This window comes from Vulpes vulpes, chromosome 8 (assembly GCF_048418805.1).
Source record: "Vulpes vulpes isolate BD-2025 chromosome 8, VulVul3, whole genome shotgun sequence".
NCBI lineage: Eukaryota > Metazoa > Chordata > Mammalia > Carnivora > Canidae > Vulpes > Vulpes vulpes.
Window position 1 is genome coordinate 4,807,416 of NC_132787.1, and position 133,641 is coordinate 4,941,056.

The window sequence follows — 133,641 nt, forward strand, 5'->3', positions numbered from 1 at the left end:
AATGTTCCATAATAAAAAATGAAGAGAAAAAACCCAAATGATATAATTTTGTCTTTATTTTATTTTATTTAAAATTTTGTCTTTATAAGTTATCACTCCTCTCTGGGCTTCACGTCCCCAGCCCTGCAGCCAGGGAGCTGGACTGTTTGTAACACCGACTGTCTGCCTTGTGCCAGGTACAGGGCTGGCTCCTTGATTTGTTCTCAGCCACTGAATCTCTGAACCACATAAGGGCAGGGAACCCGCATTGTGCCCATTTTAAAGGTAAGGACGCTAAGGTCTAAAAAGACTAGTTAACTCGTTCAGGTCACACGCAGCGAGTAGAGAATCTGAGATCTGAGCTCGGGCATTCCAACTGCAGAGCCCTGGTGCTTACGTCCTACCGGATGCCTCAACATGCAGTCCTAATCATCGGCCCTCTGAGCCCCTCTGGGGTCTTTTTCGTATTCCCAGGCGCCCCCCAGCCCTCTGGTTTCCCCACCTTGCCTGCTGCCAGGCAGAAAGGGGTGAGCACTGTGGGAACCTGCCCGTGGCACCCCACCTGGAGAGTGGAGGTGTGCGAGAACGCTCCTGAGAGTCTCTGACCCATGACTTGGGCAAGGGTGGAGTCCTGGCTTGAAGTGGGGGCAGAGCTCTGCCGGGCAGGAGTAGCTGAGCCTTTCTTCCTTTCCCAGGCTGCCAGCAGCCTTTCCCTTCCTGGCTTGAGTGCAGGGAGGCCCGATGATGCCCAACCCAGGGGTGTGTGCACCTGTGGGGAGGACCAGGCCGGAGCCAGCTGACTGACTGCAGGAATGGGAAGAAGCTTCCCCTCTGAGCAGGGAAGGAGGCAGGAGGCTGGATAGGATGACACCCTCTCCCCATCCTCTCCCTCCCCTCATTCATTAATTCAGTGCGTGCTTTCAAGCGCTTCCTCTATGGCAGGCACTGTGCCTCGCGCTGAGGATATAAAAGTGAATAAAACCAGGTTTTATAGACCTCAGGAGTCTCACAGTCTGCTAGGGAAGCAGACACAGGAACAGAGAAATATGAGGGTGACAGACAAGATACCTGCTCCCCCCTCCCTTCTCCCCAGGAACCACTTGCAGCCTGGTCTGGGTGGGTCACAGGCCCTCCGCGAGGCTCCCATCCGCAGCTGTAGGCTTTCCCTTACGAGAGTGGGCAGGATACAATGGATCAGTCTAGATCAGTGTAGTTCAACAGAGAGAAATCTGTGAGACACAAGTGCGAGTCACATGTGTAATTTAAATTGTTTTCATACCCACATGAAGATAAGCAAAAAAACAAGTAGAATTAATTTTATTTCTTTTAAAGATTTTATTTATTTATTTGACAGAGAGAGAACACAAGCTCGGGGAGTGGCAGGCCGAGGGAGTGGGAGAAGCAGACTCCTCGTTGAGCAAGGGGCTGATGTGGGGCTCGATCCCAGGAGCCCGGGATCATGACCTGAGCTGAAGGCAGGTGCTTAACCAACTGAGCCACCCAGGTGCCCAGAATTAATTTTTATTTATTTATTTATTCATGAGAGACACAGAGAGAGAGAGAGAGAGAGAGAGAGAGAGGCAGAGACACACACAGGCAGAGGGAGAAGCAGGCACCATGCAGGGAGCCTGACGTGGAACTCAATCCCAGGACTCCAGGATCATGCCCTGGGCTGAAAGCAGTGCTAAACCTCTGAGCCAACCAGGCTGCCCCAGAATTAATTTTAATAATGTATTTTATTTAATCCAATATACCCAAAATATTATCACTTCAACATGTAGTCAATAGAAAACAATTATGAATAAGATAGTTTTCATTAGGTTTTCCTATTATCTTGGGAAATCCAGTGTGTATTTTACACTTACAGTACCTCTGTTTGGCCTATTCACATATTAAGCGCTCAGCAGCCCATGTGGCTACCTAGTGGCTGTGATATTGGACAGCGTGGATCTAGATGATCAATCTTGGGATTTGGGCTGCCTGACTTAATTTTGGAGCTGGAAACTCAACTCCATTACTCAAGAAACAGGCTCTGTCTGCTGTGCCGGGAAGAAGGGCAGCTGCAGCCTCACATTCCTCCCCAGAGCAAGGCCCCCGGGGTACCAGGCAGGAAAATGGGCTGAGGTTGGGCCAAGGGTGTGGTCCATTAACCAATCAGAGAGCTGAGAGGCTGGGGGCCAAGGGAGTTCGGGTCCAGCCTGTGGGCTCTGACAACCCCAGTGTGGGCACATAAAGAGCTCAGAGGCACCACACCTTCAGTCTGTGGTCTCCTTCGTGCCTTTCTACTCCTTCCTCCAACTGCGTCTGCCAAAATGCTACCTTCGAAATGCTGAAGCTACAAAATCAAGTGAAAAAAGAAAGCAGCATAACATGGATAAAAGACCAGAAGAAAGCACACCTACATATTTTTGAAGATTTTATTTATTTATTTGAGAGAGAGAGAGAGTATGAGCAGGGGGAGGGAAAGAGGGAGAGGGAGAGGGACAAGCAGACTCCCTGCTGAGCACGGAGCCCAGGGAATCCAGGCCCCTGGGATCATGACCTGAGCTGAAGGCAGATGCTTAACTAACCGAAGCACCCAGGCTCCCCAGCACACTTCTATTTTAGCCATGACTTTCTCTGGGTTATGGAGCTAAGCATTTTTTTTCAAACTTTTCTACATTTTCTTAAAATTTTAAAAATTTATGAACAGATTTCAATTGCTTATATAACTGGAAAAAGATCTGTATTAATATATAGATTTTGAAAATCCTGTCTGGTCTTCAAAGACCAGATAAAACCCCAACTCGCTTGAAAGCCTCCTGGGCCTCCCTCTGCATCACTTCCCTCTGTTATGGTTCTTACTACAGCGTGTCCGGTCCTGGGTTTAACCAGGGGCCCGTCTTCTCTCCTCTCCAGCCTCTGGAGGGTGGGGTCTGCATCTTGGCGTCACCATAGGACCTGCCTCAGTGTCTGCCACCCAGCAGGGGCTCACTACATGTTGTGGAATGATGATTGATGCAAGCTAGAGCCTGAAAGGCTCCAACTGAACTGGATACTTTAGGGCTCTACAGAGTCCCCCTGTTCTTTCTTCGTGGGGACCCAGGCCAACTACTTTGCCCCCTGACTTCCATTACCACATAAAACCATTACCATATAAAACCACAAAGTCCACAGGTGCCGGGGACATAACTTGAGAGTTCACATTGTCCCTAGTGTCATACTCCCCCCTTCCTCTCCTCCTACTGTTCCTGGTTATGTGCTTTATCCACTTGGGTCCAGCGTGGGGAAGTTGTGAGCATGTCAGAATTGAAAGTCCCCCAATGCCAAAAATGCTGGATAACCTAGAAGAAATGCATGAATTCCTAGAAACGTACAACCTTCCAAGACTGAATCATGAATAAATAGAAAATCTCAACAGACTAGAACTCACAAGAAGATTGAATCAGTAATCAAAAACCTCCCAACAGGGACGCCTGGGTGGCTCAGTCAGTTAAGTGTCTGACTCTTGATTGAGGCTCAAGGGTCATGAGATCCAGCCCTGCGTTGGGCTCTGTGCTGGACACGGAGCCTTCTTAAGATTCTCTCTCTCCCTCTGCCCCTGCCCTGCTCTATTCTTTCTCTAAAAACAACAACAAAAATCCCTCCTGGCAAAGAAAAGCCCAGGACTATATGGCTTCACTAGAGAATTCTATCAACCTCTTTTTAAAGAATTAACTCTAATCCTTGTCAAACTCTTCCTAAAAAGTGAAGAGAAAGGAACACTTCCAAATTCATTTCATCATGCCAGCATTACTCTGATACCAAAGCCAGACAAAGGTATCATGAGAAAAGAAAACCACAGGCCAATATCCCTGATGAATATGGATGCTAAAGTCCCTAACAAAATACTAGCAAACCTAATTCAACACATTAAAAGTGGGATTCATCCTAGTGATGCAAAGATGGTTCAACATACCAAAATCAATTAATGTGATACACCACATTAACAGAATGCAAGGTTTTTTTTTTTTAAAGAACCACATGATCATTCCAAAATGCGTTTGACAAAATTCGGTATCTTTTCATCATAAAAACTCTCAACAAACTAGGAATAGAAGGAAATTATCCCAATATAAAAAAAGGCAAGATATGAAAATCTCATCACTCATATCATACTCAATGAAACACTGAAAGCTTTTCCTCTAAGATTAGGGACAAGGCAAGGATGTCCACTCTCACCACTTCTATTCACCATGGTACTGGAAGTCTTAGCCAGAACAATTAACAAGAAAAAAGAATAAAATGCATCTAAACTGAGAGAAGTAAAATTATCAGCTTGCAGAGGATATGCTGTCATATGCAGAAAACCCCAAAGACCAGAAACCCCCATCAATCAGAACTAATAAACCAATTTAGAAAGTTATGGGATATATGGCTCACCAGGGTGGCTCAGGTCATGATCTCAGGGTCCTGGGATTGAGTCCCGTGTTGGGCTCACTGCTAGGGGGGAGCCTGCTTCTCCCTCTCCTACCTGCTCATGCTCTATGTTGCTATTTCTCTCTCTCTCTCAAATAAATAACTTTTTTTAAAGATTTATTTATTTACGATAGACATAGAGAGAGAGAGAAAGAGAGGCAGAGACACAGGAGGAGGGAGAAGCAGGCTCCATGCAAGGGAGCCCGACGTGGGACTTGATCCCAGGACTCCAGGATGGCGCCTTGGGCCAAAGGCAGGCGCTAAACTGCTAAGCCACCCAGGGATCCCCTAAATAAATTAAAAAAAAAAGAAAGTTATGGGATACAAACTCAACATACAAACTATTGCTTTTCTATATGCTAACAACAAAGTATCCAGAAAGGAAATCAAGAAGACAATCTCAGGACCCCTGGGTGGCTCAGCGGTTTAGCACCTGCCTTCTGCCGGGGGTGTCGTCCCAGAGTCCTCGGATCGAGTCCCGCATCAGGCTCCCTGCATGGAGGCTGCTTCTCCCTCTGCCTGCGTCTCTGCCTCTCTCTCTGTGTCTCTCATGCATAAATAAATAAAATCTTAAAAAAAAAAAGAGACAATCACACTTAAAATAACATCAAATGAAATAAAATGTCTTGGAATAAAGTTAATTAAGGAAGCAAAAGGGCCTCAGAGAGATATTTAGACTATCGTGTCCACTGCAGGATTGTTCACAACAGCCGAGACGTGGAGACGACTCGATGTCCACAGACGGAGGGATGGATAAAGGTGTGGCCTACACACCGTGGAATAGTCCTCAGCCTTCAAAAGGGAGGAAATCCTGCCATTTGTGGCAACATGGATGACACTTGAGGACCTTATGTCAATGCAATAAGCCAGCCACAAAAGGAGAAATGCTGCATGATTCAGGTTTTATGACGTATCTAAAGTGGTCAAACTCATAGAAGCAGAGGGTCAAAGGGTGGTTGCCAGGGGCTGGGGTGGGAGGGGGAGGAGGAAATGGAGATTTGCTATGTAATGAGTATAAAGTTTCAGCTGAGCAAGATAAATCAGTTCTAGATGTTTGCTGTACAGCATCATGCCTATGGGTAACAATACTGTATTGTGCACTTAAAAATGGAAGTGGGTACATCTCATGTTAAATGTTCTTATCACAATAAAACATTTATTTAAAAAAAAAAAAAAACAGAATTCAAAGGCACTGACCCAGGTCAACTTGCCCTCAATTCTAGCTTCGGCCCCTGGTGCAGGGGCACAGCCTGTTTCTCTTATTTTCTTTCCTGGGCTCCCTACAGTCCTTCTGGGACCCTCAATGTGACTGAACCCTTGCCTGGCACAGTTTATGGGCTGGGGTATAGTTGGGGGGGCACAAAGGAGTGGGGTGCGGTGGGTGCAGAGGAGCCCATGCATGGGTGTTGGGCCTTGGTCATGGCCCCTTTGGTAACATGAACCCTCTGCTGGTTCACCTTCTGGCCTCATTCCAGAAAAAGTCTGCAGCTCTGTCTCATGCCAGTGACTGTCAACTGTTGCGGGGAAAGGTTTTTTTTTTGGAACCTGAGGCTGACACTCGTAACAGGCCTGAGACATGCACCAGCCCTCGCTGTCACCAGTGCCACAGAGCCCGGGCTTCACAGCCTCAGCCACACACCCACCACTGAAATATTTACAAGGCTCCTGGCTCGTGAAATGGAGCTTTCCGCTTAGGAGCAAGGGAAGGGACACCGTCCGTGTGAAGTATCTACAACATGTCACGCCACTCAGAGGGGGTTCACGTTCATCCCTGGGGCCCCAAGGCTCCATGAAGCAGCTGCCACTAACCCCATTTATGTGGCTGGGAGACTGGGCCAGGAGAGCCTGCGTGGGGTTGACCGCCGGGCTTCAGGGTCTGGCTGCTGACCCGCAGCTGTGGGAGACCCTGGGCAGGTCACTACTGTCCTAAGTCTCAGTTTCCTCATCTGTAAGAAGGAGACACGAAGGGGACTCTCCTCTGCTTCCCAGAAACTGTGCAAGTGGCACACTTAGCTCAGCGTCTCGCGGACGAGTGCACCCCACTGCTCCCAGGCCTCTCTTCCCCACTTCTCCCTCCTGGGCCTGCGACCACCCTCCTATGTTATTCTTCTGGGGATGGTTTGCTTCTGTCAGGGACCTCTGGGAAGCCAATGCTTGCTCAAGGAAATGCATTTCTATGGAATCCTGAGCCTGGTGTAGGCTTGGCCAAGGTATAGGGCTAGGAAGGGGGTCCTCAAACCCTATCTCCTGGACGGTTGTCCCCTGTGCTTGTGAATACCGCTGCTTTGCCTGGATCAACCACCATCCTCATCCTGGGCTGGCCACCTCGGGATTAAACACAAATTTAGTGCCTCTTGTTTTCCTTCCCCCAAGCCTTGGTTTGTGTGCCATTCTTGTCCCCTGAAGGGCTTCCCTTTCCGTCTCTGCCACCGCTGTCTCTTTCTGTGGAATCCTATGCTTTGCTTCCAAATGTAGTTCAAAAAGCCACCTTCCCCAAATCCTTTCTGATCCCCCAACCAAATATAACCACTCCTTTTTCTGAACCTTCCCAAAGCACATCAGTCATGTACGACTTAGTCTGCAGGGTACCGGGGAATAAACACTCTTCTGTGCTGCACCCGACATTCTAGAATTTTATGATTCTTTGTAGCAGGCAATACATGCTGGTGCTTGTAATAAGCTTCCGAACAATGATGAGGGTAGTGCCCATTCAACATACATTACGGGCATTAGACTGTGAGCTCCTTGAGGATGTGGATGGCTGTTCCACATCTTTGTCTCCCTGGCACCCAGCACAGAGCTGGCACCCAGAAGGTTCTCGATCAGAGGCTCCGAATGGATCTTTACAACAACAGCTCTCATCTGCCAGGCCTGCCAAGCCAGGCACTGCACTAAGTTTGTTCCTAAGTGAGCTCATCGAGCCATCCCAATCACCCTTTGAGACGGGTGCTAACATCCCCCACTAAAAAGCAAGCCCCACAGGACAGGGATTTGTGTCTTTTGTGTTAGTTGCTGTATATACACGATCGCTTGAGATGTAACAGGGCCTCGATGAATATTGGCTGAACGAGCGAATCAGCTCATGAGTAATCCACTTTATAGATGAGGAAACTAAGCTTGGAGAGGTTTACTGACTTGCCTAAGTGGTAAGGTCAAAATTTGCACCCAGATAGATCTAGTTCCAAAACCTGTGTTATCACTGAGCTCCACCAGGTGGAAGAGGAATGGGGGCTGGAAGGATGGAGATACACAGTCCACCTTTAAGGAGCTCTCCTGGTGGAGAAGCAGAAACGCACATATGGAAATCACATGGCACAACACGTGATCATAACAGAACCCGTGACCATCCCAGGAATCAGCAAAAGCCCAGGAGTTGGGAGGTGGGGAGGAATGTGGTTTCACACCTGTAAGCAATCCCTGCAGCCGGGAAGAAGGGTGATTCAGGGTGTTGATGCTTGCCAAAGGTTTCATGTCCCTGTGCTTTGGAAACCGTATCTGGGGAGGCAATGTGGGGGGGGGGGACGGAACCCCAGCACAGAGGAGTTGTACAACCAGGCTACAGCTGGCCAGTGCAGGAGGTCGGGTTCTTTGCTGCAGGGCCGCCGGAGGGGGAGGTAGGAAAGGCCTCTCCGGATAGCAGTGAGGGGAGCAGGGGGCCAGGGACTTGCAGGGCAGCGACAGGCTTTGAAATTTGTCAAGGCTGGGGGTGGGCAGCCAGGGCTGAGGCTCGGGTGAAGCCGGAGGGTGCACTGGCATGCCTGGGCTCCCCTGGACTTCCAGCTCTTGCAGCCCACCCTGCCCACCCTGAGAAACCTGCCTGCTGTGAGCCACCTGGGCTCTGGCGCCTGCCTCTGCCCTTCCCCCTCACGGGCCTCAAATACCAGCCAGGTCCTCTCTTCATCCCTGGGGGGGCAGGGGCCACTGTGGTTATGGGTGAGGATCTGGGGAGAGGTGCCTGGAGAGCTCTGCTTTCACCCACCTAGGGAGACTGAGAACCCTCTGTGCCCCCCAAATCCCCAAATAAGTGTTGTCTCTGAGACCCTCTTGGCCTGATGGCCCCAGAGCTGGGGTCACGTGCACTCCTCTCATCTTGGCTTGGCCCCCCGCACGTCATGTAGCTTTGGGTTAGTCACACGCCCTCTTTGGCCTTTGCTGCTATGGCTGTAAAAAGAGAAGCCTCGCCTCTGTCCACACCTTCACCCCCTCCCGGCACTTGCCGCAAACAGAGCCGGTGAACAGAGCAGAGCCAGGGTGGGGACGGGCAGCCTTGCTCCCATTGGCCTGACAGGGGGAGGAAATGCAGGGGCCCACATCTGCCCTCCCCCAAGAGGCAGCCCTGACACCGACTGGTGGTCTTGGGGTCTCTCCCGTCCCCCACGGCCTGGTCATTGGAGCCGGTGAGGGGGTCTCGGAGAGAGGGAAGACTTTCCTTCTGACTCTGCCTCCCCCCCACCCCGGGACCCCTGCCCCACCCACTGCGCCTGCTCTCCCCCTCTTCTCTCCCTGGCCTCACTTTGCAGGATGTTGTCACACACACCGTGATTCAGCCACTGTCCACCTGCTAATGACTAAGGAGCCCCACACCTCCAAATCCAGCCCGGCCCCAGCTGCTCCACTTGAGGAGGCTCCAGAGTTGGGCTCCGGGGTGCGAAGGACGTGGCATTCCCCTAGAATACAATGCAAGGTGCCCCCTGAGCGACGCAAGACCCGGCCGGGACGTCTCTTCTGGGCACCTGGAGCCTCTAGCTTACTGCCTCCGGGCCATCTCTACCTACATGTCCCATGGGCACCACAAACTCAGGTGCCCCCCAGACACATCAGCTCCTCCCTCCCCTTTACTAAAGGCATCATTCTCCCAGGGACTCAGCCTCCCAGCCCCCACTCTTCTGACTCCCCTTCTCCCTTCGTCCCACACCCAGCCTCTTCCTTCAGTCTTGCCCCAAGCTGTCCGCCTTTCTCCATCTTTTCTGTCCCTGGATCACTTGTCTGATTTTTAAATGATCAAACCTGCATGGAGCACCTGTTAAGTGCGTGGCTCTGCTGCAGGTGCCTTACTGATACTAAGGCACAGGCTTCATTCGACAGATGAGGAGACGAAGGCCCGGCAATGCGTCTTGCCCAGGCTGGGATCTGAGCTTGGGCAGCCGGCTCTGAAACCTGGGCTCTGCCTGCCATAGAGCTCACAGAGTTTGCAGGCTCCGTGCTCTACCTCATTCTTGCCCTCCTTCAGGCCCTCTCCATGTTGCTCCCAGACGAATCCTTCTTCCCCTCCTGTTGAAGAAAACGCAGTTTTTTTTTTTTGTTGTTTTTTTTTTAAGATTTGTATTTGTTCGTGAGAGACACACACACAGAGGCAGAGACATAGGCAGAGGGAGAAGCAGGGAGCCCAATGCAGGACTCGATCCCAGGACCCCAAGATCATGCCCTGAGCCAAAGGCAGACCTTCAACCAACTGAGCCACCCAGGTGACTCAACATTTGTGGAACTCCCTTTTTTTTTTTCATTTGTGGAACCCTAAAGGCTCATACTAGCAGCTGACGCTGAGAGCTTATTATGTGCTGGGTATGGTGTGAAGTGCTCTCTATATATCATGACTTAATCCCCTCTATAGTCTTAGGAAGTCAGTATTATCACTATCTTCCATTTTAAATGAGAAAACTGAGGCTCTGAGAGAGGGACTGACTTGTCCAAAGTCATACAGCTTTCAAGTAGAGAGGCTGGGGTAGGAACCCAGGCTGTTACCTGACTCTGGAGTCCCTGATCTTGACCCCACATCTGACTGCCTCCAGAGGCCAGAGGAGTATGATACGAACATCCTAAACTCCAGGTAATGGCCAAAGACCATGATATGGGGACATACAGATGATGTCAAGATAATAGAGTCCAGCATCTGAGAAACATCCCAGCACTGACAATGTCAAATGTTTGAGGAATATAAAGATTGTATATTGTTGTACTTTGCTCATCCAAACATTTGTAGACCCCTAGTACCCACACCAAGTAGTATTGTAACCCATGGGCGTAGACCCATCAAAGTGCCTCCTTTCATATAACTGCCATTCTAGTAGGAAAGAGAGACCAAAAATCTAAACAAAAGGTCTATGTCAGAGGTGACAATTGCCAAGGAAGGAAAAATAAAGCTGGGTTAGGGAAGAGACTGTCCAACGAGCTGGGTGGGGATATGTTGGTGGCATTGTGACTCATATAGGATCAAGAAGACCTCCCCGAGAAGGTAATGTCTGAGCAGAGCTGTGAAGTAAGTGAAGGAGTGAGCCATACAGCAGTCTGTAGATATTCCAGGCAGAGAACATAGCAAGTGCAAAGGCCCTGAGCTAACAGCATGAGGAGCCGGTTAAGGAACAGCCAAGAGGCCTGTGTGGCAGGAATGGAGTAAATGGGGAGAGAAGGAGCAAGTGAGATTCACAAATAAACTCAGGCCTACATGAATTCAGGCTCTGGGTAACACCATATGTCTGGGTAATCCGTCATAGCTAGGACTCACTGAGTGCATTCCGCATGCCTGGCACAGTACTCAGTCCTGCGGACGTAAAAACTGCTAGACAGGATCTCTTAGAATCTACCATGGAGACAGACAAAGAAACTCCACGGTGCCACGTGGCAGGTGCTATGAACCTACGGAAGCAAATATTCAACCGGGACTACGGGCCAAGGAGGCTTCCTGGAGGAAGTGGCTCTCGAGTTGTCAAATAGGAGAAAAAAACTACTCCAGAACACAGATTCCGAGAGGGGAAGGGGCAGGCCAGGCTGACTTTGGGCAGCAGTGCGGTAGGGGTGGGGGTGTGGACCCATGACAACAGATTGTAGGAGGAAGGGGTGGGGAGAAGGGCTGGGGAAGACAGTGAGGGGGCAGGGAGGAGGATGGGGAGGGCCTCGGCTTTGCAAGGGCCAAGAGAGCCTCTAGACAGGGGGGCCTTGGCTTGGGTAAGCATGTGGGCAGTTGGTAGCTACAGGGTAGGGCACAGAGGGTGAAGAGAGCTGGAATCAAGACTCAGTAATTTACCTGCCCACCAGGGCTCTGCTTTCTTAGTGTCATGAGGTGGGTCTGGCTGGGAGGTGACAGGGAAGCAGAAGGTAAGGGACTACACCCCCCCACCGCCCCCTCGCATCAGCCTTGGTTTCCCATCCCATCCTAGGAGGTTCAGATCCCTTAAGGCAGATTATCCTCACCCTGGGGCAGCCCAAGACACTCGGGGAGGAGATTCCTCAGGTAATAATAACTGGCACGCTGGCACCACTTTGTGGTCTGCAGCTGGCTTCCACCGCCAGAGCCTGTGTGTCCCGCAGTCAGTCTGGGATGGACAGAGCTCCTCCTTGCCGGAGGAGATGCTGCAGCTCCGGGAGATTTAGGCCTTGCCAAAGTCACAAGGCCAGTGGGTGATTAAATTGGGAATCCAGCCCAGCTCTTGAGATTGCAAACTCCACAGTGCCACTGCGGCAGCTTTGGAAAACAGGGCCTGGGGATGGCCGATTCCCAAGGACAAGCCTGGGAAAGGGGATGCGCCCCGGCCTCCCGAATGGGGGGCTGGGGAGGGGGAGGAGACAGAGGCAGGGGTGATGGAGGCTGAGCGTGGAGGCAGAAAGGGAGCAGTTGGAGGATGAGGGGATGGAGGTTGGAGAGATTCTGAGACAGAACTAGAGGTCTTTCCGGAAAGGCCGGGTCAAAGGGTCCAGCAGAGTTGAAGAACACAGCAGCTGAATCCTCCCACAGCAGGCCTCTGTGACCAGGAAGGGGGCCCCGTTGCTCCCATTTCACAGGCGGGCAAACGGAGGCAAGAGAGGTGCTCACTGGCTTGCCCAAGGACCCACGGGAACCTGGGGCCCGGGGGGCCCTGTTGGGACCGTGGGAGACTGTCCCCATCTGCGGTGGATGATGAACAGGAGGGGAGGGCAGTGGAGACAGAAATCAGGGGGGGCGCGGGGGAGACGAGGCCGGACAGAGCCTGGTGCTGGGCTGAGGCCTGACACCGGCTCGGGTTCCAGCCGCGGCATCGGCTGCTCGGGTGTCACCGTCCCCGCCCCCCCCCCCCGCCCCGCGGACCCATCCACTCGCCCCGCAGCGCGCGCTCCCGGCCGGGATGGGGGCCCGGGGGGGGGGGGGGGCGGGGGTGCTGGGGGCGCTGCGCCGCCTCCTCCCGCCGGGAATCCGCAGCGGCCTCCGCAGCAGCCTCCCGCCGCCGGCCCCCTCCTCCTCCCGCGCCGGAATGGTACATTCCGGTCCGCCTGGCCCGGCTGCAGTGGATGTTGCTAGAACCCACGCGGAGGAAGGAAGAGACGCAGGCAGGCTGCGGTGACCCAAGCGGCCGCCCCTGCCTCAGGGACCCCTTCCCGGAGACACGGCACCATGACCCAAGGAAAGGTACCGGCATCTCCCCCCACCTGCACCGCCCTCCACCCGTGGGCTCCCAGCTCCCTGGCATCCCAGGCAAACTCTCTGGACCACTCTGAGCATCCTCCCCGGGCGCTGGGGCCACGGTCCTCTGTGGTCCCTGCCGAAGTCCGAGGACCAAAGCCCCCTTTCAAGGAATGGGTTGGGGCCTCTTCCTGCCCAGCAGACCCACCTCTCCTGCCTCACCTCCCCCCTCCCCCGGGGGGGCTTTGGCATCTTAGGACCCTTCAGGTTCCCTTGAGGAATCAGCCTGGGTGTCCAGGGTGTGGTTGGGGGGACCGGTGGAGGGCACGTGAGTGAGCCCCGAGGGGCCATGCCCATCCTGCGCCCTCCTCTGCTCCAATCTCAATCCCAGCCACATTATGCTCATCTTTCGCCTCTCCACAGTGACACCCCCCACCCCAGTCTCTGTAGTTATTCCACACCTGGACACATCCCTTGTGGTTGCGGTGGGGAGGCATTTACTATGGCAACCCTGCATCAAGATGCTCTAATTTTTGTTTTTGTTTCGGCTGGGCATGGGCCTAGATGGGACCAGATAAAACGTCTTCTCTTTTTTCCCCAGTTCTAGGCCTAAAATGGAGGGGAGGGGCTGGGGCAGAGACTTGGCTGGCCTAGTGTGGTTACATAACATCAACAGCCTGTGGAATTATACAACAAGCAGGGCCTGGGGCAAGGGGGGAGGGTCCTCTGGCCCTCTGTTTTGGGGGCGCTAAGGATTGGGCAGAGAAAACAGAAAAGGAACCTCCCCTGCACTCCCCCTTCTTTTCTCTAAGATGAGCCTCAGAGCCAATGGCATCTTTCCTTGGGCTCTCAGATCCTCCTCTCCCTGTTTTTAAGCTCATGAGACCTCAAAATGATGTCATTGGGTGATACCACCTCCTGCCACTGGGCAGACCTCACTTGGGAATGCCGGATGTGTGTGTGTGTGTGTGTGTGTGTGTGTGTGTGTGTGTGTGTGGTCTGTGTAGGGGAGGCAGGGCCCTGGAGGCCCTGGAGCTGATCAGCAGGGTGGGGGCTGGGGAGGAGGACCTGTTCTGGACAGGGCTGAAGTCAGAGGTGCCAATCCATTTCCTGGGGCTGGGCTCAAAGGACCTTGATTCTGTTGGGCTGAACTGGATTTTCCTGGATGTGACCCTTCTGGTCTGGGTGATGAAGGGGGTCAGGAGAGTGGGAGGGCATCAGGTGTGGGGTGGGGGGCATTCCCAGAGGCCTAGGCTCTACAAGGCTCTCTTCCCTAAGGATGTGCATTGGGGTGAAAATGAAGAGCTTCCACCCCCACTCCCCCACCGCCCTGCTGATTCCACCAGGAGTCACTTTGCTGACACTGCTTCCTGTCCTGGGGTGAAGGCCCTGCATTGCCCCTGCCTCCTCTGCCTCTCCCCTCCAGCTTGCTCACAGGCTTTCTGGCTATGGAAAAGAACCCCCATTTCAGTGGTCCTTAGGCCTCCATGGAGGCAAGAGATCTTCCGGTGCTCGCTCACGTCTGGGCCGCCTCAGCCAGAAGCACCCTGAGAAGAAGGAACTCTGCGGCCCTTGCTCTACTGCCCTTTGGGTTTAATGCGTTTTCTGAAGCCCAACCTCATTCCCATTCATTTTCTGAGGTTCAGTCCTCCTACCACCTCCTCCCCCACTCTCTACCCTCTCTGGGTGGCATTCGGACCCTCCTGGCTCACATCCTGTCACCAAGGCTTAAGCGGACAGTCTAAGGGCAGCGAGTGTAGCAGAGTGTAAAATATAGACTTGAGTGTTTAACCTGCCACAGTACATTTCCCTCTGGGCCTCAGTTTCCTCTTCTGTAAAATGAAAGAAAGGGCTGAACTAGATGCCTGCTTCCAGCGTGACAGGGTGCGGTTCTGTTCTGGTTTAGGAGAGAGGCTGGGGTTCCAACGGCATGAGGCCAAAACAGGACCCTTTCCCTTTTACCTGGCACTTCTTGCCCTTCCTGCAGTCCCCATCCTTCCTCGGGGCTCGCCAGCCTCACCTTCTCGGTGTCATCTCCAGCCCAACACCTGTCCCAGTGGCACCTGGTCTCTGCAGCCCAATGGGCTGTGCATGTGTGGCTTCATGACCTTGGACACTTCATTCTTCTCTTCTGAGCCTTAGTTCCCTTGCTTTATTTATTTATTTATTTATTTATTTATTTATTTATTTATTCATTCATTCATTCATTCATTCATTCATGAGAGACACAGAGAGTGAGGCAGAGACACAGGCCGAGGGAGAAGCAGGCTCCCTAGGGGAGCCTGATGTGTGACTCGATCCCAGGGTCCCAGGATCACGCCCCGAACCAAAGGCAGATGCTCAACCACTGAGCCACCCAGGTGCCCTCCTTCGTTAGTTTTTTTTTTTTAAGATTTTATTTATTTATTTATTCATGATAGACAGAGGGAGAGGCAGAGACACAGGCAGAGGGAGAAGTAGGCTCCACGCCAGGAGCCTGACACGGGGCTCAATCCCGGGACTCCAGGATCAGGCCCTGGGCCAAAGGCAGGCATTAAGCCACTGAACCGCCCAGGGATCCCCTCCTTCGTTTTTATATCAGCTTCAGTGTGTTCCCCAGGGCCAGCCCCGACCCTCCTGGAGCTCAGTTCTCCCATCTATGAAAAAAAGGTAGAGTCTTTCCCTGCCACCCCCCAGCTTTATTGGGGTATAATTGACAAATAGAAATTATATATATATATATAATTTATTTATATATTTATACATATATATTTAAGGTATACAGCTTGATGTTTAGATATATGTATATATGGTGAAAGGACCACAGTCGAGCCAGTGCACAGAGCTATCACTTCACAGTTACCTTTATGTGTGTGTGATGAGAACGCTTAAGATCCACCCTCTCAGCAAATTTCAAGTGTACAATACGGTATTGTTAACTGTAATCACCATGCTGTACATTAGATCTCCAGAACTTATTCATCTTGCACAATGGAAACTTTGTGCCCTTTGACCACCATCTTCCCATTCCCCCCACCCCCCACCCCTGGCAACCACCATTCTGCTCTGTTCTATGAGTTTGGCTACTTTCCTTCCCCAATATAACTGATCTCATGCAGTTTTTACCTTTCTGTGTCTCGCTCATTTCACTTAGCATAACATCCTCCAGGTTCACCTATGTTGTTGCAAATGGGAGGATTTCCTTCTTTCTTAAGGCTGAATAATATTGCATACCCTGCACAAAACAGGGAGACTCTTGTCTGTACCCCCACCCTTCCAGGTGAGAAAGTACCCAGGGAAGTCCCAGAAATTAGGAGCCGGTGAGAATACCCATGAAAGTTCCAGAAAGCAGAAGCTGGTGAGGAGGATTTGGAAGGCGCCCTTTCCCTGGTGACTGTCTCTGTCTGCCTCTACTCCACAGATCTCCGTGGCTAATAAGGCCCCCGGGACGGAGGGGCAGCAGCAGGCCAATGCTGAGAAGAAGGAGACTCCAGCAGTGCCCTCGGCCCCGCCCTCCTACGAGGAGGCCACCTCTGGGGAGGGGCTGAAGGCAGGGCCCTTCCCCCCAGCCCCTTCCGCTGTGCCTCTCCACCCCAGCTGGGCCTACGTGGACCCTAGTAAGTCTCTCAGCTCCTGAAGGCAGGAGCATTAGGGGGAGCAGTGGGCCCAGAAGAAAAACCTGGGTAGAAGGAAGTTGCCCATAAATAGATGCATTGTGTGGTTATATGAGGCCCTGTTGTCAAAGGCTTGGGCTTTGGTGGGCTCTTCCAAGGGTAGGTCAAGGAGGACTGTGAAAAGGGAGAGACATCGTGTCTGCAGTCACAGTACTCCTGGATGGGGAAGAGCGGATTTTTTTCAAGTCACCAAGCTAGGGCAAATAGAAGGGACAGATGGGGAGAAAAAACCAGGGACTATTCTAGAAAGGCTCTTCTCAAAGAAAGGGGTGCATAAGAAGGATGGGGAGAGTGGACACAGGAAGGGGCAGGGTATTAAGTTGTGAGTGGGGATGCAGTGTGTTTCCCTGTGGGCTGATCTGAAACCAGAGTGGGGAGATGTCCCCATGAAGGCCCCAGGGCTGGTGGGGCCAGGGGTCTGAGGATCACTTCACCCTCACTTTCCCTGTCTCTCTTCCCTTCTCCAAGCCTTTGTTGGGGACAGGAGGATATGAGGTGGGGAAGGTGTGTGGGTGCCAGCCTTCGTGCCCCTCGTGGCGGGCGTAATTCATAGGCAGACTCACCCAGGCGAACTCCAGCTCCTTGCAGACCAAGACTCACAGCCAGTGGGATCCCCTGTTGGGTTGAACAGCTTGCGAGAGCTTTGCCTCAGGGCTGGGAACATGCAGCTCCGCACAAGCTGTAAGGAAGGGCCCCCTCTCAAATCTACCTCGGCCCCTGCGGCCTCCCTCAGCAGCCCCTTCCGACCCACCCACCCACCCAGTCCCATCATATCAACTCCCACCCTCCCCAGCAGAATTCTAGAAGGCATGTCAAGAACAATGCCTCCGACAGAGCCTCTGCTCACCAGGAGCGGCCACCATGGTCCGCACCCCTTACCACAAACCCCCTCAGTCCAGAGCCAGGCAAACCTACCCCACTGTGACCTACTGGAGGGCCAATGAAGGTCTGGCGTTTGTGGGAGCCCTTCTCACTGCCCCGGATACACACGGGAAGGCTTTCTCTCTCCTCTTCTCTGTGGCCTGGCCATTCTGGCCTGGGCGGGGGGTGTAGACAGAACATGAAAGAGAAGTGAAGGATTAAAGGGAGGGCCTCCAGGCCCCAGGTGTGCAGCGAGCTTCCCCTCGCCCCCTTCCTCCGTTTCCATTTCCAAGTTGCCCAGACTAGCTGCCTTAAGAAAGGGTTTCCGGGGAACCGTCGGGGCAGGAAGGAAGCTCCTTTCAGTCAACATATGACAAACATTTCTAAGGGCGTGCCACGCGCTGTGTCCAGCACTCAGCTAAATTCCTAGGGACATGCTGATTTGCAAGACTTGCCCTCCCAGACCTGACTGTAGAGACAGGAGGCAGACGAGTACCACACAGTGGAGATGCGGTGACAGAGGCCTAGGCAGCTTGCCGAACCCACCTGGCAGTCAGGGAAGACTGCCTGGACAAAGGGGTGGCCACGCTGAGTCCTAAAGGACGACGAGAGTCAGCCTGGTGAAGAGGCAGCGAAATGAGTGTTCGGGTTGAAAGAATATGACATGTGGAGGCCCAGAGGCAAGAAAAAAAAATAGAGCCAGGCTGGAGAAAAGTAGGAGAGAGGAATGTGCACCGGGGCTGAGCGCTCAGGGGAGGCTGTGGTGGCTTTGGTAAGGGACCTGAACGTGAGCAAAAGGCAGTGGGGAGCCATCAGAGAGCTTGACGCAGGGTCAGCTTTGAAAGACCAACACTGACGCTTTTGCCGTGGGGGGTAAGACCCTGGACGAATGGCAGGAAGGGCCCCTGGAATCGAAATGACAGTGGAGGAGAACAGAGCAGAGGCCTCAGGAATGGCCCAGCTGACGGGTGCAGAGGAGAGGGCAGCATGGTCCCCACCAGGCCCAGGGCCATAGGCTTTCACTTCCATCTAGTTTTGTCCTCGTGTGTCAACTGGTGTCAACCAGAGTGTCCACTGACCCATATCATAGAAGAGACCCAGAGATGCTGGTGACTGGCTCAAGGTCACACCGCTGGTCAGTCTGAGAGGAAAAAGACTGTTTGGCTGTGGATCCCATGCTCTTCCAAAGGCCTGACATCTGGGTTCTGAGTTCTGAGAGCTGACCCCCAAACTTCATCCCCTCCTTGCCCTGTCTTGGCTTTACTCCCCTCTCCAGGCTTCCCCCTACCTTGATTCCCAGCTGGAGTGCCAGCAGGTGCTTCCTTCCCACCTGGTCCCCAGGTCTCACCCCAAGGGTCTCAGAGCAAGTGGGGGTAGGACCTCCAACCCTGGATGTGCAGGGTGGCCCTGGGAGAGTTGCTGTCCCTCTCTGGTTCTTAGCCACAAGGGAGCCAGCATGTCCAGGGAGGAGTGGGGAACGCTAGAGGAGAGGGTCGCTCATAGGCAGGCCGTGGCCCCCCGGGGAGCCCCAACCAGTGTGCAGGAGGGGGAGGGGAGGTGACAGTTTATTCTCGGGACTCAGGCAGGAGAAGCAGGTGGGGAGAGATCTGGGGATGGGATGGGGTGCGGTGGGAGGTTTGGAACGGGGCTAGAGAGACAGGCTCGCCGGGTCCAGAGAGCCACTTTGACCAAAGTCAGCTTCGAGCAGGTGGCCGTTGGGGGCAGCGTATATATGTGTGGGAGCCCTCATGGCCCTCCCCATGTCCATCCAGACAGTTACGAGAATGGCTTCCCCACCGGAGACCATGAGCTCTTCACCACCTTCAGTTGGGACGATCAGAAAGTTCGCCGAGTCTTCATCAGAAAGGTAACCGCCTCCCCCCAACTCTCCAGGACTGGTGGGTTAGGTTGGGGGAGTCCCTTGAGGAGACCCTGGCCCATCCCTCAGTCTGCAGGGGTCTGCAGAGGCCAACTGGCAGACAGCACCTGCTGGGAGGTGCCTCCTTGGGCTTCACCCCGCGGCCCCCTGCTACACCGAAACTGTGTCTCATCCTCTCTGTAGATGCGTGGGGCCCCGTGTCCTGTGGGGGTGGGCTCTGGAGCATCTTTGCCCTTCTTCACCTTGTCCTGGGTCCGTTCCAGTGACCCCTGAGAGGGAGAGTGGAGGGCACGGGATGCAGATTCTGGAGAGGACATGGGTCGCTGGGAAGCTGAGCCTCACTGGGGGCCCAAGTCTCCCCGGCCTCAAGGGGGGCTCCCCAAGCTGAAAAGAACTCCCTCCCACCCCTAGGTCTATACAATCCTGCTGATCCAGCTGCTGGTGACCTTGGGTGTCGTGGCTCTCTTTACCTTCTGGTGAGTTGGCAGTGTGGCCCGGCACCTTCCGGGGGCGGCCGTGGCGAGGCCCGACTCTCCGGGAATGTTGGGGCAACGGATGCCCTTGTGCTGGGGAAGAACTTCAGATAGTGCCCACGGAGGAGTCCTCCGTCCCCCGGGGGAGGAGCTAGTGCCTTCCGGGGCGACAGGTGCCTGGGAAGCAGTCATTCCTCTCAGATCTTCCAGCCCCACAGCCAGGCACCTCCACATCCCAGCCTCGGCCTAGCCCGGGACTGGGGCTGGGGCTCCCTCTGCCACTGGGGGTGCCTCCCCGCTTTCTTCTCGTGGGGGCAGGCGCAGATGTGGAAATGGAGACAGGGTAAATTCTGATTCTCTCGCCCTCCTTTCTCTGCAGTGACCCCGTTAAGGACTACGTGCAGGCTAACCCAGGATGGTACTGGGCGTCCTAGTGAGTATACCCCAGGCCTCCCTTGCCAGAGAACCCTCAGTGGCACGAGGTGGGACGTCTCTGCTGACAGATTCCAAGCCCATGGCTCTTCTCCCCTCTAAAGGAAGACTGTCCTCACAAGAGCATGGCCGGGGGGGCCCTTGTGGTGTTTAGATCCGAGGGGGAGGGACGACAGGCATAGGTTCTGGTGCTCGCACAACGAGGAGAGGGTGGGGCTGGGGCCCTGGCTAGAGAGACCCAGACCTTGGCCCTGAGGGGAAGGGGAGCTGGAACACCTTGACCCACACTAATGATGATGTTGCTACTCTTATTAGCATTGTTATTAATGCTTATGGATTATTAATCATAATAGCTACCACTTACAGGGTGCCTAATGAGGGCTGGGCCTTGTTCTGTGTGCTGGATGCACAGTATTGCATTCGATCCTCAAGTCAGCTGGGTATGATTACCTCAGAAAACTAAGGTTCAGAGAGGTTGAGTCATTTGCCCAAGGTCACACAGCTAGTCCGTGGCAGAGCTGGGATTCAAACCCAGGATGCAGGTTGAGGCTTGTGGTCTTAATCACTCTGCTTGGCAGATTCCCTTCTTCTCAAGCCGCTTGGCTCACCTGCTTGTCCTATACTCTGTAAGGAACATTGGCAGGGGACTTAAGGGGAGAAGTTTGACGGTGTAGGTGATTCTTGACCCTCTTATCCGGGCAATTAAGGGTCAACCTGATAATTCTACGGTAGAACTATCCTGGGCTCGGGGCGGATTCACTCGCACCTAAGTCCTCTTCAGCACCCACGGTGAGCTCGGCCCTGTACTGGGTACTGGGGTTGCTGGGTCAAACGCCTCTGTAGGGGAAGGTAGTGAGCGGCACCAGGCTGCATGGGCTCGAGCAGCACTCAGAGGAGAGGAGGCAGGAGGGTGTGAGGCCGAGACACCCAAGCCCTCAGTCTGCTTTGGAGGGAGCGCCTCAGCGGAGACCGGAGTGGCTCAAGCAAAAGCACAGGAGGGGTCTGCACATGGCATATTCGGTACATAAGGGACGAGACTGGCAGGGGACTAGAAGCCTCCATGTAGGGGAATCTAAGACATCTCAGAGAGCAGTGGAGGCTTATGGGGTGGAAGCTCTGAATGGCTGGCAAGGAGCTTGCACACTACAGCTGTCCTACGCCTGCTCCTGGGTGGGGATCCGGTGGAGATGTTGGCTCAGCCCAAAGCCTTCTGGGCCGCCCCAGCCCAGAACAGTTCTAAAGCTGGCCTTGATTAACACCAGCCAACCAGAAGCAGATGGGAAGGAGGCTCATCCTGGCCTCTGTGGCTCCTGAGCAGAGGAACGGACGGGTGGCTCAGTCAGGTTGGGAGTCCCAGGGGAGGAGACCTTCTCACCCAGAGCCTTGCTTAGGGCATAGGACAGAGGGCCTGTCTGCAGCCCAGACAGGGAGGCGTACAACTGGGGGAACTGGGAGGCTCTGTGTATAAAGCTAATGAGGCCCCAGGGACTGCCACCCAGGCCAGCCCACATGGCAGGTTGGCATGGCTCCCAGCACGTCAGCACCTCCTGGCACACCCGGGTGCCCTGAGGACTCGGGAATGGAGTCCCCAGGCCCTTCACCAGGCCTTCTGTGGGAGGGTCCGCAGGACTGCACGTCCTGAGCAGACGGTGGCAGGGACGCAGCCGGGAATGAGCAGGCTAGGAAGTGCGGACAGAGTCCACCCTGCTGAGGGTGGGCATGAGAATCTGGCCTGGGAAGGAAGAGATTTAGCGGCCCTCTAGAAAAAAAGCAGAGATGCTCTCCCCGGCTCAGGGGTGGGTGGGGATGGGGGTGGAGAGAAGTTGGGAGTGGGCATGGACCGTCTGCTTTGGATGGGGTGTCTCAAAGCCTTGGAGGTACTTGGGAACTCCACCACCGAGATGCTAGGCTTTTCTCCAGAAAGCCAGCCGGTGGCTCTGCCCTGCCCTCTCCCTCTTCCCACCCCTCAACTCTATCCACTTTGCACCTTGAATCTGCTTCTGGGTCTGAGGCCTAGTGGGTCTCACCTCCTACAACATACCAAGCCCTTAAGAGCAGTAAGAGTAAAACCGCTCTTTCTGTATGTGTGAGGCCCTGTGCTAAGTGCTTCATAGGAATTTGTCATTTGATCCTCGTAACAACCCTAGAAGGCGGATGCTGTGGTTATCCCCATTCTACTGATGAGGGAGTGAGGCTCAGCGGGAAGTCATTGCTTCCTAAGCAGCTTTGTAGGGCTCTTCCTAAGAGCACTTCCCCTGAGTGCTCGGCTGCCTCCCTGCTGGCCCGGGATTGGGGACAGCGGGACACTTGAGCAGGGACGTTGGGTTTGGTCGCAGGCCCCCACCTGCGCCTCACTCCCCTGTTCTGACACTCTGTAAACAGACCATGGCTCCAGCCCAGGCCCTGGGACCCGGCTCCGACATGCAAGTTAGTCTTTCTTTCCCTTCTGTGACTCATTCTCTGGCCCCTGGGGTGGCGGCCTTCCAGCACCCCGCTCCGCTCACCGCCTTCGCAGGGCCCCAGCCATCTCCCTTAGTGGGCTCTTGCCGTATTGTCTGATTGCTCCCTCTGAGTCCTGGCAATGGCAATTGCTCCCCCGGGCAGAGGAGGAGACTGGGAGACCAGAGATGGGAGAGGTGGAGCAGAGCCTCTCCAGGAGGCGGGTTTCTAATTGTAACGACTCCCGTTCCCGGGTCCTCACCCTGTGCGGGGCCCTGTGCTCACTGCTGAGCGCATGCTCTCAGCCAGTCCTGCTATAGCCTCTTGAATTGGTACCAGGATTCCTGTTTTACAAAGGAGGCAACAACAAGGCTCTGCAATTAAGTAACTTGCTCAAGGTCACACAATAGTGGCAGAGCTGCGCTAAGAATACCAGTGGCAGGTTCCAAAGCTACATCGTAACCCCAGGTGATGCCCCTCTGCCCTCCCTCCGACCCCCCTCAACCCACGAGGAGCTCTGGGCCAGAGAGGAAAGGAGACCCGGCCCTTCTGCTTTGGCAGCTCCCAGTCCGGCAGGGAGATGGGATTCACACCCAGGACGCACATAGACAAGGGTATTATTATTATCAATATTGCCGCAGTGACTGACCAGTGACTCAAGTGAGACCAGAAGAGAGGGGATCCTGGACTGTTTCTCATCTGGGGCAGAACGATTCTCCTGTCCCTCGCTGGTCCCTGGCACTAAGAACCCCTCAATCACCACGACAATTGTTCCACATCACTTGAGAGCCACTGATACTTATAGGAGAAGGTGAAGACGGAGAAGTCCTATTTGCCAAATCCAGTAGGCTTTTCTCCACCCCTAAATCCCCTCTGCTTTTGCATTTCATCCAGAAGTATTTTTTTTTTAGATTTCTTTATTTATTTGTTTATGAGAGACACACAGAGAGAGGCAGAGACATAGGCAGAGGGAGAAGCAGGCTCCCTGTAGGGAGCCTGATGCGGGACTCGATCCCAGAACCCTGGGATCATGACCTGAGCCAAAGGCAGACTCTCAACCACTGAGCCAACCAGGTATTCCTCATCCAGAAGTATTTAAAGGTCACCTGACCATTGCCAGGCCCTGGGCAAATGGTAGGAATGTAAAATGACTAGGTCACTCCTGATACTACATCTAGGTGGGGGTTCAGATGATCAAGCCCGTCGGGTGTGTGGGTGCTGGCCTCAGTTGAAGAATGTCCATGGTGCACGAGGGAGCCCCTCTAATCCCGGCCTTGGGCATCCCTGCCAGTTGGTCCTTTCCAGCAGGAGCAGAGTGCGGCAGGCATGTTATAAGGGCGCAGAGGGGAGGGGGAGGTACGTAGGGCAGATCTAGCAGGGCCTCACCCAGGTCTTTGGGAATTTTAAACAAGGGAGTCCCATGGTCGGATCTGTCACTCGGAGGGTGGGAGGTAGGGCTGGAGGCAGCAGGACCAGATAGAGAGAGAGGTGGCCCCACCTAAAAGGGTGGTATTGGGCATGGAGACAAGGTGACAGATCCGAGAGCTGCCTGGGTAGGAGGATCGGCAGGCCCAGGTGATTAATCGGGTGAGGCCGGTGAGAGTCGAGGATGCTGAGCTCTCTGGTTGGGCGACTTGGATGCGCATGACGTCCTCGCAGTAGGAGACGCAGGAGCAGGGGCAGGGAGGAGGGTGAGTTCGCTCCTGACCTGTTGGGTTTGGCACGTTTCTGAATGGCCATCTCTGCCGAGTTGGCAGTTGCCTATTCAGGTCTCAGGCCGAGAGGAAACATCTAGATCAGAATCAAGGGTGTGGGAGCCATGAGCATCTGCCTGGTAGAGGGAGTCCCGTGGAGGAGCAAGCCAGTCGGATGGGACCCGATATCAAAGGAACAGGGCATATTTAGATGCTCGGCAAGGAGACTGGGAAGGAGTGGCCAGGGAGGTAGGAGGGGACCCACAAGTGTGTCATTGTGGAACGAGGGGAACAATGGGAGTGAGCAGATGTTGAAAAGTCAGGTAAGACAGGGACTGACTAGTGTCACTTGGGCTCATCAAGGTCACAGGGATGTGGCAAAGCCAGCTCTCATTACGTGGGGCTGGGTTGGGATTTGTGGGGTTGAGGAGTAATGCGGAGATGGAGAAGAAGACAGTGAGGGGAGATAAATTTTTCTTTTTCTTAAAGATTTTATTTATTCATGAGAGACACAGAGAGAGGCAGAGACATAGGCAGAGGGAGAGGCGGGCTCCCATGGGGACCCCGATGCAGAATTTGAACCCAGGACCCAGGGATCACGACCTGAGCCAAAGGCAGTTGCTCAACCACTGAGCCCCTCCGGCGATCCAGGGAGATAACTTTTTCAAGAAGCTTGTCTGCGAGGGTGGATAAAGGGGTGTAGCTGGAACCAGGGAGGACATTGGCTGAAGATGGAACACAGCTGAGGAGGGTTGTATGGGAGGAGAGGCGCCAGCAGAAGGGGTGAGCTGTTGGAGCTAGAGAGGGCGAGGCAGTTGAGTGTGTGGGCCCGCAGCCCAGGCTGGGGAGACGGGCCCGGGATGGAAGACAGGAGGAGGGCCACGTAGATGCATGATACGAGACTTGCAGGTGGCAGGCGGGGAGCCGAGGGAGCCCCGCATCATCTCAGATCTTTCTGGGATGCATCAGGCCAGACCATGCAGGAATGAGGCAGCCGAGAAGGATGGTTGGAATTGCTGCTGTGGGGGACAGGTGACGAACCGAGGGGCAAGGATGGCCGGCGCCGTGCTGAGGGCCCACTGGCGGCTGGAGACCAGGCATTGGTGGTGGCACCAATCTCATTGGGCACCTAAGAGCAGGTCCCTTGGGTCCTCAGCCCCTCGTCTTCCACCTCCTGGACTGGCCTTCACCTCCACTACTGTCTAGACAACCCTCGATCCTCTGCCCCTGTTGCTGAGGGCACCTGAGCTCCTTCCCCCCTGTCCCCTGGACATGGCCGTGATCCAGAAATCCGCACCACAGGTACTTTCTGCTCGTGCCAGGGGCTGGCGGGGCAGATGAGGACCTTCCCCTGACTTGCTGGCAGGCCGGTAGGGTAGACCAAGAGCGAGTGGCAGGGGCATTACAGGTAGTGAGAAGGGTGGGAGGGGCTGCGGGGCGGCGTGGGCCGGTGGTCAGAAGCTGGCTCTCTGGAGAAGAAGGTGCGAGGAGCCCATCAATGCTTATTCATAAAGCACTTGGCGCTCTGCTTGGCACACAGAAGACAGCGTGGGCAAAGTTCCTGTGCGAAGTATCGGGAGTGTCGGGGAGGCCACCTTGGGTCGGGCAGCCAGCTGTCCCGTGGCATCCAGGACTCGGTACCTCCAGAAGCAGGCTCGTCCGAGTCCCGTTCCTGTCTTGGAATCAGACCAGCGGCCTGCCCATTGCGGGCTTCTAGGATGACTGTCGTCCTAAACACCCCCCTCCCACCCCGACCCATCGTACTGCCCGGCACCTGTGGGCGGGGGTGGCAGAGAGCAGAATGAGCGGGACCGAGGGGCTCGGGGGCACAGCTGACCTGCCCGTCGTCTGTCTCCTTGTATAGCGCTGTATTCTTTGCGACCTATCTGACCCTGGCCTGCTGCTCTGGACCTAGGTACGTGCTGGCTTGAGGAGCAACTTGTGGGAACGTGAGCAGGATCTTGAAGGATCGGGCCCCAGGCTGCCTGCCGCGGCGCGCCGTGCACCTGAGAGGGCTCTATCCCCTGGGCTCCATCCAGCCTGCCGTCCTGCCCCTTCCTTGCTGCCTCTAAGGCAGCAGCAGGGTGGCGTGGATCTACTGATGGGGATATACGGGGATGTGGCTGAGGGAGGGGCTCCGAGGAGTGGGGATGGGGAGACCCCCGCCCCGCTGCAGTGACCCAGCCTGTGGCTGTCGGCACCCCCCTTCTCCTCTGAACTCAGTGGCTTGCCTTACAGGAGGCATTTCCCCTGGAACCTGATTCTCCTGACCATTTTCGTAAGTGATCTAGGGGTGCCTGGGGACAGATGCTGCGTGGGGACGGTGGGAGGCGGAAGGAGGGTGGGCTTCGAGGGCCAAGAAGCCTGGGCTGGGCATGTGCAATGTGAGCTCACTGGTGGAGGCAGGAGTATTTTCATCCCACTTCTGCTGCAAAGATGTCCTACCTTCCCTTTGCAAATGGGCTTAGTTTCCCCTTCCCCCGGCTCCATCCACTGTCTCTTTCCTTGGTGATGTTGTTTTGAAGAGGTTCAAATGAGGCATCCTAGAGCCATGGCTAATGAAGAGTAGAGTAGAAAGCAAAGAGAGAGCAGGGCTGCAAAAGAAAGGAGGAGACAGCTAGCGCCGGCCCGTCGGGGACGCTCCTCACCAGGCCTGAGTTGTGGAAGTGAATGTGTGTGGGGGTGAGGCACATGCAGAGTTAAGGGGTGTGCAGGGGTGGAGGCCCAGGCCGGGCCTTGAAGGTGCCTGGGCCCCCAAAGGCCGAGTTCTGGAGCATTCCCTCATCCTGCTTCTCCTTCCAGACCCTGTCCATGGCCTACCTCACTGGGATGTTGTCCAGGTAAAGGGGACAGACAGGTGGAGGGGGACGGGCCACACCCTGAGGGGAGCTGCCCCTGAACAGTGTCCCTTCAGAGAGCGTTCAGATGCGGAGGGGGTTCAGGCAGGCAGGAACGTTGGCCCAGATCCCTTGTCTTGCACACTCAGCAGTGACAGCAGGACGTGGCCAGCTCAGCAGGGTGGAGGTGGGGAATGAGGGGACCAAGGTGACCTCTCTCAAGCTGTAGCTTGAAAGACCTCGGACCGGGTCAGACCCCATTTCCTGTAAGCCACCTCCGGGCAGCAGCACAAAGCCCTCCCCACCCTCCACTCCCACCTCCTCAGGATCCTTCCAACAGGAGTTTGAGTCGAAGCATGCTGGGGAGGGCAGGACCCAGGGAAGAGGTTGGGAAAGCAGAGAGAGGGGGTAGGACCCTGGGAAGGGAGAGCGTGGGGACCAGAGATCAGGGCCTGGCAGAGGAGGGTGGGCCTGGGAGGAGGGCCTGGGAGACCAGAAGCCCGGCCTGAAGCCGAGCCCCTGGCCCTGCGTCCTGCAGCTACTACAACACCACGTCTGTGCTGCTGTGCCTGGGCATCACGGCTCTCGTCTGCCTCTCGGTCACCGTCTTTAGCTTCCAGACCAAGGTCAGCTCTGGGGCTTGTGGGCAGGTCCATGGGATGGTTGGGGGCGGGGGGGCTCCAATCTTGGGTCCCTGGCTACGGAGAGGTAAAGAGGGTGAGAAGGGTCTGGGGAGGCCACCTGGAGGAGGACTGCTGGCTTCTGGGGGGGGCATGAGACGCGGCCTGCTGCATAGGCCCCAGCCTTCTTGCCAGCACGCTGCCCGGTTGGGGCCCCGGGAATGGCGGGCCGTTCCGTGCGGGCCCAACAGCTGACGCCTATGCCTTCCCTGCAGTTTGACTTCACGTCCTGCCAGGGTGTGATCTTCGTGCTGCTCATGACTCTTTTCTTCAGCGGACTCATCCTGGCCATCCTCCTGCCCTTCCAATATGTGAGTCCCAGGTCTCCCGGTGGGACCCCGGGGAGGGAGGGAGAGCCCGCCTTGCCCAAGGGTGCCCTTTCCTCCCACACCCTCCAGGGAAGGCCCAGAGCCAAAGGCCTACAGCCTGCCATCCTGTCCAACCCTCCTGGCACCTGCCCTGGGCTTGTTGGCAGTATAAGCAAACAAACAGGGAGGCTTTTCTTGGCAGGCCTGGGCACCTGCTTGCACCATGAGCCACATCCGGCTTCACCTTTCTCATCCTCCCCTTGAGGGGGGGAGGTGAGCCTGAGGGGGAGAGCACAGCACATTTAAACCCTGGGCAGGGGAGGGAGCACAGGAGCTCCATAGGGCCACCGAGCCCGGTCCCCTGGAGCTCTTGAGGGATCAGCTAAGGCCAGAGACAGAATCCGGCTGGCCAGGCTGGCAGGTGGGGCAGTGGGGCTCTGAGCCTACCCCCACCCCGTTAGAGTGTCAGTGGGGCCAGCCACATCTCAGCTGTCCGGTTGGACCTGGGAAATCCAACTAGGACTGCACAGGGCTCACTGGTGACCAAGGCAGGCAGGCTGCTGCAGATGGAGAAGGGGCGGCTTGAGGGCATCCCTGGAAACCCAAGGGATGAAGCTATTAGACCCCTGCGAAGGGCTCAGTCATTATACCGCCCCAGGCCCCACCCAAGGCTCCTCTTAGCCACCTTTGGTGCATGATCTCCCCACTGCCCCTTTCTGCCAGCCTAGGAGCAGCATTCCTCTCCCCCCCTTCCCCTTCCCCATCCTGCCTGGCCAGGCCCCCAGGGTATTGGCTGCAAGTCCAGGACATCAGGATTGGTTCTAGCATTTCCTTGGCACTTCCCAGGATCCTGTTGACGAAGGGAGGGGCCGGAGCTGGTCTGGGGGCCCTCTGTGTATCTAGGATGGGGGCGCGGTTACAGGAAGGGGCCTCAGAGCTTCAAAGAACCCTTTATTGACTCAGGTTGGGCTAATAGGGTGCTTGTGTTTCCAAGAATCTTCTGGGGGTAGGCCGTGTGGAGGGTGCATGACTGAAACTTGAAGGGTTTCCACACCCACCTGGGTGCCCCGAGACCTGGGGGAGCCAGGGTTGGGCAGGGCGCCGTGCCAGTCTCTGCGAGCAATCCCCTCCTGCCGGCAGGGACTCCAGAGGACCACCTCCCCCCACACACCTCTGAGCCCCCTGCTGCTTCAGGCAAAGCTGGGCAGTCCCCCCACAGAGGAACACACAGACCCCACACAGGACAGGGATGGGTTCGCACGGCGGGGAGGTAGCAGCCCGAAGCCAGGCTCAGGCCGAGGGTGATGGGGTCCAACTGGATGAGTCTCCCTCATCCAGCCTGAGCCTGGGATGGTGCATGCAGGGCACAAGTACGAATGGACTGGGAACTCCCCTGCCAGTCCCTCCACGATCACTGTCATCCTGGGGCTCCCCAGACCCCCCCTGAGCACATGGAGAATCAAGGACCCCTCTCTGACCTGGGGCTTCTTAGGGACTGCGGGGGAGGCATGGGGGTGCTGTGAGAGACGGAATCCACTAGGGAGGTCTTGCTGTATCCTCTGGCCTCTGGACAAAGCAGGACCTCCTGCCCCTTCACCCCGCCACCCTGACTCCTTTCCTGCCTGCCCCACAGGTGCCCTGGCTCCATGCAGTGTATGCCGTGCTGGGAGCAGGCGTGTTTACGTTGGTGAGTGTGGCTCCCTGGAGATTCCCCCCCTTTCCCCCCCCTGCGCCTTCTCAGCCTCTGATCACCTCCCCAGGTCCCTCCACTGTCCCTGTCTTCCTCATAGTCCTCCTCCCTGACACCCCAGGAAGCTCCCGTGGGCGGGTCAGGGCTCAGTGCTGCATTCAGGGCTTCTCTGGGCAGGGGAGGAGGAAGGTTGTAACAACGGGATGAGGCCTTTAGACAGAGCTGAGGAGAGGCGGCCCTAGCTGGTGGGGAGGGCCCGTGCTGCTTGTGAGGGTGGGAGAATGAGGGTGCCCTGGCCGTGGGGACTAAGTTAGTCATTGCTCTCCTAGGGGTAATCTGGGAAGGCTTCTTGGAGTCAGGGAGATTCCAAGTGTGAGAGATGCATTTAGCTCAAGCTTGTTCTTGGTTGTTCTCACCGAACTGAGAGCGTTGACCACGGTGGGGATAACAGTAATAGCTAATATTTACTGAGCACTCCCCTTCCCCGCACCCCCCTACCCCGTCCCCAGCAAGCTCTCCATGTGCATTTAATCCTCACCGTAACTCTATAAAATAGGTTCTATAGTTGTCAGATTCAGATGAGGAACCTGAAGCTCAGAGACTAAATGACTTGCCCAAGTTCACGCTGCATCCTAGGAAGTGGAGGGCCAGACCGGGAACCCGGATGGCCTGGCTCCAGAGCCCTGCTCTGGGTATGAGGCCACATGGGGAGTGGCAAAGGGTGGCTGGAAGTAGGTGCCCGGGAGACAGGAAGAAGCCAGGGGCAGACGTCTGCCCGGAGCAGCCCACCGCAGGCCTTTTGCTCAGATGGGCTCCAAGCGCCTGAATGTGATGGTGCCCCAGGCCCCACGCAGGTGGGCAAGCTCATCTTGGTGGCATCTTCTCAGGGAGCCCACAAGGTGAACATCCACCGCCAGCAGGAGCAGTGACCTGACCCTCCTGTCCCTCACTGGAATGTTCGGCTCAACTCAGTCTGGCCCGAGTTCTAGGCTTATTCACAGGTTCCACCGGCTTGTGGGTGACAGCCTGGGGAAGACATGGAGGACCAGAACTATGAGCAGATGTTTTGGGGGGTGCGGATTAGGAATGGGGGGTGGTGGTAGATGCATCATTCATTTCCACAGGTCTTTGTTGAGCACCTACTATGTGTGAGGTGCTAGGCTCTGTGTCCAGGGTGCCACGGTCAACAGGAGGAGCACAGTGCATGGCACATCATGGCATTCAGTAAAATATTTGCAGAATGAGTAAAGATGACCTTCAGGCTTGGAACTTGAGTCTGGAAGGGACTGAAAAGGGATCTAGTGAAACTCCAAGCCCTTCTTCCTCCTAGAGATGAGAAAGCTGGACCAGAAAAAAGTTAGATGACTTGTCTCATTTCCTGCCAAGATAAGGGCATATCAACTAAGCGTGGCTGTGGTCAAGACTAGGTTGACCAGTCTCTCCCTGTTCACCCAGAACTTTCCCCATTTGAGCACTGAAAGTCCCACTTCTTGAGGGAAGCCCTAAATCCTGGGCAAAGCGGGAAGGTCAGTCACCATATAGCACTAACTTCTCTTGGCTCCTCCTGCACCAACGCTCTTTCCCTCAGGCAGGAGCTACTTAAAGTGAATTGCCGTGAAGGGGACGGGGTAGGGACTAGGGCCAGGAGGGAAGAAGCAGGGTCACGCTGGGAGGCCTCAGAGGGCAGCATTTGCCAGGGACAAACGGAAGAAGAGGAGTCCATATGCAGGGCAGAGTGGGAGGTGGGTGAGCATCAGTGGAGGGTTGGGAAGTTTACTTGGCATCGTGTGGATCAGGTCGCGACTAGTATGTCAGCTAAGCGGGAAGGCCGTACCTACAAGTAGGGCTGGATGAACAGTAATCCCTTAAATTTGTTTAATAATCCTTTGTGTTATTAGAATAATAAAAATAATCCCAACCGTCTGTTCCACCCTTTACATTTTACAAAACACTTTCACACCTATGATCTCGTTGGATCTCCACCACAACCCAGGGAGGGAGGCAGTGCTGATGTTACAGGACCTGCTTTCCACATCTGGAGCCCTGGCGTGTTGAGGGCTGGCACAGAGTCCCACTGCCAGTAAGGGGCAGATTTAGGACAGGACCCCGGTGTCCTGTGCCCAGGCTGGTATCATTTCCAGCATCCCTGGGGTCCCCCTCAAAGAAGACAACTCCAGGCTTGGAGTTGGGAAGAAGCTGGAAAGTTCTCCCCAGGAATCCCTCTGCTCCCACCCCCACCAGCTCTGCCCTCTGGATTACTCCTACCAGCATGGAAACAGGCTATAATTTCTCCCATCTGGAAACACACACACACACACACACACACACACACACACACACACACACCAGCCTTGACCCACATCTCCTTCTAGCACCCCCAGTTAGAGCAAAAAGCTCTAATAAGGGAATCTATACTGACTACAGGCTTCCCCTGAAAGTAGACCGTTCCTATAAACCTTTCATAAGCTGGAAATGGCTTAAAGTGAAGCAGCAATTACCATTAATTTATGTGGAAGAGATTTTGAGGGTCCCAGACCCCAAAAATAACCTCTCTTAGGTTTTTCTGCTACGTTAGGACATGTTTTGCTGACCTTATGCACAAAATAAATAGAGACAAAACACAGGGGCTCGCAGACACAGCTCAAAGCTGTGGCCGAGATGCTGGATATTGTTCCCAGGCAAGGAGCTTGGGGGGCCACTCGTTGCTTGGGGGTGCACGGTGCCTTGGTAACAGCTCACTGCAAAGCAAATGCTGAATGCTACGTTGTTGTTTTTATAAAAGTGAAAATCCGCATTGGATTTCTTCAGGTTAGGGAAAGCAGGTACTACTGCAGGTCTTTCGTAAAAATGAAATGGTATAGCTTGAATTTTTGAAAAGCGGGGGCACGTATATTTCCGTTTCATCTCCTCCCAATCCTTCTCCAATTCTCTAAACTCTCTTAATGCTCTCACCAGAGTCAGCGACAGGCTCCAGGTTACTAAACCCAGAGGTCATCTCCCAGCCCTCCCCTTGCCAGCCTCAGCCTCTTTGATACACTTGCTCATTCCTCCATCCAGAAGCATCTTCTTCGGGGCATGTTGGCCACCAGCCGGCCTGTATTCCTCTCGCCCCCCTGCTCACACCGAATGCCGTAGGGCCATCGGCTCCTCTCTCCGCTCACTCCCTAAGGGATCTCAGACTGTCTCAAGGCTTCAGATACCATCTTTAATCCTGATGGCCCTAAAACTGACTTCCAGCCCAGAATTCCAGACTAGAATTTCCAGTTGCCAACTCAACACCCCCCATTTGGAAACCTGTGAGGTGCCCCCAAACCGATTATATACAAAACTGAGCAGCTGCTCTCTCCCTGAACCCCTGCCTCTCCCATAGCTCCCCCTTCTCTGTAAATGGCAACTCCATCCTTCCAGCTGCTCAGGCCAAACGCCCTGCTGACAGCCTCCACTCCTCCGCTCTCCTCACACCCACGTCTGGCCCCGCAGCAAGTTCTGTTGGCTCCACCTTCCAGCCAGAATCTGACCACTTGTCTCCACCTGCATGGCTACTCCCCGGCCCGTGTCCCGAATTGCTGTTGCAGCCTCCCCCAGGTGCGGCCCCACAGCCAGCGCTCAGTGCAGCAGCTGGGGTGACTCTGTTAAGTGTGAGTGGGGTCAGATCATGTCCCTGCTTGGCCTCCAGGGCACCACCCAGTCCTGCAGGCCCCCCACTGACCTCATCTCCTCCCACGCCCGCCCCGCCTCCCCCCGTGCCTGCAACCCTGCCCCAGCCATGTAGGTGGGCCTCCTTGCTGCCCGTGACCACCGGGCTCACTCCAGCCCAGCACGTCTGCAGCTGCAGCTGAGCCACCTGTCCCCTCGGACCCACTCACAGCCCTCTGTGTGTCCCCGCCTTCGAGTGTTCACTTCACTTACAATCCTATGTGACTGAGCATGCACACACGCCCACACGTGCACGCACTCACACGCTCCCTACTCCTCTTCCCTGCTTTGTTCCTCGCCATGGCACTTCTCGTCCTCTGACATACTATTATATTTTTGTGATTTGTTGATTGTCCCCCTGCAGCAGGATGTAAGTTCCTTGATTGGCAGGGATTTGGGATCTGGCTCCCTCTTCGCTGCAGCCCCAGGATCTGACACAGTCCCCGGCACCCAGTAGGCACCCCCTTGATGTTTATGGGATGGAGGGATGCCTGAGAGGCATGGCCAAGGGGCCAGGGCGGGCTGAGGTGCTGGTCAGAGCAGCGCAAAGACAGCCTCAGTTGCACAGTGAGTCACAGGGGAGGAGGAACCACAGCGCCTCATTACCAGTTAATGTCTCATTAGGAGAGGACACACTGACAGGCCCTGGCTCCTCCTGCAGATTATGTAAACAATGGTCAGGAGCACGGTATGAACCCCCCAGCTCCATCCCCTGCCCTTGTTCACCGGGGTCACCAGGAGGGAAGACATGCCACAGGTCCCCTGGGCCCCCTGGGGACAGAAAGAGCTGGGCAGGGGGCTGGATGCATTCTCCTCCTACCTCTGAGTTTCAGGGGGACAGAGACCATCAGAGGCCCAGCCCTGAAAGAGCTATCTCTGGGCCTTTCCATTAACCCCAACTCTGAACGTCCTTGGCCTCGGTTTGACCCTGTTTCCTGGGTCAGTTCTGTCCTATGGGAGCTGGGGTCCCCTAGCCTCTTCATCTGCACCCCACCCCCCCCAGGCCTCTCCCACCCCAGCCTGCGGAGAAGTCTCTGCACCATGACAGGCCCTCCCAGCATTGCAGCTAGAGTGACAAGACAGCGCCCAGAGCATCCCTGCCCAGCTGCAGCCAGGAGGATGTGTGAAACAGGGGAGAAGCATCAGAGGAGGTCCCAGACCCCCAGTGAGGAGCCCCTCCCCCACCCAGTCCTCCCAACCTGGGCCTTGGAAGGGCTGTTAGAATCAAATGGTTTCCTCTCCTAGAGACCCTAGCCCCTCCCTGACAGTCTCTGTCATCTGTGAGGGCGGAGCCTCCAGCTGGGCAAGGCTAAGCTGGGGTGGGGGGAGCCCAGGCTTCTTAGGGCTGAGGTCCAGCCTCGAGGAACTGGCCCCTCCTAGGCCTCACCTGTCTAGCTTTGGCGCATTCTCAGGAGGCTTTGGATTTTCTGCCTCACCCCTATCTCATACCCCCCGCTGCGCACTGGACCCAAATGTCAGTAGAAGCGGGTGAGTCAGCCCACAGGGACCTCACGGTGGCCTCAGCCTCCTCACCCCTCTCGTGCCCTCTCCTTGGGTGCTTTCCTGTAGAAGCTCATGGAAGGTCAGGCCGGGGAGCATGAAGACTTGGCTGAATGGAATGATGGGGCAACATGCAGGGACTGGGATAGAGCAGGACGGTCGAGGCAGGGGAGACGGAGAGAGCAGGTCGGGCTAAGGGCTTGGCCAGCAGATTCCCCACCGTGGCTGAGCCTCTGTGCTTATGTGGCTCTACCTCAGAGCCCATCTTTCTTTGGGACTCTAAGGTCTCCCAGCCACCTAAATCGGGACGCCAAGCCAGGAGACTTAGAGAAGAAAGTAGGACTTTAGAAATCAGGTGACAAGCCCAATAGGAACAGAGCTTTCCCCTGTCCAGCCTGGCCAGTTTGGGGACCTCAGAAAACATCACAGTCCCTGTGTTTTAAGGAAGGTTACCAAGAAGCTGTGTGGCTAGGCCAGAGCAGAGAGACCAGTTAGGAGGCCGCTGCAGAGTCCTAGAGTCCGGGACAGGGCGGCAGGACCAAGGCGTGCGGGTCAGTACGGGATGCTTCAGGCCTGATGGTGTTTGAATGGTTGAAGCTTAGGTAGGAAGATGCTTTGTTTGGAGAAGTGCTGGGCCTGCAACCCCGGGTGTTGCCCCCGACCTTGGGGGAGACGCACGAGCCCTCGGTCCCGAGCCCCTGGCTGAGACTTTGGGTCCTCGGAGCTGGCGTGGACCTACTTGTGCCGAGGCCTCGGGAGAGCATCCGCCCGCCCGCATATACCCCCACATAACCACCCCCCAGACACCCCGCACACCGTGCACGTGTACGCACACACGCAGGCACACGGGGTTAGCTGCCAAAGCTGGACGGAGGCCCCATTCCGTAGCTCTCAGCCCAGCATTCTTTCAGTTTGACCTCCCTGTCCATTTGACGGGGAAAATAGAGGCCAGAGGGGTCCCCAGATGGACTCTGTCCACAGCGGGACCCAGAGAGCTCTCCCGCAGAGCAGGCCTCTCGCGGTTACTTCCATCCAGCCCCACGGACAGTCCGTTCCCTGTGTCCCCATGACTGGCCTAGGCCAGCCCCGTGGTGCCCGGAGGACTCTGGAAGGAGACCCCTGTTTGTCCCCCCGCCACCCCCTTGCTTTTCTAGTCAGGGCCCAGGCTTCCTCCTGAGTAGACGCTTTGAAAAGCAGACGCGGCTACACAAACCCGAGGCGGGGCGTGATTTTACTGTAGACTTAGTGCATTTCGTTCAGGAGCTCAAGGCTCTTGCCTCGGTTTTTGACACGAGCCTGAAAGAGCCTCTCTGTTCGGCCTCCCTCCCAGCCTCCCAGCCTCCCAGCCTCCGGCTACCAAGCCAGCCCCAACGCCCCGCCCGAGCCTCCTCTGAGCCCCCCAGAAGTGGAGTGCAGCTGGGGGTGCGGGGTGCCAGGCGACTGCTCCCTCAGGGGGAAAGCACACTAGAGGGCCCCCTCCCGGGACTCTCCCCAGTTTCACTTCCTCAGGCGCTAATCCTCCGCAACCAACGCCCTGCTCACAGCAGGCCCTTCACCCAGAACACCTGGACCCGGGGAAGGTGAGAGAAGCCCCATCCCAGCCCCGCAGGGAGCAGGGCAGAGGCGCAGCTCCCTCCCAGGCCAGGGAAGGGAGGAGTCCCCGCCCTCGCCCCCAGAGCACAGCCAGGAGGTGCTGTCCCAAGGCCCCCCTCCTGCTGTCACCCCAGCAGGGAGCTCTCCGGTGGCCACATGGGCTCTACCCAAACAATTTTCAAGAGCTAGCTCATCCTCCCACCCCTGTGACCTCGGCAAGTTACTTCTCTGTGCCTCGGTTGCTTCATCTTTCAAATGGGCTGATGTGGACCTTTCCGCAAAGCTGCGGTAAGAATGAGATACGGTACGAAAGGACAACCGAGAACAGCCTGGCACCAGGAACTCGGTCCTTTCTCGACTACCAAGGTAGCTTTCGCCCTTATCGTAAATGCCAACCTTGTAACGCAGAGCACCAAAGTTTGGAGCAGAGTACTGGGTTCACATCCATTCTCTGCCACGTTCCAGCTGCGTGGACTGATAAAATCATGTAACCTCTCGGTGCTTCCGTCTCCTTATCTCTAACATGCAGATACTAATAGCACCCACCTTGTTAGATCGTTGTGACTTGCAAGTGAATTAATATATGCAAAGCACTTAGAAAGTGCCTGGCACATCATTAATCAATAAGATCACCTGTTAGCAGTAGTCGGTTGTAAGATTTGAACCCAGGTCTGCAGGACTTCCCAGCCCGAGTGTTCTTTTTTTTTTTTTTTTGAAGATTTTATTTTATTTATTTATTCATGAGAGACACAGAGAGAGGCAGGCAGAGACATAGGCGGAGGGAGAAGCAGGCTCCATGCAGGGAGCGTGATGTGGGACTCGATCCCGGGACCCTGGGGTCACACCCTGAGCCGAAGGCAGATGCTCAACCACTGAGCCACCCAGTCCGAGTGTCCTTAAGCACTGTATTACGCCCGTGCCCGTCCTCAGGGGACCACACGTGGGCTCTTTCACACACTTTCATACGTGGCTCCCCTTCCTCCTGGGGCAGGCTTTCTGGCTCACGGGCCACCCAGACCCTGCTCCTCCAGGGGCCGCCTGGAGGTGCTCCCCAGAACTCAGGGCTGCTGTGCCATTGAAACTTGGGACAAAAAAAAAAAAAAAAGAAACTTGGGACATTCAGGCCAGTGAAGGCGACTGTCTTCGATTGGCACCAGGCAACAGTGGACCCCAGGTCTCCACTCGTCGCCTCTCGTCCGCATCCCTACTTCCTCACCTGTCCTGCATCTTAAGGCTGGCAGCCTCTTCCTATAGAGTCCCCCAAGCCCAGGCTCACGCTCTAGGCCCGAAAGCGGTGCTTGAGATCCCCCCACCCCACCCCCAGGAAGCCTGCAGGGCTCTTGGCCTTGAGCTCAGTTTGGGCCTCTCTTCCCATCTCTTCCAGCCTTCTACACACACACACACACACACACACACACACACACACACACACACATGCTCACACACACGCCCCAAAGCAGTGTCATGTGGTGGAAGGAGAATGAGATTTGAGGTCTGTCCTCTTGGCTGGGTGAAGTGGGCACGCACACTCTGTGTGCCCCAAACTCCTCAGCTTCACGATGCACGTGACAATGGAACACGTGTCCTAGAGGCTTCTGTGAGGATTCAATGAAAAGATTCACCAACTCTTTTTGTGTGAGTTATTTTAATCCTTCCTTTAAAGTTTTCTAATTAAATAATATATGAATACATTGATTCATATATTTCAGTTTTTTAAATCTTACATAATACAGATAAAGCAAATGTCATTTGCATGTCCTTCGCACCTCCCTCCGTAGTGAGTGCTGTAGTCAATTGTCTCTCCTTCCAGACCTTTCTATATGCATTTTATAGATATTTGCTATATAGGCTTTTGTGACATAGGTTCGTGTGCGTTTTTTTTTTTTGTCGTTGCTATAGAAAGGGGATTTTATGATGTAGATTTTTCTGCGGCTTGTTCTTTTTCTCATAATAGTGTGTTTCAGCGATGTTTCTGCCTCAGTACTGCTGCCCACAGGTTATTTAAGCATCCCCTCATTGAGCGTTTGGGGTTTTCAGGACTTCATTGTTAGAACCCGCACTGCTGTGAGTGGCCTTGGGTATGCTGCTCTGCGCACTCACGCTGGCATTTCTGTAGGATTGACACGGTCCATGTGTTTTTGTTGTTGTTTTTTTGTGGTTTTTTTGGTGCTGATTCAACACATTGTAACCCCAGCTTTTTGTATTCAGTGCCTATTTATTGATGGCTCTGAGCTGGCCTCTCCCTGCATGGCTCCCCCAGTGCCTCTCAGCCTCACCTCTGGGAGGACAACAGACATTAGCCTGGGTCCTGGACATGGCAGGGTCAGGCCAACCATGTGGCCGGGGGCCCTTAACCAGGCTCAGCCTGGCCAACAGAGTGGACAAGGAAAGTTTAGCTTTGGTGCCTCCGCCCTACGTGCACGCCTCCTGCCCCTGCAAGCCCACTCTACCTACTTCTCGATCAAAATAGGAGACAGATGATCTGTCTGGTTCCAGAGAAATGACCATCAGCAAGCCACTCGCTTGCTCAGAGACTCCTTTCCTCGTACGTGAAATAGTGATAATGATACCCACCCCCTATGAGGTGAGATGAGATGAAGGATTACTGTGTGCAAGGGCCACTCAGATGTGAGTTGGTAGCCTCCTAATCCCCCTCTGCTTCTCGCCCCGTCCCGTGCCCTCCTCCTGCAGGTCTCCTCCTGCAGGTCTCTTGTTCAGCTGGCTACCAACCCCACTACCTGTGTCCTTTCAGGTGTGAGCCGTTAACCCAGCCATTAGCCTTCAACTAAGATCTTTGCTGCCCAGATGTCAACTATGACCAAGACAGCTGCTCTCAACCAAGACGTTAGTTAACAATGCTCCCCATAACCCGAGATTATCGGGTTACTTTCTAATGCCGTGAGTGCGTGCTCATAATGTAGTCTCTGATAACTTGCTTTCGTTAGACCGCCAACTGTTTGAAGGCAAGCTCCCCGGAACATAGTAGGTGCTCAAGAAATACCGCTGGGACTAAATGAATGAAAAGCCTTCGGCTGACTCGCAGGCGTGGGGCTGCGGTGATGGGTGGTACCAGGCAGTGGAATTGAAATCCGGGGCAGGCTATCGCAGGCCGCACCACGTCGATAAGCATCCGTGGCCACAGGCCAAGGGCAGGGGCAGAAATCATCTCATTCCTCTTTTCTGCAAGAGCAAAGCCTGCTGGCTGCTCTAGGAGGCCTCCTGGCTGGGTGCTCCTTGGAGGAGCCACCCCTAGGCCTGGTCAGGTCCAAGCCTTCTAGGTCGAGAGATTCAATTTCATTAGCTCAGCCAGGGGTGACCGGGCTCTGAGAAATCAACGAAGCAAGCCACTGATTGATAAGCCAGATCAGCAATTTATTAACTTCTGCTGGCAGCATGACCGCTAAGCAGCCTGCAGCTCTCAGGTCGCTGCCCCTCCTTGCTCCTTCTCTCCGGAGAGGGAGACCTTAGTGGGAATCCAAACCGAAATCAGCAGGAACAGAGCGGCAAGAAGCGACACCACACTGCAGGTGATGGTGGGTGACGCTGCACGCACTGTCACGTGTTTGCCCTCAAAACCGCAGCACCGCGTGGTCGTTAGGACTGTCCCATTTTATAGATGAGCACACTGAGGACAGCCGGGTGAGGACTCCCGAGATACGAACCAGCACGCAGTGCCGTGCTCTCAGGAACCCTTCCCGTCACGCTGCCGAGCTCAGGGAGCCTGACACGCTCTGCACAGGGCCCCTCAGCCCCGGCTGGGACCCTCCTTTCCTTCTGTTGAGGCCACATAACGTCCCCTAGAAACATATCCGCCTCCTCGACGGGCCGCCAGGGACACCTGGGTCTCGGCAGCAGCATATGACACGTTCTCGAGGGGGTTCCTCTCCTCCTGCAGAAAATAACTGTAAACCCGCATCAGCGGCCAGTGGTCATTCGGTTCTTACCACGTGTCGGGCACCAGGCCAGGCACTCGGCGCGCGTCCTCATTCTTGCAACGTCAGGAGGCAAGCACAGCCATCTCCCTCTTACGGATGGGGACTCAGGCTCAGGGAGACTGCCTTAGCCGGGGTCCCGGAGCTAGCGAGGGGCAGACTTGAGGCTGCAGTTCACGTCGGGCTGACTTTCAAGCCGGGGTTCATAAATACCCCCACCTCCCCACCTTCCAGGGTGTCATGCCCCTGGGCTCCGGTCCCTTCCTCTCCAACCCCTTGCCCCACTGTGGCGGCCACACTGAATTTTTCACTCTTCACACCGTGGCCTGCACCGCCCTGGGCCTTTCCAGTCTAGCAAACTCTTACTCATCCTTCAGGCCCCAGCTAAAATGTCACCCCTCCTGGGCTACCTTCCTCCTGCTTAGCCAGCCCTAATCATGGCATTTACTAAGTTTTAATGTCATCATCGGTAAGTGTTCCCCCACGAGGCGGTGAGCCCCGGAAGGCAGGCGTGGCCCGGTGTTGTCTCTGCCAGCAGGTCACCGGCACCAGCTCGTGCCCCATACATATTTATTGCATAACGAATGTTCCAGGGGACCCTTCCACACACAAGGGACGGAGGAGCTGGGCACAGCCCAGTTAACAAGAATGTGAGTGGATTTAAAGAATTCCAATCCACGGGGGCCCAGTGGCTCATAACCTTTGACACTGGTGGAACCTTTGGCCTTCTCCCGGAAAACTACACCATGCCCGTGAAGTGTCAGATGCTGCTGCTAGGGGGTTCTGCTTCCTCTGCTTGGACCCCAGAGAATAAGTGGGAGCAGGAGTCAGTGTAGACAGAAGGAAGGCCTGGTCGGTAGGGGGCAGCGGGTGGCAGAGAGGAGCCACCTCTAAGCGGATACCTGTTCATAGTCCATTAGGCCAAGAAGGTGCCCTGGGAAGAAAGTATTTCTGGCAGGAGGCACACTAACCCTGTGCTGCTCAGAAACCGCAGAGCAGAAGGGCTAAGCGTGGCGCCTGTGGAGCCAGCCTGCTCAGGTTCAAATCCCAGCTTTGCCACTTCCCAGCTCTGTAACCCTGGGCAGGAACTTAGCATCTCTGGGCCTCGGTTTCCTCCAGGAATCATCCCTACTCAAGGGCTGGTAATAGGACGAGGTGGGCTGATGTCTGAAAAACACAGGATCAGTGCCTATTCTCTGCTCACCGTTACGTGAAGCATCTGTTCGTCTTCTAAGAGCAGCGCCCTGAGGCGATGTTGAGAAGACTAGGCCTCGGCTCAAAGGTCCCCTCCTCCAGGAAGCCTTCCTTAGCTTCCACACTCACATAGGTCAAGTTCCTCATTATCAGCCACCTTGCTGGGACACTCCGCATTTCTCTTTGGTTTAATTCCTATTAAGCATTACTTCCACTCTAGACTCTAAGGCCCTAAGGCCGGGATCTTATCTGTCTTGTTCTTTACTATTTCCCTGTGCTCGGCACCTAGTAGGTGCTTGGGGAGATTGGTATTCATTAGGGAGGGAACGTGTTGGGGATGTTCCAGATTCCGGGCTGTTCCAGGAGGGTCACTGGGCAGCCACGCAGCAGATGATGGGAGCGAAATCGGAGGGGGGAGCTTGGGAGGGCCCCCTGGAACCCCTTGGTCAGTGTCACAGTGACCGGACCTTCTAACTTCTCTCTTTTCCCTCTTCCCTCAGTTCCTGGCATTTGACACCCAGTTGCTGATGGGTAACCGACGCCACTCACTGAGCCCTGAGGAGTATATTTTTGGAGCCCTCAACATTTACCTGGACATCATCTACATCTTCACCTTCTTCCTGCAGCTTTTTGGCACCAACCGGGATTGAAGAGCCTTCCTTCCTTCTTTCCTGCTTTCCAAGAATGTCCCCTTGCTGGTCCTCTGACCCTCCCTGTACTCCTGCAAGTCCAGATATAAAACTAGCTGCCAGCCTGTCCTTTGGCCTCCCCTCAGCCCCATGCTCATCCTCGCCCTCTGCAGCTTGTACCCCACCATTAGGGGCCCCGCGGACCCGAGGTGACACGCCCCCTGTGCAGCCCCTTCCCCCTACTTCCACTCCCAAAGTGGACAGTCAAGGCTGGAGGCTCCCCTGGGTTTGAGGACCCAAGGGACAAGTGGGAAGAGCCCGGCAGGATTCCAGATGTGGGAAAGAGACCCCAGAATGCCTAGCTGAGGGCCACGCCACCAAGGTTCCTCCTAAGGCTGCCATAGCTGTGTGACCTTGGGGCACACTGTCCTATGTCAAATCCACCCTTCCGTTCTTCCAGATCAGGCACTGACGCTATAGAGGAGGTGGGAGGAAGCTGGGGCGGGGAGGCGGGAGGCTGCTCTGCAGGTGGGAGAATGTGGGTGGACAGAATGGCCGTCCCAGCTGCTCGTCCTCTCAGCTTTGAGACTAGCAGCTTGTTCTAGGCGCTTGAGCCCTGGGGCCAAGGGCAATGGGAGAGGCACAGGAAGCCGGCGCCATCTGCACTTGCCTTGGTTTACCCTCCTGGGTCATGACAGAGCACTGTTAGAGCAGGAGGTTGGGGACAAGGGGTGCTGCTCCTAAGTGGGGACCCCCCCGGGCTGTAAGGAGGTGGGAGGTGGGAACAGGAGCCCCCTGGGAGGCGTGGGCTCTGTAGTAGCACCGATTCACCCAGACTTGCATCTCCCTGGGGAGTGTTTAATGTTGGCAGGACTGAGCTCTCACCCTCTTCTCTGGCCCCCCCAGGTGGTCCCCTACCGTAGGTCTGGGGCTGAGTGGAGCGCTGAGGGGAGGGTTATACCAGCTGCTGAACCAGCCCCCTGGGAGAGACTCCTGCCCTGCCCTGAGGCCTCTCTGCACTTCTTATTTCCTAATTGCCCCCCCATCTGCCGCTGCCATGTGTGGGCTTATCCCCAAGCCAGGCCTCCCGAGGCCTCAGTTGGCAGCGCCCATATCCCCCACCCACCCCCACCCGGGCTCCTCTAGCCACTCACCCCAGAGTCCTAAGCCCCCTCCATTCCTTATCTCCTTATCTCTCCAATTTGGAAGCTGTTCAGCTGATGCTAACAGCCAGAGCCGGTCCCTCCGGCTGGTCCCATGTGATGAGGTCGGGTCTCCTTATCAGCCTCCAGGCAGCCTGAGAGCTGAGATCTCGGGCAGGGTGTGCGTCAGCCACCCAGCCCCCTGCAGGCCCTGCTGGGGAGGGGACCAGGGGGCCACACCTGGGGGAAGTGTGTAGCTGGCACCTCGAGGCCAACTCTGGGCCAGTGGAAAGTTACTGGGTGGAGTCAGGGAGGTTCAGATACCTGGACCTTCCCTTGGCCTCTCCGTCGGGGCTTACCTCACTCCCTGTGCTGGGGGCTCTGTCTGCTCTTGGAGAGAGTGACTAGGTACGTCATCAAACTGTTTCGACTCTTCCTTCTCCACCCTCCCTGTTTTCAGCTTTCAAGAAATATTACAGAAGCATTTGAAATTTTGTTCCACCTTGGGTCTTTGAGGAAAGAGGGAGCCAAGAACCGATGGTGGTGCTTGTGGATGAGACAAAGGCAACCGGGAGCATGGCCGGATGCCTATTGTGTGCTGGTCTACATGAATCCATGAAAGCAGCCCTGGGGAAAGCTGAGGTGGTTGAGAGGATCGGGAACAAAACCAAGGTTATAGAGCTGACCTACTAGGTTGGGGCTAGAATGAAACTGAGTGGTCAGGCCAGACAGCTTCCGATGTCCCTGGAGATCCATTGTCCCTGGTGTCACCCCTGGCCTCCTGCCCTGCCCGCCCCACCAGCTACCACCACCAAATTTTATACTCTGTCATTTCCACCTTCTAGACCCAAGTTGGGAAGCAGGATTCTGGTGTCTGATTCCCAGCCTCACTGCGGATGGGCTCGTGGTATTAAGTTGGGGTTAGTTTCCTATCAGCAAGATGGAAGGCCACAGCCTGGGCAGTGCGGGGAGAGGCACCAGAACATTGATTTCCACTGACTTCATTACCCAGTTTGCCACCTTCCCTCCAACGTCCCTTCACTTCCTCTTCTAACCTCTGGTCCCAGTTCCAAAAGGGGTCACTCCCTTACTCCTTACCCTGCTGTTCTCAGCCTGGGCCTTGGTCATGCTTCCCAGAATCCTCTTGTCTAAGTCTTCCTCTTCCTAGGATAGTTTATGCAGAAATAGGATTGAGAAGCTTATCCAAGGTGGAGCTCCAAAAGCTTGGGGGAGGAGGTAAGCCCTCAGCAACAAACAACAGGACCAGGCAACTTGGCATTCTCAGGGCAGAGTGCGTACCCTGCTCTGGGTCCTGTGAGCCAGCAGCAGAGCCAGGGCTCAGGGCCCTCTCAGGGCCCTCTGTTCCACCCACATTGAGGCCAGAAGGAGCCCCAGGAACACCTGGCTGGGCCTTCGAAGGAGGAAGGGTGGAGGAGCAGGAATGCAGGATTAGGAGAAACCGAGAAATCGAAGCTGAGCAGGTGCCGCAATCTGCAGAGGAGGAGAGCCTGTTGGCCCCTCACATTTTTGGCAGGGGTGGGGCTGGGCCCAGGAAGGGGTAGGTTGGATTTTATAGAGCTTGAGGCAGCCGGGAATCTGACCATCTGTGATGTGAGGTCAGAGGTTTCCTGCCAAGAGGAAGACAGATCAAGAGATCCTCTCCTGGGATTGCAGCTGGGGTCCCGGGAGGCACGTGGAATTCCCCAGACTCCTGCCCCAATTCCCAGGCGCGTGACTCTGGTGTTGCCTGAGGAAGCCCCAGGAACTGTGATTCTTCCTCCCAGGGGAGTCAGGATCCAACAGATACCCTTATTTCAAAAGGTTCCGCCTCTGCCTCTCCCTCCTTGGCCCTCCCGGGGCAGGTCCAGGACCGTCAGGTGTCCCCGTGGGCTGGCTTCACACAAGCACTTTGCCTCCCCTCCGTGGCCGCCTGAGGAAAGGCAGGGCCTGGTTCTGCAGGCAGGAAGCAGAAGGGCTTATGGCCTGAAGTTTCAGGCAGGATTCCGCTTTCATTCTGGACTCTTCCCAGATCTCCCCAGACCTCCCTCCTCATCAGCCTCCGATGGTTCCCTTTAGTTCATCCATTGCCACAGCTCGGGAAAACACTGTTCACCTGTCTGCTGGAAACCACCTGCCCTGCCCAGCCCCAGAGCTTTCCCCCAAGTGACAGGGCAGAGACAGACCTACCGCCAGACACAGCCTCTGGCCTCAGCTCCTCCGAGTCGCCCAGGGTCCGTGCCTGTTCCCTTTCCTGGCCTCACCTTCCCGGCCCGTGACTGACAGGAGATAATAAAATTATGACACCTGCACCGTTTCTGCCTTTTGTGTGTTGCCTCAGATGGCCGGGGTAGTGTGTGTGTAAGGTCTAACTCTGATTCCGTGTGAAAGGTTCGCACCAGAGCTGTTTCTCCCAGCATGGCTAAGTGTGAATTAAATCTCCACACTTATCTTGATGTGGAAAAAGAAACACCGGTCCTCCTGTCGATATATGCCCTTTGCAGAGGCTCTTTGGATGCTTGCGCCTGTCACAGCCCTGCTGGAGGTGCCTCCCGATAGGGGGCCTTCCAGGGAAGCCTTTGTGTGTCATTCTGTTAGAGAGTCGACCTTAGGGGCACCTGGGTGGCTCAGTCCATCGGGCGTCTGCCTTCGGCTCAGGTCATGATCTCAGGGTCCTGGGATCCAGGCCCGCATCGGGCTCCCTGCTCAGTGGGGAGTCTGCTTCTCCCTCTGCCTCTGCTCCTCCCACCACTCATGCACTTGCTCTCTCTCTCTCTCTCTCTCTGTCTCCTCTCACTCTCAAATAAATGAAAAGAAAGAAGGAAAGAAGTTTTCCTTATTTTGACCCAAAATCTGTATCCCTAGAAGGAAAGCCTATGTTGTAGCTGGAGGGATCCCCAAGACCAGCAGCTTTGAGGGTCACCTCTCCCATGAAGCCTTTCTCAATCCTTCCCCCCATGTGCCCTGGTCACCCCCTCCTCAGAGCCCCCCACCTGGTACCACCCTCGCTGCATTTTAACCTCTCCTCCTGTCTCCTACGACACTTGAGCTCCTTGAAGGCATGGACTGTGTGTCTTGTTCACCCTTGAATTCACAGGACTTATGGCAAATAGTCTCAGCAAGTGGTTTTGGGATACATGGAGGAATGAATGCACCTGCTCTAATCTTTCTGTTTTCCTTAAGAGGAAACCCAGGGGCAGAGATGCAGTGACCTGGCCGAGTTTATATACAAGTTAGTAACGAGAGCGGGATTAGAAGACACATGGGGGTGATGATTACATGGCCAAGTTCTTCAGGGAACTTGGGGCCGAGGGTGCCGTGTGGGAGGGGGACCGCCTCCCTGATGCAGTGGGAGACATTATCCTCGCCTGTGACAAGGTTTTGATATAAATTCAGCTGCAGCAGGGGAAGGAGCAGGGTAATATTTAGGGGACTCTGGAGAGTGAATAAATAACATTTATTAAGCACCCACTGTGTACAAAGCACTGCCATAAACAACAAAGATGGGAGAGGGAGAAGACAGCAGTGTCGCAGGAGAGAAAACATACAGGACAGCTCCGGACCACTTAGCTGACAGTCCCAAGTAAATGCTCTTTAAAGCATCCCTGGCAGGGAAGCAAGAGCTGAGGAGATGCGGAGTGGTGGGGTTGGGAGGGGTGGGGGGTGGGGGGAATGGATGTGGTGCAGGGTCCTTCTGAGTCAGGGTCAAAAGTGAAAGGCTGGGGGCACCTGGGTGGCTCAGTGATTGAGCACCTGCCTTTGGCTCAGGTTGCAATCCCGGGGTCCTGGGATCGAGTCGTGCATCGGGCTCCCCATAGGGAACCTGCTTCTCCCTCTGCCTGTGTCTCTGCCTCTCTCTCCGTGTCTCTCATGAACAAATAAATAAAATCTTAAAAAAAAAAAGTGGAAAACGGCACCAGCGCTGGTGGAAGGGGAGGGAAGGCGTCTATGCAGGAGGTAGGAGTGGGGTTGGCAACACTGGGCTGCCTCACCTCCTCCCACTCCCAGCCAGCCCTTCAGCAGCACTGGATCTGCCTTCGGCCGGGTCATTCTTCGTTGGTTTCCTAGGGGTGCGGTAACGAATTACCACCAACTGGTAGCTTAAAACACCAAAAATCAGTTCTTCTCACGCAGTTGTGGAGGCTAGAAGCCTGAAATCAAGGGATCAGGAAGGTTGGCTCCTTCTGGAGGTCCTCAGGGAGAATCCATTCGATGCCTCTCTTCTAGCTTCTGGAGACTGTTGGCAATCCTCACTGTTCCTTGGCTCGTGGCTGCCCTCCAATCTCTGCCTCTGTCTTCATATGGCCTTCTCCCTCCGTGTCTCTATGTCTTGAATCTCCCTCTCCTTTCTTTCATAAGGCTACCTGTCAAGGATTTAGGGCCCTCCTAAATCCAGGATGATCTCTTCTCAAGGTCTTTTTTTTTTTTTAAGATTGTATTTATTTATTCATGAGAGACACAGAGAGAGGCAGAGACACAGGCAGAGGGAGAAGCAGGCTCCCTGTGGGGAGCTCAATGCAGGACTCTATCCCAGGACCCCGGGATTGCGGCCTGAGCCAAAAGCAGATGCTGAACCACTGAGCCACCCAGGCACCCCAAGGTCTTTAATTATACCTACAAAGACCCTATTTCTGCAAAAGATCACATTCACTGGTACTGGGGTGTTAGGACTTGTACATGTCTTTTTGGATATCACTATACAACCCACCATACCGTCCATTCCCTTCTGGTAGCTACTCTCCTAAGTGGAGGCCTCCAAAGCACATCCCCCTACCCCTACCCCTACCCCTGGATGCTCCTCACTCAAGCCTCTTCATTCACATTCCCAGGCCATGTGCTCAAGTCAGGTTGGAGGAATTACAGAGCAGAGCTGACCTAATTCAGCTCATCATATATGTCATCTGCTTTCACTCAAGTCTGGCTACTCCCAGCAGACTTGTGTTTGTCCTCTTGCTGGACACAAACACACACATACACACACATACACAGAGAGAGACCCAAGATCCTTTCTTCCCAGCCTACTATCCCTAAACCCTCTGCAAAATCTCTTTCGTTTCTGGGAAAACCTTGCCAAAAGAAATGAGCCTCATCCTGTCCCTCAATACCTCTATGCCCCCTTGTTAGCTCCTTTTTCTCCATGCTAAGGCGGCCATGTGCTCTAGCCGAGAGACCCAGCTGAGTCCAGTCTTCCAGCCATGCCCATCAAGAGGCAACCATGTTAGGGAAGAAACCATTTTGGAAGTAAATTCTCTAACGTTAGCTATTCCAGCCCCCAGCCATGTGAGCTTTCCCAGTTGAGGCCCAAGACATCATGGAACATAGACAAACCCTCTTTTTCCACATTCCTAATCCATGTAACCCATCAGTATAATAAAATAGTTGTTCTTTTATGCTTAAGTTTGAAGTAGTTTGCTTTGCAGCAGCAGACAACGGAAACAAAATTTGGTACCCAGAAGTGAGACGCTGCTATGACAAAACTTCAAACACATGGCATTACTTTGGCAAGTGATAGGAGACGCCTGACAGGCCTCAGTGAGTCTGCTAGGGAAGGCTGGAAGGGCTTTAAGGAGACTGCAAGTAAAAGTCCAAAGGAAAGTGGAGGAAACTGTACTTGGAATCTGTAGGGACAAAGACCCTAGTAGTGTCATGGTAGAAAGTTTAGCAAAACTTGTCTCTGCACTAATATAAACAATAGGAAAAGTACCCAGTGAACTGATAGATCTGGCTAAGAAGCTCTCCAGGCAGACTGTTGCACATGTCAATTGGCTTCTCTTGGCTTTGTCTCATAAGACGCAGATAGTGAGAGGAAAAGCTAAAGAAGGAATTATTCTGTTTTTAAGAAGAATTTGGAGGAGATATAAAAAGCCCATGACAGTCTTTCAAGTCAGCAAATAATTCTCAAAGCAATAAAGGGCCCCATGGTACAAATCAAATCCAGGACACTGTCAGGAAAACACGGTCTGCTGGTAAACATGAGGCCAAAAGGGTGATTATAAAGCCCTTTGTTAAGACCTCAGAAAGCTCTAAGGTGGTGCCTCATAGAATCTTTCAAACAGACAGAAGTATGCCTAAGAGTCTTAAAGGTGTTTATTGCACAGCCACTCTGCTAAACAACAGGGCTTCTCAAGATCTTAAAGATACTATCCCTCAGCAGCCTCACTGGGGCACAAGAGAGAGGAGGCCTTGTCTTAGGTTGATGAGTGCGACTTGTCTAATGAAGTGACCCCCAGTAAGATTCATAGAAAAACCAAAGAGTTTTTAAGACCCATACTGGGTGGGCATGGGGGGTGCCTGGGTGGCTCTTGGTTTTGGCTCAGGCCATGATCTCAGGGTCAGGAGATGGAACCTTGAGACTGGCTGTGTGCTCAGCACAGAGTCTGCTTAAGATTCTCTTCTCCCTCTGCTCCTCTCCCACCCTTTTTTTTTTTTCCTCTCTCTCTCAAATAAACAAATAAATCTTTAAAAAAAGAAAAAAAAGACTTGTATTCATTGAAGCACCACTAGCTCAATGTGAAAGGGAAATATATAATATAAAATGAAAAGAGGCCTTTAGACTCTCGAACCTCTTTTTTTTTTTTTAAGATTTATTTACTTATTTGAGAGAGAGAGAGCACATGCACAAGTGGAGGAAGGGCCAGAGGGAGAGAGGGAGAGAGACAATCCCAAGCAGACTCTGTGCTGAGCACAGAGACCAACAAGGGGCTCCATCTTATGACCATAAGATCATGACCTGAGCCAAAACAAGCGTCAGACGCTTAACTGATGGGGCCACCCAGGCACCTCTGGACTCCTGAACTTCTAAAGAAGGGCAGGAAGCAGGCTGAGAAAATCACTCAGCTTCAATATAGGCTATTTCCTATGGAAAAGGTGACTCCAAAGGCAAAACCAGGAGGCCAGAGGATAGAGTTAAGAGCCACAGCCAATCATTGCCAGGGTTCAATACTGGGCCTTAGTCAAAGAACTGGGGACATACACCCAGCTAGAGTTCAGAATTGCCATAATCAGTGTTTGGTGTGGACCTCTGGCTTCCTCCTGTTTGAACCAGAGGATCTATTGTAGTTGTCCTATGCCTGTCCTGCTATTGTATGTCGTGTGTGTGTGTGTGTGTGTGTGTGTGTGTGTGTACGTGCATGTAGGTGGGTGCGTGTAAACAGCTTGTCTTTAGTTCAGATTGAGAACAGCCCTACCTAAGGAACCAATCCTGAGGAGCCTCACATGTATATAGTCTTGATTTAGACGTGATTCTGGACCCCAAGCCTAAGCCCAATGTTGTAGTGGGATAAAATTTGGGGGGATCTTGGGAGGGGCACGAGGCCAGAGGGTAGAATGGAGCTGTTTAAACAATGACCACAGTTCTTTGACTAATGGAATGTGACGGAAGTGCTATTGTGTGAGTTCCAGGAGAGCTCTGGCCCAGAATTCTGGCAGAAGTCCTGGTTGACCCTGATGGGACCTCCTTGATTCAGAAGCTAGCTCTTCACTGGATCGATCCCCATGGCACTGGGGTGGAATGCACTGAGTGACTGGATCCAGGTCATGTTTTCACCCCTGAGCTGCACTCAATGATGCGGATGGGGAAAATGAAGGATATTTCCCCAAAGGAAAATCAGAGTACGGCTCCCAGGAGGATGTTAGATGCCAAGCAGGCAAAACCAGCACATATCTGCCATCTCAAGACAGAGGGCCTAAAAAAAAAAAAAAAAAAAAAAAAAAAAGAGGGCCTATCCTCAGGGAACTCAACATAGTGGTATGGAGATGACAGGGAAGTGACTGTAATGTGGTTAAGTGCCACGCGAGGATAGTTAGATGAAGAGTTAGAAAAGTCCCTGAGAACTTTGAGCTGGATCTTAAAGGTTGAGCAAATTTTAGTCAAGCAGGCAAGAGAGAAGAGGGAAGACAAAGGGAACAGCTTGAACAAAGGCCTGATGTATGTGTGCTGGTGGAGGGGTTCAGAGGAGCCCAACAATTGACATTATATGCCTCTTCTAATGTGATGTACTAACAAGGACACATTCTACTCATGTAATTTCTACCAAAAACCCCAAAGCCTGAGTCTTATAATGAGAAAATGCTAGACAAAGCCAAACTGAGGGATATTCCACAAGGTAACTGGCTTATATTTCTTAAAAAATGTTCTGAAATGAATAGGTGATGGGGATTAAAGAGTACACTTATCCTGATGAGCCCAGAGTAACATATAGAGTTGTTGAATCACTATATTGTACACCTGAAACTAATATAACACCCTATGTTAACTATATTAGAATTAAAATTAAAAACTTAATACAAAAAAGACCTAAAAAAATTTTTTTTTAGATTTTATTTATTTATTCATGAGAGATAGAGAGAGAGGCAGAGACACAGGCAGAAGGAGAAGCAGGCCCCATGCAGGGAGCCTGATGTGGTACTCGATCCCAGGACTCCAGGATCACACCCTGGGCCGAAGGCAGGTGGTCAACCGCTGAGCCACCCAGGGATCCCCTAAAAATTTTTTTAATGTTCTGAAATGTAGGCTTTTGGTGTTATCTCCAAAGGAGGCTATACCCACAGTTGCATATTGCAGTGAGTAATATTTTAAAAGTTAATTTGTTTAATGTTGATTAAATATATAGATACATACGTGCATTTTATGTGTACTTATGAATAAGAAAAAAAATCTGGATGGATATACATTAAAATGTTACTTGTGGGGCGCCTAGGTGGCTCAGTGGGTTAAGTGTCTGCCCTTGGCTCAGGTCATGATCCCAGGGTCTTGGGATTGAGCCCTGAGTTGGGCTCCCTGCTCAGTGGGGAGCCTACTTCTCCCTCTCCCTCTGCCCCTCCCCACTGGCTCATTCTCTCTCTCTCTCTCTCTCTCTCTCTCAAATAAATAAATAAATAAATAAATAAATAAATAAATAAATAAAATCTTTAAAAAATATTAATTGTGGAGCACCTGGGTGGCTCAGTGGGTTAAGTGTTTGACTGCCTTCAGCTCAGGTCATGATCTTGGAGTCCTGGGATGGAGCCCCGCATGAGGCTCTCTGCTTGGCAGTGAGTCTGCTTCTCCCTCTCCCTCTGTGATCTCTCTCTCACATTACAAAAAAAAAAAAAAAAAAAAGTTAATTGTGATTATCTCCAGGTGGTGAATAAGACATCAAGTCTTTTCTTCTGGCTTATCTAGATTTGCTAATTTTTCTATGCTGAAAAAGTATATAATTTGTATAATGAAATATACTAAAATGAAAAATTCAAAGAATAGGGGTGCCTGGGTGGCTCAGTGGGTTAGGCAGCTGACTCTTGATTTTGGTTCAGGTCGTGATCTCAGGGTCGTGGGATCAAGCCCTTCGGTGGGCTCTGCCCCCAACAGGGAGTCTGATTGAGGTTCTTCTCTCTTTCTCTGCCTCTGCCCCTCACCCCCATACATAAATAAATCTTTAAAAATATTCAAATAATAAACAAATAGAGAAAAAAGAGGGAAGGATGATTGGAAAGAAGGAGAGGAAAAAGAAAAGGCAGATGCAAAAGGAAACTGGTAATACACCTACTTGGTGCATTGAGTATCCTTTCCTAGCCTTATTTTCTTTGTCCTCTTTGTAAAACTGTACATTGCCTTTATAAAACAAGCATTATTTGGTTAGGTGGCATTTATTTAGTGCCAGCACTGTGGGGATACAAAAGACAGGACACGGTCACTTTCTTCAGTAAGTTCAGAGTAAATCAAAACTTGCAATCTTGTATGCTAACGGCAGTAATAGGCACATATCTAGGTCGAGGGAGGGAAATACTCTTTCTGAAGAAGAGTAGGTGGTGATGTCTCACAAAAGAGGACACACATAAGCTGCGTCTCAGGAAAGTAGGAATTGTGGGGGGAGCGGGGTTGGGGGGAGGGTAGATTCCAGGCACAGGGAACAGCCTGTGCAAGGACATGGAGCTCCCACCCAGCACATTAGGTACCGTGAGTAGTTCAGCATGACTGCAATAGAGACCTTAGCATGGGGTAGGGAGTGGGTACTGGAGATGAAGCTGAAGAAACAGGCAGTAGGTCAGTTTTTAGAGGACCTTGTGGATCATTAGGCACTAGGAACAGTCCATGGGTAACTGCCTTGGCATCATCTGGGAGCTGGTCAGAAAAGCAGACCCTAGGGACGCTTGGGTAGCTTAGTGGGTTAAGCATCTGACTCTTGATTTCAGCTCAGGTCATGATCTCGGGATAGAGAGATGGAGGCCCAGGTCAGCTCCGTGCTGACCATGGAGCCTGCTTGAGATTCTCTTTCCTTCTGCCCCTCACCCCCTCATTCTCAAGCACACACACTCTCCTTCTCTCTTAAAGAAATGCAGACCCCAGACCTCCTGAATCAGAATCTGCATTTTAACCAGAGGTTCAAGTGACTCATTTGCATATTCATGTTTCAAAAGCCTTTATTTAAGGACTTTGGACTTCATTCTGTAGGCACCAGGGAGCCAGCGAGTTAGATCTGTCTTCCTCTGTGTGTGGGAGAGAGGGTGGTTCTTCATCTCCTCTTTTTGGCTTCTTCACCAGCTCCTCTGCCTCCACTAACCCCAAAGCACCCCAGGCTTCTGTTCCCTTCACAGACCTTGCCTCAGCCCCATTGTCCTAAATACACCTTACAAAACCCTTGATTGACTGTAGGGAACACTTTGGATTTGAAAGATAATAACTGAAAAGATAGGATTCTATGATTCTATGAAAGAATACTTTGCAGGGTGACCTTATGAAACTCATTATGCCCAAGCAGCGATACACGCTGAAAACACAAGTAGGTTCGAATAACATTTAGAAAAATTTACAGATGCTAAGTCCATAGTGAATTAAAAAGAGGAGCTGAGGATGCTTGGAGACATCATTCCTGACCTTTATTTGTAATAAGCTGTGTTGGGTTCTTTTTTTCTGACTATAAAACTAATACATGTGCATTATTGAAAGCATGCAAAATATATTAGTTTGAAGAAAATAAAAGGGCAGTCAGAGGAAAATACAAAGTATTTGTATTTGAAAGTATTCAAAACAAACAGAGAGTTGGAAATCAAGTGTATGCAAACACAGACACACACATACTCTCTCTCTCTCTCTCTCTTCCTCTTCCACCCACTTCCTGGGTCCTTCTGATTTGGTTATATCAGTAATTATGAACTGATCAATCTCCAATGCTTACATATTAAGACTGTAACCCCTGTCAACCATTGGACTATGTGGTATATGGTGATTACTTTTCCTTTCTTGCACAACATTTTGCCTTTCTGGAAGTTAACCAGTTATTACATTGTTAGTTGTTTGTTCATGTACTTTCCTATGTCTTTATTAATAACTTTTCTTCACTACCTTAAGTGGGTAAATATCCTCTCAATATGTTCAAATACATTAGATGTTCTATCAATTTTATCTTGTTGACACCATATTCTCTTTCCAAATCTTCTGACATCTCTAACCTGCACTGGTTGCTCCAAAGCTCTGTGGTGCAGCTGTTATGCAGGAATCTCCCCTTGGCTCCATCCTGGGGAATCAATCCCCTCACCACACTCCCCTGTTGGAAACCTGCATTCTGGATTCCACGAACCTCTCCCCTCTCGGTTTCCTACTGATTCTGGTGGAAAGTCTTTTCCAAAAACTTCCTGAAAAAGATGGGAAATAATACTTTTGGCTTCTTGCATGTCTAGAAGTGTCTTCATTTTGTGTCCACACTTAATTAATCATTTGGTTGTGTATCAAATGAAAGATTGGAAAGAACTTTCCTTCAGAATTTTCAAGACATTGTTTCACTGCCTTCTAGCTGCTAGTGTTGCTGTTGAGAAATCCACTGCTGTTATGATTCTTGATTCCCTCCTATGAAATCTTTGATTTTCTTTCTTTCTTTTTTTTTAACCTTTGTAAAAACATGTAGGGATTTCTTCTTTTTTCCTCAGTGTTCTGAAAATTGGCCATGCTGTATTCTGATGTGGAACTATCTTTATCCATTATATTTGACACCTGGTCAGCCCTTCAGCTCTAGGAAATGTTCTTGAATTATTTCTTTGATAGTTCTTTGACAGATTGATAGTTTCCTCTGCTTTCTCTTTCTGGAACTCCTAATGTTTGGATATCAGATCTTCTGGGCTGGACTCCATTTTTTTACTTCCATTTTCTATATCTGCCTTTTTTGTTTTACTTTGTGGAAGACTGACTCAGTTTTATCTTCCAAGTGTTCTATAGAGTGTTTCATACCTGCTATTATATTTTTTATTTCCAAGACTTTTTGTTCTTTAAATGTTCTTTTTCTCCAATATTTTATTATGAAAGTTCCCCAACATATAGAAAAGCTGAAAGAATTTTGTGGTAAATAGCCATATAACCATCACCTGGATTCTTTTTATAGCTTGTTTCATGGATGCAATACCTCTCTTATTTCTTGAGAAATATTGATGTTAATATTTTATGATTTTGTATTATTTCCTCTCCCTGCAGTCTTTGCTCCTCTGTTTCTAGGCTGCTTGGATTCTGTCTTTCATATTAGAGACTTTCTTCAAATGTCTGATGATCCAGGGTCATCTGTCCTACTTTAAGAGTAGCCTCCCCATGGGATGCAATGGGAAGTACATTCCCATTTAAATAATTTTCCTGCCAAAAACCACATCTGAATCTGATTAAGACTCTAGAGCTAACCAACAGTTTATATAGAATACAAAGTTCAAGAAATATATTAAATGATTTCCACAGTCCACAATATGGGAAACACTATAGGACAATATTTCTAATTTGTTCAACAAATACACTGTTAAGTTAAAACAAAGGGGGGGAAGTCACTATAGACTGAAAGACTCATCAACCAAAAGCCATGTGTAGTTCTTGCATTTGAACAAACTAACTGTAAAAATATATATATTTATGAGACAATCAGGGAAATTTTATCACTTACTTGATATATTAGATATTAAGAAATTATTGTTAAAGTGTCATACATAGGTGATGATAGTACTGTGGCTAGAAGAGTATTTATCTTTAGAAAGATCTATGAAAGTATTTACAGATAAAATACAAAGTCTAGGATTTGCCTCAAGATAATTGGGGTGAAGGTACAGTGGGTAGAGGTATGGAAGAAAGAAAATTGGCTGTCGGTTAATAATTGTTGGGGCTGGATAGGAGGTACATGGAGATTATACCATTTTCTCTACTTTCACATATGTTTTTTTAGTAAAGATTTTACTTATTCATGAGAGACAGAGAGACAGAGAGAGAGGTGGGGGTGGGGGGCAGAGACACAGGCAGAGAGAGAAGCAGGCTCCATGCAGGGAGCCGGATATGGGACTCGATCCCAGGACTCCAGGATCACACCCTGAGCCGAAGGCAGGCGCTCAACTGCTGAGCCACCCAGGCATCCCCTACTTTCACATATGTTTGAAATTTTCCACTTAAAAAAAAAAATAAATGAGAACTCAGCTGCTGATTTGAAGCTCTGGGCTGGTGGTGAGGCTTGTCTTTGTGGGCTTCACTAGCTGGACCATTTCCCTAGAAAACCTCTGATATTGGTAGTATCGCCCAGGTCCCCAACAAAGTTCTCCAAACCTCTCACCCAAAAGGTATAATCCTGAGGGTACCTGGGTGGTGCAATCAGGTAAGCACCCACCCAACCCTTGGTTTCGGCTCAGGTCCTGATCTCCGGGTTGTGAGATTGAGCCCTGTGTGGGGCTCTGTGCTCAGTGGGGAGTCTGCTAGAGATTTTGTCTCCCTCTCCCTCTGCCCCCTCCTCCTCACGCCCCCTCTTTCTCTTTCAAGCAAATAAATAAATCTTTTTAAAAAGGGGCATAATCCTGGCTGTCAGTTATCTCGAAAGTTGTAGGTCAAGAAATCTGAGGTTTTCAACCTTCAATGTATAAACTTACTTAAGTTCACAGCAGGTTATCTTCCCATCAATGGACTTGTGATCCCCCGACCAGACCTCTATTTTACCTTTTTCACTTTTCTGCTGGGATTGGTGAGGAGCACACCCAGACACCTGTACTGGGTGGTAAAGGGAGTAAAGGGAGTGGGGTATAACTTCTTTTTATAATGATTCTCTAGCAATTCCTCTTATCTTTTAAAACTTTTTATTTTGAAATATATGTGCCGCGAGGTCCCATACACTCCTTGCCCAGTCTCCCTCAATGATTACATCTTTTATCATTATAGTGCCCTACCCAAACTGGGACATTAACATTGGAATGTGTGTTGTATAGCTCTGTGGCATTTTATCACACATGTAGATTCATGTAACTGTCACTGCAATCATCACAGAACCTCTACATCGTCACAAACACCTTCCCTGAGCTATCCCTTTATACTACATCCACCCCTACCATCCCTAACCCTGGCAGCACTAATCTGCTTTCCATCTTCTATAATTTCGTTTCATTTTGAAAATGTTATACAATTGTTATACAAATGTTATACAGCTTCTATATATAGCTTCTATTTGGGGGGGATTTTTTTTTTTTTACACAGTATAATGCCTTTTTAAGATTATTTATTTATTTATTTATTTATTTATTTATTTATTTATTTATTCATGACACAGAGCAAAACAGAGGCAGAGACACAGGCAGAGGGAGAAGCAGGCTCCATGCAGGGAGCCTGATGTGGGACTCGATCCTAGGTCTCCAGGATCACACCCGGGCTGAAGGTGGTGCCAAACCATTGAGCAATCGGGGCTGCCCCAGCATAATGCCTTTGACATCCATTTGACCTGCTTAATATATCAGTGGTTTGTTCTTTTTTATTGCTGAGTACTAGTCCAAACTATGACTTTGCCACAGTTCATTTAACCCTTCACCTACTGAAGGACATTTTTGTTGTTTCCTGTTGTTGGCTATTACAAATAAAGCCCTGTGAACATTCATGTAATGTATGCATGTATGTGAAGTATGTATGTTCAATTTTTTCTTACTATTTTTATTTTTTTAAGGATTTTATTTATTTATTCACGAGAGAGCGAGAGAGAGGCAGAGACACAGGCAGAGGGAGAAGCAGGCTTCATGCAGGGAGCCTGACGTGGGACTCAATCCTGGGTCTCCAGGATCATGTCCTGGGCTGAAGGCAGCACTAAACTGTTGAGCCACCAGGGCTGCCTTTTTTTTTTTTTTTTTTTAAATAGACTTAGTAAGATATAATTTGCATTACATAGACTTCACCTATTTAAAGTGTATGATGTAATATATTTTAGTATATTTAGAGCCCTTCCTCTCTCAAGACCCCACTGACCCACAATGGACTGTGACAACGAGGGAGAAATAAACCTTTACTATGGTAAGGCACTGAGATTTGGGGGTTATTTGTTACAGCATTTAGTCTGTCCTGACTAATTTGGCTCCATCTTTGGAGAAACTGCCTTTACCTCCTGGATCTCAGTTTCTTCTTCTGAAAATGAGGGGTTCAAAATAGGGATTCTCTTGGTTGTGTGTCAGCTAGCACACTCCATTTATAAATCTTGTGTTATTATTTCCAAGTGGTTTAAAACTCTGCAAGGACTAATTATAGAATTTCTCAACTATAATAAGGAGTAAGTTCTCCATTTACAGATGGGTTGTGTTCCAAAAGTCCAGGCAGAAGTTCCTTGTTGGAACATTGTTTCTGTGAGAAAATAGATTCAATATTTTAAAATATACACAGATTCCAGCTTAAACCTCAGTTCTGAGGCCCTCTGATCCCCAGATGGAGGCAGAGAGTGAGGTGGGAGAGCAGGGACTGAGCAGAGGTTCTAGGGCATGATTTGAAAGGGAAAGAAGGGAGGGTAGGATGGTCTAGACCACCGACCAGGATGTCAGCTGCACAAGGTTCCTTAGGAAGCCATAGAAACCATTATACATGTTAATCGTTCCTGACTTGGATACTTCTAATTCTATATATACACAACTCTTCATTTTAACTGTTCTTAGGTGCATATTCTGTGCAGGAAAGAGATTAATTTTCCATAGAGCTAATGAAGCTTAAGCTTCAGAGTCCTCATTCACACATAGAACACTTGTAAGGCCCTAGAAAGATGTCTGCAAGGTCATTTGTTTTTGCAAAATTTGAAAAAAATAAGATATTTTAACTGCAGGAGATCAAAACTTCTATTTCTGCTTTGAATTTCCTTTCTTCACATTTGCCCTTGTGTTAGATGGCCCTGGAATGGCTACAGGCATTTTTTTGGAATCCAGCTAAAGAGAAGTTTAGTTGGAGATACACTCCATTTAGGATCTATTCACATGGTTTAAAATTACTTCCATGCATAGTTGAACTTTTACCCACTGAAGGAATAACTCTAGAAGTCTCTTATCCACTCATGTGCTGACTCACCTCATGTTATGACCTATAGGTGTATGGCCAGAGTTCAAATCAAGATCTAAATGTGTCCTACATTTAGAACCTGGTACCAGAACTGTGCAGGAGTGGAAGAAAACAAAGCTTAGAAGATGTATGAAGCCAGAAAACAGTCTGAGGAAAATTCTTCCAATTGTCAGCTGTGCAAAAATATAAGCAGAAGATTCTGTCCATATTGACATCTGGTCAAAATAAGTTTTGTTCTGTTGGCAATATACTCAATAACACAGTATATCATTATAAATGTATCATACATTATTTTCTTCCTTGATGGGAACTGTCAAAATACAGTTTCTCAGAATTCTCATCTTTATATTTTTTGATGACACAAATCACCAGTACCGAGGCAAATAATAAACAACTCATAATACACCAATTATAATGAGGTTCTCAAAGGCAAATTGGCTAGTAAATGTAGTCAATTTGAAGAGTATATCTAAGATTAGTCCTTGCATAGGAAAAATTTTAAAAGCTGACAAATACCACAAACATCATGAAAAACTCCCATAATAGTTTGATGAATTAAATGCTAGTCACACTTGAATTTTACTTTTTTCTTACATTTTTGGCTACATACTCTTCGACTGCTTCTTCATTTGACAATGATTTAATAGTACCATTTTCTAAGAGAGGACAAAAAAGATAATTCAGTCTTTTCTTAGCATAGCAGATTAAATTTGTCCTTTATTTTAAGTTTCAAAAGATTTATTTATTTGAGGGGGGCAGGGGCAGAGGGAGAAAGACAGAGAAACCCAAGCAGACTGCACAGAGTGCGGAGCCCAATACGGGGCTCAATCTCATGACCCTGAGATCATGACCCAAGCTGAAACCAGTTGGATGCTTAACTGACTGTGCCACCCAGGTGCCCTCAAATTTGCCTTTTATTATTTGATCATTTAGAAAAGTCTCTTTCACGTTCACAATTTGTTATTACAATGTCATGTAAATTTAAGTTTGTTATCAAATTGGGGAAAGATATTGATCAAGTTTCTTTTGTCTGAGCTAAAATTCCAGAGCTTTAAAAAATGTGTAATTTGTGATTTTTTTCTAAAGATTTTATTTATTTATTCATGAGAGAGAGAGAGAGAGAGAGGCAGAGACACAGACAGAGGGAGAAGCAGGCTCCATGCAGGGAGCCCGACGTGGGAATCGATCCCAGGACTCCAGGATCATGTCCTGGGCCAAAGGCAGGCACTAAACTGCTGAGCCACCCAGGGATCCCCCTGTAATTTGTGATTTATTTTCTTTTTTTTTTTTTTTTTGTGATTTATTTTCTCATTGCAAATAGATACTCACTTTACATGTCTTTATATTTGTAATCTTTAAAAAAAATTTTAATTTAAATTCTAGTTAGTTAACATACTAGAACTCTGGAGTAGAATTCAGTGACTCATCACTTAATATCCAGTGCTCATCACAAGTAGTGCCCTCCTTAATCTCCATCACCCATCCAGCCCATCCCCCACCTGCCAAGAACACCAACTGCCACAATTTTATAAGCATCACGCTCCCCAAAACCTTGCCAGCTGTAGTGTAGAGCATGCTCTTAGGTGCTGCTATAGCTACTTGAGGTGTTGGAGCTGGTGACTTAGGCCCCAAGCCCAGGAGCTGAGTATTGTCAGGTCATCTGGGCCAATCAAAAATGAAAAAAATGAAAAATGGACACAGGTTCAAAAAGTCACCAGAATCAAACTAAAATGCCTCTTTATGCGCTCGGCTCTGAGATATGTTAGGTCCCTAGTAATGTTACCAGACCCACCCCTATCTTTGCTTCTCAAAGATCCCAGGATTAATGAGGAGCCTGCCATTCACCATCTAGGCTGGTGACTTTTTTTTTCTGGCAAGTAGTGTTTCAAAACTCAAAAACACGCTCATGTCCTTAATGAAATTAAACACTTTACTGGCAATAATAGATACTTGTTCTAAAAAGCAAACAAAAAGGTGTTTACAAAAGCAAGGTGATTGCAGCTCCTTGAATATTAAGGATTGTCAAGGGTTTGTGCTAGCACCACCTAGTGACAAAAAGAGGTAAATTCGGCTCACCAAAATCTCAAAAACACTGGGGAGAGAAATGTTACCAGTGCTGTTGTCCCACCCCTACTTTTCTGGAAGTTGTTCAGGGTTATTGTGGTTTACTCAGTTTCACTGTGACTTTTGCTCATTAACTTATGTCCCCAAATAGACCAGGCAGAGATAGAGAGGTATGAAGTACAACCTGGGAGGGCAACAGACAGGGACCATTTTAGCCTCTGATAGCACTCTGCAGGGGTCACATTTTAGCCCCTTAGAAGTTCAGCAAACCACTGGCCTCATGTAGCAAGAGGCCCTTTAAGATGGCTGGCTAGGGGCCCAGGTGGCTCAGCAGTTTAGTGCCACCTTCAGCCTAGGGCATGATCCTGGAGACACAGGATTGAGTCCCACGTCGGGCTCCCTGCATGGAGCCTGCTTCTCCCTCTGCCTGTGTCTCCGCCTCTCTCTCTGTTTCTCTCATGAATAAATAAAATCTTAAAAAAAAAAAAAAAAAAGATGGCTGGCCAGGTGGGGAGAGGTCAACACTACTCTGTTGACTCCTGGCTGAACCTGTTGGATTATTCTGAACCATCCTGGCTTCTAACTGGAAACTGCCACCTGGGCTAACCCCTCGGTTTCTCTCCTTACCAGCTGTTTTTTTCCTTCCCCTGGCTCAGCCCAGATTTTGCCCACCTGCATTCCACTTTGTCTGTTTCAGTTCCTTTCTTCTTTCCATTCTAATTTTCCCAAAACAAACCTGGCTTTAGTCATCTATTTGCAGCTTTTATTGAGTTTTTGTTTTCTTAAATTTTACTTCATCTGGTAAGTACACTTAATAGGAGATCTACCCTCGAGGCACCTGGGTGGCTCAGTAGTTGAGAGTCTGCTTTTGGCTCAGGGCGAGATCTCAGGGTCCTGGGATTAAGTCCCACGTTGGGCTCTTAACAGGGAGCCTGCTTTTCCCTCTGCCTGTCTGCCTCTGTCTGTGTCTCTCATGAATAAATACATAAGACCTTTAAAATATATATATGAGATCTACCCTCTTAACAGATTTTTAAGTGTACAGCACAATATTGTTATCTACAGGCATAATACTATACAACAGATCTCTAGACCTTATTCATCTTGCATAAATGAAACTTTACAGCCATTGATTACCAACTCCTATCCCTTTCCCCCTGGCCCCTAGCAACTACCATTATATTCTTTGTTTCTAGGAGTTTGACTATTTTAGATACCTTACATCAGTAGAATCCTACAGTGTTTGGCCTTTCATGACTACCTTATTTCACTTAGCAAAATGTCCTCAAGGTTTGTCCATGTTGTCACATATGACAGGATTCCTTCCTTCTTAAGATGAATAATACTCCATTGTATATAATACCACATTTCTTTTATCGATTCATCTGTCCAGTGGACATGTTTCCACATCTTGTGAATAGTGTCACAATGAATACGAGAGTGCTACTTCTCTCTCTTCAAGAATTTAAGTTCTTTTTTTTTTTTTTTTTTAAGATTTTATTTATTCATGAAAGACACACAGAGAGAGAGATTGAGGCAGAGACACAGGCAGAGGGAGAAACAGGCTCCATGCAAGGAGCTCGACGTGGGACTCGATCCCAGGTCCCCAGGATCATACCCTGGGCTGCAGGCAGCGCTAAACCGCTGCGCCACTGGGGCTGCCCCGATTTAAGTTCTTTTGAATAGGGATCCCTGGGTGGTGCAGTGGTTTGGCGCCTGCCTTTGGCCCAGGGTGCAATCCTGGAGACCTGGGATCGAATCCTGTGTTGGGCTCCCAGTGCATGGAGCCTGCTTCTCCCTCTGCCTATGTCTCTGCTTCTCTCTCTCTTTGCGCGTGACTATCATAAATAAATTTTAAAAGTTCTTTTGAATAAATACCCAGCTATGGGATTGCTGGGTCATATGGCAGTTCTATTTATTTTTTTGAAGAATCTCTGTAGAGACTGCACCATTTAATATACCCACCAACAGTGTACAAGGGTTCCACTTTCTCCATATCCTTGCCAACACTTGTCTTTGTTTTTGCTCTTCTATAATAGCTATCCTAACATGAGGTGATATTTTGTAGGGTTTTTTAAAAAGATTTTATTTATTTATTCATGAAAGAGAGAGGCAGAGACACAGGCAGAGGGAGAAGCAGGCTCCATGCAGGGAGCCCGACGTGGGACTTGATCCCAGGTCTCCAGGATCATGCCCTGAGCCAAAGGCAGGCGCTAAACTACTGAGCCACCCAGGTTGCCTGCATTTTGTAGTTTTGGTTGGCATTTCCTTGATGATTCGTAACACTGAGCATCTTTTTATATACCTGTTGGCCATCTGCATGCTTTCCTTTGGAGATAGGTCTTCTTAAATCCTTTGCCCATTTTTCAGTTATTAGTTCTCTTGCTATTGAGTTATAGGAGTTCCTTTAACACTTTAGAAATTGATTCATTATCAGATCTATAGTCTGCAAATATTTTCTCCCATTTTGTAAGTTGCCGTTTCACTCCATCAATAGATTTCATTGCTATGTGTAAGTAAGTTTCTTAGTTTGATGTAGTTTCACTTGTCTACTTCTGCTTCTGTTGTCTGTGCTTTTGGTGTCATATCCATGAAATCATTGCCAAGATCAGTTTTCCTCTATTTTTTTTTTCTAGCTATCATACAGTTTCAGGTCTTACATTTAAGTTCTTAATCCATTTCAAGCTGATGTTTGTGTAAGATCACGATCCACTTTCATTATTTTGCATATGAATATCCAATTTTCCTAGCACCATTTATTGATACTGAGTTTTCTTTCTTAAAAAGATTTTATTTATTTATTTGAGAGACAAAGTGAGAGAGCAGGAACAAAGTGGGAGGGGCAGAGGAGAGGGGGAAGCGCACTGCCACCTGAGCAGGGAGCCAGATGGAAGGCTCCATCTCAGGACCCCAGGTTCATGACCTGAGCCAAAGGCAGAGGCTAAACCCATGAGCTACCCAGGGGCCACATAGTTTTCATTCAACGAATTTTTATTTTTTAAATATTTTATTTATTTATTCATGAGACACAGAGAGAGAGAGAGAGGCAGAGACACAGGCAGAGGGAGAAGCAGGCTCCATGCAGGGAGCCCAATGTGGGACTCCATCCCAGGTCTCCAGGATCACACCCTGGGCCCAAGGCAGGCACTAAACTGCTGACCCACCCAGGGATTCCTCAACGAATATTTATCGAGCATCTTTGGGCCAGGCATTACGGTAGGTATAAGAGATAAAGGCTAAGAATAACATAATGGTGACAAGCACACCCACTGGGGCCAAACTGCCTGGGTTCAAATCCCGGTACCATCATTTCTAACTGCTTGACCTTGAGCAGGTTACAAATTCCTTACACCCCAACGTCCTCATATATAAGAAAGGGATAAAAAAAAAGGGGGGGATAACTACGGTCTTTTCATCACAGGACTGATGTGAGGACTGAAAGAATGAATATGTGTAGAGGTCCTGGACAGGCATCTGGCACCCGATAATCACTCGTAAGTGCTGGCTTTTAAGGCATGGTCCTTGCCTCTCAAGGAGCTCACAAATTACAGCTGCCCCATCCACCTGACCTGCCTGGCCGTCAGGGCCATCTTGGTCTTCCGACCCTTCAAGGGACCCCTAGCTCCTGGCTACCCTTTCCTGGAACCATGGGATGAATCGGGTGCAAGTGCCTACACCACCGATTCCTTGTGTGACTCTAGGTAAGTAGTTTCTCCCCTCTGGATCTCACTTAATGCACCTGTAAAGGAAGGAAGCTGGCCCAAAATGGATTTCCAACATCCCAACAACCTCCTTGTTCTGGGCAGCTCCAGTTGAAACTATGTCAGCTTTGGGCAAGTCACTTCAGCTCTCTGCGTTGGTTTCCCCACCATGTAAAACGGGATAATATTACCAACCACGGGGCAGCCCGGGGGGCTCCGCGGTTTAGCGCCGCCTTCAGCCCAGGGCGTGACCCTGAAGACCCTGGATCGAGTCCGGCGGCCGGCTCCCTGCGTGGAGCCTGCTTCTCCCTCTGCCTGTGTCTCTGCCTCTCTCTGTGTGTCTCTCATGAATGAATAAATAAATAAAAAATCTTAAAAATGTATGTTACTAACCACCTCCGAGGTCGCAGTGCGGTTGTAGCGAGGCTGTCAGCGCTCTGCCGGGCACCTCAGCCTTCGGGCCCATCCGCCTCCGCCACTCGACGCATGCGCGCTGGCGCCCCGGCCGCGGGCGAGCCGGATCCCGACTTCCGGTTCCGCCGGAACCCAGAGGCCCGACTCCCTAATGGCGGCGTCCGGGAGACAGGCCGCCGGGGGCGTTGAGGAGGCCGCAGAGGATCCGCGAATTCTGGAACCGGGGGCAGCCCCATTTGGAAATTTCCCACATTATTCCCGCTTCCATCCTCCAGAACAGCGGCTCCGCCTCCTGCCCCCGGAGCTGCTTCGCCGGCTCTTTCCTCCGAGTAGTTCCGAAACGAGGCCGATCCTGGGGCTCGACGTGGGGTGTAACTCTGGGGTGAGTGACAGGGGCGGGGTCGGAGGTCGGGGAGCCGGACTGCTGGCTTCCTCCGCGTTCGCTGGGGCTTGGGTTTGGGCGTGACATCACCCCACCCCCCCACCCCCAGGACTTCCCCAGAAATGATTCTAAAGGCGTCGCTTGGGCCGACCCCCTTGCTGCCGGACCTTCCACGATCGGGGACCATCGGGGACCCACCGCCATCTCGCTCAGGAATCCTGGGGAGGAATGATTTTTAACTCGGTTCCAAATTCCTGCGTCCCGTCCCGTCCGGTTCCGTGCGTTCGCTGCCTGACGGCCAGACCTCTTGTGGGAAGGGCCGCGGTATTTGGGCTTCCGGCGCTAGCCTCCTGTCCAGCGCAGCTGGGGGACCCCCAGGCTGCAAGAGGGGGCTTCTGGACACCCACCTTTGGGAACGTAGGGTTGGGATCGCTCTGCTGGGCGAGGTGAGCCGGGGTGACGGAATCATGTCTGGAATTAAGAGTCACGTGCCTGCCATGCAGTGTAGGATGGAGCCAAGTGGATGTTTATTTAAAAAGCAATGAGTTGACTGAGTACCGAGGAGAGGATCGAGAGGGAGAATACAGCTTCCTGGCGGAGGAAGGCATTGCCACGTCTTCTTACCGCAAAGTATTCTTAGGCATAGAGAGATTATAGTGAAATCACATCCAGAATATCACAATGTCTCTCCGACACCTATCTGTTAACTACTAGCATGTCCTAGAGACGCAGACATTCTGACCCTATGCTTCCAAATCCTATGCATATAATAAAAAGCAAGTCTCCACTCCTGACCCTAAATTCTCCTTTCCCCCTAACACAGTGGCAACCGCTGTTTATCATTCCTTGGATATGCATCCTGTGTGTACACAATCATTTCTATGTGGATAAATATCCTACCTTATATAAATAGCACACTATTTTCCACCTTGCTTTTCACTTAATTTGGAGAGCAGTCGCGTCACTACATTCTTTTTTTAGCAGCTTCAAAATTGTATGGATGTACCATAATTTGTAGGGTGCTTTCTTTCTTTCTTTCTTTCTTTTTTTTAATTTAATTTATTTATTCATGAGAGAGAGAGAGAGAGAGAGGCAGAGGGAGAAGCAGGCTCCATGCAGGGAGCCCGATATGGGACTTGATCCCAGGACACCAGGATCATGCCCTGGGCCGAAGGCAGGCACTAAACCGCTGAGCCACCCAGGGATCCCTTGTAGGGTGCTTTCTTTACATTTCTGAAACTCTCAGGTCCCTCTCCAGACCTACTGATTCAGGATCTTGGGTGATTGAGCCCTTGAGTCTGCATTTTCTTTTTCAGTCTTCTAGGGTATTCTGGGATTGGGGAATTGAGGATGGAGAGGGTGGAGAGATGTGGAGGAGGGACTGATGTAACAAAATGACTACTGAAACTGGCATACCCAAGATCAGATAGGAAGAGGGAGTCAGCAAAGAAAGAAATAGAGAAAGGGGGAGAAAATTAAGGAGCATAGTATAGGACCTTCCTACTCAAAATGTGGTCCTTGATCTACAGCATCAGCATGACGTGGAAGCTTATTAGAAATACAGAAGAGGGATCCCTGGGTGGCGCAGCGGTTTAGCACCTGCCTTTGGCCCAGGGCACCATCCTGGAGACCCAGGATCGAATCCCACGTCGGGCTCCCGATACATGGAGCCTGCTTCTCCCTCTGCCTATGTCTCTGCCTCTCTCTCTCTCTCTCTCTCTCTCTCTCTCTCTGTGACTATCATAAATAAATAAGAAAAAAAATTAAAAAAAAAAAGAAATACAGAAGAATCTCAGGGGGCTCCTAGATGACTCTTAAGAGTCCAACTCATGATCTCAGCTCAGGTCTTGATCTCAGAGTTGTGAGTTCAGGCTCTGCTTTGGGCTGCACACTGGGCATGGAGCCTCTGTGTAAAAAAAAACAAAAAACTAGAGGGATGCCTGGGTGGCTCAGGGGTTGAGCATTGCCTTCTGCTCAGGGTGTGATCCCGATCCAGGAATCAAGTCCCGCATCAGGCTCTCTGCAAGGAACCTGCTTCTCTATGTCTCTCCTTCTCTCTCATGAATAAATAAATAAATAAAATCTTAATAAAAAAAAAAAACTAGAAATACAGAATCTCAGTCTCCCCTACCCCACAATCTACTAAATCAGCATTTTTATTTTTAATAAGATCCATAGGTGATATGCATATTATTGTTAATATAGCTATTAAAGTGTGAGAAGCCTGGTGTAGAGGGAAGAACCTAATGTAGCCTAAATCTTTCTATGTACTGGGACACCTGGGTGGCTCCTCAGTGTAGCACCTGCCTTTGGCCCAGGGCATGATCCTGGAGTCCCGGGATCGAGTCCCACATCGGGTTCCCTGCAGAGAGCCTGCTTCTCCCTCTGCCTGTGTCTCTGCCTCTTTCTCTCTCTGTGTGTGTCTCTCATGAATAAATAAATAAAATCTTTTAAAAAAAATCTTTCTATGTACTAACCATGTGACATTGGACAAGTCAGCCTCCAGGCCATAATTTTTAATATATGATGGAATTTTTTGTGAACTATGTCACACATAAAAGTGCATAAAACATGTATTTATACTTTACGAATTATTAAAAAGTAGACACCTTTATTGTCCAGATCAAGTATAAAACATTGTCAGTACTCCAGAAGTCCCTTCTCTCACTTCCTCTGTTCATAAACCGCCCCCTCCACCCAGAGGTAACAACTAGCCTCATTTTATTATTATTTACTTGCTTTTCTTTATAGCTCACTATTTTTGTATCCCTAAATATTGTAATTTAATCTTATTGGAATTTTTGAACTTCATATAAATGGAAGCTTGCCATGTATTTTGTTTTGTGTCTTCTCTTTCACTCAGCATTGTGTATTTTTTTAAATACAATCTTTTAAAAAAAAAAAAAAAAGAAAGCATGAGAGAGCATGAGCAAGAGGTAGGGACAGAGGGAAAGGGAGGAACATATTCCCTGCTGAGCAAGGAGCCTGATGCTGGACTTGATCCCAGGATCACGATCTGGGCTGAAGGCAGGTGCCTAACCGACTGAGCCACCCAGGCACCCCACCATTGTATATTTGTGAGAGTCATCCATGTTGATGCACTGAACTGAATTCCTTCATTTCATTTTTAACTGCTATTTAGTATTCCATCTTAATGACTATACCACATTTATCCATGCTATTATTATTGGACATGAGGTGGTTTCCAGCCACACTTTCCTCACCTGCACAAAGGGCATAAGTATTTTCCTTACAAGACTGTTGCACAAAAAAAAGAAAAAAAAAGACTGTTGCACAGAGCAAAATGAGGTGATACATAAAAATTCCTTGAAAAAATGGCTTAGAACAACACAATTTTGGAGTGGTTATAATGGTTATAGAAGTCAAAGTGAGAGAAAGGAGATGGTAACTTGTTTAAGAGTCAAAAAAGTGCTGAAATGGTGAAAATCACAGGCCATTAGACTTGGCTAGAAAGATTAGCAGTGACTTTTGGGAGTAATGGATGCAGAAGCAGAATAAATCTCAGAAGGGGGTAGTGAAGCATAAGTCAGGTAGTAAAATTAAGGCTATAGAGTGAAGACTAAATGAGGAATTTTTGGAATTGAGGCTTACCTAGGTACATACAAGTCTGAAAAGCAGATTTTTATAAGATGGTGCTTGCTCTGTTCCTCACCTTGCTTATAAGGAACACTGGTTATGCCCTTGGAACTCTTTCTTCCTCCCTGGGGTCTATGACACCTAAAAAAAGAAAAGAGAAAAAAGTGAGTTTACCAGCATATTACCTAAGCTGGGAAAGACTGCTCTTGGCTCCGTTGCTGCATCCATTTGGCTGTAACTTTCAGCCATACAATCCAATGTACCATCAATGTCAGGAAAGTAGAGAGAGGACACATTATAGCCTAAGACCCCTGGAGGGCGCTGAGAATCTGCTCTGTAGAAAACTTTTTGGGCAAACTTAGTCTAGGAGCTTCACATTCTAAAAGCCAAGAGTAAGTGACAGTCCAGTGGGATGATAAGAGATACAGGTTTTTCTTCCATTCATTGGTTGAGAGCTGCAATGACAAAGCTCTTTTGGATTTCTCTAGGATCTGAGTGTGGCTCTATACAAACACTTCCTTTCCCTACGTGATGGGGAGACCTGCTCAGATGCCTCAAGAGAACTCCATCTACTCTGCTGCGACATAGATCCAGTCCTGGTGGAGCGAGCTGAAAAAGAATGCCCTTTTCCTGATGCCCTGACCTTTATCACCCTGGACTTTATGAATCAAAGGACCCGGAAAGTTCTCTTGAACTCTTTCCTAAGCCAGTTTGGACGTTCAGTTTTTGATATTGGCTTCTGTATGTCAGTAACCATGTGGATTCATCTGAACCACGGGGACCATGGCCTATGGGAGTTCCTGGCCCACCTTTCCTCCCTTTGCCGCTACCTCCTTGTGGAGCCACAGCCCTGGAAGTGTTACCGGGCAGCTGCAAGGCGTCTCCGGAAGCTGGGTCTTCATGATTTTGACCACTTCCGTTCCCTTGCCATCCGAGGTGATATGGCCAATCAAATTGTGCAGATCTTGACCCAGGACCATGGCATGGAATTAGTATGCTGCTTTGGCAACACCAGCTGGGACCGAAGCCTTCTGCTCTTCAGGGCAAAACAAACTACGGAGACTCATCCGATTCCTGAATTACTGACAGAGGAAGGGAAAGAAAGGAACAGATTAAGATTCTGGAGACAGTGAAATGGGAGGATGGGAAGACCAAGAAAGAGATATTGAAAGGGTGTTACACTAAGAATTAAGTTCACTCTCTTTAATTCATGATTATAAGGCAGCCTCAAAACCTGGCAGAAACTTTTGGCAAAATGTCCAAGACATGCAGTTGAAAGAATCAATATAATCTATACCCTACTGTTTGAGCTGATCCTAGAAGAAAATATATATGGGCGGTGGGCTGGGCTATCCAGATTGAGATAGCCTAGAGAAAGTGATCCTGGTTCTAGGATATGGAAGGGGCTGCTTTTAGTGATTAGACTCCGACCAGGCTAGCCTTAGAATGTATCAGTGCCACTGGCAACCTGAATCTAATCTGGCTTCTTCAGGCTTTTTCTGGATTTACTCATCCTGCCTTCAGGCAAAACCTCAAAATACAATCTGGAATGAAGAGTCAGTGGCCTGGCTAAAGGAGAGGGTTAGTAAGAAAAATATCTTATCTTTCCAGAGCAGGTCAAGTCTCCAACATGCCCAGGCTCAGCACAGCAGGTAACAGATACTAGCCAAATTGCACTGACTAGCATTTATAAAATGTTTAAAGATTTAAATTATGAACCCAATATCCAAATGGTACAAATGAAATAAATGAAGTGGGATTGTATAATTATATATAATAAAAGTGACTTGAGTATGATTGAGAATGCTCTGTGATTCTGGCATAGGTAGGAAACTTCTGCTTTTAACCACTCTATACGAGGAGGTTTCAGCTCAAGAAAAAGAACCTCACCCAAGCTCAGAACAGAAATCATTTCAAAGAGTAAGTTAATTCAGGACTTTTGTCCTCTGCCAAACCAACCAGTATGGGAGTGGGAATAATATGCAGGGAAGCAGGCATAAAATGCAGTCTACAGTGAGGGCTATAGCACAAATGCTATGGGATAGGTGTCACTAATGTCTGTCAGGTTTTGACACCTGTGAGTTGAGTCCAAGGGAGATGGAGAAAGATTTGTTTGGTGGAGAGAAGATAAAAAAAAACAAAATATACCTAGCTAAGAGGGGAGACTGGATTGATAAGCTTCAAAATCTTTAAGAACCTATTTTCTGAAGTTTTAGAAGGAAGAGTAGGGAATAAGAGAGTGAACCACCAATTAGACATTGGACCTCTTGATGGAGAAGTTAGTAAAAGTTCCTGCTAGGGAATTTGAACTTTATGCATGAGAGAGCAAAAACTAGTACAGTCTCTAAACGATAGAAAAACAGAACCCAAACCTTCATTTAGGAAAACCAATTTTTCTATTTTGTGCAGGATAATTATGTGGTTGGTGACATTTCCAATCTCAGACTCCAGTACTACTTTTCAGTCTTTTTATATTCCTGCTTCTGATCACTTTCATCCTAGTGACTCTTCTAGACTTTTACCCTTTTGCAGGTTCTTGACTCTATACCTCTACTCCATTAATCTAAGCAGATGACCTAACCAGCACCAGCACCATTCTTGTTTGCTGTGTCAGGAGGTGTTTTCTTGCCCTAAGTCTTAGACTCCTTCATTTTCCCTCCTTTTCACTTCTGAACTTACCCAGTGAGCTTTTACACAAATAACTTCTGCCTGAATTCCTGATCCCAACCTCTACTACCTCTCCCAAATTGCTTTATTGAGTCTCTCCTTGGTGTCTCCTTGGCCTCGTTAACATCTTCTTGTTCACCTGCCAACATGCTCAATTCTCTCTCGTCTTCCAATTTTAGTATATGTGCTGCCGAAGCGAGCACTCTCTCTCGTCTTCCAAAACCTCCACAACTTTTCCTGTGTCCACTAGCCCTTCAAGTTTATTTAATTTCTCCCTCCATCTCTTTACCACCAAACATGAGCAAAGCCCTTGAAAACTAGACCCCACAGCCTTTGCTTTCTCATTTCCCATCCATCAGTGATCCCCCGAATGCCAAATCCTGAGGCCTCTTGTTCAGTCTTCCTCCTAGGTCATGGCCACTATTCAGCACTATTGACTCCTCCTTTAAACTACTCTCCCTAGGTTTCTTCGCCATACCCTTCTCCCTTTATTCTCTTCCCATCTCTTAGTTTTTCTCCATTCTTGAAGCAGTTAGTTCAAATTGTAATTGAACTTAAGTTAACCTGGAGTCCTGGATTCATCTCCAGAAACAGTGATTTGGGTTAGGAGTGGGGCCTGGGAATCAGTTTAGTTTGGTTTAATCAGATTTGGGGGTTTTTTGCAATTTTTTATTGTGGTAAAATGTATATAACATAAAACTTAACCATTTAAACTGTTTTTAAGTGTACAATTCCATGGCATTGAATACATTGACAATGAAGAATTGTTTTTTGATAAAAAACAAAACAACAACAACAAAAAAAAAAAAAAAACACAGGTAACTGATGCAAACCAAAATAGACCACACTTTGGATTGCTTAGGATTCCTTGGGGTTATACAGTCCTCTTCTACCTATTTCCCCTCGAGTGAGTTCCTCCACTCCCATGCCTTTAACAACCACCTATATCCTAATAACCCCCAAATATATTGGTAGCCCCACCGCCACAGTCCATAGATTAATATTGTTCCTCTTTTGTAGTCATATCAGCCTAGAAGTTCTTAGTCACCTCAGAGTCAACATATCCCAAAAGCAAACTCATTACACTCATTTCACACCTAATCCAATATGTTGTTGCCATCCACCCATTGCTCAAGCTACAAACTTCAGTTGAGTCTCCTCACTTATATTCACCATATTGACAAAGTCCAGTAAATTCTACAAATCATGTAAGTCCCATTTATTCCAACCATGTGGCTGGTGCCTACCATGCATTTCTCTGTTAAGTCATCTACCCTCCAATCCCTACTGCCACTGTTCCCTTCCTCAAATAACTAGTTATGCAAGTACTATGCTTTAAAGCGTTCAGTGGTTTCCTAGTGTCTAATGTCCTGTCATTTATCCAGTGCCTAAGCCAGTGTTGGTCTGTAGTAGCCACTTGCTATTTAAACTAAGTAACGAAATAAATAAAATTTAAAGTTCAGCTCCTCGGTCATACTAGCCACATTGCAGGTGTTCAATAGGCATATGTGACTAGTGGCTATCTGGTCAGCACAGATGTAGACCATTTCAATCACCGCAAAAAGTTCAACTGTGGTGGTCTTCATACTTTTCCTCCACACACCGGTCACACTAAAGTCACCTACCACCCTGTCAGACTTGCCATGTCCTTTCATACCTCTGAGACTTAGCACATACTCCCTCTATTTCCATTCTTGCTCCTCCACTCTAACTTGCAATGTAATTGAACTATTTGTCCTTAAAGATGGCTCAGATGTTAATACTTTGTCAGAAATCTTCCCCCAACTCCTGTAGCACTTTGCATTTCTTACCACATTCTAGTGGGGACTTTGTGTGGAAGCTTCTATTATAGTATTTACCTCATCATATTATAATTACTTACATGGCTCCGTCCCACCACCATAAGACATATCTCCTCAAGCCCAACTTACTTTGTACGTTGAGCCCTAGAACAATGGCTGACACGGGGCAGGCAGCTGAGAAGTACTTGTTGAATTAATATATGAATGAACAAAAGAGGAATGTGCCTGAATTCAAGTATTAAGAAGAGGGGAATCCCTGGGTGACTCAGCGGTTTGGCGTCTGCCTTTGGCCTAGGAAGGGCCTGATCCTGGAGTCCTGGGATCGAGTCCCACATTGGGCTTCCTGCATGGAGCCTGCTTCTCCCTCTGCCTGTGTCTCTGCCTCTCTCTCTGTCTTTCTCTGTGTCTTTCATGAATAAATAAATAAAATATTTTTTTTAAGTATTAAGAAAAGGGAGATCTATGATTGGGCAGAAGATTGCCCAGGAAATTGAAATGGGGAGAAATTAAAAAATTAGAGAGATAAGCTTAGTTTTGGCATAGAAGTTTGAGATATGTTTTTTCTCAAACACATCTTTGCAATAAAGTGCCCATTTGAGGGCACCTGGGTGGCTTGGTTAAGCATCTGACTTCCGCTCAGGTCATGATCCCAGGGTCCTGGGTTTGAGCCCCTGCGCTTAGCTTTCCTGCACAGTGTGGGGGAGCCAGCTGCTTCTCCCTCTACCTCTCCCTCCTGCTTGTGCTCTCTCTAATGTCCATTTCAAGGCTTAGGCTATTAATTGTTTGCTTCAGGACAGTAAGAGTAGATATAAAAATATGGAAGTCATTCATATACAGTGATTGAGGTTTAAGGAGTAGTAAATTCCAAAAATACATGGATATGATGAAAGGACCAGGTCCTAGGTCTGAGGGCTGCGAATAGTTGTTGAGTGAGGGAGAAAGGAGAAACCAGAGAGGTCTGGTTAGAAACAGGAAAAAAGAGATTAATAATATAGCACCATGTGCCAGACAGCATAAAAGCTAAAGCAGAGCTGGGCTTTGAACCTAGACAGTGTGGTGGCGGGAGTCTGAGCCTTGGCTACCATGCCTTGAGATGTCATAGAAATCCAAGACTGGGAAGAAACTCCAGAAAACCAGTGTAAAAGAGCCTGAGCTTTGGAGTTACTGTGCTTCCTCAAGTTATATGTTCAAACCTGAGAAGAGGAGACCCAGCCAGGCCACTCTTGGCTATTGCGGATATTCTTAGAAATCCCCTCACAGAAGTCAGGCCTCATTCTAGGTTGAGTACCTAAGTAGCACCCCTGCTGCTGCCTACCATTTAAACTGGCTTAGCCCTCCTGAGTGTTTTGGAAAAAGTTGGCGGTTACACAAAGCACACAGACGCTCTTAAGTCTCCCTCAGTCCTAATTTCCTTCTCACTGTACCTTTGACTACCTGTACCTTTACCAGCTATCCTAACCTTCCCCTGAATTCCTGAAATGCCCAATCTGCCCCTAATTTTGATCCCTGACTAGGACCTCCTAAAAGTGGGTTTCAGTCTCTGTTTCATGCTTAGGAGTCAGGGATTCCAAGCTCAACTCCAGGATGTATTAAGATCCTGAGATCAATCAGATCCTTCTCAGCACCATGAGATCAAGTTTGATCCAGGAAGAATGCAGTGGAAAGAACATCAGGGTTTAGAATTGAGAACTGTCAGTAACTCATTGCATGACCACCCTGTTCAAGTCACTTCACCTCTTTGAACCTGTTTACTCATCGGTACAACTGAAATAACAAGACCTTCCTTTTCCTATGCCCAAATGAACTGGAGGGTTACACGTATTTTGCGGAAGATAGAGTGTTAAGCACTCTTAAGCACTCTTACACTTGGTAAGCATGCCACAGACCACAACTATGCTTGTTAGATTAAAGGCTTATGAGAAAAAACATCTCATCTCTAGAAAACTTGCATCTTACTATCTCTAATAATTTGTTTTTTAGGATAAGGAAGTAATGAGTTCAGCTTCAGCACTACAGAGCATTTTAAAAGAAGCAATGCTGGGAGGGAATGATCATTGCTAATGGAAATGAAGCCAGTTTATGATCACAGTGGTTACAGATGTGAATTTACCTACTTCTCTGTAAAGCTTAAGGATACTTTGAAACTTTGTGACTCTCCCTTCACCAGACTAGTGCAAAGAAATGTATATAAGGCTGTGGCAGGCTGAATAATGGTCCCCCAAGATGTTCACATCCCAATCCCTAGAACTTGTGAATACTACCTTAGATAGCAAAAGGAACTTTGTAGATGTATACAAATGTGTAAGATATATAGATTAAGGATCTTGGTTAAGAATTACAGATTTTAGGAGCACCATGGTGGCTCAGTCGGTTAAGTGTCTATCTTCAGCTCAGGTCATGATCCCAGAGTTCTGGGATAGAGCCTCACAAGCCCCACATTGGGCTCCCTGCTCAGCAGGGAGTCTGCTTCTCCCTCTGCCCCTCCCCCTGCTTGTGTATGTATGCTGTCTCTCAAATAAACAAATAAAATCTTTTTTAAAAAAGGATGACAGGGATGCCTGAGTGGCTCAGCGGTTGAGTGTCGGACTTTGGCTCAGGTCATGATCCTGGGGTCCTGGGATTGAGTCCCACATCGGGCTCCCTGCAAGGAGCCTGCTTCTCTCTGCCTGTGTCTCTGCCTCTCTGTGTGTCTCTTGTGAATAAATAAGTAAAATGTTTTTTTTAAAAAAGGGTAACAGATTTTGAAATTTAAAGATTAATCTGGATTATCAGGATGGACCCTAAATGTAATCATAGTCCTTATAAGAGGGAGACAGGGACATTTGACCACAGCAGGAGAATGATAGAAGCAAGAGGTTGGAGTGATGTAACCAAGGGTTGTGAGCCAAGAAATGCAGTTAGAAAAGGCAAGGAAATGGATTCTCCCCTGAAGCTTCCAGAAGGAATACATCCCTGCCAACACCTTAATTTTAGACTTCTGACTGTAAGAATATAAATTTGTGTTGTTTTAAAACAGTAAGTTTGGGATCCCTGGGTGGCGCAGCGGTTTGGCGCCTGCCTTTGGCCCAGGGCGCGATCCTGGAGACCCGGAATCGAATCCCACGTCAGGCTCCCGGTGCATGGAGCCTGCTTCTCCCTCTGCCTATATCTCTGCCTCTCTCTCTCTCTCTCTCTGTGACTATCATAAATAAATAAAAATTTAAAAAAAATAAAAATAAAAATAAAACAGTAAGTTTGTGATGATTTGTTACAATAGGAACAGGAAACTAATACAGGGGCTCTGACTACAATAAGGCTAGGCTACAAGCCAAGTGGTACCTGTCCCAAATAACTCTGATGGTAGAAAATGGCCCCAGTGACCAAAGGGATAGGCAGGGGCTCCATCTGCATGGTTAACTGAGGAATCCTCAATCATTAAAACCTTTAAGAGATGCTTCAGCATCTGAACCTGACTTCTACTGGCGGAGCAGTTATCTGACCTGTTGAAAGGAATCGCTGTATTTCAAGTCTGTAGCAGTTAGTTTCAAAGAAGCTGTATAGTGTTCATAAAGATGAGGCCCCGATACCATAAAGGTAATGATTGCATACTGGCTTATGAAAGCCTTTGGGGACAGTGAAAATATCTTTGGTTCCAAGAGATCATCTTATTTATCCTCAAACCAACCTAACTTAGGAGCTGCACTAGGCATAATAAGCCTTCTTGAGGGACAAGAATAGAAAATGGTCCTGGATCTACTTTAACTTAAAATATATATATATTACATGTATATATAACCCAGTATTTCCAAAAATAGCATTTCAACATGCAGTCAGTATACAAATTATTAATGAGATACGTTACATTGTTTTTTTATACTGTTCTTCAAAATCTGATGTGTTTTAACTTGCATCTTGTCTCAGTTTGGACCAGCCACATTTCAGATGCTCATTAGTTACATGTGGCCACTGCATACACTTTTGTGGCAAATCAAGAAGTATTTTATCAAATTCCTTCCATATACCCGATGTGCTTTAGCTGCTTTGGGGGTAGGAAAAAGTAGATTAAACAACCCTGGACTTCCAAAAGTTAGATTTGATTCATTCAGGGATGCCCGGGTGGCTCAGCGGTTGAGCGTCTACCTTTGGCCCGGGGCGTGATTCCGGGATGGAGAATCGAGTCTCACATCAGGCTCCTTGCAGGGAGCCTGCTTCTCCCTCTGCCTGTGTCTCTGCCTTGCTCTCTCTATGTCTCTCATGAATAAATAAAATCTTTAAAAAAAAAAAAAAGGATTTGATTCATTCAGCAAGTATGTTAAAGTTGAGAAAAGGAGAGGCACAAACAAGGCAGCATGTGATAATGTGAGCTTCAGCAAAGGAAAAATCTTTGTGGGCTACAATGGGCATGGAAGACTTCCTAAAGGATATGGGATTTGAGCTGTTCCTGAAAGGAATATAACTTTTACAATGATGGACAAGAGGGAAAGGAGCATGTCTGCGAGCCTGGAGAAAGGAACCTTTCAGCAAAGGTACAAAGGAAAGGGTGTTGTGTATGTTGAGAACAGATAGGACAAGCTGATGCATGATGGGGATGTCATTCTGAGCAGTCGTGAGAAATAATAGTGGTCTTTGCCATTTAACTAGGTTTTGGATGAAATATTTAAGTAAAAAGAAAACCCATAAACATAGTAGAGAAAAAAAAAAGGTTTTAAAAAAGGTACTTTCAGGCAGCCCAGGTGGCTCAGTGGTTTAGCACCACCTTCAGTCCAGGGCATGATCCTGGGGTCCGGGATCAAGTCCCACGTCGGGCTCCCTGCATGGAGCCTGCTTCTCCCTCTGCCTGTGTCTCTGCCTCTCTCTGTGTCTCTCATGAATAAACAAATAAAATCTTAAAAAAAAAAAAAAAAAAAGTACTTTCTAAACATAAAAAGCCTAAAAGCCATCAAGGAAAAAAAAGAAAAAGATTGATTACAAGGCAAGGAAAAAAAATCTAATAAAGTCAGAAGACACACTACCAACTAAGAAAACAATTTACAATACACGTGACAGACAAAGGGTGAATTTCATTATAATACAAACAACTCTTACACATCTATTAGAAAAAGAAATTCACAAAAAATGATAATGGCAGATAAACACCTGAAATTTTGTTAAATCTTACTGATGCAAATAAAAATAATGAAAATATTTCAGCACTTAGGACAATATTCACAAATTTCTTAAACAGTGATGGTGAGAATGTGGGAAGATAGGCATTCTTACACCCTGTTAGTGGGAATGGTAAATTAGCATGACCATATGGAAGGCAATTTGTCATTATTTGTCAAAATGTACACTACACATACTCAGGAATTCCATTGTTAGGAATTTATCCCATGGATATACTCACATAAATATGCAAGGATGTATATACAATGTTATCCATTACAATTGTCCAATAAAAGTGAGAAGCTGGCAACAATCTAAATGCCCATCAGTAGGAAACTCGTAGTATGGTACAGCCACAAACGAGTTACTATGCAATTGTTAAAAAGAACAAGATTTATGTTAAAATAGAAAGGTCTCCCAAGATATTTTAAGTACAAGATGCAGAACAGTATGAATTGTAAGATTCCAATTCTGTACCTTTTAAATAGAACATATACATAGCTAATAAAACATCTAAAAGTGAAAAATCAGGGGCACCTGGGTGGCTCAGCAGTGGAGCATCTGCCTTTGGCTCAGGTCGTGATCCCGGGATCCTGGGATCGAGTCCTGAATCAAGCTTCCTGCAAGGAGCCTGCTTCTCCCTCTGCCTATGTCTCTGCTTCTCTGTGTGTCTCTCATGAATAAATACATAAAATCTTTAAAAAAGTAAAATACAATGAAATAATAAAAGTGAAAAATCAAAGAATTGCAGTATAAGCATAGTCATTAAAGAATCAGCCAGAAAGTTAAAATGGCTCATTATTGGGGGTAGGAAGTGCAGTACATAATTACTCTTGTGTTAACTTGATTTGTTAACCAGATGTACATAATGCATTTTTTTTTACATGATGAATTTTTTTTAAATAATGAATTTTGGGGTACCTGGTTGGCTCAGTCGGTCAAGTGTCTGTCTTCGGCTCAGGTCATGATCCTGGCATCCTGGGATTGAGCCCTACATTGGGCTTCCTGCTCAGCGGGGAGCCTGCTTCTCCCTCTCCTGTTCCACCTGCCTATGCTCTCTCTCTCCCCCCTCTCTCTCTCTCTGTGTCAAATAAATAAGTGAAATCTTAAAAAAGAAAAAAAAAAGAAAAGAAAAAAACCACAACAAATGATTTGTAACGTGTTCAGATGTCTTTTAAAAAAATTAATTTTAAAAAATATTTTAAAGAAAATAATGAATTTTAAATGTCTTAAATTAAGCAGTATCTTTCTAAAAATAGCTTTCTTTTTTTTTTTCCTTAAGATTTTACTTATTTATTCATGAGACACACAGAGAGAGAGAGAGAGAGAGAGGCAGAGACATAGGCAGAGAGAGAAGCAGGCTCCATGCAGGGAGCCTGATGCGGGACTGGGACTCCAGGATCACGCCCTGGGCCAAAGGCAGGCGCTCAACTGCTGAGCCACCCAGGCATCCCCAAAAATAGCCTTTTAAAAGAATTCTCATTCCCTTGTTCTCCCAATCACCTGCCTAGCTTTTCCTTCACAGCATAGTCAAAATTCTTGAAAAAGTTTTTTTTTTAATTTTAAAAAATTCTTGAAAAAGTTTTAAGTGCTTCTTAGTCTCCATTCCTTACTTTGTACCTTTCTCAACCCCTCAAAATTTGGTTTTGCCAAAGTCACCAATGACGTCGCTAAAGTCAGCAGGTAAGTCTCAGTCCTGATCCAAATTGACTTTGGTAATATCAGGAACTAGTTGTTTTGGAAGCCTGTTGGGCTCTGGTGACAGCACTGCAAGTTGTCTTCCTCCTGAAGAGACCCCTCGATAATGTTGCTGTTCCATAGGGTTCTGTTCCAGTCCCTCTTCTCTCCTTGCATGAGCTCCACTCCATAGCTGCAGTTACAACCTATGTTCTGATGTTCTCATGTTCTCATGGAGTCCATACTGCACTCCATAGCTGCAGTTACAACCTATGTTCTGATGTTCTCATGCCTCACAAATCTCTTATCTCTAGTCCAGATTGCTCTCTGCATTATATATTATACAACATTATACAGCATTATCCAATAGCATTTTACATGAATACTTTCCAACCTTTTCCATATCATGGCACACATAAAGAAGGATGGTATTTTCATGGCAACACACCTTAACAAGACTACAGTCTTTCATAGGAAGTTTGTGCTGCTTTGAGTTGGGAAAATATGCAGCACATCTGTAACCTCTTCCTGAAGCACAACAGTTGGGAAGCTCTTACCTCTTGGATGGACATTTTCACTGGGACATTCCCCAGGCATTTCAATGTTAACATATTTGGAAGTGAACATATCATCTCCCAAAATGCTCTCCTTGTGTTTTTCCACTTTCGTGAGTGGCCCTGCCATCTGGAAGCTACCCAGTCCGGAAGTCTTGGCTTAGCTCTCTGCTTCCCTCACCTTCCAATCCCTGCTGACTCTGCTGCTCTTCATTTCTTAAAGTGATCTCCTCTCCATCACCGCTTATCACTTTCCTAGTCCAGAGTACATCATTTCTCATTTTTCCCTTCAATTACCACAAAAACTCTGTTCTCTGACTTGAATCTTGCTTTCTCTAAACTGTTCTCCACATTGCAACCAGTTATCTTTCTAAAATGCAATTCTGATTATGCCAACCCCCTGCTTAAAACCATTCAAAGTACCAATGTGAGCAGTGATCTACCGGTCAGTCATCAGCACCATATGCACCATTGCTAGTAAACTGTTTTATTACAAGCAGCTTGTGGCAACAAGAGGTCTAAGAGACCTAGCCTGTTTTTTAACACAGATAAGTAAAGAACAATATGTGATGGGGCGCCTGGCTTGCTCAGTCAGATGAGTGTCCAATTCTTGGTTTCAGGTCAGATCATGATCTCAAGGTTGTGAAATCCAGCCCTACATCAGGCTCCAAGCTCAGTAGGGATTCTGCTTTAGGTTCTTTCCCTCCCTCTCTCTCTGCCCCTCCTCTCACCCTCTCTCTAAAATAAATAAATAAATCTTTTTAAAAATATGTGATGAATGGTATATAACAAGTATGGAAAACCAACTATGGGACTTCTGTATAGTTTTTAATAATTTAGGGCACTTGAGTGGCTCAGTCAGTTAAGCATCTGCCTTCGGCTCTGGTCATGGTCCCAAAAGTCCTTGGATCAAATCTGGCATCAGACTCCCTCCTCAGTGAGGAGCCTACATCTCCCTCTCCCTCTGACCCTCCCTGCCCCAGTTGTACTCTTTCTCTTTCTCTCTCTTAAATAAATAAATAAATAAATAAATAAATAAATAAATAAATAAATAAAATCTTTAACAATTTTTCTTAAATAATTTAAGTGAATAGTACCACCAGGGAGTTAAGATACAAAGTGATCATGGGTAATAGTAGTTATACTTCTTTAACATCTTGTCAGTGAAGATGAAGGTTTATAAAGTATAGAGAATCTGCCAAAATCTGAATGCCTAAGCTTTCAAGTGTGCAAAAGCCTTTAAGTAGGAGGGCAGATACTTGCTCTGACAAGTGCAGATGTTCTGGCTGTGTTTTTTTTTTTTTTTTAAAGTAAATATCTAAATGAAAAGTAAAAAATCCAGATGGTCTGTTTATTTCCAAAAATTTAGTTATTTGGAAACATCCCAAAATAGTTAGAAATGCTTGGCATACTATTAAGTAAGGTTTTTCTACCCTTGGTTTTGGAATGCAGTAGATACATGGAGTCTCACTGGATTTTTTTTTGTATTTTTTTTAATTTTTATTTATTTATGATAGTCACATAGAGAGAGAGAGATAGAGAGGCAGAGACATAGGCAGAGGGAGAAACAGGCTCCATGCACTGGGAGCCCGATGTGGGATTCGATCCCAGGTCTCCAGGATCGCTCCCTGGGCCAAAGGCAGGCGCCAAACCGCTGCACCACCCAGGGATCCCCTCTCACTGGATTTTTAAGCCCTGTGAGGAAAGGATCATGTCTAATCTTTGTTGTAAACCCAGGACTAGCCCACTGATCCTTATTCAATAAATATTGATGATTGAATGAATAAGAATTAGTCAGTGCTGCAAAATTCCAAAAATGCCACTATCATCAAGCTCCCTAAAGACTCCACAAAAAACTACTAGAATCAATGGCTAATAGGGACACTTGGATGGCTCAGTTGGGTAAGCCTCTGACTGGCTTGGGTTATGGTCTTAGGGTCTTAGGATTGAACCCTGTGTCTGGCTTTGCACTCAGCTAGGAATCTGCTTGTCCTTCTCCCTCTGTCCCTCCCCCACTTGTGCTCTCTCTGTCTCTCTCAAATAAAAATCTTTTCTTAAAAAGGTAGGGACACCTGGGTGGCTCAGCTGTTGAGCGTCTGCCTTCAGTTCAGGGCATGATCCCACTTCTCCCATTATGTCTCTGCCTCTCTCTCTCTCTGTTTATCATGAATAAATAAATAAAATCTTTTTTAAAAAAAATTCCTAGAAATAAATTTAACTAAGAAGGTGAAAGGTCTATACTCTGAAAATGATATGACATTGATGAAATTGAAGAAGACACAAACAAATGGAAAGATATATCCTGCTCGTGGATTGCAAGAATTAATACTGTTAAAATGTCCATACCACCAAAAGCAATCTACAGATCAGTGCAATCCCTATCAAAACACCAATGACATTTTTCACAGAAATAGAACAAATAATCCTAAAATTTGTATGCAATCTTGAGAAAGAAGAACAAAGGTAGAGGTACCACAGTCCCTGCTCCCTGACTTCAAACTACACTACAAAGCTATAGTAATCAAAACGGAATGGTGGGCAGCCCCGGTGGCGCAGTGGTTTAGCGCCGCCTGCAGCCCAGGGTGTGATCCTGGAGACCCGGGATCCGGATCGGGATCTAGTCCGACGTCGGGCTCCCTGCATGGAGCCTGCTTCTCCCTCTGCCTGTGTCTCTGCCTCTCTCTCTCTCTCTGTGTTTCTCATGAATAAATAAAATCTAAAAAAAAAAAAAAAAAAAGATTCTCAGAACTCTTAAATAATCTCTATTCTAAGATACTAGCATAGTGATTATTTAAGAGTTCTAAAAAAAAAAAAAACAAAAACGGAATGGTACTGGGTCAAAACAGAAAAGCCAATGGAACAGAACTGAGAACCAAGAAATAAATCCACACATACATGATCAATTAATCTACCTCAAATGGGGCAAGAATATACAATAGGAAAAAGACCATCTCTTCAATAAATGGTGTTGGGTGTTAGCTGTTCCTGCCCCTTCCGGGCCTTGCCTTTCTAGCCTCTTCAGCTGGGGAGGAGCCACCCCTTCCCTCTCTCCAGCAGCACTCACCCAGGAAGAACCAGCCTCTCCCACAGCGATGCCTCACTTTCTGCCAACCCCCAGTTCCCTCTCCGCAGCCAAGCTTGTCATTGGCCCTCAGGGCTGAGAATAAAAGTAGTGAGTAGAAAAAAAAATAAAATAAATGGTGTGGGGAGGTTGTGCAATTATATGGAAAAGAATGAAACTGAATCCCTATCTTAACATCATACCCAAAAATCAACTCAAATGGATTAAAGACTTGAATATAAGACCTGAAACCATAAAAGTCCTTAAAGATAACATAAGCAGTGAGTTCCCTGACATCAGTCTTAGCAACAATTTTTGGATTTGACTCCACAGGCAAGGGCAACAAAAGCAAAAATAAACAAATGGGACTATATCAAACTAAAAACGTTTTTGCAGAGCAAGCACTCAAGAAATCAAAAGGGCAACTTACTGCATCTGCCTTGGGCTCAGGGCGTGATCCTGGAGACCCGGGATCGAGTCCTATGTCGGGCTCCCCGCATGGAGCCTGCTTCTCCCTCTGCCTGTGTCTCTGCCTCTCTCTCTCTCTCTCTGCATCTCTATGAATAAATAAATAAAATCTTTAAAAAAGAAGAAGAAGGGGATCCCTGGGTGGCGCAGTGGTTTGGTGCCTGCCTTTGGCCCAGGGCGCGATCCTGGAGACCCGGGATCGAATCCCACATCGGGCTCCCGGTGCATGGAGCCTGCTTCTCCCTCTGCCTGTGTCTCTGCCTCTCTCTCTCTCTGTGTGTGACTATCATAAATAAATAAAAATTTAAAAAAAATTTAAAAAAAAAGAAGAAGAAGAAAAGCATTATTAAAAACTCCATCCCAGGGGATCCCTGGGTGGCTCAGCGGTTTAGTGCCTGCCTTCGGCCCAGGGCATGATCCTGGAGTCCCGGGATCGAGTCCCACGGGCTCCCTACATGGAGCCTGCTTCTCCCTCTGCCTGTGTCTCTGCCTCTCTCTTGGTGTCTCTCATGAATAAATAAAATCTTAAAAAAAAAAAAAGCAACTTACTGAATGGAAGAAAATATTTGCAAATCATATATGTGATAAGGGGCTAATTTCTAAAATATATAAAGAACAATAGCTAAAACAAAAAATCTGATTTAAAATGAACAGAAGAAGGAGAGATGGGAAAAAAATTAAAAATTAAATGCACAGATGGTTTGAGTGGACATTTTTCCAAAGACATACTAATGACCAACAAGCACATGAAAAGCTGCTCAGTATCACAGAAATGTACATCACAACCACAATGAGATATCACCTCACAGAATGGCTATTATCAAAAAAAAAAAAAAAAAAACGTGTTGACAATGATGTGGAGAAAAGCAAACACTTGAGCACTGGTGGTGAGAATGTAAATTGGTGCAGCCATTATGGAGAACAGTATGGAAGTTGCTCAAAAAATTAAAATAACCACCATATGATCCAGCAATTCCACTCTGGGTTTTTATTCCAAGAAAACAAAAACACGCCCCTGTTCACTGCAGCATTATTTACAATAGCCAAGATATAGGACAACCTAAGTGTCCATTGATAAATGAATGGATAAATAAGATGTGTGTGTGTGCACATGTATATATGTATATGTATATATATTATACACACACGTATACATGCTTACATATATATTAAATACAATATATACATATATACGCAAATATATATACACACATACATAGAATGGACTATTACTCAGCCATAAAACAATGAAATCTTGCCATCTGCAATATGGATGGACCTTGAGGGTATTATGCTAAGTGAAGTAAGTCAGAAAAAGAAAAATACCCTATGATTTTACTTACATATGGAATCTGAAAAACAAAACCAGACATATAGATAACAGAGAACAGACCGATGGTTGCCAGAAAAGAGGATGGTAGGGGGATGGGCTATATGGGTAAAGGGCATCAAGAGGTTTAAACTCCCAGTTAAAAAATAAACAAGTCATGGAGATGTACTGTACAACATGGGGAATGTGGTCAATAATACTGTATTAAATTTGGTGAAGATGGGGACTAGGCTTGTGGTCATTTTGCAATGTATATAAATGTTGAATCACTATGTTGTACACCTAAAACTAATATGATATTGTAGTTCAACAATAATACTTTAATTTAAAAAAATGTGAGCTTTCTCAGAAATGAAAACATGTTCACAAAGAGGTTTGCACAAGACTATTTATGGCTATTTATATTTATAGGGCTTATTCATAATAGCCCAAAACTGGAAACACCCATACATCAACTGGAGAATGGATAAAGAAATTGTGATATATTCATACAATGGAATATTACTCAGCGATAAAAATGAATAGGTTCACATTAGTCAAAAACATGACTAAAGAATATAGACACAAAAAAGTGCATACTAGTTGGTGACACTTATGTGAAATCCAAGAACAGACAAAACTATGGGGCTAGAATTAAGGAGGTTGCAGGGGGCGGGTAGGTGCAGGGTAGTTAACTATAAATATAAAGGGGCATGAAGGAATTTTCTGGGGTGATGTTCATTATCTTGTTCTGGATTATTATATAGGTGTATGTTGTTGAAATTCACCAAATAGAACACCTAAGATCTGTGCTTTTTATTGTATGTTAAGGATAATTCAACCAATAAAATTTGTTTTAAACCAAAGGTGAGAGAGCTGGTGGGAATAACCATCTGTCATTTAGGCTTCACTAATAACTGATCTCAAGCACTCATTTCTATGCTCAAGAACCCAAAATGACTTCTGTGTCACTTACCCTGTCAAATCCATACATACCCTCATTCTGCTCTTCTCCGTACTGAACCTCCTCCACTAACTTCTACTTCGCACCCAGCCCAGGTGATGGGCTCGCTGTCCCGGGCAGCTAATACGCTCTCCTACCCGAGTCTCCTTGTGTCCTTACCCTGCCTGGATCTACTCGAGTTCTCTCTGCCCTTCAAGTGCCATTCTAAATTAGGGAGCCTCCTTCAGAGAGGAGCTCTTGATTAATCCTAGCCAATTTGCGCACCCCAAGATCCCTCTGCTTTTATGTTCCTTTATCGGACTGCTACGATGCGTTAATACATTCCATGTACTCCCACAACAGAAGCAATTTTAATAAGATGGGCAGAGACGGTGGCTAGGGATCCCTCTGTATTTCTCTGCAGAACCCCATTTAGAACCTGCATTAACCGGCCACTCACTACCATGCAGACTGTGAAGATCACACCGTATCCAGACAAGGGCAAATAGATACTGAACGAAGGACCAAGGGGAATGGTACTGCAGGGGAGCTGAGGCCCTGCAGGGGCCTAGGTGGGCTGGGGCTTTTCTTCTTCTAAGCACGCGGTAGGTTCAGCAGGGCAGGTGCTCGTCCCCACCAAGGCAGCAAGTGGCTGAGAACGAGGTCCCATCCTCTTTGTGCTCGGCCTTCCCTCCAGTGAGGAAACGGCCAGCACTACTCTGAAAGGAGCGGAGCCTCTTCCAGGCGCCGCGTTCTCTCCATTATTACGGGGAGGACCGGATCCCGATCCCGATCCCCATCCCGATCCCGATCCCGAGGAGGAAAAGTGAGGAGGGAGCATTTAAGGCCAAGGAGGCACTCAAGCGTCTTCCCACAGATTTACACCCAACACGTAAGCAGGAAGGCAAATTACAAACACCAAGGCTCACAACCACAGACACACGTGCACGCCCAGCCCCACAGACGCAGACGCGCATGCCCGTGGCGCCGCGCGCACCTACTTAGTTTTCTCCGCTCTAGATGCCCCCGTTCCACCCCGTCTCGGCCCCGCGCGGCCCCTCCCGCCCCGGAGCCCGGGAGGCTCACCCAGCGGGACCCGAGCGGGCCCGAGGACGGCGCCGCTCCGGAGGGGGAGGGGAGGCCCTCCCCAGCGGGGCGGAAGCGGCGCTCTCCGGCCGGGCGGCCTGGGCTCCCGTCCTGGGAACATCTGGCGGGGCTGGGAGGGGCGCGCATCCAGGGCGGACGCGGATTGGCTGCGCCGAGGGAGGGGGCGGGGTCTGGGCGAGGGGCGGGGCCCACTGGCCCCTTTAAAGCCTTGACATCAAGAGGCGGCCCCAGCACCCCCTTCTTCTGCCCCCCGCCCCCGAGCCGCGGCCATGGACCCGGCGGATCCGGCCTGCCCTGGCCCAGCCCGACACCTGATTTCGGTGAGTGCCGGGCCGACGTGGGATTGAAAGGGCGGCGAGCGGAGCCCCGGGAGCCGCGGGCTGGGGGTGGGCGGTCTGAAGGGTACGGCTCTCGTGGCAGCCTCGGGTCGGAGGGGGCGGCGCGCCTTCCTGCCCGGTCCTCGCCGCCCGCCCCTCCCTCCCTCCCTCCCGCCGCACTGTCCCCGGGGGGGGTCCGGCTGCGACTCTGTCCACCCCCACCCCACCCCCTCCCGCCCCCCGCGCCCTCCTCGCGCACACTCCATGGCCCCGGAAGGGAAACTTTCGGGACAGGGGGATGTTCCGGGGGCCGGTCTCCCTCCCTCTTTGAAAGCACTGACCTTGCCCCAGCTGCGCACCCCACCCCACCCCACCCGCAGCCCCCCGTCCGGGTGCCGCTTAGCGGTGCCTGGTTGTTGCGCGCGGGGGGGGGGGGGCTCGCCCCAAAGCGCAGGCGCGGAGCCGAGCCCTGGGCTCCTCTTCGCCCTCCTTGCAGTCCCCGTGGCCTGGGGCGGTAGGGCGTGGGGAGGATGGGGAGAGGCGGGGAGACCGGGGTCTCTAGGAACAATCCTTTGGTGGCTTTGAGGGGCTGCGGGAAAGAAGGAGGGGGGGGGGCGGCAGGCTGAACACTAAAGAGAGGCTGAGGGAGGGAGAAGGGCTGGACCGGGTGTGGGGCCAGGGCAGCGCCTGCAGGAAAGGCTCTCCGGGTCCTGGCTGCGGTGCCAGAAGAATGCAGAGAATGTATCTGTGCCCGACACTCCCCTGGCCTAGGCCGAGTGGAAGAGCGGCTCACCAAACCCCAGCCCCCTTCTCCTTATTCTGGGCTCAAGGCCCTGGGTCTCCAGCCCTGGCACTGCCCCAAGGGCACAGAGGGCCCGCACCTCCCGCGGGCCTGATATTCCAGGTTCTCAGCGCTCTCCACCCCGCCTGCCAGCTGCTACTTAAATGCTCGCCTGAGGAACCGGGGGTCTTAGCCTGATGGGTTCCTGGGTGTTAAGGCAAATCTCTCTTATTCCCTCCCAGCCTCTCTCTCCCTCCCCTTGGGTCCTCCTGCCTAAGCACAGTTGTCCGCCAGAGGTAGTGGCTGGAGGCAGATGCCTGGGACAGGGGTGGTACTGGGAGACGGTAGAGAGGGAGTCAGTGTCTAACCATTCCATGGTCAGTACTCAATGGGAAAAAATGAACCCAGCCTGACCCTGTCGTGCAAGACCCCTTGTCTTTCCAGAAGGGAGACACAAAATTCACTTCTCATATTGGTTCCCTGTCTTTCTAGGAACAGCCTAGGGTTAGTGGGTGTCCTACTTGAGAGAAACATGTGTATTCCTGTCTATAGTCCCACATAGTTCAACTTTGTTTTCAAAGTCTGTGGTCTGTGCATGAGGTGGCTCAGGCCTTCCAGCATCTTTCTTCAGCTTAGGTCTTTGGAACAGATTGGGAACCTGGAGAGGCAGATGGCCTGGGTCGCAGGGAAGAAGGCTGTTCCACAGTGGGCAGAAACCAATGTATATGAGGAGCAGGCCACTATCACTGTACACAAGGAGTTGGAAGCACTGGCCCCTGCTTTTCCCAGCTTGCTGTGTGACTTTGGCCAAGACAGTTTGCCTCTCTGGGGCTCTTTTCCCTCCTCTGTAAAATTCAGCACTTGGACTGGAAAGCTCTAACATTCCCTTCCACTTTTTGACATTGCATGATTCCCCTGATCAGTGAATCTGAAAGGGAGAAAGGTCCTCTGGCAGGTGACTTGAGGAGTTTGAGGAGGGAGGTGTTGGGTGATGAGGTTCTAAATCACAGTTACTTAGGACTAGAACCTTGGATGGAGGGGGGGTACAGACTCACTTATTCTGCCTAAGAATAGTCATTGTCTTTCTCCCCCCTGGTAGTTTGGGTGATGAACTCTTGCTGGCTGGGGTTTGGCCCACCCATCAAGGGCTCTGCTGAGACATCCTGGCAGGCCAGTCTTTGAGTTGGGTCTTTGGGGAGGAGTTGAGGGAAGGGTAGGCAGCCAAGGGCCAGCCGGGTAAGCAGATTCCCAGGAGACAGTTTGCATCTCAGCTGTTGGGACTTGTTTTAGGATCTGAGCCAGGGAGCACACACAGTACACTCATCCACCCTCTTATGGGGAGAGGACAAGAGCCCCTTTGCTGTTGCCCATCTCACTCCCTGGCCCTGGTCACCTCACCTGTGCACTCACACCCCTCAGGCCCCAGGCAGTGGGCTTAAGAAGTTCTCCCTGCTGTGAGCCAGCCCAGCCAGCCTCCCAGGTCCTTCCATGGAAGCCAGGCAGCAGGGAGAAACTGCCCTGGCCCCACCTTTCCCGGCCTCCTTCCCTCCTGGGGGTATGGTTTCTCAGGAGTCAGGCTCTCCAGGTTGGGACTTGCTCTCTAGCCCAAGAGCCAAAGGCCTTCACGTTTCCCTTGTTTGTTTTCATCCTTGATCTCCCAGGTGCCAGGGGGGGGATGTTAGAGGAGGTGGTGGTTAGGGAGACTGTGGGATTGGTTGGAGGTGGGACACGTTCTCTGCATTGCTTTTCCCTTTGCTAGCTCTGCTGGGCCTGGGGGGCCCTCTCCGCTGGGCCCCGGTGCCCCTGGACTGGAGCTGCAGCGGGAGGTGTTTAGGCTAGAGCCCCAGGGAAACCTTCCTCACTTGGAGGAGCCCCTGGAATGGAGAATGGAAGCTCCCGGGGAGGTCAGTTTCCCAGAAAGTGGTTAATGGTGGAGTCCCTGTCAGAGTGAAGGATGCGGCTGTTGCTAGGCAGAGGCTGCTGTTTCCTCTTGGGGTGTGGCTCCGAGGCTGGCCAGCCAGAGGCCCCGTTAGAAACAGGAGGAGAAGGACCCTTGCCTGAGAGCTGAAGAGGGGACCCCCGGCCCCATCAGCTCTGGGTCACCACAACTGCTTCTCTTGGAACAAATGCCACTTCTGGCCCTGCCTTCCCTGTGCCTCCCCCACTTCCCCGCCACTACCAGTCTGCTCCACAATCCTCGCCCGAACCTGGCAGGCTCTTCCAGCCCCAGTCTGGCTGCACTAATGGACTGATTGGATTTTCTATACTTGGAGTTTGGGATTTCTGATTGAACATGCAAATTTATGTAAATCAATCTGGGATCTGCCGCCACATCAAAACAACATAGAGTCATAGGCTGGAAGGGATCCTAGAGACATCTAGTCCAACGCCCTCGTGTTAAAAATGGGGAAACTGAAGTCCAGAGGGGGAAGTGATTCATACGATGATGAGTGTCAGTGGCAGGGCTCCTGACTCTGGTCTGGTGTTCTACAGGGTCCCACTCTGCCTTGATTTCTCATGCATGAAGGGCCTGGCCCAGTTGACAGCAGAAAGGGCAGTTCCTGAACCTGAGACCGTGAAGAGTGCGACCCTTGGAGGGTCAGAGTGTCCGCTCAGGGCCTCCCAGGGGCTCTGGTCACATCTAACATGCTGAAGAAAAATAACTTCCTATCCCTTAGAACAACTCCCTTGTTTTTCCCCAGGCCCTGCTCTGGAAGGTTGGAGTACAGGGTCACTGGTGGCTGCCTGGCTTGGCCCTTGTGGCTTCTTCCCCAGAACTGAGGTTGCATCTGCTCCAGCTTCCCTCCCAGTACCAAGCACATAATAGACTTTGGCTGGCTCTGCACAGACAATGCTTCCATCTTTACCCTCCCATCCTCATTTGCGTCGCTGCTGCTTCCCTCTCTGGCCAGGGTGGGAAAAGATCTTTAGTCTTCTGGGACTCGTTGCTACCTTCCCCTGCCCTTGCTATAAGAAGGATATCATTATTTTGGGATTGGTGCCAGAGTTTGAGATTGGGTGCAAAGGTGAGCTTGGGTTGCTAAGAACTAGCCTCCCCACTTCTTGACACGTTTTTGATCTGATCCACCACCCCCCCAGCTTCAAGGTGCCCTGGGTTCCCACTTCGCGGACCGTGCCTGTGGCGTGGGGCTGTTTGGAGGGCTGAGCCCTCACTTACCCCGTAGTGCCTGCACGCCTCGTGGAGATGGCAGAGATGCTCAGAGCAGCTGTTGGCCCGCTCTACGGTACTTTGGCAGAGTGAGTGTATGGGCTCGAGATCAGAGGCCCGGACTCCCAGCCGAGACCACCACCAGGCCCTGCTGGGGCCTGGGGAGGGGGCTTGGGATGCATCTGGGATCTTCCTCCCCTTCATCCCAAACCCAGGCCCGGCTGACTCTGAAAGGAGAGCCCCCATCTTCAACACCTTCCCCAAACACAGCAGGTATGGAGCAGCACCCTCGGCTCCTCCGTCCTTAGTTCTGTGTGAGGGGATAGCCTCCCTGCGCCTCAGTTTCCCAGCCGGGGCTGATGGATGAATAACACATCATCACTGGGTGTGGCACCTGCTCAGTAATTGCCATTTTCCCAGCCCTGGGAGTTACACGGATGAAAGAGGCCCGAGGAGGCCAGGCTGTTATTAAGGGGAATTAGCGCTGCTATTATTACTGATTTCTAAAAGTCCAGCAGCCACTGAGAAGAGCCCAGTCAGGCACGGCTCCCGGGACCTGATGGCAGACCTTGAGCCCTGATTTCTCCAGTACTACCGAAGCTTCTTATTTATTTATTAAAATATTTTATTTATTTATTCATGAGAGACACAGAGAGAGAGAGAGAGAGGCAGAGACACAGGCAGAGGGAGAAGCAGGCTCCATGCAGGGAGCCCGATGTGGGACTCGATCCCGGTACCCTGGGATCATGCCCTGAGCCAAAGGCAGACATTCAACTGCTAAGCGACCCAGGCGTCCCTCACCAAGCTTTCTAAAATGTCTATATGGATCTATAGATCTATATGGATATAGATATTTTAAAGAGAGATGACTCCATTCTGCTTCTCGTGCTGATGCCTGCAAAGCTTGAGGGGTGCTGCTTGGGGCAGCAGCTCCAGCTCTCACTCTCCTGCAGGGCTTGAAATTGACCGTCCCCGTGACCCTCTGGGTAGAAGAATGATGAGGTTGTTCCTAGCTGGGACGCTGAGGGGCCCCAGAGCTCCTGGGGTGTGGCCCTGGGGTTCTCAGCAGGCACTGTTCTATGGGCTGATTCATTTCACCCCCGGCTGGCTTGATGTGGGGGCTGTAATTGGTCCGTCTGTGTGAGGATCTGTTGAGACACCCCCAGAACCTGCCTGCAGCAGCTGAAGGAACTTTCAGGTATCATTTACCCCAACTTACTCCCACTGCCCCAAACTCTCCCCTTGCCCACCTCTGCCCCTGCCCTTTGGGGTCTAGAATGAGCCCAGCTCTTACCCAAGAGGAAGTGGCCCTGACCAACTTCTGAACAGTTTGGTGTAACCATCCCATACCACAGCCTAGGGGTGGAAGGGCCTCTCTCCTAGGCCAAGGGGAGCTTTATGGGAAGGAAAGGACTGAAGACTGGCGTCCTTTGGACAGTGTCCCCACACTGATCTAGCCAGCCGTCCTCACCTCTCTCTCCCTTGTCCCGAGGGCCTAGTCCCTACTTCCTAATATGGGAAGAGACTAGATAGCCCCAGGTGGGAGTGGCTTTAGAAATCACTTGCGCAGGTGGTTGTTCCTTCTAACATTTTTTTTAAGTTTTATATTTTAGTTTTGCACTAGACTTTTAAAAAATAGAGCCCAAAATCAAAATGGTACAAAAAGGTATATGTTGAGAAACTGTGCTCCCACCTCCACCCCTTTTTCCCTCCACGATACTCACTTATTAGTTTCCTACATATCCCTCAAGAATATCCTTACACACACACACACACACACACACACAAAAGAATGTCCTTACACAAAACAATATAAATATAAATATATATTCTTATTTTTCCCCCTCATCCAAAAGATAGCAGATAGCACATACGGTCTTCCTCTGTTACCTGTTGGCCATATCTGGGTGTGCGTGGCTTTCTCCTGCCACCTTCTGTTACGTCTCTGGTTTCCGATTGTTACTGCCCACCCCAGGGTCACCAGTTGATCCCAGGCCGTGAGCAGGATTTGTTCACCATCATATACTAAACTTCATTCAGATGCCAAGGTTTAACCCAGCCTCTGAGGACTTCTCGAGCTACGGCCAACAGTTACTATGTGCTGGGTGTCGTGCTAGACTCTGGGAGTGTGGTGATGATCCAAAAAGTCTACCTTAATCAAATAATTCAACAACTATAGAATTACAGCCATGATGAAGGCTACAAAGAAAGGGCGTAGACTGTAAGAGCAAGCAATCAGAAGGCCCGATCCGCCGTAGCATGGGTGAGCGTGCGCGTGTGTGGGGTGAGGGAGGCACGTGGCACGGCCCGGTGTGAAGCTGGGGGAGTCTGGGGCCAGAACTGTGAATATAGTACATGTGATCTGGAAAGCTGGGTTTTTAACTTGACTTCTGTGGCTTCTCTTCTCCGCTTTCTGCCTGTCTGTGGGATGTCCTGGGCCGCTTGAGGTTTATGGTGTCCAAAACAAGAAACCCCTTCTCTGCCAGATGGTGCTGATAGTGCCTCCTCCCCACCCCCACTGCCCGGCGTCTATCCCCAGCTCCGGGCCTGCAGGCTGCTGCAGCTAGAGCCTTCCTTCCCCTGTCCGCCAAAGGGAAGTTGGGGGGTGTTTGCTCCTCACTTCCTCTCTAGACGGCACCTCACTTCCTGTCCCTGGGGCTAGAAGAAGGCTAAAGCTCTTGGCTTGGCTGACCCTTCCTCTCCCTACTCCCCACCCCCCGCCTTCCTGGGAAGCCTTTGGGCCCTGTAGGAGGAAGGCAGAATGGAAACCAAGGGCTTCTCCCTAAAAGCCCTGCCCAGCGCCTTGCCTTCAACCCCCTACCCCACATGAGGGGACCTGTCTTCCCGGCTGCAATCCCTGTCCAGAAATGATCTCATCCTTCTATGCCCTGCAGAAGAGAGAAGTCAGAGAGCGCTCACCCCACTTTACGGGTAGGAAAACTGAGTCCCAGAAGGGGTCTAGGCTTCACTCAGCGTCACTCAGTATGGCTAAGCCAGAACCGGAATCCAGGGAGCCTCCCTCCCATTTGTGGGCACAAGAGCAGAGTCCAGTGAGGGCTTGTGGGTGAGCCAGAGCTACTTTGCGTTCCCACAGAAGGCTACTTGCTTCCTGCCAGAGCTGGCAGCTTAGGAGGTCACCTCCACACTCTGGCCACATGGCACCCACTGAGTCAACACTGAAGCTGCCTGGACGTAGACGGCACTTGGCCGGCCAAAGCCTGTTCCCCTTTGAAGGAAGAGGCCAGGATGGGAACCTGGGGGCCCAGTGGTGTAGCCTACAGGTGCAGCCTGAGAGCCAACAGGCTGTGTGGCCTTCCAGGCCGTCTTCCTCTTGGGTCTGAGAGCAGAGAGCTGATGTTCCAGTAGTCAACTCAGCAGTCGCCTCCCCGACTGCCTCCAGAAGCCTCTGTGCCTCAGCTCTTCCTGTGGGACCCAGCACGTGTCTCTGGTTACACCCCGGGTGCTGCAAATATGCTGACTCTGCTATTGGGCCGGGAGATAGGAGAGGAGTTAGTAGCTGCCATGGGCCGGGGGCCCAGGAAACACTCACCTTCAAATGCCCTTCAGTCCAGCTGCACTGAGTCATTGCATTTCCGTGCACACCCCCAGATTTCTGCCTCCTTCTGTTTATGCCAGCCTTTTGCCTAGAATGACCCCCTTGCCGTTCCCATGTACCTAAACCTCACTGCTCTCTAAAGCCTAAGTTCACCCGATGCCTTAAATTCTGAAAAACTGTTCCAGCTGCAGCTTAATATTTCTCCCCTGATTTTTAAAGTTCTCCAAAAGACTTCCCTCGTGGAACTTCCTTCACAATACAGCTGTTACCTGCATGTAATTATGTCCCCTGCTAGACTGAAAGCCCCAGGAAGACAGAGGAGCTGATCCATCTCTGAATTGTCCTCCAGTACCCAGCATTGTGCCTCCTATTGAGTGATCGGTTTGGAAATACCTACAGAATGAACAGATTAGTCCCATTTGCCAGAGGGAGTCCCCAACGCCTAGGAGGGGATTGAGGGCTTGGATAAGGTCATATCAGCATTGGGTCCAAAGCTGAAAATGTCACTTGCACACCTCTCAGCATGGTTTTCATATGGGCCCTCAGAGCCTTGTGGGTGGGGGCCTGTTGGGGTTCTTTAAGAGAACCTGATGAGGGGCAGCCCGGGTGGCTCAGTGGTTTAGCGCCGCCTTCAGCCCAGGGCCTGATCCTGGAGACCTGGGATGGAGTCCCACATCCGGTTCCCTGCAGGAAGCCTGCTTCTCCCTCTGCCTGTGTCTCTGCCTCTCTCTCTCTGTGTCTCTCATGAATAAATAAATAAAATCTTAAAAAAAAAAAAAAAAGAGAGAGAGAGAACCTGATGAGCCCACTGTCCCTTTTTTCTGGTCTTGGTTCTTTCTGGAATGAAAAGAAATCATCAGGTTCAGGGCTTCACTGGCAGAAGCAAAGTACTAGCAGAAAGTTTGGGGTGGGGGGAGTACAGAAGTGCAGGCAGGCTCCTCCGCAGGGAGCTCCCCTTCTAATAGCACAGGAAGTCCCCTCTTCCTCCAGGGGAGGACCAGACAACTGGACGCATTTCAGTTGGAAATACTGCAGGAAGCACTTCAAGAAGACAGATCAGTGTGGGCTGCATCAGTTCAGGACAGTTTTGCAGGAGAATTGCTCTGGGGCCGGGGCAGGGCTTCAGGGCTGTGCTGAGGGGCTTGGGTCTGTCCTCAGAGTAGTCAGAGGTCATGGGAAGATTTGAGGCAGTAGGGAGACAAATCAGATTTGCAGTTTTAGAAAGATGATTGCTCTTGTAGAGCTCCCTGGAAAAGTGATGGTGGCAGGGAAAATATGAGTCTGGAACATCTTATGGTGCCAGGAAGTAAGCAGATGTTAAAAAGTAAATAAACTTTTTTAAATGGAGGAATGTTGAAAGAGGAAGAGCCAACCTGAAAGAGTTCTCAATGATCAAAGCTGGAATTTAAGCGATGAGACGAGTGATGATAATATTGGATTATAATCCAAAGAATAAAATATCTGTGAGTTCATGCTAATATAAATATGTAATTAAGTAAATCGGTGGCAGTGAAGGGACAGCTCTTCCTTACCGAAAACTTTAATTAATAAACGTAAAAGGAATGAGGGAAATAAAAAATTATCATTAGAACACTACAGTAATTGCTGTAAGCAAGATCCACCGATGAATCCTAAAATTAGTGGGTGAAAATTTAAGCAGAAACAGGATATTTGCATGGCCACAAAGTTTTGCCCCCCGACTGGTTACTAATTACAAAAGGAAAACTAGTAATTTTACAGTGGATAAACCCACTGGTAGAGACCACCTAACCAGGTGGTCAAGGTTAACCTCACCAGTCATAAGACATCTCAGCATTATACCTCCTGGTATAATGCGCTGAGAGGGGCACATCATCACTGTGGTGTTCTTTCCAAAAATTCATAACCTCAGTCTAACTGGAAAAAACATCGAACAAACCCCAATAAGGGAACACTCTCCAAAATACTGACCCAGTCAGTTCCCTTCCAAAATGTCAGAGTCATGAAAGACAAAGACTGAGGAACTATCATGAATCATGGGAGAAGAAGGAGATTTGGTGATTAACTACAATGTGGGATCCTGGATTAGATATTGGAATAGAAGATCAGTAGAAAAACTGTAAGATCCAAATAAAGTCTGTGGTTTCATTTTTTTTTTAATTGTTCTTCTAAAGAAAGGTGGAGAACAGTGAGAACATGCTGTATCTGTTTTTTTTTTTTAAGTGTGTGTGTGTATATACACAATCATACAAAACCACATAAAGTTTTAAAATACACACACACACCTAGAAGTAGAGGTGCAGGATGGCTGGGGAGAGAAGAGGAGCATCATAGACCAGGGGAGAGTCATCCAGGAGAAGGTGGTCATTAAGAAAGTGAAAAGACAACCTACAGAATAGGAGAAAATACTTGCAAGTAATACATCTTATAAGAGACTTGTATGCAAAATATATTTTAAAACCCTTACTGGGGTACCTGGGTGGCTCAGTCGGTTGAGTGTCTGCCTTTGGCTCGGGCCATGATCTTGGGATCCTGGGATCGAGCCCCGCATCAGGCTCCCTGCTCAGTGGGGAGCCTGCTTCTCCCTCTCCCTCTCCCTCTGCTGTTCCCCCTGCTTGTGCTCTCTCTCTCTGTCAAATAAATAGATAAAATCTTTAAAAAATAAAATAAAACCCTTACAGCTCAATTTAAAAACCCCCACAGAATCTGATTAAAAAGAGCAAAAGATCCAAATAGACATTTCTCCAGGGAAGATATATAAATGGCCAATAAGCACATGAAAAGACGTTCAGCATCCTTAATTAGGGAAATATAAATCAAAACCATAATGAGGGATCACTTCACACTTACTAGGGTGACTAGTTGGAAGACAGTTTGGCAGTTCATCCAAAATGTACACCTGAAGTCACCATGGGATCCAGCTAGACCACTCCTAGGTGTGCACCCGAGAGGAGTGAACACCTACATCCATACAAACACCTGCACACGGATGCTCACAGCAGTGTTATTCACGAGAGCCAAAAAGTGGAGACAGCCCAGATGTCCATCAACAGATGACTAGATAAAGAGCTGGTGGCGTCCATACAATGGCATATTATTTGGCCATAAAAAGGAAAGTAGTACTGACCCACGCTTGAGCATGGATGAACCTTGCAAACGTGGCGCAAGGGAAGGAAGCCAATCTTGGAGACCACCTAGTACATGAGTCCATGCACATGAAATGTTAAGAATAGGGAAATCTATAGGCAGAAAATAGGTCCCCTGGGGGTGGGGGTGGGGGTGCTAATTAAAGGGTAATGAAAATGTTCTAAGATTGCCACAATGGCATAGATCTGTGCCTGCACTACGAACCACCGAATTGCATACTTTAAATGGGTGAGTCATGTGGGATGTGAACTATGTCTAGAAGCTTAAAAAAGTCCAGGAGGAAGTGGTCACCAGAGGCACTTGTGCCTGAGAAGGCAACGGGGATGGAAAAATCTTGTTTGTATTTAGCATGGTAGCCGTTACTGCTGATGTTGGATCAGGTTGAGGAAGGAGTGAGACGTGAGGATGGGTTTTGTAGTTGTTTGTAGGGTGTGTGTGTGTGTGTGTGTGTGTGTGTTTGAGAAGTTTGGCTGTGGGAGGGCAGGAGGGGGACTATCTAGGGAAATATCAGGGGAAAATTATTTTTTAGAAGAAAGACACCTGAGAAGTTTTAAAGGCGGATGGGAGGGGCACCCAGGTGGCTCAGCAGATGAGTGTCTGCCTTTGGCTCAGGTCCTGATCCCCGGGGTCCTGGGATCGAGTCCCGCATCTGGCTCCCTGCATGGAGCCTGCTTCTCCCTCTGCCTGCGTCTCTGCCTCTCTGTGTGTCTCTCATGAATAAATAAATAAAATCTTAAAAAAAAAAGAAAAAGGGCCGGTGGGAAATGTCCCTTCAGGAGGTAAATAGCAAAGGCCTGAGTGGGAGTGGGCTGGGGCAGGAAGGACTGGCCTTGCCTTGAGAAGATGGCAGCCCCTTTGCTGTGATGGGAGGAGGTGGGGAGGTACAAGTGTTCGATGGGGCTGGGAGGACTGACAGTAATAGGAGATTTGAAGGGTTTTCCTTTTGCTGGTTTTAATCCTCTGGGGAAATGAGGGCAGACAATTGAGGAGAGTGGAGTGGGTGTGAAGTAGCCTTAGAAGATAAGAGTGCAACTCTCACTAAACCTTGGTGGGAGTGCCAGGAGAACTGATGAGCTGGCTGGGATGGCTTCCCTTTGGTGAGGAGAGAATAAGCAACAGTGTGAGCAAAAGCCTGAGGACACAAGTCCTGCCCTATCCCCAACCTCTAGACTCTGGAAAAGAGCATTGATCTCGAAGGCCCAAGTCAAGGAATCCCAGGGATCGTCCAGTGCAGTAGGCCCTGGCTGCATGTGGTTACTTAAATTTAAAATTCATTTCCTCAGGTGAACTCACGGGCTCGAGAGCTACATGTAGCTGGTGGCTACCATGTTGGAGAGCACAGAATAAACATTTCATCATCACAGAAAGAACTTTCTGTCCCCCCAGGGGACAACGCTGGTCTAGAAAAGTGATTCTCAAACTATTTTGGCCTGAGGACCTCTCCTACCGCTTAAAAGTTGAGTACCCCAAAAGAGCTTTGGTTTCTATAGGTTCTACCTATTGACCACTTACTGTCCTATAAATTAGAACTGAGGGTTTTAAACATTTCATTGATTTAAAATAATAAACCCACATGTATGTTAGCATATGTTAACATATTTATGAAAAGTAACTATATATTTTCCAAAACAAAAAAAGCAGAGAAAAGAATGGCATATATGTTCTTGTATATGTCACGTCTGACTTAATAAAAGGCAGCTGGATTCTCATATCTGCTTCTATATTCAGTCTGTTGTGATATCACGTATCATGTAGTCTCTGGAAAATGCCACTATATGCTCCTAAGAGAGTGAAACTTAAAAAAGCAAATGATGTCTTAGTAGTAGTATGAAAATAGTTTCAACTCTGTGAATTCCTTAGAAGAACATTAGGTTCCCTGGACCATCTTTTGAGAACCACTGTTGTAGAACAGCCTCCTTTTGGCATAAAGCAACTTGTCCCTGAGATTGAGTGATTTCCCTAAAGCCTCACAGCACATAAATTGTAGTGCTGGGACTAGACTCTAAATCTGCCTTTTGGCGAGAATGGGCCCAGCTAGGCTTTGGGGAGTGGAACCCCTGGCCATGTGGCCCTATAAGTAAACCTATTGTGTCTGTGTCTGAGCCCCTTCAGGTCCCCACTTCCAGCAGCTGCTTTGTTGTTCTTGTTGTTGTTGGGTTGCCTGGACAGGGGGCATGAAGGAGCCGGGAGAGGGGAGGTAAGGGGTGTCGAAGTCTGTAAGACTTTGGGGCTCAGCGTGACTGCCCTTCCTCCTGCCTGCCTCGGAAGGGCAGGGGGCAGGGGGCTGATGCTGCACCGAGGGCTGGAGGTTCTTGCAGTGTCTCGAAGAGGAAGTTGGAAGGGGATGCTGGGGGCCCCTTCCCCATGGACACATGCCTCTCTGTAGGCCTATTGTGTCTTGGGGCCAGTTGTCAGGAGGAGGGAAGGAAATTCTTGTCTGTCCTCTTTCCCCGTGGGGGGGGGGGTTGTGGGGGGGCTGGTTGGAATTCTTAGGGCTAAAAGATGCTTTGGGCTGGGATTAAGGTGGCTACTTTGAGGCCAGGAATGCCCTGGGGCCTCAGTCCCTTTATCCCCTCACTCCCAACAGCCCGGGACTGATACTGTCTGGCAGGAGTGTTGGCTGTGGGGTGCAGAAGTTGCTGTTTACAAGTGGACTCTTGGGTGTGACGGGGATTCCAGAAAGCAGCTGGGGGATGGGGGGGGAGCAGGGGGGAACCGGTTGTTGTTACGGATGATTCTCTTATTAAAGTGAGCTTCCCCATCTCTGCCTTCCCACAGCTGCCCACCCCCTCCCCCTCCTGGTCCCTGGCCTCTTTCCCTAGAGGACTCTGGGGGGAACAGCTGGTGAGTGAGGGGCTCCTCGGGGCCGGATGGGGGCGCCTGGGAGCCGGGCTTGCTGCCACCCCTCGAGTCCTGACTCCCAGGCCGGGGCTTGGGGCTGGGGGAGGCGTCTTGCCTGCGCCCCGGCTGGCCAGGCGCCAGGGCCTTGCTCCTTTGCTCCTTTGCTCCGGCCGACGGAAGGGCCTGGACGGGGCCCGTGCATGGTGTCCCCGGGTCCCCCGAGCCCCCCAGCAACTGCTCCCCCTCCTGGGTCAGGCCGAGGGAGGGCCCGGGAGGCCCGGGTCCCCTCCGTCCCCTCCCCCGCCCGCCCCTCGGCACTGAGGTCACCTCCCTCTGAATCAGGCCTTTGTGGGGGGCGGGGCTGCCCGGCGGCACTTCTGGCGGGAGAAGCCTCGGTTGCAGGGGGCGGGGGCGCGCCCGGGCTGCGCCCCGACCCGCGTGGCGTCCCCGCGTGGCATCGGCGCGGCGTGGGGGGAAGGCCGGGAGCCGGGGCCACCCCGAGGACCTGGGCCGGGGGTGGCCCGGGCGGGGCCGCGCTCGGAGGCTGTGAGTAGGGGCGGGGGCGGGGGGCGGCGGGGTGCAGCCCCGGCCAGAGGGGAGCCCCGCGACCCCCGAGGAGGCCCCTGGGCGCAGGCGGGCTGCTGCTCCCCGAGATCTAGGCGGAAAGCGCAGACCGCGGCGGGGGCGTAGGAGGTGTCCTGGCCCCGCGGAGCTCCTGCCCTGCCCCTGGCGGCCCTGGCCCTGCCGTCGGAGAGAAGGCCAGGCCGCCTCGACCCAGGGCAGAAACCCTGTCCCCAGAGTGAGGTCGAGTCGCAGTCTGCCTTCACTTCCGGGGCGCAGCCGGGGCGCAGACCCTGGCCCCCGCCCCAGAGCTGTTGCCTGGGGCGGCCTGTGGCTCGGAGGGTCCCCGCCGCCCGCCCGGGACCAGGAGCTCAGCTCAGCAGCTCAGCAGCGGGCTCTCAGGGCCCAGGGGGTCCCCACCCTCCTCCGCACACAGAAAGCGCCTACATAACCCGCAGCCAGTCCCCACGACCTGGCCTCCTGGGTGCATTTTCATTTTTGTTTTTTGTTTTTTTTTTTTTTAGGAAAAGATAGCCTCCTAAACCATCTTCACGCTCAGTTTGCTTTTTGCTGTCGTGGTTGAGGACACAAAGACTTGGGCCTTCCCCAGCTTTATCTTTCTCCCTTTCTGGCCCCTGGACACTGCCGGTGCACCCCACTGCTCTCCTCACCCTCCCTACTGTGTGCCCCCCCACCCCACCTCCCCACCCCCCCACCCCCGCTATTCCCTGGAGGTGTCCATGGGAGAGAGATGGGGAGGGGATTGAGGGGAGAGCCAGGGAACCGGCGGAGGGCGTGCATAATGGGGAGCCCCTGACTAGCAGGAGATGGCATGCTTGGGTGGGATGGAACACGAGTGGTGGAGGTAACCCGAGGCCTTTTTTTGGTTTTAACCCCTATTTATGTATGTGGGAAGGAGGATATGTCCTGAATTTTTTTCATTTTTTTCCAAGCCTGTCCATTTCTAAAAATATCAAACACGATAATGTCATGAGCAAATGAAGCTATACCCAATACATGTTTTAATGTTGTTGAAATAACAAAGGACTTTAGATTGTTGTGGAGTGTTTAAAAATAAAGTATTACAAGTTTTTCCTTTTCCCGCACTTTTCAGAAGCCCCATCCCGCTGTCATACACACAAGGGCACGTACACTGGGAAAGAAGTTTCTCTGCCTTTGTAGTTGCCTCTTTCTCCCTCTGGGGTGAAGGCTGGGCTGGCAGCTGGTGGGGAGGGGTTGGGAGGAGCTACCCCCGACCCCGACCCCAGCACAAGGTGGATAGAGCGGCCCTGTCAGGTCCGCAGGTGCCCCCACTGCCCAGACCCCACAGTGAGGAGCCCGGGATGCGAGGTCCCTTATAGGTGAGCAGACAACAGCAGCAGGGAACAGGCGGGACTTCGCATTGTGCCTCTTTGGGGTTGTAATCATGGAAACGTCCATTTACTGAGTTCCTGCAAGACCCTCTACACGCATTATCTCATTTCATCCTCCAACAACCATTTGGGCCAAGTATTCTCATGCACGTTCTACAGGTGAGGAAACAGTTTGTAGAGTCGGGATTCCAACCCAGATCTGTCCCGTTTGCAGAGCTCCAGGGGCCCTGGGACTCTAAGGAGCTTACAGAGTATAAGGAGCTTACAGTTCTCTGTAAGGCCGTGTGTGTGCAGAGAGGCCGCGTAGGAAGGGGGAAATGGAGGCCTGTCCGCTGTTGTGAACCAGCCATATGCCTCCACTGCACCTCATCCTGGCTGGTGCCCCCCATAAGGTTGTTAGGAGGATCAGGTGCAGTGGTGCCTGAGAAAGTGCCGCCACACTGCTTGGCACACAGGATACACTCCGTGTTGGAAGCTTAATTTCCTGCCCTTCCGTTTCCTCGTCTCAAATATAGGTGTTGTTGATCATAGCGTTTAGTTCCCGTTGTGGTTATGAGGATTAAAGACAGCGGCTGCCTTCAGCTCAGGTCATGATCCTGGGGTCCTGGGGTCCTGGGATCGAGCCCCAAGTCGGACTCTGCTTGGCAGGGAGTCTACTTCTCCCTCTCCCTCTCCCTCTATGTGTGCACAGTTTTTTTTTCTCTCTCTCTCAAATAAGTAAATATTTAAAAAAAAAAAAAAAAAGAAGAGGAAGAAGACAGCATATGTTGTAGAAGAGCCATAAAGCATCATGTGGTGCCGCTCATTCCTCTTTGGTGTCTGGGTGATTTCTGGCTGAGAGCTAGGGACCTTTGCACTGGCTCCTTGCAACGCATGTAGTGCTCCTCCCTCATTCCAGAATTTCATCTGGACTTCCCTGAGATCTCTGCTTCCTTGTCACCTCTCGGTGCCTTCTGGGGACCTGATGCTTGTTCGTTGGTTCACCTGTGTGTTATCTGCCTCCCCCAGTGGAATGGAAGCTTCATAAAGGCAGGGCTCTCTCCGGCTTGTTCATCCCCAAGGCCCGGGGCCTGGCACATGGCAGGAGCCACATGAATGCTGTGGAAAGCACAGCTGCCATCGTCTCCCTCTCTCTCCACAGGCGAGGTGACCTTTCTGGCTGCTAGAGTGAGTGCGCCAGCCTGGGTGAGGAGGCAGAGAGAGGTGAGGGGCTCTGAGCCTGTGCATGCTGGTGGGGGGCCCGGCGGGCAGGGGTAGGTGGGAGAGGGGTGGGTGGGTGAGCGGAGGGTGAGGGGGGTCTTTCAGAGGGCTCCTCTCTTCCTTGGCCTGAAAGCTCTAAGCTCCTTTTGTGGGAGCTGCAGCGGATCAGAGAGGCAAGTAGTCCGCAGTGAACTAGGGGCCTCCACCCTTTTATGTTAGGGTTTTCCATCTTCTGGAAATTTCTACAATATCTGTGTGAAAGAAGGAAATGAATGCTTTCCTCTAGCAGAGAAGTTGAACCTCAGATAGCTGCCGAAGCCTGGTCGGGTACAGCCAGTAGCTGTGACAGTGGTCCAGCAGAGGGGGGCATCACAGCGCACAGTACAGGCCACAACCCTGGCTGTGTCGTTCTTGGGCAATGACACACTAGTCGGTTTTGTCATCAATCCGTCTCCTCCAGGCCGGGTTCCCCACCGAGGAGCGGGAGTCTGGGCAGGGACGTGAACGCAGAGTCCCTGCCTTCACCGGGTCAACCCTCCCCGACAGGCGGGCACAGAGCCATGCCACCGGAACTGGGAACCCCAAAGAATGCGTAGGAAGGAGCGGCCAAGTGGCAGGCGGGGAGGTGTCAGGGGACCTCTGCAGAGGGAACGGGATGCACAAAGAGACCGGGCCCCCGGGTCTCAGGGGAGCAGGGAGCTGGGGGGCAGCCTACCCCCACACCTGGCCAGCATCTGTGTCACCTGCACTAGGGTGAGCGCGGTTGCTGAGATTTATGAAACAATAGCCTCCGTTCTTCAAATGGGAAGAGTGTGTCTGTGGGTCTGTCCTGTGACCAGAAGAGCCTGAGTCAGGCCCTAGATTGTTACAGTATCCGTGGCACGTTGGTCACACTGGACTTCAGGAACACTGACAAGTGTCCTGTCTGTCCTCCTCCTCTGCTCACCTCCCCCCCGGCCCTGGAGCAGCCTGCCAGGGCTTCTCTCGCTTGTTCCCAGGGCCTGATGTCAGAGGCCATGGACCAGCCCGCCGGGAGTCCCGCAAAGCCAAGGCCGGGAGAGGGTGGTGACGGCGCCACGGAGCCGGGCACCTGCCAGGAGCTCCTGCGCCGCCTCCGGGAGCTAGAGGTGGGACACCCCAGGGTGTGGGTGGCGGGGCCCGCCAGAGGCCCCAGGAGCTTGGATGGGCTCTTCTGACGTGGGGGGGCCTTCCTCTCAGCCCACCTCTGCTGGGCTGGAACAGAGCGGAACATTCTCTGACAGAGCACCTCTGAGAAGCCCTCTCTTTGCTCCGAGCTCTCTGATCCGGGTGGAGGGGTCGGGGGTGACTCGGGGCAAGAATCTTGCACAGGGGTTGGGCTGTCCTAATCCCCAAAGGTCTCTCTTCTTCCCCCCTTTTCTCCCCCACTTTCATGCCCTTGCTGGTCTAGGAAAGGCGTGGTCACAGAGGCCACAGGAAGAAGGGTTTAGATGACCCAGGGCTTAGGAGTCGGGGGACAAACATAGATCCCCAAACTAGGCTCTTTGCCATAGTCTTAAGACCCTTCCCTCCTCCCCCAGCCTCCTCTGCCCTCCCTGCGGGGAAATAAGGATTACTCCTGGCATCCTCCAGCATATCCTGGCCACTGTGTCTCCCCAGGCCCTCCATCCTCCCTGACTGAGGTTGGGGTTTACAGAAAACCAGCCATCTCCGCTCTGCCTTTCTGATGCCTTCCATCTGTCTCTGTAGCTACCACCCACCCCACCCCATCCCACCCCCGTGGGGAATCCAGCCAGAGCCAAGAGCTGGGTTAGGGGTGTAGCTAGGAGACTCCCTACCTCCCATTCCCCAAAAGGAATTGCCCTGGTGGAAGAATGATCCCACAGCCTCCTTTATCGCCCTCTTTTTCCCTCCTGCAGGCAGAGAACTCGGCACTTGCCCAGGCCAATGAAAACCAGCGGGAGACTTACGAGCGCTGTCTAGATGAGGTCTGTGGGGTCCCTGGGGGGACTGGTGTAGGGGTTACGAGGAAGTGGGGAGGAGCACGGGTGGTCAGTGCTCCAGGCAGGGGCTGATGGGCTGATAGCTCTGCCTCGGGCCCTCTGTCCCCAGGTTGCCAACCACGTGGTGCAGGCACTGCTAAACCAGAAGGTAAGCAACCACGGGGGACAGTCTCACCCCTGAACCCAGACGCCCTGGGGAGAGGCCCTGAATACAGCAGGGGATGTCCTTCCTGGGGACCCCTGAGCCTACTCACTTAGGGGCTAGAGGAGGGAGCTTGGTGGAAATGGCCTACGGACCCTCCAACAAGGCTCCTTCTCCCCACCTCGGACAGGTCCATACTGTTCTACCCGGAGGCAGAGGTGGGCTAGGTAAGGCCAGGTCTCTGAGCTGTGGTAACTTTGATTTGGGCTTGAATCCTTCCCTCATCCTGGCCCCAGCTGGTTTCTCCAGATTGTGATGGCCCTGGTAGCAATGTTAATGTTGTGAGCATAAGGTGGCATCTAAATATTTACTCAAGTGCTGTGGGAACTCCTTGACTTATGAGCCACTCTGACCCCCAGGTCTTCCTCTGCCTTATATGGGCCCTTCTTTGATATGTGGTTTCTAAGAGGCAGGGGGTTGGCTCCAGGGATGGGAAAGATGCCAAAGGGAATAGGATTTACCTCCCACCAGGGGTAAACTTTAGAGAACTTACCATCCCCAGAAAAATGTGACAGCTACAAACAGAGGCAGGCTCAGCTCCCCCTGGAAGGAGGCTGCAGAAGGGCACACCCAGCACGAGTGCCCACTGCTCCGATGAAGGAGACTGTGCTCATACCGCTCGCCCCCTCCCCGCCATCCTCTCCTTGTCTCCCTCCGCCTCCCTGGGTGGCAGGACCTGCGGGAGGAGTGCATCAAGCTGAAGAAGAGGGTGTTTGACCTGGAGCGACAGAACCAGATGCTGAGCGCCCTGTTTCAGCAGAAACTCCAGCTGACGACAGGCTCCCTCCCTCAGGTAGGCACAGGCCATTGTCCCTCCCTCTTCATGCCCCATCAGCATCGTCACCTCCTTTTCTCTTGACACCTGAAGAAGCAGGCGGCAGCCGTCCCCCTCCATCCCCCCTCTGGGCGCTGTGGCCATCTGAGAAAGGCTCATCTCAACTGAAAGATGTGAGCCTAGATGGGGTGGGGGGAGATTCCCGGAGTGCTCTCAAGCTCCGCTCTCCCCCTCCTCCCCCGTGCTCCTTGCCCCACTGGGTGGCATCCCTTCTTGTTGACAGAGAAGGTTCTTGCTTGCTCCTGCCCTGTGTGGGGCGATGGGTGGAGGCTGAAAATGCAGTGATTTCAAGCTCCCAAGGGGCCCCTCTGGCCACTGCGCTGCAGCTTCTTGGCCAGGGGCGGGGCTGGGTGTAAGGCGCCCAGTGCTGGGTGTCACAGAGAGGTCAGGAAAGGCACGTCCCCCTGGGTCATTCTGTGTGTGTGTGCACACACAGAGTTGCATTTGCCTGCCCAGTGACGCACAGGCCATGTCCTCAGGTGCTAGTCTTTGATTCTACCCCTGACACCTGCCTCACCCAGGAAAAGCAGAGCGCTACGAGGAGTGAATTCTGAACTCAGTTAAGATGTCACTTGGGCTGGGGTGGCGCCTGGGTGGCTCAGTCGGTTAAAGAGCCGGCTCTTGACCTCGGCCCAAGTCTTAATCTCAGGTTTGTGAATTCAAGCCCTGTGCTGGGCTCCACACTGGGCGTGGAGCCTACTTAAAACAACAATAACAAAAAAGACGTCGCATGTGGTCACTCTATCAGGAGCTCCCCGGCTGGGGTGAGATACGGGGGTGGGAGGACCAGGACCAGCTCCAGGCCCTGAGGTGAAGATTGGGTTGTGCGGTCAGCCAGCACATCCCTATCCTACCCCCAGCCTCGACAAGAAGAGAAGCACCTTCCGTGCCTGTCTGATGCCAACCAGGCAGCTCTTGGCCCCTAGACTGTAAGGAGGATGCCCCAGGGCTCACTGGGAAGCCTGGCCCCTGGCAGAGTTGTCTCACCACCATGACTTTTTTGGAGGCTCTGTCCCCAAGGCCAGTGCAGAACTGGGTCTGAATCAGTGGCAGTAACTTTATGGCTCTTCCTGCCCCAGGCCTGTCCCTGCCACAGAGGTCACCCTGGAACCCCCAGGGGCCTAACCGCACTAGCCAGGCTCACCCTGTCCATACCTTTCTTGGTGACCAGTGATAACAGAGATGTAGATCATCCTTAAATCACTGAAATGAAATCTGGGACATTTTGGGGTTTGGGGCAATAGATTATCTTCCCCAGAGGTAACACGACATGATGGAAAGAGCGTGAACCTTGGCCTCAGATGCACTTGGATTGGGTCCCTAACTTAGCTAATTCTTAGCTGTGTGACCTGGGGCAAATTATTTAACCTTATGAACCCCAGGGTTTTTCTCTTATAAGTGAGGATTAAGGTACCTACATTGCAGGTTGTCGTGAGGATGAAATGAAACAATATATAGCGTTTGGCCCATGGTAGTAATCAATAATTAGCAGCTATTTATCATTATTAATGTTACATTCAAGTTGTGCTTTGCTAGGATGAAAGCTCCATTGAGCAAATGCTAATTAAGCTCTTACTGAGAGCGGCGCCTTTGCCAACACGTATATGGAATTGGACAGGGCTGTGGTCTGTGCAGAGCACATAAACCCTGAGGGCTGGACTGCTTGGGGCTTCAGGCAGGTCCCTAGACAGCCAGAGGTTGGGGCAGAGTGACAGCGCTGTCCAGGAGTGCAGAGAGGCCAGCGGAGTGGCCTTAAGGAGGTGACCTGGCCCTCGCTGGATGGGAGATTTAAAAAGGAGAGTTGAGGGGCACGTGGGTGGCTCAGTGGTTGAGCATCTGCCTTTGGCTCAGGTCATGATCCCAGGTCCTGGGATCCCACAGGGAGCCTGCTTCTCCCCCTGCCTATGTCTCTGCCTCTCTCTCTCTCTGTGTCTCTCATGAATAAATAAATAAAATCTTAAAAAAATAAATAAGAAGTAGAGTTGAGGGTGGGGAGAAGGGATGCCCTGCGGAAGGAACTACAGGGAAGCCTCTGCAGAAGCAAGCCACTCAGCTGGGCCGGCACAACGGCTGCGTGAAGGAGCAGTGAGTGAGGACCAGAGGTGGCGTCGGGGAAGGACCAGCAGGCCGGGCCCAGACTGCCGGCAGAGGAGTCCAGACTTGTCTCCTTAGGCAGTGGGCAGGGATAGGAGGCTTTGAGCACAAAGACGCTTTAGATGAAAAAGAAAAAAGAATACTTTCAGCTGCTTTGTTAGATAAGACGTTTGTGAAGCCACCAAACGAGGTCAGGGAGACGAATGCTGAGCAGCATCCAGGCCGGAGGAGGAGTGGGGATCTGGGCCGCCGCTGGCCAGCCAGAGAGGAATCCACAGAGGCAGGAGTGTAAAGCTGACTCATGGCTAGTCGAGATGCCTCGGAGATGGAAATGACATTCTCAGGGACTGAGAGCGAAGTTGACCTGTGGTTAAACAGCAGTACCTTTGTCATCCTCAGAGACCAGTTCGGGGGGACCGAGATGATAATTCCTGCCATCTCTTTTTTTGGACCCGGTAACAAATGCCTTTCCATTAGTCTCAGCCATCCCTGTGATGCTGGGGTCACAGGCAGTGAGAACAGGAAGGGGCCATTCGAGGCGGGGCCTCTCCGTAATCGGGAAGAAAAGTGGTCCTAGAGCTGCCAGGGGCACCCAAATTAGGCTTGCCGCTGCCCTCGGCCCCCCAGGCGCAGTCTTCTTTCTCTAAAGCCCCAGACCGGTCCTATCTCCCTGCCCCCAGGCTCACACGTCTTCATCCTTCCTATGCGCCCTCTCCCAAGGCTCCTCCTCTGACCGAGTGGGGGGGACAGCGCGGTGAAGGCTGCACTGTAGGCCAAGACACGTCCCTGAAGGAGCAGACTTGGAAGACGGCCCTTCCCATCCGGAGGGGGTAGAGACCTGGGACAGACGGCCCCTATGCTAACTCTGCCTCTCGCCTGCAGATCCCACTTACGCCACTCCAGCCTCCGTCCGAGCCACCAGCCTCTCCGTCCCTGAGCTCTGCCGAGGGACCGACCACTTCGCTGCCTCTGGGGCACTGTGCTGGGCAGAGAGAGGTAGGAGGGCCGGGCACAGTGGCCTGTGGCTTCTCTGGCTACGGAGTCTCGAGTCCGTACCCCGTTGCTGTATCCTAAGGACTCCCAGGGGAGGGGCAGATCCTTGTCCGGGCTGGGCGTGAGCCCTCAGCTGGCAGCCTCATACCCAAAGAAACAGAGTCCCCCTGCCAGTCACTAGCTAGCCTTGCAAGCAGGGTGAGTGAGCGTTAGAAGATGCGTCCTCAACATTTCCTGAGCTCTCACTCCGTGCCAGACACTGTGCTGAACACCTGGATCTCGTTTATATATTTTTTCAAATAATTTTTGGCGTCTACTTCCAATTGTCTATATACTTACTTCTTCAAGTCTAGAACTAGTATCCGTTTATTCTTTTGCTTCCCTGATTTCATTTATTTTGTGAGGTTAAGTATGATTAGCCATCCCTTTTTGTAGGCGATGCCGTGAAGCTTAGAGGTTAAATAACTTGCCGAAGTCCACCTAGCTAACTGAGCAGTAGACCTAGGACTGGAACCTGCGCAGTCTGGCAGCAGAGCCCGTGTCGCTAACCACCGTGCAGGAGGAGCTGGCCCCAGGAGGAGCAGGGCAGAAACAGGGAGAGTGGTCCCAGTTCCCTCCACCGTGGGGAGTAGGGCAGCAGGACAGCTGTCTGACCCCAGAAGGCCTGGGCTTGCTGGCAGCGACTGACTTAGCTCTTGGCCGCATCACGTCCCCTTCTTGAATCTCTGTGTTCTTTCTGGAGCCTAGAAAACGGACAGGTCTCCCTCCCCCAGGGCAAACATAGATACCATGTCAGTGGTGTTGGCCCTGCTGACCCAAAGGGTAGTGGGAAGTGGTGGGGGGGGGGGGTGTTGGGATAACCAGGAAGGGAGGTAGGGCGCCCGCCCAACCCCAGGCCCACCAGGAGGAAGAGTGGGGGAACCAGGGCTCGGTGACTTGGAAGCTGAGTGTCGTATCCGAGAGGCTGTTAATTCCTTTTGGGGACTCAGACAAAAGCAGGCCAGCTGTGTTCTGACACACTCGGTTTGGCCCAGCTCGGGTCCTAGGCCTGCACGTGGGCTCCCCCTCATGTCGTTTTTCCCCCAAGGTGTGTTGGGAGCAGCAGCTGCGGCCAGGAGGCCCAGGACCCCCGGCCGCCCCACCCCCAGCACTGGATGCCCTATCCCCGTTCCTTCGAAAGAAGGCCCAGATCCTGGAGGTGCTAAGAGCCCTGGAAGAGACCGACCCCTTGCTTCTTTGCTCGCCTGCCACCCCCTGGCGGCCTCCAGGCGAGGGGCCCGGCTCCCCAGAGCCCATCAACGGCGAGCTGTGTGGCCCACCCCAGCCGGAACCGTCATCCTGGGCCCCCTACCTACTACTAGGCCCTGGGGGCCTGGGAGGCCTGCTACACTGGGAACGCCTCTTGGGGGGCCCAGGGGAGGAAGAGGGTGCTGGGCGGCCCTGGGGCCCTAGTAGGGGCTCCTCCCAGACCCAAGGCACTGGCTCTGGGCCACCCTGTGCCCCAGGCAGCAGCTCCTCCTCCTCCTCCGATGAGGCAGGTGACCCCAACGAGGCACCCAGCCCTGACACCCTGCTTGGGGCCCTGGCCCGCAAACAGTTGAACCTGGGCCAGCTCCTTGAGGACACAGAGTCTTACTTACAGGCCTTCTTGGCCGGGGCTGCAGCAGGCCCACTCAGCGGGGACCAAGCGGGTCCCGGGCAGCCATCTTCCCCAGACCAGGGGCCCCCGCAGCTGTCCAAGTCCAAAGGCCTCCCCAAGTCAGCTTGGGGCGGGGGTATCCCAGAGGCCCAGAGGCCGGGCTTTGGTGCTACCTCAGAGGGCCAGGGGCCCCTCCCCTTCCTCAGCATGTTCGTGGGTGCAGGTGATGCCCCCCTGGGCTCGCGGCCTGGCCACCCCTACTCCTCATCTCAGGTGAAAAGCAAGCTCCAAATTGGCCCCCCTTCTCCTGGGGAAGGCCAGGGACCCCTACTGCCCTCTCCAGCCAGAGGTCTCAAGTTTCTAAAGCTGCCTCCAGCTTCGGAGAAGGTCCCCAGCCCAGGAGGCCCCCAGCTCAGCCCCCAGCTTCCCCGGAACTCCCGAATTCCCTGTCGGAACAGTGGTTCTGATGGCAGCCCGTCCCCACTGCTGGCTCGCAGGGGTCTGGGTGGAGGAGAGCTGTCCCCGGACGGAGCACAGGGCCTACCCACCAGCCCCTCACCCTGCTCCACAGCCCTGGACTCCGCACAACTCAGACCTCCCCAGCCAGCCTTGTCCGCCACGCTGTCCCCGGGACCCGTGGTATCTCCCTGCTACGAGAACATCCTGGACCTTTCCCGGAGCACCTATAGGGGGCCTTCCCCAGAGCCACCTCCATCCCCACTGCAGGTACCCACCTACCCACAATTAACTCTGGAGGTGCCACGGGCCCCTGAGGTCCTCAGAAGTCCCGGAGCTCCCCCCAGCCCCTGCCTCCCGGAATCCTGCTCCTATGTGAGTGCCCAGGAGAAGAGTTTGGACAAAGCAGGCCCGGAGTCTCCCCATCCTGGCCGCAGGACCCCCAGCAGTTCATCCAAGAAGCCCAGCCAGGGGGCAGGGCGGCGACCTGGGGATCCTGGCTCTACCCCTCTGCGGGACAGACTGGCAGCCCTGGGGAAACTGAAGACCGGCCCCGAGGGGCCAGAGAAAAATGGAGTGCCAGCCAGGCCTGGCACCGAGAAGGCCCGGGGAGCAGGGAGGTCGGGGGAGAGCACTGGAGAAGTGGCACCCCCCGCCCCCAGGCCTCCCGAAGGGCCAGAAGCCAAGGGGACCCCACGGGGGGCAGTGGCCTTAGGCACAAGCAGCCTGAAGCAGCAAGAACCTGGGCTCCTGGGAGACCCTGGGGCCCGCGTCTACTCCTCTCACTCCATGGGGGCCCGGGTGGACCTGGAGCCTGTCTCCCCGAGGAGCTGCCTCACCAAAGTGGAGCTGGCCAAGAGCCGGCTGGCAGGGGCCCTGTGCCCCCAGGTACCCCGCACCCCTGCCAAAGTGCCAACCTCAGCCCCCAGCCTCGGCAAGCCCAATAAGAGCCCCCATGGCAGCCCTACGAAGCTACCGTCCAAGTCACCCACCAAGGTGGTGCCCCGGCCTGTGGCCCCACCGACCACTAAGGAGCCCCCGAAGCCTGACAAGGGGAAGGGCCCCCCATGGGCAGACTGTGGCGGCCCTGCGGCCCAGCCTCCGTCCCCCGCACCTGGCCCTGCAGACCCAAGCCAAGGCCCCGAGGGGCGGGCCCCACACTCAGCCATCGAGGAGAAGGTGATGAAGGGCATCGAGGAGAACGTGCTGCGGCTGCAGGGCCAGGAGCGGGCGCCAGGCACCGAGGTCAAGCACCGCAACACCAGCAGCATCGCCAGCTGGTTCGGCCTTAAGAAGAGCAAGCTGCCCGCGCTCAACCGCCGCACAGAGACCACCAAGAGCAAGGAAGGGGCCAGCGGGGGCTCCCCACTCCGGAAGGAGGTCAAGATGGAAGCCCGGAAGCTGGAGGCTGAGAGCCTCAACATCTCCAAGTTGATGGCCAAAGCAGAAGACCTCCGCCGGGCACTGGAGGAGGAGAAGGCCTATCTGAGCAGCCGGGCCCGGCCACGGCCCGGAGGACCGGCACCGGGGCCAAGTGCAGGGCTAGGGCAGGTGCAGGGCCAGCTGGCTGGCATGTACCAGGGCGCGGACACCTTCATGCAGCAGCTGCTCAACAGGTGAGGGCCCGGGACCAGTCAGCCAGCCAGGTCAGCGGGTGCTCGGGAGTCGGGGGGCCCTTTCCCTCCATGGGCACACCCGGGGCTGGGCCTGCTTATCCCGAGAGCCAAGAGGCTAGGAGGTCAAGGAAAGTGCCACCAAAGCACCTGGAGCTTCGTGGCCGGGCCCCGAGGAAAGATGGGGCTTTGAATAGGAAGCCGGGGGTCTGGGCCCCAGCTCGCCTCCTCTCTGGCCGTCTGACATTGCATATGCTGACACCCAGTTTCTCATTTAAGGAGAATTAACAGGCCACATTTTCCTAAATTGTCTCCAGCATCAGATGAGGCCGTAGTTCAGGGAACACTAGTTCCTAACCGTGGGCTGATAAAGGTCTTACTCTGGGATTTCCTATCCTATAGAGCAAGGAGGTGCCCATTGCTGCCTGCCACAGACTCAGCAGTGGAAATGGGGTTCAGAGAAGGGGCCATCCCATCTTGGGGTTGCTCTGTCTGAGCCAGATGAAGCACAATGTCCTTAGGGGTTGGGTACTGGGTGGGGTGTGGCTTGGACAGCAAGGGCGCTCGAGTTCAGCTGGGGCAGGCGGGGTGTGTCACGTGTGGACCAGGAGGTGATGCATCTGCCGTCTGCTAGCAGATGGTGTCGAGAAGTCTCTAGGCTTGACCCTGTGTAGCTTTGGGGAACTTGTCCCATCTCCCTGCCCCTGCCATTTCTCTGAGGTTTTCCCTAGGTCTCTGCCTTTTCCCAGCATCAGGAGGACTTGATGGGGGGCAGCCACCAGGGATAGGTCCCCTATCCTGGGGGGCAGTGGGTATTGTACTAGGCCCAGCAGCATTGGAGGGAGTGAGGTCAGAAAGTCTGGGTGGACCCAGGCCTCCCCTCACCTTCGTGTGCACTGCTGCCTGTAGGGTGGATGGCAAGGAGCTGCCGCCCAAGAACTGGCGGGAGCCCAAACCCGAGTATGGCGATTTCCAGCCAGTGTCCTCTGACCCCAAGAACCCCTGGCCAGCCTGTGGGCCTCGAAACGGCCTGGTGGGGCCTCTTCAGGGCTGTGGAAAACCTCCTGGAAAGGTAGGTATTGGCTGCTAGGTATTGGGCCCAGCTCTGGGGCCCGGCCAGGTCTTGCACCCCTGAAGGGTTCCCCTGCCCTGGGTTGTGGAAGCTGCCAGGTGCACCACGGTCTCTGGGGCCCGGTGGGCTGCAGGCTCTCAGACCCATAATGTCCTCATGGCAGAGCTTGGGGAGGGGTATGGGTGGGGGGCGAAAGGAATGGGTTCTGAGGTCTCCTGTACCCCCACGCAGCCCAACAGCGAGCCGGGAAGGCGGGAAGAGATGCCCTCAGAGGACAGCCTGGCTGAACCAGTGCCCACCTCACACTTCACAGGTCAGCAGGGTCAGGGACCCAGGATGGGACCTGCCCCTTGCCCCCTGCCCACTTTACCCTTTTCCCATCACCGAAGCAGGTACCAGGCCCTGAGTGCCCTCTTGGTGCCAAGCACCAGGTGGGCACTGGGGCTGCACAGAACTAAATCCCTCCCTGCCCTTGGGCACCTGGCCCAAGTCTGGGGGAGTTGGGGGAGGAGTGGCGGGGGATGACAGCCTGCTGGGCCAGGAGGGGCAGGAAGCTGGAGGGAGGCAGAGGGGCTGAACCTGCAGCCTCCCAGTCCTTGACTTACCATCCCCTCCCCCAGCCTGTGGCTCCTTGACTCGCACCCTGGACAGTGGCATTGGGACCTTTCCGCCCCCAGACCACGGCAGCAATGGGACCCCCAGCAAGAATCTTCCCAAGACCAAGCCCCCCCGGCTGGACCCCGGCCCCGGAGTGCCCCCAGCTCGGCCCCCGCCCCTTACCAAAGTCCCCCGGCGCGCCCACACGCTGGAGCGGGAGGTGCCGGGCCTGGAGGAGCTGCTGGTGGGCGGGCGGCACCCCAGCTTGCCGGCCTTCCCCGCGCTGCTCGCCGCGCCCCCGGGCCACCGGGGCCATCAGGCCTGCCCCGACGGTGAGTGTCTGCGCAGGGGGGCGGGCGGCCCGGGAGCCCCACGCGCCACCTCCCGCCTTCCCTTGTCCCCACGCAGATCCCTGTGAAGACCCGGGCCCTCCCGCCCCCGTCCAGCTGGCTAAGAACTGGACCTTCCCCAACGCCAGGGCAGCCGGCAGCTCCGCCGACCCTTTCCTCTGCCCGGCGCGACAGCTGGAGGGGCTGCCCAGGACCCCCATGGTGAGGACAGCCACCGCCCGGGTGGGGGGGGGGGCGGGCCCGGAGGGCAGGAGGGACGACTGGGGCTCCCCCTCCACCCCCACTCCCCGCTGGGGAGCAGCGGCCTCCTGAGCTCCCCCCTCCCCCCCAGGCCCTGCGGCCTGCTGAGCTCCCCCCCTTTCCCCCCAGGCCCTGCAGCCTCCTGAGCTCCCCCCTCCCCCCCAGGCCCTGGGGCCTCCTGAGCTCCCCCCTCCCCCCCAGGCCCTGCGGCCTCCTGAGCTCCCCCCTCCCCCCCAGGCCCTGCGGCCTGCTGAGCTCCCCCCCTTTCCCCCCAGGCCCTGCAGCCTCCTGAGCTCCCCCCTCCCCCCCAGGCCCTGGGGCCTCCTGAGCTCCCCCCTCCCCCCCAGGCCCTGCGGCCTCCTGAGCTCCCCCCTCCCCCCCAGGCCCTGCGGCCTGCTGAGCTCCCCCCCTTTCCCCCCAGGCCCTGCAGCCTCCTGAGCTCCCCCTTCCCCCCCAGGCCCTGTGGTCTCCTGAGCTCCCCCCTCCCCTCCAGGCCCTGTGGCTTCCCGAGCTCCCCCTCCCCCTTCCCCCCAGGCCCTGCGGCCTCCTGAGCTCTCCCCTCCCCCCTCAGGCCCTGCCCGTGGATCGCAAGCGGAGCCTGGAGCCCACCAGCCGCCCGGCCCCGCCGCCCCAGGGCCCCGCCTTCGGGGGCAGCCGCACGCCCAGCACGTCGGACGTGGGCGAGGACGGGCGAGGGGCCAGCGGGGGTGCCCCGGGCCTGGAGACCTCCGAGTCTCTGAGCGACTCCCTCTACGACTCGCTGTCGTCCTGCGGGAGTCAGGGCTGAGGCTGGGCAGGGACCCGCCCGGCTGGGCCGTCCGAGGTGCTGGGCTCCGCCCTCCAGCTGTGCCAGCTGTGCCAGCTCCGCCCGCCCCCCCGGGCGCTGGAGTCGGGGGCGAAGGGCCGCGCTGCCTTCTCTCCCTGTCTGCCCTGGCCCCCCGCCGTCTGGATGGTGCTGCCCTCCCCGCCCCGCGTCTTTGGGGTTCGTCTGTCTGTCTTTTTGTTGTTTTTTTATATTAAAGCGCCTGGACCAGTCCCCACCCACCCCCATCCCCGCACTGCGGTTAATTTATCTGTCCCTAAGAACGCGGCTGCTCTGCTTCCAGCCTCTGCTTCTGCCCTCTTCCTAATAAAATGTGGAGGCCCCTCCCTGGCCTGGACTCCCGTTTTTTTTTTGTTTTTTTTTTGTTTTTTTGTTTTTTTGTTTTCTGGGGGGAGGACTCGGGGATGGACAGGTGGGTGGAGGCTGCATGGACACCAGGGCCAGGGACCCCAGGACCTTAGACTTTGCCTTAGGTGCCCTTGTGAGGCAGCCCCACCTTAAAAGGTAACTGGGTGGGGGTGGGGGAGGTGGGGCTGCTCAGGCCTGGAATGGCACCCTGGGTTGGGGATGCCCCTTGGGTAGGGCGGAAGGCCGGCAGCCTGGGGGGTTGGTGGCCCTGGGCGTGCACTCCAACTCCTGTACACACTGGGCGGGGAGGGGGCGAGTAGGATGTGCAAAGCAAGCTTTGGGGGCTGACATGTAGATAAAGTAGCCTCCTGTTGCCACCTTCTTAGCCCTCCTCAGACATTGGGCTTTCCCCCCAGATCTTTTTGCCCCTATTTCTACCTCAGATCTCAACCAGAAGTTCCTCCCGTGCTCTGAAATTCTTAATTCAGGAAAGAGAGGCCAAGAATGAGGCTGTGCGGAAGGGTCTAGGCTTCTAGGAGTTATTTTGTCCTCCCCACACGGCACAAAAAGGCCATGGGGTGGCTGTGGCCTTCTAAGCCCTCGGATTTCCCATTGGGCGTGGAGCTGTGCATTACCTGAAGGTAAACCAGGGTGCAGCCAGACCGTCATACGCTGGCCGGCCAAGTTGGGTCTGGGAAGGCTTCCTTCCTGCCCAGGTTGCCAGATGTGGGGTGACGTGTCTAGAATGCCCACCTGACCTAGCACTTAGCCTCTCCCCACGACGTATGATCTGAAGGCCCCCTGGGCAGCATGTACTCGACACCCCTGGCCTTGGAGATGGGATTCTGGACAGTTCATCACGGGGATGGGAGGCCCTATGGTGAACATGGTCTGCGTTGGCACCAGAGGCTTGCAGAGCTGAGGTCGGGGTGCCTGGCAGGGAGTAGAGCTGGGCCCATTCACATGTCGGTGATACCACTGGCCGCCTTCCTTGCTCTGGGCAGCCTAAGGAAGGTGGGGGTCAGGAGGGGGTCAGGGCTTCCCTTTATACTAGCGCCTTGCAGTGGGGTCTCCAGCTGGAATGCTCCAGAGAGCCATAGAAGAACTGCCCCCTTAAAATAAATCTCTACTGCGCCCCCAGCCTCCCGATCCCTAATGCCCACCAGAGCCTCCTCTCAGGGATGAGGACGTCAAGGCTTGGAAACATTCAATGGTTTCCTAAGGCCGAGAAGTGACGGAGCCTGACGAGAGTGATTCCTTTTCGAGTGTGTAGCTTTGTTTTGTTCTGGAAGGACATTAATCGCCTCCCTCCTTTTTGGCCTGCGGATCACTCCTGATGGGCAGGGCTTGAGAGCACTAGACTGGAAGTCAAGAGTCTTAGCCATTGAGTCTGGTTTTGCGGGAAAGGTGCATCCTTTCTCTGGGCCTTGGTTTTCCTTATCAATGGAGGGAAGATTGGGAGGTTGCACCGGACCACTTTTGTCCTTAGCTCTCTTCTTCCTTCAGGCTGGCTCTCTCTCTCCCACCAATTTCCCTTGGTTGCATGTCGTGGAAGAAATTGAAAAGACTTAGAGAAGGGTCACACCAGATATCTTGGTTTCCTTTAAATGTCCGAATCCCATTTTCGCACCTCCGTCTTCCCCTCCCAGGTCCTATCCCACTGTCCCTTCCGCTCTCATGGGCTCAAGTATGATATGATATTGCCAAACTGCTAACCTGCCTCCTGCCACAAGGGCGATTCCCAAGGCTAAGTCCTCCTCACTTTTTATTTCTGGGGTTTCAAGAGCCTTTCTCTGCTGGAACCTTGATGTATTACCTCATTTCCTTGCTAGCACAGAATTGTTCGCCTGCAGGATATTTACCCTATGTCCTTTCCGGGAAAAGAGTTTGGCGAGGTCGCTTTGACTCTGGACTCCACCTCTGGCAAGCTGAGACTGAATGGTCCATCGTGTTTCTGTCACCAGGGTCCGGTTCTGTTCTGCAGGGTTTGCAAATGCAAAGTGTCGGGGTGCCTGGATTGCTTGGCGGTTAAGCATCAGCCTTTGGCTCAGGTCATGATCCCTGGGTCCTGGGATCGAGTCCCACATTGGGCTCCCGGCATGGAGTCTGCTTCTCCCTCTGCCTATGTCTCTGCCTCTCTCTCTCTCTCTCTCTCTCATAAATAAAATATTTTTTTTAAAAATGCAATGTCACCTTGGGCCCTGGGGCAATGTGGGCCAGCAGCATCAGCCACACCTGGTTCCTTGGGGCTGGCCCTGCCCTACGGACTGCTGGAGCAGGTAGGCGGCTCTCATTCCTAAATCCGCTCCCCCACCCCCGCCTGTGTCCTGCTAAGGGGTCGTGGGCCCAGATGAGCCCTCTCACAGCCCACAGAACTGTGTGCACCCTCCATCTGAAGTAATTCTGTGAAGGGGGGACATGCCAGTGAGTTCAAGACACTCCTGGGGAGCTAGTTTCTCCTTGTACTTGAAGGAAGGGTTTGACTAAGAGACTATTTGATCTTCCCTATGCCAGAATGCTTCACATCTCAAGTTTGCAACATCTGCTTGCAGCATTAAGGTGACCTCACTATTTTCCCCATGAACAATGGGTGACGTTTGCCTCACCATCATGTACGACCCCTTCTGCTGAACTTTCCAAACAAAGCAAGGCAAAACTGCCAGCCCCCGCCCCCCCTTAACCCCTCTAAATGGCATCAAGGCATCAGCAAAAGACTGAGAAGGTTTCAGGTTCCACATCACTGGACACCCTGCCTTTTACAGGAAATGTCCTAAAATATTAACGGGTTTTCTCTGGGTTGCCAAGAGTTTTTATTGCTAGATTTTCTACAAATAGTATGTTTTGTTTTCTTTATCAAAAAAAGGTTTTAAGAAAGAAACAGTCATGCTCTGCAGCTAACTCTAGATATACACACCCATTCTTTAATCCTGTGTGAGTTAATTCAAACATATATATTTTTTAAAGACACATGAATTTGAAGTAAATACAGGTGAGCATTTCTCTGATCTTGGGACGGGAATGAACATTTAAAAATCTTTATAATCGGGACATCTGGGTGGCTCAGCGGCTAAGCCTCAGACTTCGGTTCAGGGTGTGATCTCGGGATCCGGGATCGAGTCCCACATCAGGCTTCTTGCACGAAGCCTGCTTCTCCCTCTGCCTGTGTCTCTGCCTCTCTCTGTGTGTCTCTCATGAGTAAATAAATAAAATCTTTTTTTAAATTAAAAAAATAAAATCTTTATAATTATTAAAGACATACAAATTAGAAAAGTGCATTTTTTTCTTTAAAATCTTCAAAAAAACGCGTATTTTCTCTTTTTTAAAAAAAGTAATTGAAAATGAATAGGAAGACGCATCTTTTTTGTACTCCAGCTCCCACCCTCACTCTGCAGACATAGCCCAAGTTGATCGGTAACCTTTGCAAATCATGTTTTAAATGCACGCACAGAGCATGTTTATGTTGACCTTTTACTAAACTATGAGATTATTCCACAGTTCCCAACCAATCTACTTCTTGTAACATTTTTTAAAAAGATTTTATTTATTCATGAGAGACACAGAGAGAGGCAGAGACACAGGCAGAGGGAGAAGCAGGCTCCCTGTGGGGAGCCCGATGTGGGACTTGATGCCAGGACCCTGGGATCACACCCTGAGCCAAAGGCAGATGCTCAACTGCTGAGCCACCCAGGTGCCCCTCTTTTAGCATTTAACAATATATCTTGGAGATCTTTCCAAAGCCTATGAATTTCCATTACCATATGTGGTCTTCCATTGTATGGATGTGCCTTGTTAATTTGTGTTGCCATGACAAATAATGCTGCAGTGAACATAGCATATGTGTGTCTGGCCACTTGTGTATTTTCACAAGATAAATTTTTACCAATGGAATTGCTAGGTCACAGCATATGCTTAATTTAAATATTTTATAGATATTAACAAATTGCATTTCACTAACACTATATAAGTGGGACTATCTTCTACATCATTTGGTATTTTTTTAAGATTTTATATATTTATTTGAGAGAGACAGCATGAGTGGGGGGAGGGGCAGGGGGGAGAAGGAGAAGCAGACTCCCCTCTGAGATCATAACCTGAGCCAAAGGCAGATGCTTGACCGACTGAGCCACCCAGGTGCCCCTACATCATTCAGTATTATTAAACTTTTATTCTCAGCCAACTTGGTCAGTAAGTGACCATGTAGAGTCTTGTGGCCCAATGCTAGGGACTTTGACTTTTACTCAGAGTGAAATGGGGAGTCAACAGAGAGTGATAAAGAATAAACTGGAGAGTATGGAAGCGGACCAGTAAGGGGGCCTCTTGGGTAACTCCAATGACAGATGGTGGCGACCTGTTCCAGGGTAGGGGTACAGTAGACAATAAAATTTGCTAATATAATTGATGTGAAGAAAATGAAGAGCCAAGGGTAACTCCAGGGGTTTTGGAGCAATTGGTAGGGAGAAGTTGCCATTAACCGATAAGGGGGAGAGTAAATAGAGCAGACTTGGGGGAGGGAAGATCAGGAGTTAAGTGTTGGCCATGTTAAATTTGAGATGGCTATTGGACAACATCCAATGGAAAATGTGGAGTAAGCAATTGGTTATAGAAGTCCACAGTTTAGAAAAGAAGCCTAAGCTAGAGATATAAATTAGTAAGTCATCAACATATGGATGTTATTTAAAGCCAGGGGACTGAATAAACTCAACAAAGCAGTAAGAAGAGGAAAGGTCTGAGTCCAGAATCCTGGGATCCCTCATTTCTTCAGAGGTCAGAGGAAATGAGGAGAGATCACAGAGGAGACTGAAAAAAAAAAAAAAATACCAACAGGATGTGGGGGCCTGGAATATAAATACAGAAAATGTTTCAAGAAAGATTAATCAGTGTCAAATTCTGCTGATGTGTCTGTCAAGATAAGGATTGAAAATTGTTTCTTCAACTTAGCAATACAGTAGTCACTGGTGACCTTAGCGAGAGCATCAGTGGTAACGAAAGCTGTTTGAAGTGGTTTAAGAAAAAAGGGGAAAGAAAGGATTGGAGTGTAGATGACTCTTCTAAGAAGTAGTGGAGTAGAGAACAGGAGGGGAGAGTGGGGTCAAGAAATGCAATCTTTACTATTTTTTTAAGTCTTATTTTGAAACTATTTCAAACTTACATAACTGTTTCATGCACAGTACAAAACCTTTCTTCTCCTAGCCTGCTGAAAGCTGCCAACTTGATGTTCCATCACCCAGTACTTGACTATAGATTTTCTACAAATAAGAGCATTCTCTTATAAAGCCCCATACCATCACCAAAATCAGGAATAACATATAATGACAATCCAGTCCCTGGAACCACATCCAAGTTTTACCAGTTGTCCAAATAATGTCATTTATAGCCAGTTCAAAAGTCGCACCTTGGGCAGCCTCAGTGGTGCAGCGGTTTAGTGTCGCCTGCAGCCCAGAGCGTGATCCTGGGGACCTGGGATCGAGTCCTGCATTGGGCTCCTGCATGGGGCCGGGTCCTCCCTCTGCCTGTGTCTCTGCCTCTCTCTCGCTCTCTCTAAATGAATAAATAAATAAAATTAAAAAACAAAACAAAACAAAAGTCGCACCTTGCTTTTAGACATTTCTTTAGTGTCCTTCAAACTGGAGCAATTCTTCAATCTGTCCTTGACTTTTTCTTTTTTTTCTTTTTTTTTTTTTTAAGAAAGGGAGGTGAGGGAGGGGCAGAGGGCAGAGGAGAGAGGGAATCCCAAGCAGGCTCCACTCCCAGCAGGGAGCCTGACATGGGGTTCAATCTCACAACCCTGAAATCGTGACCTGAACAGACATCAAGATTTGCTTGCTTAATCGACTGAGCCACCCAGGTGCCCCCAAACTGTCCTTGACTTTTGAGACCTTGACATTTTTTAACTTTACAGGCCATAATTGCCATTTACCTCATTACTAAGGATGTTCATTTTCATTACTTAAGTTGATGTTTACTGGACTTCATTATGCATTATAATTGCAAATTACAATTTTCCCTTTATAATTAATAAGAACATGGGGGGTACTTTGAAACTGTGTAAATGTTTCATTTTCTTTTTTTTTTAATGTTTCATTTTCATCAAACTTTCTACTTACTCATTTGCTTATATGACTTCCCATTTTATTCAATGGTTTGTAATCTATTACTATCATGATTTACTTTGGTGCTCAAATTGTCCATGATTTGGCCAGTAGGAGTCCCTTCAAGTTGGCTTCCATCTCTTTGACAAACCTCCATCATTCTTTGATGATGTACTTTCTGGCATGACATGCTCAAAGTTCATCTTGGACTTTCTTTAAACCCAACCCTGGAATCAGCCATTTCTCCAAAGAGCCCTTTACTGGGGTTTGATATTTAGAAACCAAGATCTGGAGGCTGGGTATGCTCATTGCTATTGGAGAGTTGCTCCTCCTAGGCCCTAAGAGAGGATTTCTTTTTTCTTTTTTCTTTTTTTTTAAGATTTTATTTATTTATTCCTGAGAGATGGAGAAACAGAGGCAGAGACATAGGCAGAGGGAGAAGCAGGCTTCCTGCAGGGAGCCCAATGTGGGACTAGATCTCAGGACTGTGGGATCATGCCCTGAGCCAAAGGCAGATGCTCAACCACTGAGCCATCCAGGTGTCCACCTAAGAGAGGATTTCTTAGGACATCCTAATCTAATTTCTTTTTTTTTTAAAGATATTTATTTATTTATTCATGATAGAGAGAAAGAGAGAGAGAGAGAGTGAGAAGCAGAGACACAGGCAGAGGGAGAAGCAGGCTCCATGCAGGGAGCCTGATATGGGACTCGATCCCAGAACTCCAGGATCATGTCCCGGGCCAAAGGCAGGCGCTGAACCGCTGAGCCACCCAGGGATCCCCTAATCTAATTTCTTAAGAAATTAAGGCATTTTCTCATACTTATGGGAAAGGTAAAATAGAGAAAATTTGATAATTCCAGGAGAGAGAAAAGGGAATTGTTGGGTTCCAGGGCATGTGTGGCCCTAAGCAGAATCTACAGGTACAGGAGTGAGGCAGGCACAAGGCAATTGAGTGTCCGCTTATAGAAGTACTCTTGTGATTGCTTTATTTCAAGGAAATAATCAAAGTCATTAGCTAAGAGGAAGGATGGGAAAACAAGGTGTTGGAGATTTGAGAAGAGGGGAGATAATATGAGTAGTCATCTAGAAGATCAAGAGTGTACATACACTAGGGAATGTATTGAGCTCCCAAGTAGCATGAAGCATCCACTTGAAGTGATTAGGAGTTTAAAGTGAGACTTATTTTTTTAAAGTTTTATTTATTTATTTTAGAGAGAGTGTGAACACAGTGGGGAGGGGCACAGAGAGAGAGAGGGAGAGTGTCCCAAGCAGACTCCATGCTGAGTGCAGAGTCCAACCCAGGCCGGATCCCACCACCCCAAGATCACCACCCAAGCAGAAACCAAGAGTCAAACACTCAACTGACTGTGCCTCCCAGGTACCCCTTAGAGTGAGACTTTTTAAAAAAACATTTTATTTATTTATTCATGAGAGACACACTGAGAGAGGCAGAGACCCAGGCAGAGGGAGAAGCAGGCTCCCTGTGAGGAGCCCAGTGCGGGACTCGATCCCAAGACTAGGATCATGACCTGAGCCAAAGGCAGATGCTCAACCACTGAGCCACCCAGGCGTCCCTAAAGTGAGACTTATTAACACAAACGTGTTGGGGTTTTTCTCCTGCCATGTTAAGTACAGAATAGGCTAGCCAGGGCTGCCAACTTATGAAATGACTACCATAGAGGAGAGAGAAGCTGTGGGCTTTCCATTGGTTAAAGAGGGAAGAGAGAATGATAAAGGAGAGAGGCATGGTGGGGGGAGAGGGGGATGATCAGTGACCTGTAGGTCATGGTGGGATCAAAGGAACATTGGAAATAGGGTACTAGAGGGAATGATTGGGAAGAAATGAGGTGGTGATTGGTGGGTGGGATGCATGGGATTGAATTTATAGGAGGTATTATGGGTTAAATTGTGCCGTCCTGTACCTCAGAACATGACCTTATTTGGAAATGGAGGCCTTACAGAGGTAATCCAGTTCAAACAAGTCATGTGGATGGGCCCTAATCCAGTATGACCAGTGTCAAAAAGCAGAAAATAAGGCATAAGGACAGATAGGGACACAGGGAGAGACCATGTGAAGATGCAGGCAGAGATTATGGTGATGTGTCTACAGGCCAAGGAATGCCAAATGACGATTGTCAGCAAACCACCAGAAGTTAGGGAAGAGGTCCGAAGGGAACAGATGCTCCCTCATGGTCTCCAAGAAGGAACCAACCCAGCCAACACCTTGATCTCGGACTTGCAGCCTCCAGAGACGTGAGGCAATAACGTTCTGTTGTTCAAACTGCCCAGTGGGTGGTGCTTTGTTACAGCAGCTCTGGGACACTAATAGAGAGGGATTGCAGTTGTCGGTGATGACAAGGACCAGGAATGACCATGGGAGTGAGTGGTTCAGACAGGGTAAAGGGCAAGGTCACTGGAAGAGAAGAGATCATGGAACTGTCCGTGTGGATGTTGGAATCTCTGAGAATGTGGACAGGATTAGCATCAGAAGGAATGCATGGGGCAGGAGCTAAAGCCTTCCAGAAATGAGAAGTAACCCAGGGATTGGTAGGTGAGCGGAAAAGGGAGGTAGAGTGAGCAGTACCGTATGTCAACAGGAGATTTAAAGCTGAGGGACTTTAGGGAAGAAGAAGGGCCTGAAAGTAGAGCTGAAGGGTGGCGGCTGCACACCTTCTGGGCTGGTGACACACGAGCTGAGGGAAAGAAGCAGCGTCCTCAGGAAGAGGCAGGAAGGGAGGGGTGCTCTTCACAGAGACTGTGTCCAGAGGGAGCCTGCAGATGAGGAGCAGCGACTCCGGAGGGTCCGCTGGAGGCGTTTCAGGAGATGGGAGCAGAGTAGGGAACATGCAGCGCTGTGAGGATCAGAGTGTGGGGGGTGATGGGGGGTGAGGGGCCATCACACGTCGGTGGGAAACTACAAAATATTGTGGCCGTGTTTATCCACTCACCCCAATCAGTGGGACCCCTTTGGGCCTTTAGACTTCCACAGCCTGTGGATGGGGAGCGTGGTGAAGGTGTGGAACGGCCACTGCCGACAGCGCGGAGGGACCGAGCTGAGGACAAGTCCAGGCTTTCCGAATGGGCCTGGAGCCGGCAGAGGCTGAAGTGGCAGCACTCCAGGGGCCGTGGAGCTCTCTGGTTGCTGTTTCTTGTCTTACCGGGTGCAGAGGCCTGGCGCTAAGTCTGGAGAAGGAAGATGATGGGATTAGTGCAAGGGCCGGTTTGCTGATGAGGGAGTCCGAGGTGGCCGGGGTGGCCAACCACCAGGGGCTCCCGCTTGAACGATGCTGATAACCCCTGGGAGCAGACACCACGTAGGCTGTGCCAGGCCTGTTCTAAGTGCTCACCCGTAGGGACTCGGTTTCCACCCCACACTCTTTCAGGCCTGCGTGTGGTCATCCCCACTTCAGTGTGAGGGCGTGAGGCTCAGAGCGCTCAAGTAACTAGGCCAAGGCCGAGGCCTCCAGGGTGCGCATTCGAGAGCAGGTCAGGGAGGCAGGGGCTGCTGGGAGGAGCAGGGGTGAAGGGGCAGGGCTGGGGGTGGGTGCCAGCACAGCGGAGGGGAGAAGCAGGGGAATTGGGGGCCGGATCCATGTGTGGCTGCGGCCTGAGAGCGGAAGGGTGGACTTTCACATCCGGGGCCACTGGCCGAAATGAGGCAGAAGGGAAGTCACTGCAGGGAACCGGGGAGCTGGAGGGTGAAGGGTCATCCACAGGACAGTGAAGTACCCGAGGTGACATGGGTGTGCAGGGAGGGACAACTGGAGACAGAGCTCTGATGAAGGCAGGGAGGGCCTCGTGGTAGAGTGATGGGCAGGGAAGAGTCTGGGCGGTAGGGCCACCCAGGGGGACCCAAGGTGGCAAAAGCCAGCAGGAAATCTAGCTTCCGTCACCCACTCATGTAGAAGCCCACAGGCTAGGAGCATCCAAGGAGTCATTTTTCCCTAATTTAAATTTACCACATCTTTTCTTTGTTTGCGATTCTTGATACAAAAAAAATCATTTCCAATAGAACAGCTGGAAAATGTGTGGCCACCAGGGGGTGCAACGGCAGCAGCACCCATCTGAGAGGTTTGCGGGCCTCAACTGTCACCCAGTGGAGAGAAGGGGGAATGCAGGGTGCCCTCCCAGGGTTATCCGACTAGAGATTATGAATGTGGGCACTTGGACCTCCCCGCTCACTCCTTCCTCATCCACCCACGCCGTTGTTTAGACGACAAACATTTGTTGGACACTCGGTGGGTGTGAAGCACCCAGCTAGACTCCGGGGGCCCAGAGGCGAATGTGATGACAGGTCCCTTCCCTCGGGACTCAGTGCTAGTGGTTGGTGCCAAACAGTCCGTGGCTGATCCCAGGGGAACGTGGCTAGTGCTGTGATGGGGGGCACCCCTGCGCTCCCGAGGCCGCTGAAGGGGCTCTAGGCCAGTCTTCCTAGACGAGGTGCTAGCAAGACCTAGACCAGCAGGGTGGCGGTGACTGAGTCACACCCAGAGGGTTGGGTAAGAGCTCTAGGCCGAAAAATTGAAATGCCGGGGTGCCTGGGTGGCTCAGTCGGTGAAGCGTCTGCCTTGAACTCAGATCATGATTCCGGGGGGTCTTGGGATCGAAACCTGCATGAGGTTCCCTGCTCAGTGGGGAGCCTGCTTCTCCCTCTCCCCCTGCTTGTGCTCTCACTCTCTGTCAAATAGATCAATACAATCGGAAGAAAGAAAGAAAGAAAGAAAGAAAGAAAGAAAGAAAGAAAGAAAGAAAGAAAGAAAGAAAGAAAGAAAGAAAGAAAGAAAGAAAGAAAGAAAGAAAGAAAGAAAGAAAGAAAGAAATTTAAATTCCAAAGCCTCGCAGTGAGGGACCAAATGGAACATTCTATAGCATAAAGATGAGTTCATAATGGCTGGAGCATTGAAAAATGAGAGGACAGAGGTAAGCTGTATAAAGGGGGAGTGTGGATTCTAGCCTGATAGCAAAAATGTGCTATTGAAAAATTCAGAGTTGGACACCTGGGTGGCTCAGCGGTTGAACATCTGCCTTCGGCTCAGGGCGTGATCCAGGGGTCCTGGGATTGAGACCCGCATCAGCTCCCCACAGGGAGCCTGCTTCTCCCTCTGCCTGTGTCTCTGCCTCTTTCTGTGAGTCTCTCATGAATAAATGAATAAAATCTTTAAAAAAAAAAAAAAAAGTTCAGTGTTTACTATCAGGAAGATCCATCTAGAAATAGTGTGCAATGTGGACTGGAGAGACCCAAGGCGAGGGGCTGAGGCCAGTAAGGAGGCTGGAGCACTAGCCCAGGCAAGATTCAGTAGGGCCCAAACCTAGGCAGCACGTGTTGTGTTAGAGAGCAAGGGACTAGGTTTCCATATGCTCCTTAAATATGAGGTTCCTGGGGATCCCTGGGTGGCTCAGCGGTTTAACGTCTGCCTTTGGCCCAGGGCGTGATCCTGGAGTCCCGGGAACGAGTCCCACGTCGGGCTCCCTGCATGGAGCCTGCTTCTCCCTTTGCCTGTGTCTCTGCCTCTCTCTGTGTCTCTCATGAATAAATAAATAAAAATCTTAAAAAAAAAATACGAGTTTCCTGGGGTTCTGTTGGGCTCAATCATTCTTCATAAAATAATGCCTTGAGATCCATCCAGGTGGCTGTAGATAGCTATGGCTTAGTCCATTTTACTGCAGAGGAGCATTCCATTGTCTGGATGGACCACAATTAGTTTATCCATTTGCCTGTTGAAGAATATTTGGATTGTTCCAGATTTTGGTTATTACCAATAATGCTTCTCCAAACATTCATGTACAAGATTTTGTTTGAACACACATTTTTACTTTTCTTTTTTTTTTTTTAAATTTTTTTTTTTTAAATTTTTATTTATTTATGATAGTCACAGAGAGATAGAGAGAGAGGCAGAGACACAGGCAGAGGGAGAAGCAGGCTCCATGCACCAGGAGCCCGACGTGGGATTCGATCCCGGGTCTCCAGGATCGCGCCCTGGGCCAAAGGCAGGCGCCAAACCGCTGCGCCACCCAGGGATCCCCATTTTTACTTTTCTAGGATAAACTGTGCAATTGCTGGGTTGGATGGTACTTAATTTTATATGAAACTGCCAAATTGTTTTCCAGGAGTTGTACCATTTTACTTTACCACTGGCAAAGTATGAGGGCTCTAGTTGCTCCACATTTTTACCAGTAGTTGGTATTATCACGATTTTTTTAAAAAAATTTAGTCAATTCTAGTAGGTATATTTCATTGTTGCTTTAGTTCTTATTTGCCTAATATCTAATTATATTTAACATTGTTTCATGTGTTTATTGCCATTTGTATATCTTCTTTGGTGAAGTGTCTGTCCAAAGGGCTGACTCACTCTTAAGGTTTTAAAATGTGCCAAATCATCAGGGAAATACAAATCAAAACCACAATGAGATGCTACTTCACACCACAACCAGAATGGCTAAAATGAACAAGTCAGGAAATGACAGATGTTGGTGAGGATGCAGAGAAAGGGGAACTCTCTTACTCTGCTGGTGGGAATGCAAGCTGGTGCAACCACTCTGGAGGTTGCAGCATGGAGATTCCTCAAAAAGTTGAAAATAGGGCTACCCCATGACCTAACAATTGCACGACTAGGGATTTACCCCAAAGATACAAATGCAGTGATCCAAAGGGGCACCTGCACCCCAATGATTATTATAGCAGCAATGTCCACAATAGCCAAACCATGGAGAGAGCCCAGATGTCCATTGACAGATGAATGGATAAAGAAGATGTGGTGTATATGTATGTACACACACACACACACACACACACACCATGGACTACTACTCAGCCATCAAAAAAAGTGAAATCTTACCATTTGCAACGACCTGGATGATCTAGAGGGTATTATGCTAAGCAAAATAAGTCAATCAGAGAAAGACAGTTATCATATGACCTCACTCATGTGGAATTTAAGAAACAAAACAGAAGATCATGGGGGAAGGGAGGGGAAAACAAATAAGATAAAATCAGAGAGGGAGACAAATCATAAGAGACTCGTAATCATAGTAAACAAACTGAAGGTTGCTGGAGGGGAGGGGGGCGGGGGGACAGAGTGACACAGGGTGATGAATGTTATGGAGGGCACGTGATATAATGAGCACTGGGTGTTATGTAAGACTGATGAATCACTGAACTCTACCTCTGAAACCAGTACTACATTATATTTTAACTGAGTTGAAATAAAAATTTAAAAAATAAAAAATAAGATAAAATAAGATGTATCAAATCATCCACATCTCTATCTCCAGCTTCCCTCCTGAACTTCAGATTGGGATGCAAATGCCTGTTGACAGCTTCATGAAAGTCCCTCACCACTGTACTCTCAATATGTCCAAAGCCAAAGCCAAAACCACCATCCCACGGGAGTCCTGGGCCGCCCCAGTGGAAGCGCTAACACTTAGAGGGTTTACTATGTGCTCAATACTGTTCTAAGTGCTTCATGTATTTTAATTAACTTAATCCTTTAGGTAGTACTGGGTTGTTGTTGTTGTTGTTGACTTTATATTTATTTGAGGGGTTGGGGAGAAGCAGAGGGAGAGGGAAAATGAGCATAGAGATGCTGAGTAACTCGTCCAAGCTTGCACAGCTGGCAAGCGTCCAGTAGGTCTATCCAGATCCCAGAGTCACCCTTGATTCTCCTTTCTCACCTCCCCAGGTCTGTTCAATCATTAAGGTCTAAACATTTGCTTTCTGAATATTTTGCTTCCATCATCTTTTCTACAACCCTTATAACTACTGCTGTATTGCAGCCATCTTTTCTCTTGTGTGGACCACCGTAAGTACCTTTTTTTCATAATGTTTTATTTTTAATAATGTTTTATTATAGCAAATTTCAACAATACAAAAAGTAGAGGACTATGAGTATGTCCATTGCTACAACCAGTATAAACTCATGACCATTCACTTCATCTATACCGCCCCCTGCCTGCTGCCACCTAACTGCATTATTTTGAAGCAAATCTCAGCATCTTAATGCATCTGTAAATACTTCAGTATGCTCTGAAACAACACTCAAATAACAATCACAATAACATTCTTCACTTATGCATTAAATATTCTTTATTTTTTAAAGATTTATTTGTTTGTTTGTTTGTTTGTTTATTTATTTATTTATTATTTATGATAGACATAGAGAGAGAGAGAGGCAGAGACACAGGAGGGAGAAGCAGGCTCCATGCGGGGAGCCCAATGCGGGACTCGATCCCAGGACTCCAGAATCGCGCCCTGGGCCAAAGGGAGGCGCTAAACTGCTGAGCCACCCAGGGATCCCCTAAATATTCTTTAAATCATCAACTAATCACTATTTGTATGTTATCCACTGCTGTGTAATTTAGTGGTTTAAAACAATAATAAACACTTATTGTTGCTCATAGTTTTTTAAGATTTTATTTATTTATTCATGAGAGACAGCGAGAGAGAGAGAGAGAGAGAGGCAGAGACATAGGCAGAGGAAGAAGCAAGCTCCCTACGAGGAACCCGATGTGGGACTCCATCCCAAGATCCCAAGATCCCGGGATCACAGCCTGAGCTGAAGGCAGCTGCTCAACCACTGAGCCACTCAGGCATCTCCTGTTGCTCATACTTTCTATGGGTTGGAAACCTGAGAGCAGATGATCTAGCTGGTTCTGGATCGGAGTCTCATGAGATGCCAGTCACCTGCAAGTCCGACAGGTACTGGAGGATCTGCTTTCCATGCGGCTCATCGACACTGGCTGGCAAGTGGGTGCTGGCTGTTGGCAAGGGGCTCCAGTCCTCTCCACAAGGGTTCTCCACATGGCAGCTTGAATGGCCCTA

General features: G+C 50.8%; 3 protein-coding genes and 2 long non-coding RNA genes across 11 annotated transcripts; 3 read left to right on the forward strand and 2 right to left on the reverse strand.

The window, feature by feature from the left end:
• Positions 1 to 12,515: 12,515 nt before the first annotated feature.
• FAIM2 (Fas apoptotic inhibitory molecule 2) lies at positions 12,516 to 45,728 on the forward strand. The gene is made up of 12 exons (XM_026000285.2): positions 12,516 to 12,793; positions 16,188 to 16,383; positions 19,074 to 19,168; positions 19,592 to 19,656; positions 20,033 to 20,086; positions 26,083 to 26,133; positions 26,457 to 26,496; positions 27,021 to 27,058; positions 27,594 to 27,681; positions 27,951 to 28,046; positions 29,677 to 29,730; positions 42,149 to 45,728. Exons 1-12 carry the CDS (start codon positions 12,779 to 12,781, stop codon positions 42,296 to 42,298), a joined length of 942 nt encoding a protein of 313 aa, XP_025856070.1. The 5' UTR covers positions 12,516 to 12,778; the 3' UTR covers positions 42,299 to 45,728.
• An 8,071-nt stretch (positions 45,729 to 53,799) lies between these two features.
• On the reverse strand, positions 53,800 to 66,034 carry LOC140599873 (uncharacterized). Its single transcript, XR_012002870.1, has 2 exons — positions 65,854 to 66,034; positions 53,800 to 55,029 (listed from the first exon to the last, which is right to left on the reverse strand). It is a non-coding gene; the product is annotated as an uncharacterized lncRNA (long non-coding RNA).
• On the forward strand, positions 65,999 to 73,238 carry BCDIN3D (BCDIN3 domain containing RNA methyltransferase). Its single transcript, XM_026000282.2, has 2 exons — positions 65,999 to 66,256; positions 70,342 to 73,238. The coding sequence occupies exons 1-2, from the start codon at positions 66,026 to 66,028 to the stop codon at positions 70,984 to 70,986; spliced, it is 876 nt and encodes a 291-aa protein (XP_025856067.1). The 5' UTR covers positions 65,999 to 66,025; the 3' UTR covers positions 70,987 to 73,238.
• LOC112921122 (uncharacterized) lies at positions 66,757 to 88,675 on the reverse strand. 2 transcript variants are annotated; one of them, XR_003235189.2, is made up of 4 exons: positions 88,545 to 88,651; positions 85,169 to 85,295; positions 70,717 to 70,935; positions 66,757 to 69,994 (listed from the first exon to the last, which is right to left on the reverse strand). It is a non-coding gene; the product is annotated as an uncharacterized lncRNA (long non-coding RNA). The 2 variants fall into 2 exon arrangements; XR_003235188.2 differs by lacking the exon at positions 85,169 to 85,295 and having other exon boundaries at positions 88,545 to 88,675.
• Positions 88,676 to 88,763: 88 nt separating this feature from the next.
• On the forward strand, positions 88,764 to 118,715 carry NCKAP5L (NCK associated protein 5 like). Of its 6 annotated transcripts, none has more exons than XM_072765338.1 (13): positions 88,764 to 88,885; positions 105,431 to 105,492; positions 106,458 to 106,616; positions 107,388 to 107,456; positions 107,581 to 107,619; positions 108,347 to 108,466; positions 111,485 to 111,598; positions 112,683 to 115,306; positions 116,213 to 116,375; positions 116,607 to 116,688; positions 116,996 to 117,304; positions 117,451 to 117,523; positions 118,134 to 118,715. In XM_072765338.1, the coding sequence occupies exons 3-13, from the start codon at positions 106,494 to 106,496 to the stop codon at positions 118,300 to 118,302; spliced, it is 3,885 nt and encodes a 1,294-aa protein (XP_072621439.1). In that variant the 5' UTR covers positions 88,764 to 88,885; positions 105,431 to 105,492; positions 106,458 to 106,493; the 3' UTR covers positions 118,303 to 118,715. The 6 variants fall into 6 exon arrangements, with proteins under 6 accessions (XP_072621439.1, XP_025856063.1, XP_025856064.1 ...); XM_026000278.2 differs by having other exon boundaries at positions 88,765 to 88,885; positions 117,381 to 117,523; XM_026000279.2 differs by having other exon boundaries at positions 88,765 to 88,885; positions 106,488 to 106,616; positions 117,381 to 117,523.
• The last annotated feature ends 14,926 nt before the right edge of the window (positions 118,716 to 133,641 follow it).

What these genes read in the sequence shown, in the direction of transcription:
- NCKAP5L (XM_026000278.2), top strand. Translation starts at nt 106,494, where the DNA reads ATGTCAGAGGCCATGGACCAGCCCGCCGGGAGTCCCGCAAAGCCAAGG. An exon ending in GCCGCCTCCGGGAGCTAGAG is followed by an intron (nt 106,617 to 107,387) that starts GTGGGACACCCC and finishes TCCCTCCTGCAG; the next exon opens with GCAGAGAACTCGGCACTTGC. An exon ending in AGGCACTGCTAAACCAGAAG is followed by an intron (nt 107,620 to 108,346) that starts GTAAGCAACCAC and finishes CCTGGGTGGCAG; the next exon opens with GACCTGCGGGAGGAGTGCAT.
- FAIM2 (XM_026000285.2), top strand. An exon ending in GCCTGCTGCTCTGGACCTAG is followed by an intron (nt 26,134 to 26,456) that starts GTACGTGCTGGC and finishes CTTGCCTTACAG; the next exon opens with GAGGCATTTCCCCTGGAACC. An exon ending in CTCACTGGGATGTTGTCCAG is followed by an intron (nt 27,059 to 27,593) that starts GTAAAGGGGACA and finishes TGCGTCCTGCAG; the next exon opens with CTACTACAACACCACGTCTG.
- BCDIN3D (XM_026000282.2), top strand. Translation starts at nt 66,026, where the DNA reads ATGGCGGCGTCCGGGAGACAGGCCGCCGGGGGCGTTGAGGAGGCCGCA. An exon ending in ACGTGGGGTGTAACTCTGGG is followed by an intron (nt 66,257 to 70,341) that starts GTGAGTGACAGG and finishes GGATTTCTCTAG; the next exon opens with GATCTGAGTGTGGCTCTATA.